At 52.4% G+C, this 130,986-nt stretch overlaps 3 protein-coding genes across 10 annotated transcripts; 2 read left to right on the top strand and 1 right to left on the bottom strand.

Annotated features, from left to right (window-relative positions):
- The first annotated feature begins 9,743 nt into the window (after nucleotides 1-9,743).
- On the top strand, nucleotides 9,744-13,301 carry Polr2D (RNA polymerase II subunit D). The gene is given in 7 exon segments (XM_037212294.1): nucleotides 9,744-9,812; nucleotides 10,846-10,930; nucleotides 11,783-11,919; nucleotides 11,921-11,950; nucleotides 11,952-11,965; nucleotides 12,184-12,279; nucleotides 12,754-13,301. Coding segments are annotated over 6 exon segments (417 nt in total). The 5' UTR covers nucleotides 9,744-9,812; nucleotides 10,846-10,869; the 3' UTR covers nucleotides 12,833-13,301.
- Nucleotides 13,302-13,837: 536 nt separating this feature from the next.
- Nucleotides 13,838-41,241, bottom strand: SPoCk (secretory pathway calcium atpase). 8 transcript variants are annotated; one of them, XM_037212102.1, is made up of 22 exons: nucleotides 41,071-41,241; nucleotides 36,300-36,366; nucleotides 35,490-35,583; nucleotides 33,911-33,964; nucleotides 31,135-31,332; nucleotides 28,991-29,080; nucleotides 27,864-27,961; nucleotides 27,167-27,275; nucleotides 26,243-26,389; nucleotides 24,129-24,340; nucleotides 23,472-23,596; nucleotides 21,934-22,124; nucleotides 21,105-21,194; nucleotides 19,388-19,696; nucleotides 18,771-18,888; nucleotides 18,260-18,408; nucleotides 17,310-17,476; nucleotides 16,822-17,007; nucleotides 16,184-16,331; nucleotides 15,721-15,816; nucleotides 15,169-15,310; nucleotides 13,838-14,795 (listed from the first exon to the last, which is right to left on the bottom strand). In XM_037212102.1, the coding sequence occupies exons 3-22, from the start codon at nucleotides 35,556-35,558 to the stop codon at nucleotides 14,656-14,658; spliced, it is 2,838 nt and encodes a 945-aa protein (XP_037067997.1). In that variant the 5' UTR covers nucleotides 35,559-35,583; nucleotides 36,300-36,366; nucleotides 41,071-41,241; the 3' UTR covers nucleotides 13,838-14,655. The 8 variants fall into 8 exon arrangements, with proteins under 8 accessions (XP_037067997.1, XP_037068000.1, XP_037068002.1 ...); XM_037212105.1 differs by lacking the exon at nucleotides 33,911-33,964; XM_037212107.1 differs by lacking the exon at nucleotides 33,911-33,964 and having other exon boundaries at nucleotides 31,135-31,329.
- A 17,017-nt stretch (nucleotides 41,242-58,258) lies between these two features.
- On the top strand, nucleotides 58,259-74,287 carry LOC119090482 (chondroitin proteoglycan 1). Its single transcript, XM_037213302.1, has 3 exons — nucleotides 58,259-58,309; nucleotides 70,654-70,771; nucleotides 73,087-74,287. Exons 1-3 carry the CDS (start codon nucleotides 58,289-58,291, stop codon nucleotides 74,028-74,030), a joined length of 1,083 nt encoding a protein of 360 aa, XP_037069197.1. The 5' UTR covers nucleotides 58,259-58,288; the 3' UTR covers nucleotides 74,031-74,287.
- The last annotated feature ends 56,699 nt before the right edge of the window (nucleotides 74,288-130,986 follow it).

Here is a 130,986-nt window from a genome sequence, read left to right as displayed (position 1 = left end):
ATGTTGATGCCCATAACCCACATCAGAAAGCCAGGCTACTATTGGTGGATGTTGATGCCCACAACCCACATCACAAGGCCAGGCCACCATTGGTGGATGGTGATGAACCACACCACAAGACAGACAGCACGGTAAGATTATTAGTGGAGGTCCCACCAACAAGGCATCTCACATAACAGTGGCCAGACATCCCAAGAGCTAGATCCAAGGGCAGGGGTGCATTTGGGGTATAGACATCACATTAACAAGACAGGTAACAGATCATTTACGGGCCAAAAACAACGGAAGCATTGGAAACCTCTGGACGTCCGCAGGTCTGGCCCCTGTACCCCTGGAAAACAAAACAACATAGAACCGCACCAGGCAACAACCAATTAAGATATAGGTCTAGCCTGTCACGAAACACAGACCGTGAGCTTAAGGTAGCTGGGGGTTCCCCCAAAATAAGATACATCCCAGAACATCCTACTCAGAGCGACCACGGTAGTACCAGCGATAACAACCCGCAGAGTGCGCCGAACCGAGTGAATGTGGCCCTCGACCAACGTTCAACTTTAAAGAAAACGCGGTAAATCTTGTCCTGGCGACCTTGACGTTGGAGGGGCTGTAACGTGTCTCATACAGCGTAACGGTCCAATGACTATATACAGAACAGAACCATACACCAATGGGGAAACCAAATAAAATGAGGGGAAATACACTGAAATGAATTGAAAATGGGAAGAAGCACTCAACATACGGATGGGATAAATGATGATACTTCACACGGGTGTCAATTTGTAGTCTTTTGTGAGGGTCCTGCCCCCTCCCCCCATGTTGAGTTGGGTCCCCCAATGCTGGCTTGCTCCCCCCCCCATGTTTTGGGCTGGAATACTACACTAAACATGGGTAAAAATGATCATAACACCAGGACTATCTTCTTTTACCTTTCTGCCTATCGTACCACTCTCATAACAAAAAGTAACGGCTGCTTTCGCAAGATACAAATCGTACCCGCTGAGCGGATAAACGATGCAGTAAACTTCACATGCCTAGCACTATATGACACGCATTGGTTTGTGAGGTTAACGCGAAAAGCTCTGGAATATCGGATAACCTGATCCTTCATGGCTAACCCCGTCTCCGCCCCGCCCTCCCCCCCCCCTCCCCCACGACCAAAATGTGTGTCGCCTCCCATGACCACCACAGAAGAGCGCCATCGGCGCCCTAAAGTTGCCTCTAAAAGGACGCCTTCACGTGCCGATCAGAAGAAATGCTTGCGCCCAGTGCCTGCCCCCTGGATCCATCCCTGCATGTCTTCTATACTGCTTAGATCTAATAATTATACGAATATTAAGAACAGTTATTGCGTGTAACCAAAATAAAGGGGGCTAAGTCCGGTCAAAAAAACTGGTAGGGGGGTAGGTTGTCGGACCTCCGGTTCTGCCCCCTAATAATTCACAAAGATTGACAACCCTGGTAATACCAGAGTAGAAACCACACTGCCAAACACCACATTCTACATAGTGTGTCGTCGGCGAGCCAAAGTTAGTGTGTACTCTAAGGTAAAAACTAAAGAAAGAAGGAAAGTTAAGTCAAAAAAATTTCCGTCAGCCCACACATCAAACGCACCGCCAGCACGTATGACATCACGCATTCCAGCCGACAATCGCGCTGACGGCAGATCGCACAGGGCCTCTGTCAGCACAAGTGACTTTACGCATTCCAGCTGACAATCGCACTGACGACAGATTGGACAGGGCTTAAAGGACTCCTGAAAATACAGTGAGCGTTACAAGTGGAAACCGAAATTATGTACACTTGTGCCGCAGCACAGCCGGGAGGCGTTCATATTGTCCAAGGTACAGAATGTCCAAACTTCATTATGTCCAAGGTACACAATGTCCAAGATGAGAAATAACTTCCAAAATGGCGCAGAGTGGAAGGGGTCCGTTTCATAATGCCCAATGTACAGAATGTCCAAGGTACAGAATGTCCAAGGTACAGAATGTCCAAAGTACAGAATGCCCAATGTACGTTTTGTCCAAGGTACAGAATGTCCAAGAGCCAGATGTTTCAAAACAGTCTTGGAGCGGTCGCCAGAGTGTGAATAATCATCCTTATTGGTAGACAGCGTTGTCCCGCCCAGCGTCGGCCGCGCGCGTACAGTTGACGCCAGTGCGAACACTACAAGCACACCGCCGGCGGGTCGCATAGCAACGGATTCATTTCCCACGCCGAGGTAGAGATGATGTCGAAAGCTGTTGGTCGACGAGGCCGCGCTCGACTTGCAAGTGATCGTTGAATGTGAGACGAGGACCGTGGAGTGGGGCGTTGGACGCGCGCTGAGTTGCTGTGAAAGCGTCGTAGCGTTGCCCTTAGCCGGCATGGAACTTCTGTGTCTGACCGGGGCTGTGTTCGCCGTCTGGTCATAGCTATATGCAACTAGAACCTCTTGATGAAGCTGTTGGTTATTCGAAGTGATCGCTGTCATGTCTTCGCCATGATTAGCCTACAGTGTCCAAAGGAGTAAACCTCGCGAGAAAGGTGAAAGTATGGATACCTATATATATGGATATATGGACATATGCCTCCTATCAGGTTAATAGCCTATTTCTGATCGAGTTATCACTGGGATCTAGTTCAACGGTGAAACATATCACGAAGCACGCTGCATTACAAATCATACGATATGGCTCAATGAATAGCCATTTGTGGTCAAGATACTGCACATGCTACCATTTACAACCATTAGTTAGTGCATCAAGAGATTGGTGGAGACTTTTCATTGATGTGGATTCCCCATATCAGCTTCTTGGGCCTGGCAGGGGCGGCGCCAAGAAATACAAGTTGAGCAAAGGCTTTTCCAGGGGGTCTCCTATACAATATGGGGCCCCTTTTAGGGGCGGGGGCTTCCAGGCCGGGTCCCATTGAAGCGGGCACCGAGGCATGAGTCCTCATTGAGCCGGATCATGCATTAATATTCATGTAAATCGATGTCGGCAAGACAAATCCAGAATAGGGGAGTGCGTAAACGTCACCTTGTGTTTTAGTCCAGTTTCAGTGCGTAAACGTGACACTGGTCAAGTCGTGAAATAGGAGCCCTGAATGGGGGGGGGGGGGGGGGGCAAACGCATACAAATATTTTCAAGGTGTCAAACCGTGGCTGTTGTCTTCTGCGCTGTCCATTCCCTCCCCCGAGCCGATACCTCATAAAACAGCGAGGCAGTTTCGCCGCTGACGAAGCAGCAACGGTGAGCTTGTCTCCCGAACCGGGAATGATGAGGGTCAGAAAAGCTATGTTCGGAAGACTTAATGCCCGGAAGATCTATACGTAGAATACCCACGCTCGGATTATCTACGCTCAGGGGACTTCGAAAGAACCTACTACTCCCTCAGATGGGACCAATAAAGGAAAAAGAGCAAATAGCGAATGTGGAGCGCTGAGGCGATTGACGAGAGGACTCAAACATACCCACACTGTCACATGTGGGCTGGGAAGCACGCACTAACTAATTAAGCTACGGCGGCGTTTCTGCTACTAAAAGTCCCACCAGTCCAAGAGGTGGCACTGATTAGCAAGTCATGAGATCCCGCCAGGCTGAGAGGTGGCTGTGCTTAATTTCATATATCTAGGAAGTCAGTTTGCAAAGTGGGCGAAATCTGGGGGAAACTTTGGTTTTTAGATATGCTCGCCCCACAAGGGAAGTCGGTGGCACTGCCTCTGTTCATCGCATGAGGGCAAACCCAGAAATATATTACTCGTTAAAAGACAAAAAAGCAATGCTTGCACATATGGGAACCGACAATGTTTACAACACTGCTGTAGCACACACACGCGCGCACACACACACACGCACGTACGCACGCACGTACGCACGCACGCACGATTTTTCCACAATTATGAAATGTATCCCAAATACACAGGTACGTGAGTACACCGGGGGGCAATTGGTTACGCCAGGATTCTACGTCAATATTTCCACAATATTATGCTAATTCAACAGTTCAAAGGTAGTACATCTGGTCACCTGTGAATAAGTTAGCGCAAAACGCGCAACTCAAAAGATCTGTGAATAATCGCAACTGTTGCAATCTGTGCAGATCGTGACAAGAAAGGCATTAAGATAATCGAGCATGCAAGTTTCGATATCCTAATGTAAGGCACATCACACTATGATAAGGCTTGCAAGAGACATCAATGACTAGGCAGGAAGGTTCGATGAACTGCATCACAGATCAGAAATCAATTCGCTGCAGAACATCAGTGTTGAAATCAATCAGCAGACAAATACTCCTGGACTACCTGACCTGAACAACAGCGCTAACAATCAATATTTCACGATGTTGCTTGCGAGTTTAACCCCTGTCAAAGTTGACCGATACGCAGCGATTCTTATATCCTTGGTCCGCGTTGGCTCGTGTCGTTGCTGAAATGTGCACTTAAAAGTTTAGGTATGTTATGATGTGAGCCATTGATGCATGTATGTCGACTACTTCCTCCCCTAATTGTGACCGTACGCTCACCGTAAACATATGTCCCCAGGTGTTCATTAAACAAGCATGAGTGCCATGCATTGTTTTTCTTGCATACAATTCGATTGGAAAAATACTACAAGACATTTTATGTACATCCTGTGCGTACAGAACCATACACCATATATGTGAGCGCGCATGTTCAAGACCATATCACATAGTTTTCTTATCAGTAATGAGTTATGACAGGACCTTGAGCATTTTAAGGTTAATGCAAATAATGAATCCCATTTCATCTACAATCCACGGTCAAAGAGAACTCAATATCTCTGAACAGCACAGAAAAACACGGAACTGGAGTCTATGTGACAATGACTGGACTGCCTGTGGGGATCAGGGATGTTGTTGCGTCAATGAGGGTTCCTGTGCTGATCCGGGACTAAATGGGCGGGTCAGAAGGCCTCCCGTGTCAGGGCTGGGAACAATGTGATATGATATATCCTTCCAATGGCCTCCGGTTCGACCTGGGGATCCCGCCTGGTGTCACCAGAATCATAGCCAGAAGACGCTTTGCCAAGGGATGGGATGGCCCTTCAGCACTTGACCGGAAACGGTTGCGTACCCATGGTGTTCTACTCAAGAGGCCCCTTGCCCGGAAGAAAATAAGGGGCCTCATTATTGTTGAGGAGAGAGGGGTCTCATTATTGTTGAGGAGAGAGGGGTCTCATTATTGTTGAGGAGAGAGGGGTCTCATTATTGTTTGATAGGGTGGGTCAAAATTAGCTTTAAGAAACGAGCAAGGTCATGTCATGTTTGCCTGATAGCATTCATTTTTCAGAATGTATTAGTGAAAAAATTACATCAAAAGGCTTAAACACGCCGCCTGCTACCTGGAGAGCAAGGACAGGGATGGTCTGGGCTGCAGCTTCCGTAAACCGAAAAGTTTCGGCCACTGAAAGTGCCATCAGACATCGATCGCCGTGTTGATCTGTCTTCTGGATAGACAAATATTTCCCAAAAAAAACGAAAAATGGAGCTCCTAACTTCACTTTTCTGGTTCAACCACCAGATTCCAGCCCCACCTCGTGGCGCTTTAGGGGCCAATCTGTTCTTTTCATCAGTCTAAAAATTGCACACGTGAAATATGCGCTCAGACTGCCTTCTTAATGCAAGATATGTTGTCATGAAACGTTCAAGGATATTTTTTCAGAAGCGTCGTCATTTTCGTCCACCCGCTGGCTACAGGTTAGTATTAGCTGCTATGCCGACGCTGCGCAGCCTGCGGAGACCGCAACCCCTGGGGTCGAGTCTTCGAGAGCAGTCCTCCCCCACCTCTCGATTCATTGCACAGTCCACTCTTGACGATTTGTTCTCACAAATACCTGCCAACTGCCTGATACTCGGTGGTTTTAACGACCACAACCCGTCTGAGGAAGCCAGTATTTGTCTCCATGGGGATCCCGAGTGGTTAACAAACTGTCTCCATGGAAACCGTGGTTGACAAGCATTTTCTGGTATACCTCAATGATGGCACAAACACGTTTATGAGTTCCAGTTACCACGCAAATCCCAGCCATAGCCTTGTCCATTGCGTCACCCCGCGTCGCTCCCCTATTCAAGTGGACTGTCAATACTGACCTATTTTCTGACCACTTTCCCCGACATATCATTTTACGCGTGCGACTCCATTCCTGCCTCCACCTTCCACAATACATAAACATCCCGCCCACCACAATTATAAAAATGGTGGTGACTGGGTAGCTTTTAATGTCTGTGTCATTCAGCATGTTCCATACGATTTAAGAACAACCGTACCGGATTTCCTCAATGCCGTCCACACAGCTGCGACTGAAACGCTTCAGGAGCAGTCCAGACCCGGTCGCACTGGAAATGGTTCATGGTGAAGCTGGCGCTGTTAACAGGCAAAGACACTACGGCGCAGCGCGCTTAGAGATTCTCATAAATGCGTTTGCGCCCATTATGCAGAACTATACACAAAAGCGCGCAGAGCGTGTTCTGACACCTTGCGTCGCGACAAGCAATCGGCGTGGCGGGATTTTGCTTCGACGTGCAATCGCTTTTCGCCGTTAAGTAAAGTTTGGGGGCATGTCCGCTCGTTTGCCTCTTGCCTCAATTATGTGTGCGCTTTCCCGCAGCTTGCCAGAGAAAACGACGTTGTAACTGATCCACATGAGGTCGCCAACACATTTGCACACCACTTGACCTCTGTGTCCTCCCCAAGCATTTACTCACCTAGTGTTAACCGATATTTAACTGACAGAGCTTCCACTCTCACCTCTGACAATGCCTATAATGTTCATTTTACCACGCGTAAACTCGAACTGTCCCTGACCACATGCGGTGACAAAACTTCGGTTCGCTCAGATGGGCTGCCTTACTCGTTTTTCACCAATCTATCTGCTATAAACTTGTCAACACTTGCAACCGTGCAACCGCTACCAGCAATCTCTGGATCAATCACACTTTCCCAGACGCATGGCTCCAAGGCACGGTCATTCCAATCCTGAAGCCCGACAGAGATAAGTTGTCCTCAAACTCATATCGCCCATTTCGTCAATGTTGCTCACAAAAACCTCCTTACATAAATTTCACCATTCCAATCCTGAAGCCCGACAGAGATAGGTTGTCCTCGAAGTCATATCGTCCATTTCGTCAATGTTGCTCACAAAAACCTTCCTCACATAAATTGCATCACTAATGCATTCTGACTGAATGGTGAACATTTCCAGACAAGCATGGCCTGGCCATGTTAATACACATTGTTGGCCACTTGATCTGCAATCAAATTTTCATCTTCAAATTTTGAACAAACGTACCGATCTAATTTACCTTCGTGATGCCACTAATGTTTCTAGAACCCAGATAAAAAAATTCTTACAAAGTTTCTGAACGTCATTGGCTTAGAAAGCCGTCTACGTTGATTGATGGGCAATGCAATGACCGCTAGTCAATTCATACCTAAGGTATGCAACTTCTCGGAGGTTATTTTTCTGTTGTGGTGTGGCGTGAGGGAAGATAGTTCGGAAAAATATTCTGTTGCAGGTGTTCAACAAATGTTTCGCACGCCAATTAGATGTAATGCTGATTAGGCCATAAATCAGCCATGCGACCAGTTCAGTCATGCGGGAGACAATCAGGCCAGGGCAGTGGCCGCCGACGGCGGACGGGAGCAGGGCCCAGATAAGAAACATATGACAGACGGGCCTTCATTATGTGACGTGGTCTTCAAAACAGAATCTCCAGTTTTACGGTTTCGGTCACATTGTTTTTGTCAACTTCAAGCATCCGAATTTGTTTCCGCCTTAAATACTGCGACAAGTCTTACTTTTGAAAAGAAGCCAGCGAAATCAAGGTGCATGACAAATCTGTCGCTGTGTAACCCATCGGTTCACCTTCGAAATTCTCAACAGCCTATGTCCGGACCGTATTTTGATATCTACCCTGTGGAGGCAGATGCCTCCTTAATGACCCAAAATGCTTACCCGCTCGTGGAATTTCGCCTCCCCAGAAAAAAAAACGATGTTAAAATGGACGAATAATCTTGGGAAACAAGATAGCCTTAAATGCCAAATGACACGGATGAGTCGAATAGGCAAGATTGTACACCAGTAAGGAACAGCTGATGTACTTTTAGCATAACAGCCATGATATTTAAACAAAGAGCGATAATAAACCCTATCCTTAGCCCCGCTCCCGGTCACTGGGCTCGCCTTCCAGAAAAGGTGCACGAATGACACCTCCAGCTTTACCCCTCCGCCTCACCGCCCCCCCCCCCCCCCCCCTCTGTTTGAAACGGTCCTACTGGAAGCCCCTGCATTGCTGCATTGTGGGTAGCGATACTATGATGTCATCACGGAACAAAGTCATGTGGCACCAATGCTATGGCCGCGTGAAAAAGCTGTTTTTGCTGGGCGGTTTAAGCATAAATATTGCCATAAACCAAATTTGTTCGACCTAGCACATTCAATGAAGCATTTTCAGCTGGGAAATGATGTTGGTTTGCACTAGAGCTGCAAGATTATTGCTGAGGTGCGCTGCCAGTTTGCCACCGGCAGGGAGATAGGGATAACCCATTCACAAGTGATTTATCCCGGATAGGTCTAGCCGGAAGTGCTTAGAAACAGTCTGTGTGAAAGATCACAATATACAACAGCAACCGCATAGAGTGGGGATGAGAAACGGCGGCCCAGACGGGCTTGCAGCACGCTGGAACGCGCATTGAGAAATTGAATGCACATCCTGTAGTCTTAGAAGGGGCTTTGCCAGGGTGGATGCAGGATTGGCTTGGACTAATGGGGGCGGTGAGGTGCGAACCTCGAGTGAGGTGCGTGAATGCAGAGCGTGCCATTTCAGTTCAAGATAGCGGGTTTTCCTGTAAAACGGGATGATTTCTGGTAAGTTCTGCAATTTGCCATATCTCAGTTGGGCAAAAGGCTTGAGTATATATCAGGGTAGTCGAGGTATTATGCCTTGCGTACCTTTTTCACCTAATCCATCCGGCATCAAGGATTTGCAAGCTAACCAACGACTAGTAAGGCCATGATAGTCACAGCAAAATTTTTGGCACCTGCCCTCCTCACATTAACCTTTTTCACATTTCACTCCATTTAGGTACTGCAGTACGACCATAAATATACAATTATTGCCCAGTTATAAATGCAATGTAAACATTACACAAAATGTTTATTCATTTACAAATAACCATAGCATTCACAAAGAAGCATTACATATAAATGGTCAGGCACGTTGACTACGGCGAACATGGCGTGGGTACCGAACCTGGGAGATGTGGCTTAGTAGGATTTATTTTTGGAAGCAGATTGAAGTTCTAATTTGTCCTTAGAGAGTTTTAAATGTATAATGTACAATACATATTAACATAAAACTTAAATAAGGATTTATAACATGATCACCTACCCAGTTTATTGGTGAAATCTCCGTTCGTAATCATGTTACTAGTATCTACCATCCGTTACGTAGTATCAGCCAAAAACCATACTACGGGCTACTTAAGTTTGGTCTCATGGTGACGTAATGTCTGCGTACCCTCCTCAAATAGCCTTGCCTACGCCTATGCTTGTTGACTGTGTTTCCCGTATTGCCTAGCCTATCGAAGCAGAGTTGCTTATGCGTGGTTTTCCCGTGCTTTCCCTCTCTAAAGTGCCACCGGACTTGTTTGGGATGAGCCGGTTTTTGCGCAGAATTAGTTAAGGAGCCCCGCTTTCCTCTCGTGGCGAATAACGTAAGCTGAAGCCACCAAAACAACCGCATAAGCACAAACCTTGCGAATCATTAGGCTGTGTTGAGAGGCTGTACCATTATCCGGCGTTAGCTTGGTTTGTCCTCAGCGGTTGAAGGTTGCTGCTCTTGCAGATACCTTAATAGGCTTGGATTGAAATGTTGGTTTGTGGGGAACGATGTCACCTGATGCTAAGCCAAAAGTGTTTGGATGTGTGTTGGCAGAAAGGTCTGCTCTTGATAAGCATCATTATGGCTAGAACAGTGGTGGGAAGTAGTGCTCACTGTGATTATTTTTATGACTTACCTGTGGTGTAAGTGTATATAGCATGTAGATATATATATATATGTATATATATATATATATATATATATATATATAGGTATATATATATACCTATATATATACCTATATATAGATGTAGGTATATATGTATATACATGCCTAAAACTTACCTGTTGTGTATAAGTATCTTATAAGTATCTATATCATTGCAACATCATCATCCCCTCTCCATCAACACTGCATTCAAATGGCTGCATTTTTTGCCATTAGGCTTATAAGAGTCTGACTTGCTTCTTTTATTTGGTTGCAATAGTAAAATGGTCAGTGTGGATAGATTTTGATTGTTTTGCCCTAAAGCAAATTTGGTATAATTTTGTCAATGTCTTTTTCAGTGCTGTGTGCTGTGAGGTAACATAACAGTGCTGTAGATGCAACCAACTGTTAGTTTTCACTATTGAAGGGAATGCCCCATAGTTGGGGATATTGAAGTAAGCATTAGATATGAAATAGCATGCTCATATGATTGACATGCTTTCAAGTGGAAAAGGCTGTTTTAGAGAGTGCAATTTCTCTGTTATGTGAATAAGTTCCTTGATGCATTCTGGCCTGTATCACTATGTGGCCAATGGGATGATAGGATTTGATATTGTTTCTTGGTTGCCTGGATGATTTTAAACAATTCTTTAGGATAGTCTGCACATTTTTGTGGGTGTGTAGCACATAAATTGAAGGCTTTAGAAGGGCAGGGCTGCAAGGTGCACTGATTAATCTTTTGGATGGCTTTTGGTTCAAAACCCATAAAAATGGGGAATAATCCTTTTAAAGTAGCTGTACCTGTTTTGCAGAGAGCGATCTGACTGGCTGTAACCATGTCACATGTCCCTGCTGATCAGCCTGAAGAAGATGCTGCAGAGCTCCAGTTTCCAAAAGGTAAACTATCAGTTAGCAGTAAGCAAACTTTGGTTTGTTTTTGTGATGTGATATCAAACCTGCTTTGTTAGGCTCCTAACAATGTTAGAGAATTGTGTGAAGGGTATTATTACCTGTCCACAGATTTTCACATTGGGGTAACCCAAAGTGCTTTGAACAGTAATTGCATATGCTTTCCTGAAATTTTTATTTATAATGCATGTACATGTCATGTCATGCAATGCTTATTTGAATCCTGAGCATAATGCATGTAAGGTATAAAATTATCATGTCTGATAGGCACTTCCCATGTTCTCAAATGCTTCTTCTGTATTGTGATCAGCTGGTATGTCTGTGTGCATCACTCTCCAAATCTACAAACAAATTTAACTCATGAATCATCAATATTGAAGTGGTTTAAAATCACCCATTGCACAATCATTCAATTTTTAACTTAAAACATCAGTTCTAATCCTTGGCTCATGTGGTCTTGTGTTCAAAACCAGAGCTGATTACTGATGCTCTGAACCTTCTACCCAAGTTTTCACTCAGTGTTTTACTGATAGTGGACTGTGGGAGTTCTGATAAAGTGACAACTGCCCTGTATCAGGCTGAGCCTCAGGGACATTCAACAGCTGGCTTTGCCATGTCAGTCAGTTGATGCAGTGTACCAGCTCTGGAGCTTTGTCCGGCACTGCTGCATTGTGAGTCCAGCATGTTTTCCTGGGCCGTGGAGGTAACTGTTCTGAAGATGTTTGTACTAATTGTTGTAGGCATAAAGACAGCCTCTTTGTTTTCAAGTGTAAGGCTATTTTGTTGTGTGATAGTCTCATGTGCCAGTTCTGATCACATCAAGGATGCTGTTCATTTCAGAGTTTGATAGTGCAGAGACTCTGATGATTTCGGAGGTGCACATGCTGCTTGAGCATCGAAAGGCACAAAACGAGAATGCTGAAGAAGAACAAGAGCTATCAGAAGTTTTCATGAAGACCTTAGCATATGCCGAACGCTTTCGCGAAGTTCAAGAACAGGGAAACGATCTGCGTCCGTCCGAAAGTGAGACTGGAACTGTGATGGTGTATGCAATAAATAAGGTGCCCCATGATGCAAATGTAAGTTGAGGACATATGCTCATTGTCTTCCAACAGCAATTGTTTTTGCAGGTCGTCCTCTCCAATGCATTGCCTTGCATGTAGCGCCAACTACCCACTGCTACAGTTTGATGCATGTGCACCAACTGTCTGCTGATGCACAGGGTTTGTGATGCTTTGCAGTCTGCTAGCTCAGAAGAAGTTGCACAAGTACGAGTTGGCGGCACTGGCCAGCTTATGCCCTGACAACCCGGAGGAAGCCAAAACTCTCATACGCAGGTAGTTTGGTTGTGCAGGGCATCTTGCGCCTATGCTATGGCTTTGCGAGAGGCTGGCTATTATCACGTGACAAAGTTGTGCCGTGGCATGCCAGTCGTGTGTCAAGACACCGTGTGCTGAGGTGCATCTCCTACTGTTGCTTCGTGATGTACGCCTAACTTACGCTGACGTGGCTTACTGTTTATCTTACTAGAAAATATTGGAAGTTAGCGATATTTCCTGAGATGGAGGGGGATGGGGAATCAGACGATAAGATTTCGCTGAAATAACCGATTCATTCCAAGATATGACACGCGTGAGTTCCTCGATGCCAAACCGCGCATCACCGCACACCCGAATAGGTCGCGGGAGGATTTATGAAAAAAAACGCCGCCTGTTGGTGGCGTCCCAATCTGTCGCTGGACCCCGCTAGGGTCGCAGTTGAAGCCCGTGTCGCCCCAGCGCTGGTGACCCATATCTGACCATGCCTTGCAGCCTGGAGGGCCGCTATGAGGAGGAGGAGCTGCGTTCCATCCTTGACGACATCCAGACCAAGCGCAGCTTCCAGTACTAGCCACCGCACCATCGCCAACAGGTGTCATTCCACATCATCGCGCTGCCGCAGTGGCACGGCCGCCGGTGCTACTGTGGCGCGGGGCGAGCAGCGCGGGCCTGGACCGTGGACCTCCTCCCGCCCACCCGCCGGCGGGCTGGCTCTGCTCGCCGGCGACGGAGCCGACCGCAGAGCAGGGTCCTGCGCCGCGCAGCGGCCGGTGCGTTGCCGCCGCCCAGCTCGCGGCGAGACGGCGTCCGCCGGTCACCGCCGCTCCGTTCCGACCGTCCGACGCGCCAGGCGCTGGCCACCCCATAGGGCGTCGTCCTCCGGTGGAGAGAGGAGGTGGAGCGCGGCACGAGACTGAGGGTGACTACGCCAGGAGAGGTGCAGCGCGGAGCAGCGAGCACGCGGCGGCCTCCTCAGCCCACGAAATTCACACATGATCATCCGAGGTGTACGTGACAGCAAATACAGCATTTGTGTTGCCAACAAGGTTTGCCCGCGAGTTTCCTCGATGATGTGGGTAAGAGAGGCGCCGTGCCCATAGCAAGGAGACAAGCAAAGCGGGGGAATCACTTGTTAGTTGAACCCATCGACCCGCGAGGGTCCTTCCATGCACGCCCCATCGCCGTGCTATTCGCGCTTAACCGTCGAACGCGGACGCGCCCATGCATCAGACGTGACGTTCGCGCCGCGCCGCGGGCGGTACAGCTCCAGCGCCCTGTCTCAATGACAGGCCCTGTGGATCACACCATCCAGCGCAGGAGCTTCTTCTCCATTGCTCAACAGTCACGCTGCGTGCAACCTCTAGAAACGTCCCCTGTTTGGCTCCATTGCATGTATGATCGGACTGATCATACATGCCGTATTGGATAAATGCAGATAAGCGAAAACGTAATCAATGCAGATGTCGGATAAACATACGTAACGTAGACGCTCTTGGATGCCACCAAGCTGTTTTGGGACTGGTAGGGCAAGTTCCCGTCCATCCTTCAACAGCCCTCGAACGCAAGGCGCCACGGCACCAATCTCAGACGTGTATTAAGGTCCTCCGTGTTGGCTATGCATTGCGATCATAAAACAGAGCTGAGCAATGATAATCCCAGTTAAAAAGGACCGCGACCAGTCCAGACCCGCACCATACACGACCCTCTGTATCACGCGGCCCTCCAGCCCGCGGCATGGCGCAGCACGACGCGGCGGTGAGCGGCTGTGCGTCCGTCCCGCCCAGCTCGCCAGGCCAAGAGACCTCTTAACCAGAGAATACCAGCTAAAAACCACCCTTGGTCCGTTAAAATCATAACATTTCCCCTCAGCCTGCCTTGCATTGCACCAGATCCAGTTAAAGAAGAGTTCAGCCGAGCCAGGAAGATGCGAATCCGCAACCTTGAACAGCAGCGGCGCCAGGGACAACAAACGGGTAGGTGAACCGACGAGGGACGACGGACAACGCGGTGGCGGATGCGCGTGACACACAAGTAGGCGCACAAAGCTCGGCCGCACAACAACTAGCCGTGCCAGCGCCAGCGCCAGCGTTAGCGCAGGAGCCTGGATTCGCTGGCCCACGTGGCCACAGACACCGTCTGCGGCGCGCCGACCCACATAGACACGAACAGCTAGCACGCCGGGTATGCTCTCACAATCGGCACGGCCGCTGGCGACCCATTTGGACGCGCGCGCGCGCGCGCGTGCGGAATACTACAACAGCCTCTGGAACAGCCGGGCCCGTCGCCGGCGACGGACCCGTCGGGCGACGCCGGCCGAGTCCGCGGCGGCGGCGGCGCGTCGCGCCACACATGACTAGAAAAGGCGGCCGTTCACGCCGACCGGCCGGCCGGTCGTTACACCAGGTCGATGACGTCCCCCGGCTTGTGGTGCAGCGGCAGCAGCGGCTGGCGGCCGCGGCTGCTTCTCTCCAGGTACTTCTTCACCTCGGAGACGACGAACACGGTGGATGTGATCCCCAACAGGTACACGATGTCTGGCGGGGAGGCGCACGGTCAGGGGAGCGGTACGAGGCGAGGGGCTTGACACGGAATGCATCCCGGAGGTGATTGGAGGCAGCTCACTGGGAGGGGGCACGGGCCTGAGTGGCTGACGCGGCAAACAGGCCACCGCCCACAGGATGAGCCTTCATTGCCCTCCTCAGCCGGCGGCGACCATCTGCTAATGAAAGCAGTGACCGTTTTGCGCTTCCCTTTCAAGAGCAGCCAATAAAACCGGGCATTTACATTCCCCGACCGAAGTGGAAGCCTCCAGAGCACGGACAGGATCGGCAGGCCGCACCCGGGCCGGGACCTGCCTGCTGCCGTGCTCAGTCCCCTCCGGCGCCGTCCACCCGCTGGCCCACTCACCGGACAGGTACAGCGCCTCCGTCTGGAATACGCTCTGCAGCGGCGGGAAGTAGATGACCAGCAGCTGGCCCACCAGCGAGCCTCCCACCGCCAGCAGGAAGAACTTGTTGGTGAAGAAGCCGATGGTGAACACAGATTTGGTCTGAGGACAGGACGAGCGGCGTGAGGCACGGCACACGCCGACACAAGAAAGCTGGCTGAGTCAAACAGCGCAACACACCGGTGTAGAATGATAGGAAAATCTTCCATTCAATCTCACAACCGGCTAAGTCAAATAGCACGATTCCATCCGCGCGCGTGGAAAAATTATTCACAATCGCTCTCCGTCTGGCCGGACTCATTGCCAAGCAAGCATAAATTTCGTTATGGGCAATACCGCAGTGGCGAGAAGAAAGGAGCAGACACCACACCTCCCATGTGTGCTTAAACGTCTGCGCCAAATGCAGACTTCGAAGCGGAAGCCACTGGATCGTCACCCGTCCGCGTCCGCGTCCGAGGCACTGCGCGCCGCCCGCGGCTCCCCGACGCCCAGACCCAGACCCAGACGCCCACCTGCGACCGGCAGCTGAGTGCGTTGAACATGTCGAACAAGACGAAGCAGGTGAAGGTCATGGTGGTGTCGCGCGGCGTGATGATGTTGTCGCTCATCTGTGGGGCGGCGCTCGCGTCAGGCCGGTGTCCACGAGGCTCGCGCCGCGGCGCCGGCCACCCCGCCGACGGCGCGGCAGCCTTAGGCCGTGGCCAGAGCATGGAGACGCGCACACAGCGGGGCACGCGCCCAGGGCCCAGCAAGACTTCGGTGGCGAGTACTGGGAGTCTGTCAACACGCAAGGCGTCCTCGTCGACACCGGGGCGAGCAGCGCGACAAGCCAGAGCGCCACACAGCCTGACGTGAGCACCAGAGCGGCCGCCAGGCGACCGACGCCGGACGGTGCCGCCTCGCTGCCTGAACAGCCCGCGCCTCCGACGCCGGCTGGTGGGACGCGCTTCCGCCGGCGGGTTGGCGCCGCCTCACCTCGCTCCGGAACACCCAGAGCGTGCCGCAGATGATGATGGAGGCCGACAGCAGCACGTTCAGCAGCAGCGAGCGGGTGATCATCGACTGCTTGACGTTTCGCGGCGGCTGCTTCAACACGTCCCGGTCCACCGGCTCCACACCCAGGCTGCGCGCGAGGGCGGACACAAGGCGTCAACAGGTCACACCGGAGGCCACGGAGCATTAACAGAGCGGTCACCAGACATCAGCCGGGTGTGGCACGAGCAGCCCCTCGAGGTGTCGCAGGAGCACTCCGGGACCAGTAATACACAGGGCTACATGGTGGCGACCGTAGGTACAACGGACAAACATCACTGGGCTTGCGGGCCACCAGAACTGGCGGGACAATGCCAATGCGGTGTATGAAGGTCGCACTTTCACTGGGTAGCACTTGCCACCTGACAGCAAATTTCGCCAACATCATCGGCCCATGTCTGAAGTTTGTTGTCAAAAGCGCTAACGTTTCCCGCCTCCAATCATTGACGAGAACGACATCAACCCCAATTTTCACTACGAGTGCCTCCATGTGTCAAGGCAGCGACGCCGCCGGAGTTGACGCGGCACGCTGCCTGCCCGCCTGCACGCCGGCGGACAGGCGCGTCCGGGCTGGTGCGCACCTCTGTGCTGGCGGGCCGTCCATGATGATGTTGATCCAGAGAATCTGCATGGCGTTCAGCGGGTTCGGGATGCCGAGCAGCGTGGAGAGGGCGATCAGTGAGAGGGCGGCGATGCTGGTCGACAGCTGGAACTTGACGAAGTTGCCGATGTTGTAGAAGATGCCTTTGCCCTCTTCTATAGCGCTCCTGGGCGGTGTATCAGACAATACGTGAAGACATGGCAGGGCATGACGGAACCATACAGCAGAAGACGGCGGGGCGATTTCCCCACAACAAAAATGACAACCATCCTCCATGGTAATTTATTAACGAAAGCGATTATTCAAACTGGCGATAAAGCTCGAGAATGTCTATGTTAGCAACCAACAATTCGTGCGTAAAAAGCCCACCCCGCATTCGGCCACGAGTAAGACGAGTAGGAGGTGGGGCGGACCGCTCTCTAGTGATTCCCGCCGAGTCCCCCGTCACAGGCCGCGCGCTCGTCTCACATAATGGTGGTGAAGTCGTCGTCCACCAGAATCATGTCGGCCGCCTCCTTGCTGACGTCCGTGCCGACGCGACCCATGGCGACGCCGATGTCGGCCTTCTTCAGTGCCACGCCGTCGTTCACGCCGTCGCCGGTCATGGCCACGATGTAGCCCTTGCTCTGCAGCGCCTGCCGTGGGCGGAGAGACGGGTTACGGTCGGTTACTAGCTGGCATTCTGCTAACGCCCTGTTGACGCCATCGCCCGTCAAGTCCTACGCCTCGATCTGGACCTTTTCCACTGCGCTCCATGCGCGTCTGTATCCACAATTAAACGAGATGGTTAGAAGCGAGGTCGGTGTCATTTACCCCACATTCACCCGTATGTCATTACCTTTTGTCTCCTCCCCCCCCCCCCCCCCCCATTTATTCAGGCCGTCAGTGATCGGTCGGGGAGGCCGTCGACGTACGGATGCGGGCATGTGTGCGGACGTGCGGTGCGGCCTCTACTCCCTAGTCCAGCAGATGGGGCTGCACGTGATGGACTGATCCAACCCCAGCACGACCACACAGACTTGAGACCTGACCGACTTGAGCTGACCACTCAAACTGAGCTCCAAACCGCGCCCCCACGCGCACATCTGCAGCCGCCGACGACGGCGCCCTTCAGTCGCTGCGGGCGGCGGGCACAGTCGCCGGCTGACGGACCCCAGCCGGCTGTTGAGGTCAGCCAGCTGAAACACCAGCGGCTCGAGGCCTTTCTTGCTCACGTCAAGGCCAACGGGCTTGCGACAGCCGCGCTTGACGTGAGGCCTACGCTTTGAAATCCGTCGCTTGCGTCGATATCACGCAATGAACGTTTATCTGGGATAAATATTCGAATTTAGACGGAATACCGCTACCAAACATCCAACGAACAATTTAAAATGTAGCAAGGTGGCACGTTGCAGCAACCCTTTCACGGTCTCGCCCACCTTGATAATCTTGAGCTTGTGTTTGGGCGCCATGCGGTAGAAGATGGTGATATTGTCGATCATCTCCTCTAGCAGATGGTCATTCCAGCGGTCAATCTCGTCGCCACTGATCACCGAGTTGGAGGTCACCGGCAGACCCAGCTGGACTCCTGAAGGCAGGGGATGGGTCAGTCTGGCGGGAGGGCCTCCGCACGACCGCCCGCGGGAGCGTGCCGCGGCCACGCGTGGCGCCACGCTGACCTCGAGTAGACTCCTCCGCGAGAGCATTAAACACAGCCCGTAACGCCTCGTCAGCTACGTCATCGCCAGACCAACAACACCGGCGGCGTACCGGCCCAGAACGCACGCGCCGGCGGCACGTCTGACGTTCAAACCAGCACCAGCTGGCGGGCGAGCGCACGCGATGCAGCCCCCGCTCCCCCTCTCATCCCCCCCGCCCCTTCCCCCTCCCCCTCGACGGCGTCGCGGCCCCACCGTCAGCGACGGCGCGCGGCCCCCGGCCACGCCCTACCGATGGCGCAGGCCGTCTCGCGGGCGTCTCCGGTGAGCATCTTGACGCGCGCACCGGACGACTGCAGCTGCAGGATCTGGTCGCGCACGCCGGGCCGCGGCGGGTCCATGATGCCCACCTGGCGGCAGTGGCGCGCCGTCAGCGGCCAACGGAGCCGCCGACACGGGCCGACACGGGGCGGAACTGCCACCGGCCGGAGGTGGACACGACCATCCGCGCCAAACAACGGCAGCTGAATTCAGTAGCTTTGGACCGCTTCGTATGCGGGTGCGTTCACAAGCGTAAAACACCAGGGGTTTTAGACTACGAGGACCAGTCGGCGAACAACTTTAGGCGACAGCAAATCATTGCTTTACGTCACAACGCGCAGTAGTTGTTGTGCCAATCTGACACGGTGGGATAGTCCCACAATAGTGAGATAGAAGTCGCGATACGGTGGTATAATGCAGTGTAACACAACATAACGGTACCCTGCACAAATCTCCCGCCACGACGCGACACAGCGGTGCGACACATAGCTATGATGCAGCAGCGTGGTACCGACACGGATCGCCGCGACAGGGGGCGGCCCCGGCGGCCGGCCGCGCCGCTGCCGCCCGTCGCCGGCGTGGCCTCACCATGCCGACCAGCTCCAGCTGATCCTGGTGGCGGCCGCGCGCCAGCGACAGCACGCGCAGGCCGCGCCGGCCCATGTCGTATGCCTCGGTCTTGACCTGCTCCAGCCGCTCGGGCGTCAGCGGCTCCGGCCGGCCGTGCACCGAGAAGGCCGTGCAGCGCGGCAGCAGCATCTCCAGCGCGCCCTTGCAGTACCACATCTCAGTGGCCTCTCCCGGCTTGGTGGCCTTCACCTGCATCACCTTGGTCTCCGAACGGAACGGGACCTCGGCCAGCCGCTGGGACGTTTGTCGCAGGTCGTGCAGCCCGAACTGGCCGCGCGGGAAGGGCAGGTCAGCTGGGGCACGGCTCAGCGACGGCGGCGAAAAGCGCCGCTCGACCGGACGCCGGGTCGACAGGGACGGGCACCAGTCGGCTAGTGGGCCACCGGGGTGCAGGCCACACGACAGGTCACGGGTGCAGGTCAGCGTACACGGCAACCGGCGGCACGGGCCAAAGGTCAACCGCCAGATCCCACGCGCAGGTCCACCACGCGGCAGACAAGCTCATTAGTGCAGCTCACACCAATATGAGTCTCCCATTGAGTGTCATGAGCGATAGTGTGGTTGCGTCGTTCAGTCGCATGAAGTCAATTAGGACAAAACTTGCAATAAAATGTAGGGACTTGACGTCTAGAGGCATCAAATATGCTTAGTAAGGACTAAATATCTAGCAAAGTCCTTTGAACCTATTGATGAAGCGAGCACAAAGTGAACTATGTAGTGCGAATCCCACCGGCAACATCGGCCTTTCGCGCCGCTGCCATCTGTAACCACGGGCCAGTGAGGCGCCGCGGACCGACAGGCACTATTATCACCCGGCGCTGGGTAAGGAGCAGAGCGGGCCGGCGAGACAGGCACCATCACTCGGCGCTGGGTACAAAGCAGAGCGGGCCGGCGAGGCAGGCACCATCACTCGGCGCTGGGTACAGAGCAGGGCGGACCGGCGAGGCAGGCACCATCACTCGGCGCTGGGTACAGGGCAGAGCGGGCCGGCGCGACAGACACCATCACTCGGCGCTGGGTACAGAGCAGAGCGGGCCGGTGAGACAGGCACCATCACTCGGCGCTGGGTACAGAGCAGGGCGGGCCGGCGAGACAGGCACCATCACTCGGCGCTGGGTACAGAGCAGAGCGAGCCGGCGAAACAGGCACCATCACTCGGCGCTGGGTACAGGGCAGAGCGGGCCGGCGAGACAGGCACCATCACTCGGCGCTGGGTACAGAGCAGAGCGGGCCGGTGAGACAGGCACCATCACTCGGCGCTGGGTACAGAGCAGAGCGGGCCGGTGAGACAGGCACCATCACTCGGCGCTGGGTACAGAGCAGAGCGGGCCGGTGAGACAGGCACCATTACTCGGCGCTGGGTGCAGGGCAGAGCGGGCCGGCGAGACAGGCACCATCACTCGGCGCTGGGTACAGGGCAGGGCGGGCCGGCGAGACAGGCACCATCACTCGGCGCTGGGTACAGAGCAGAGCGGGCCGGTGAGACAGACACCATCACTCGACGCTGGGTACAAAGCAGAGCGAGCCGGCGAGACAGGCACCATCACTCGGCGCTGGGTACAGAGCAGGGCGGGCCGGCGAGACAGGCACCATCACTCGGCGCTAGGTACAGAGCAGAGCGGGCGGGCGAGACAGGCACTATCACTAGCAGGGCGGGCCGGCGCGGGAGACACACCTTTCTGGCGGCCACCAGCAGTGCGCCCTCGGTTGGCGTACCCTTCAAAGTGTCGCCAGTCAAGTCAGCGTTGTTGCAAAGCAGTGCCACCTGTCGAGAGCGCAGCGAAACGTCAAAACGGATCAGGCTGCCCGGCAACGCCGCTTACACCGCGCAAAGTCCGTAGGACAACGCCTAAGCCATTGGTTGTCTGGCGCATAGCTTTAACCAAGTCTGCTGTTTGCAGGACTTTGAACATCGTGTACGACGAAAGCTATCGCTTGTCCCATATCCCAAACACGAGTGCATCGGTTGATGAGTGCCATCTTCAAAGCCCTTAAACCTACCCACGCTCTTCAACATACCCCCAACTTTAACCAGCGGGCAATATCGGCACATGTGCCCAGAGCGTAACACACTTCTGGCACATATGCTCATGGTCTTCTGTTGAGCATCGGGTGTAAAAACAACCGTCCAATCGACCACAGAATGGGAACAGCCCACAAAGCATCTCGGGGCACTCCGCACACAGTACCATTCAAAACACTCAGGCAAGCTCAGGGAAACCTACAGACACCAAAACAAGTATTTGGCGCGGTGCCAGCAATGACTAAGCTGCCCATTTCCCCACCTAACGGTTGATGCGATGCAGCCGGCGGCCACCGCAGCCCTGCGGTCGGGTCGACCAGCCCTGTCCCCGCCCCCATCCGTCCCCGTCCCCGTCCCCGTCCCCGTCCCCGTCCTCGTCCTCGTCCCCGTCCTCGTCCCCGTCCCCGTCCCCGTCCCCGTCCCCGTCCTCCTTCGCACGTCACCGGCGGCGCGCCCGGCGCCGCCCGCCGCTCCGGCTGACCTCCAGCAGGCCGTACAGCGAGTACTTGCACTGCTCCATGTTTTCCGTGACGGGCCGTATCTCGCCGCGCGCGCTGTAGCCCACGCCCGTCACGTCACACTGGTAGCCCTCGGCCGTGACGATCTGCGTCACCGTCATCTCGTTGGTGGTCAGCGTGCCCGTCTTGTCGCAGCACACCACGTTGACGCAGCCTGCGGGCCGACAGCCGGGTCACACGGCGGGCGGCGACGCTGGCAGCAGCAGCGGTGCAACGGTGACGTCCCGCGTGCCGACCGGGATGGCACAGGGGTCAGCGGTGACGTCATATCATGCGGCGTTATGTGGGCCGACTGCGACGTCGCGTGGATCAACTGTGACATCGCGTGGACGACCGGTGGCACGACCAGGAGCATCGCCACACAATGCCCCGTCTGCTCCGGGAGGGAGCAGTTTGCACGAGACACTGAGCGATGACGCCCCGCCCCTGCAGTGGAGTCTGGGCGACGCCTGTCCACTCGTCTGGGCTTTATATTGCGCGGCAGCGTACGGCTGATGGCTACCCATACCCCCCCCCCCCCCCCGGGCCGAGCCAGCGTGAGGTGGACGATGCGGCTTCAACACTTGCGCCGCCTATCGAGCCGTAAAATCGGCCGCGCGCCGGACGCCCGCCGCCAGCTTTTTCACCCTGTCGCTGCGCAGCGCCAATGAGCAGAAGTATACTAACGCCGCCGCAAAGGTGACACGTTTGTAACCATGCAATAAACGCGCGCACGCGCCTTCAGCCGTTACGCACCAATTTCTGTTGATTGATACACATCGTTCACGTCGTTGTGTTCAGCTGCCAAAATGCACATTACGAGCACGGTGGACGCTGCAATGCACAGAAGTCAGTCCGCGTCTGGTTTTTCAGGCCGGGCGCACCGGTGCGGCAGTAAGTGTCTCGCTTCATCCGCTCCCACTTCAGCCATAAATAGCACCAACACGGGCAAGAGTTTACCCAACACAAATAGCCAAGATATGACACTGATAACACCATAATGATCATACTGGCACCGTATTCCAGTTCTTCGGGGCACCCGACATTCAGCCACTGGGGTGTCAGATCATGTGCGTTCACGTCACAGAAAGGCGCTCGATGATTTGGCTCGTCAAAGCCGGCCACTTGGCAGTTGGTCGTGGCATGACATGACTGGCACGGGGCGAACGTACTAAAACATTACCTTGCACGCTGAAACTTCTCAGCCCAGACTGCTACTTCGAACGACATTGTTCAGCTGGGACGGTAAGCCAGACCTCGCAGCATGCTGTGTTTTGCGAGACCTCTGACCCAAACCCTCCCTGCAAGACATTCGATTTCATTTCCACAAGATCACGCGACTGATCGGCCCAGGCAGCCGTGTGTCACCAGCCACCATCTTCCACTGTGGCTCACGCCTGGTCTTACCCCGCCGGCTCCTGACACGGCAGTTCGGACCCCGGACTCCCGGCCGTGCCCGCAGGACGCGGCCAACCAAGCCACCGTCCCCCCCCCCCCCCCCCGCCGCCGCCGCCCCACTAACCCAGCGTCTCGACGGTCGGCAGCTTCTTCACGATGGCCTTGCGCTTGGCCATGCGCATCACGCCCAGCGCCAGAGTGACGGTGACCACGATCGGCAGACCCTCAGGGATGGCGGCAACGGCCAGACTGCGGACAGAGGCGTGACCTCAGGTCAGGAGAGCGAGGGGGAGACCACGGCCAGACTGCGGACAGAGGTGTGACCTCAGGTCAGGAGAGCGAGGGGGAGGCCACGGCCAGACTGCCGACAGAGGAGCGAGGGGGTCACGGCCAGACTGCGGACAAAGGTGTAACCTCAGGTCAGGGGAGCGAGGGGACTGGTCGCTCCGGCAACGCTATCAACAGTCAGCCTCATAAGGCCGTCTGCGGTGACAAAGGTGGCCAGTACCACCGCCTGCCACTAAAGTTACCTACACTTGGGAGCCCCACACACCCACCCACGAATGGACCATATACACAACTTGAAGGACAAAGTCCACCTGTGGCATGTCTCTCACGCCACCGATGACGACGGACTGCCGAGTCGGCTCACTACCACAGCGTTCGCTACACTCCCAGTACCTGCTTTTCCTGTAGTTGGCTTAACCAAGACAGGTCACAGAAACGGGAAACAGCGGAGGACAATTGCTGCCACGGCGACACCGCCGGCAATGTCGCCCACCTGACGCCAATGTTGAACATCTCCATGATGGGCTTTCCCTGCAGCCAGCCGACCAGCATGATGACACCGATGATGCCGAAGGAGTAGGCGGACAGCTGCTTGCCGAGCTCGTCCATACTGCGCTGCAGCGGCGTCTTGGGCGACTCCTCCGTCTCCATCATCTTGAACACCTCGCCGAACTCGGACCGGATGCCCGTCGATACGACCACGCCCTGCCAACGGCCGAGGTCACGTGACGAGGTCAAAAGTCGGAGGGCATGCGCCACTGGGGAGGCTGTGGCCACCATCACCAGCAGCCACGTGCACGGCCCAGTTCGGATGGCCACAGTCAGGTGCTTTGTGGAGCAACTGTACTCGAGTTGAACTGCCGGCGAGCCCGGTGACTCATTACCGACCGTGATGTGAGTTCCCCACCACGGTGTTGTAAATGATAAAACACCGCGTCTTTTTACAAACATTTTGAAATGTTGGCTGACATTAGCTGCAGATTCTTATAACCACACCGGACTGAACCAAACAGACACTTGTTGCCAAACAGTTACATCACCGCACCCCAACAATCCAGGTCGCTGAGTCTGGCCACAAAGCCATGCACTGACCAAAATCCCCATGCATCAATAACGGCTATCTTTGGTCCCCGTTTGCCCGGCAGACAAGCAGACAGCCCACCCCCCCTCCGTTACTCCCTCTCTCGCAGCGTTGTCTCACCTTGCCGTTGCCGTATCGCACCAGGGTGCCCATGTACACCCTCCGTTACTCCCTCTCTCGCAGCATTGTCTCACCTTGCCGTTGCCGTATCGCACCAGGGTGCCCATGTACACCCTCCGTTACTCCCTCTCTCCCAGCATTGTATCACCTTGCCGTTGCCGTATCGCACCAGGGTGCCCATGTACACCCTCCGTTACTCCCTCTCTCCCAGCACTGTATCACCTTGCCGTTGCCGTATCGCACCAGGGTGCCCATGTACACCCTTTGTTATTCCCTCTCTCCCAGCGTTGTCTCACCTTGCCGTTGCCGTATCGCACCAGGGTGCCCATGTACACCCTTTGTTACTCCCTCTCTCCCAGCATTGTATCACCTTGCCGTTGCCGTATCGCACCAGGGTGCCCATGTACACCCTTTGTTACTCCCTCTCTCCCAGCATTGTCTCACCTTGCCGTTGCCGTATCGCACCAGGGTGCCCATGTACACCCTTTGTTACTCCCTCTCTCCCAGCGTTGTATCACCTTGCCGTTGCCGTATCGCACCAGGGTGCCCATGTACACCCTCTGTTACTCCCTCTCTCGCAGCGTTGTCTCACCTTGCCGTTGCCGTATCGCACCAGGGTGCCCATGTACACCCTCCGTTACTCCCTCTTTCCCAGCATTGTCTCACCTTGCCGTTGCCGTATCGCACCAGGGTGCCCATGTACACCCTCCGTTACTCCCTCTCTCGCAGCGTTGTCTCACCTTGCCGTTGCCGTATCGCACCAGGGTGCCCATGTACACCCTCCGTTACTCCCTCTCTCCCAGCATTGTATCACCTTGCCGTTGCCGTATCGCACCAGGGTGCCCATGTACACCCTTTGTTACTCCCTCTCTCCCAGCGTTGTATCACCTTGCCGTTGCCGTATCGCACCAGGGTGCCCATGTACACCCTCTGTTACTCCCTCTCTCGCAGCGTTGTATCACCTTGCCGTTGCCGTATCGCACCAGGGCGCCCATGTACACCCTCTGTTACTCCCTCTCTCGCAGCGTTGTCTCACCTTGCCGTTGCCGTATCGCACCAGGGTGCCCATGTACACCCTCCGTTACTCCCTCTCTCCCAGCATTGTATCACCTTGCCGTTGCCGTATCGCACCAGGGTGCCCATGTACACCCTTTGTTACTCCCTCTCTCCCAGCATTGTATCACCTTGCCGTTGCCGTATCGCACCAGGGTGCCCATGTACACCCTCCGTTACTCCCTCTCTCCCAGCATTGTATCACCTTGCCGTTGCCGTATCGCACCAGGGTGCCCATGTACACCCTTTGTTACTCCCTCTCTCCCAGCATTGTATCACCTTGCCGTTGCCGTATCGCACCAGGGTGCCCATGTACACCCTCTGTTACTCCCTCTCTCGCAGCGTTGTCTCACCTTGCCGTTGCCGTATCGCACCAGGGTGCCCATGTACAGACAGTTGGCCTTCGATGTGATGTTGCCCTCGGAGAGCACGTTGGCATCCTTGCGCGCCGGCTTGGCCTCGCCGGTGAAGCTACTCTCGTCCACCTCCAGGTCAACGCCCTGCCGAGCCGAACGGGACGGTCAGAGTGCATGCATCACCGGCCGACAGCTTGGCTGATAATTACACGTGCATGGTACATCCACATGCTTAGAGGCCGGCCGTCCGGTGCGGAGGGCACAAAATCAGCCGCATGTCACAGCACACCAGACGCACGGAGGCCGTGACCTCATTAGCTCGCCTCACACGGGACGGCATCCATTTCCAGCATAACAGCCGACGCATACAAGCTGTACGATGGACGTGCTGTGATCAACAGCATGACTGATCGAAGTCCGAGGGCGAAGTTCAGGGCGCAATTCACTCACAAAGCCAGAGCCCGGACCAAAGGTCAGCACACCATTCCGACGGAGTACGACCCGATATGACCAAGCACAACACTTTTTCAAGCATCATTTGGTACAAAAGCCCGAGTCCATTCGACGTTACGGCCGGTTCCAATCTTCACGCGTCAGCCCCGCACAGATACACACCAGCTGACGACGAGCCCACTTCCGTTCATCCGGCCGACGCGTCGCCACTCTCGATCGACCGCGCCGGGACCGCTTCTCGACCCGGGCCCCCAAGCCGGCGGTGGTCTCCGCTCTGCCTCCAGGGCCACTCACCTGGCACAGCCGAACCCGAGCCGGCGGTGGTCTCCGCTCTGCCCCCAGGGTCACTCACCTGGCACAGCCGAACCCGAGCCGGCGGTGGTCTCCGCTCTGCCCCCAGGGTCACTCACCTGGCACAGCCGAACCCGAGCCGGCGGTGGTCTCCGCTCTGCCCCCAGGGTCACTCACCTGGCACAGCCGAATGTCAGCCGGCACCCGGTCGCCGACGCTGAAGTGCACTATATCGCCCGGCACCAGCTCCTCGGCCAGGAAGCTGGTCACCTGGCCCGACCGCAGGCTGCCGGCGGCGGCGGCGGTGTTAGCGGGGCAGCGGGGCAGAGGGCGGCACGGGCCCACCTCCAGCCAGCGCGGGAGCACCGCACACAAAACGGCACGGGACGGCACCGAGTGGGGCGGCGCGGGAGCTCGGACCTCGGGAGATCGCTGGAGCTCGGCAGACTAAGTGCGAGACAGCACCGGATGGGGCGGTGCGGGAGCCTCCCCGCACCCCAGAGCGGAGTCGGCGGCACGCGCGCACGCCAGCCACGCAGGGCGCCGGCACGCGTCCGAGCCTTACCTCCTGGCACTGGGACAATGTCGTTCAGGCCGAGTGGAATAGGCGGCATCCGCTACATTGTGATCATAACGTTCATCAATGGGGGCAACTCAGTGTACAGCTCGCATCTCCACCTGGAGCGGGCCCTGGCCAGAGTGCTGCTCACTTTAAACACGCGGGGGAGAGGCCACTTGGGGGCAAACGAGTCTCCAGATGACAGATGACCACATTGTTCAGGTGTACTATGGATGACTGCGTTGTGAGGCGGCCGAGAAGGCGCAACCATTCACCATATGTATGGCTGAAGGAGATGATGTGCCCTGTACTCACCAATGGCAAACAGGAGGAACTAACTTCTTTAGCTCCTCTAAAGATTTCTCTGATCTGTATTCTTGAATGAAGGCCACAGTTACGACAATTGTTATGGCCTGAAAAGAGGCAGCATTTATAAACATTCGGTCGGCCCGCAAGAACGATCTCCACTAAGGTCTCGTCCGACAGGTTTTTTTATATCCGTAGTACTTACGTGGACATGTTACGTGCTTCGTGACCTAACGAATTATTTCCTTGAAGGAAACACGCAAACAAGAAAAACGGACCAGTACCCCCGAGTTTTGAACCAATCAATCACATGGATGACAACGAATGGAGAACTGTCACCAACAATAATAATTACGATGACACTTAATGTGACAAAATACGCCACGAATACAGTCCAAGAAAACGCCTGCCGCACGAGTTCTAGCTCTGCATTCGGAGCTGTCGCAGCTTCCGTCTGCAACACTGCACATGTTGCGTCGCCTCGACGCCGTGTTTTCGACTCGCCGCACCGCTTATCGAAAGGCCGGCGGCCGGTAATCACTCCTCCCCATCACTTCCCCAGGTGCGCCCCGCCCGCGGCCGTGCGACCAGGTGTGGGCGACCACGACACTTGGCCGAACCCTCCCCACAGTCCACCCGCACCCCTCGGTCGGCCGGTAGCGGCGCGCCGGCCGGGCGCACGCACGGGGCCGGCGCGACGCCACTCGAGCGGCCGGTCTGGCAGCCGGCCGGGCGACGATACTCTACCGGCGCCAGCCACGAAAGGCGCGCCCGGCCGAAGTCCGCCGCCCTGACCCCTGACCTCGGCCAGCGACGGGATTGGCCGCCGCAGATGGGCGCAGACCGCCGCGGCGATAGCTGGATCCGTACTGAGCCCGACGGCTGCTACACGTCGTTGCCAGTTACAGACCCAGACAACCATCACACCGTTGCTAGCATAGTGATTTTTTAAGTCGATGACTGGGCGCGCTCCTTCTCTGTCGCCGCCTAACTGTTGCAGCGCCAGACTCGGCGCGCCCCGAAAACAAGCCCAGCACCTCTACTCCCGGGGGGTGCGGCGCAGCGGCGCGCGAGTACGCCGCCGGTCCAACCACCGCTGCCCGGGTGTCAGCGCGAGCCGGCGGCGGAGCCCTCACCGCGGCGATGCTGAACGCGTCGTCGAACTGCTTCATCAGCACACTGACGAAGGCGGAGGCCAGCAGCAGCAGGATCAGCGGGTTTTGGAACTGTCGGCAGCCGGCACACAGTCAGGTGACAATTCGGCAGGGCTGGCATCGAGCTCATGCAGCAGGGACGCGACGGGTGCGCGGGATCGGATCATTCATGTGCGACTACGGCATCTAGACGAGGCGGTCAGGTATCTCGTCACACCGACGGTCGTACCTCGTCACACCGACGGTCGGACGGTCAGGTAACTCGTCACACCGACGGCCGTACCTCGTCACACCGACCGTCGTACCTCGTCACACCGACCGTCGGGCGGTCAGGTAACTCGCCACACCGACGGTCAGGCGGCCAGGTACCTCGTCACACCGACCGTCGGGCGGTCAGGTACCTCGTCACAAGGACGGTCGTACCTCGTCACACCGACCGTCGGGCGATCAGGTAACTCGCCACACCGACGGTCGGGCGGCCAGGTACCTCGTCACACCGACGGTCGTACCTCGTCACACCGACCGTCGGGCGGTCAGGTACCTCGTCACACCGACAGTCGGACGGTCAGGTAACTCGTCACACCGACGGCCGTACCTCGTCACACCGACCGTCGGGCGGTCAGGTAACTCGTCACACCGACGGTCGGGCGGCCGGGTACCTCGTCACACCGACCGTCGGGCGGTCAGGTAACTCGTCACACCGACGGTCGGGCGGTCAGGTACCTCGTCACACCGACGGTCGGGCGACCAGGTACCTGGTCACACCGACGGTCGGGGGGTCAGACAAACAGCAGTGCTGTCCGATGGCCGCCAGCGTACGGGCTCGCCGGGCACAGAGCGCACGGACGCACGGTGTCCGCAGCACACACAGCGATTGCCCGCGAACCTGACGGCCACACGGCGACGGCGGTCAAGGCCGCGCGAGCCGGCCACACTGGGCAGCACACCACGCATGGGACGAGCTGGCCGGGCCCGAACGAAAAGAGGCCTGCACACTGCGCAAACAAGCGATGTCGCATCCAGCACGAGCACGTCAACAATCAGTGTTCATCAGAGGAAACTGTGGCGAATTAGTCACACGAGAGCAGCCGTGCTCCTAATGTCAATGCCTAACCGTGCACTTTTGGGTGCATGTGTCGTCGCTGTTGGTAGCATCCTAACAGAGCATACGCCTCAGTTCGAGTAGCTTCCAAACGGCCCCACAGAGGCATGTATCGAACGCTGCCACATTAGTAGACCCAATAGTCGTCTACACAACGCATGTTTGTGAGAAAACCCGCAATCCGAGCTGCCACCGCCACCTGGCTCCTATCGATATCGCCCACTTCACTAATGTTTGGTATCAAAGTGGACCGTATGACCGATGTACAGATTGGATCAACGGTTATCTGTTCAGTCACCTCTTGACCTGCCAGAGCCAGAGCACCTGCGATACCGATACGATGAGCTTCGATGATATCGTACAAGCCAGCATTCAACGGGCGCCGCAAAAAGCACAAAAAGGAAAGAGACAGCTGATATAGAGCCGATCCAGATCAAACCGTTTTATACTTATACGGCTGCACCACGTGTCTGGTAAAAATCAAACGGGTCTGGGAAAAAAACGTGTGTGTAACAGATTAAGACCCTCGGGTGAGTTGTGCACGACTACAAGTTACTAAGCCCGCAAGTGAAACAGACTGGCAAAAACATCATCGCTGGTATAAAAACTTTCAAACAAGCAATTTCAAATAAGCAAAGTGGAAATGTTACGACCGCTTACAGTTTTTCACTTGATTCATAAGAACGGTACATCTTTCACAGGCAAAATACCGGCGCTGGCCCCTAAAACAATAACAGAACGCATTCTGGTCACCGGACCCATGTGGCCTTCGAACACACGCACACACCCTTGTCCTAGATCCTAGCTGATTTGGCGGGGGGCCTACGTATCGCCACGCGCCTCTACACATGCTCTAAACAAACAGGAGCAAGGCCCACTCAGCTGAAACCGCCCAAAACAGATCGGCGCCGGCGATCCATTTGGCACGGCGACGCGCGTGACGGCGAACACGGGTCTCTCAAGCGCCGTCATCCACGCCACCCCCAGCGCCTCCTCACCAACCTCAGCGCCTCCCTCCACCCACCTGCTCGAGGTACTTCTTCCACAGCGGCTCCTCGTCCTTGACTTGGAAGCTGTTGGTGCCGTACACCTTCTGCCGGACGGCGGCTTCTGCCCAGCTGAGGCCGTGCTGCGGGTCGACACGGAGCCGCTCCGCCACGGCGCCGTGCTCCAGCGCCGCCGCCTCGGCCGTGCGCAGCCACATGATGTCGGCGTCCAGCTGCTGCAGCCACATGGCTGGCGTTAGACACGGCCGGGCTCGCACGCACACGCACACACACACTCCGCCGCCGCCGGCGCCGACACAATGAGCCGGCGGCGGCGGCGGCGGCGCGCCGGGCTGTCCGAACCTCTGGACCGCCGGCCGGCAGGCCAAAGATCAGGCGCCGATGCAAGATAGCGTCGCGGCCGGGCGCCGACGGCGCCGGCCCGGTCCACAGGGCGGGGCGCTGGGTTACTCCGGTGCGTCACATCAAAAGGGACGCTGGGGTCACGGCAGTCACGGGTCACAACGGTACGTCACGTCACGTCAAGCGGGGGACGCTGGGGCCACGTCAGTCACGGGCCACAACGGTACGTGACGTCAAGCAGGGGACGCTGGGATCACGTCAGTCACGGGTCACAACAGCACGTCACGCCAAGCAGGGGACGCTGGGATCACGTCAGTCACGGGTCACAACAGCACGTCACGTCAAGCAGGGGACGCTGGGGCCACGTCAGTCACGGGTCGCAACAGCACGTCACGTCAAGCAGGGGACACTGGGATCACGTCAGTCACGGGTCACAACAGCACGTCACGTCAAGCAGGGGACGCTGGGGTCACGTCAGTCACGGGTCACAACAGCACGTCACGTCAAGCAGGGGACGCTGGGGCCACGTCAGTCACGGGTCACAGCGGTACGTCACGTCACGCAACGTGGGAGCCAACTGCACTTAACCGTACTCGGCGGCGAGCGCTGCATAAACCACAGAATCCAATCACAAAGCCTGCTACCGGACGCAGCACACGAAGCGTGGAAATCACAGACTACCGCGCACAAACCGCAGCGGATGATGGCTGATGCGGCGGACTGGCTCGTCCCGCCTGCGATGGACACAGGGACGGAGAGCCTTGAGCGAGCGCACGTGCGCACCCGCCAAGCAGCAGTCCCGCCACGACTGGCACCCGGACAGTCGTGACAGCTCGCACGGCGAACATGGCACGTGACCTAAACGGCAGGCCAGTGCCGCAGCCGGTCGCCGCCGCTGCTCGCCAACCATAACCGTTCAGGCGGCATCGGTGCAGTGCGGTATCACTGAATCTAGAAAGAACGCGACGCCGTTGTTGATTGGCCGGCAGCAGTACTAACGGCACAGTCCCGGTAAGTTCGCTGCAGTTGATCGATCCACATTTTACGAGTTCGCTTTGGTGCAGTGCACGACAGGGCGACAGCCGGGTTTGTCTGTCGCCGCCCAGTCGGGGTCGACTGGCGCACCGCCGGGGTAAACAGCAGTGCCACGGGCACCCCTGCGCCTCCGGCGGCCGGCACGGTGACCCCAGGGTCAGGCGGAGCCCGGCCACCGAGGCGGCTGCCGTGCCCGGTCACCATCCCCCCAAAAATAGAACCTGGTGACATGGACAGGCATTCCTTCTCAGCAAATGCTGCAGCTCGACGGCCACCGGCGGCCGCCGCCAGCAGTCAAACCAAGGCCGTTGCCGCCTGCCGGCCAGCTCGGAGCGCCACACCGCCGGCGGCGACAGCCGGCCGCGGACTGGGGTCGTGCGGCCGGCGGCCGACGCCAGCGATCAGGCCGAGGCCGCTGCCGCCTGCCGGCCAGCTCGGAGCGCCGCACCGCCGGCGGCGTCAGCCGGCCGCGAGCTGGGGTCGTGCGGCCGGCGGCGCCCTCGTGCCCCGCCGGGTACAGCTATCGGGGCCAGGTCCGGTGCGGCCGCCCCGGCTGCCGGTCATTGTTCGACATTGATACAGAATGGCGTCCAAGGCCGGCGCACCCGGCGACAGTCCACGAACGCCGCGCCGCCGCGTGCAGACGCCGCTGTCTCAGGTGCGGCCGGCGCACGTGACGGCCCGCCGCCGAGCGGGGTCCAGCGCCGAGCACATGGTCCGGCTCTGTCTGCCGCCGGCGGAAGCGTGCCACGCTGGACGGCGTCTTATCATAATGGAGGTCAGACTGGGAAGGACCTTATCGAAGCAAGGATTAACGCGTCTTTGTCATGCAGGTCATTATAAAATGGTATGGGTCGAAGAAATGTTTCGCAAAATACTGCGTGTCAAAATTGTTGGCATAGCTTCGATTAGTTAACAGTTGATGTCATCAACGTCGTTCATCATTCTGGCCCCGTTTATCAGTGCGGTGCAACTGATCCGTTTGCACAGGAAAAGTAGACCAAGCCAGACATACAAGGACACCGTCGTCGGCAAGACATGACTCTTTGTCAGGAAAGTACGCGAATGCAGCCTTGAACCTCCTCTACATTCCGGGACATCACAAACAGGTCCCAATAAAACCAACATCGCCAATGAGGCACTGATCTATTAAGACCGCCAAACATCTGCTGCGGTCAGTGGAGACGGGTCCAGAGTTTGCATCACCCCAGTGCACGCGTACGGGCACGGAGCGAAGTGCGCATATTTGCTAGCTTAAGACCCCAACGACGCCAAGCCCGCCAGACGCGTTCCATCGACGCAAAACGTACGCAAAGCGAACACTAAAGGAGAATATCAGATAACATGTGGGCCGGCCGCAGCAGCGACCGTGCTGGGAGGCAAGAGGACAGGAGATCACAGCCGTGTGTGACCCACTTGTGAACCGCGGAAGACGCCAACAGACCTGGAGTGCGTTTTCATCGACAACACCTGAAATAACCACAGAGCTCGGCAGGACTACGTCATGTCCGCAGGTTAAGGGTCGTCGGACCTTGCCCAGGCCCTTTTCGGTACGGCTATCTGGTACCATACAAGTGCTGGGCCTCGGTTTAACAAATCATCTTACGCCCCACGGCTCACGTGCGTTGCTTCATTCTGCCTCGTCTGACACCAGTCAAGGAGGTGTCAGGTGTCCCTATCATTGTCCAACCGCCTCTGGACTGGTTTGCACATATTGTTCGTTTAGCGTGCATCTGGTTAAAAAGAGCTTGTGGGTGAAGCAACATTCGATTGACCAACACTCAATCCAAACAAAGGTCGTGATCGGCCAAGCTCTGAGCACGAATCCAGGCACAAGGCGCACACGCCCCCTCCCCCCGCCAGCTGCGTGGACCTCTCCGTAAGTCTAGAAAGAGAAAGGCTCGGCCACTTCTGGACGGACATTAACAAACGATGTCACGCCGCGTTACGTGCATTTTGGCTGTGGTGCTGTGCACACAACAACGAAAGCAAACAGATTGTCACACACCCATGGCGTACACGGGGCTGGCACGCATCGCTCACGGTGCACCCTGAGCTGAGCTGTTTGGCTGTGGATCCCCTGCTGGCCCAGGCTGAGCTGTTTGCCTGTGGGTTCCCTGCTGTTTGGCTGTGGGTCTTCTGCTGACCCTGTCTGAGCTGCATGGCTGTGGGTCCCCCACTGGCCTGGCTGAGCTGTTTGGCTGTGGGTCCCCTGCTGGCCTGGCTGAGCTGTTTGGCTGTGGGTCCCCTGCTGGCCCGGCTGAGCTGTTTGGCTGTGGGTCCCCTGCTGGCCCGGCTGAGATGTTTGGCTGTGGGTCCCCTGCCGGCCCGGGCTGAGTTGTTTGGCTGTGGGTCCCCTGCTGGCCCGGGCTGAGCTGTTTGGCTGTGGGTCCCCTGCTGGCCCGGGCTGAGCTGTTTGGCCGTGGATCCCTTGCTGACCCAACGCTCGGTCCCAGAGACGCCACTCCCGGACGCGGGCTGCTGCTGGGACTTGGCTCCCCAGGTCCGTGCCCATCCGTGCAAAAATCCTCAGCGGCGGCTGACAAGCGCCCGAGGTGCACAGGGATCAACGGAGAGGAGCAGGATCTGACAAGCGAGGGCTCGCGTCCGCCGGCACTCGGCGCGTCTACCGGACTGTTGGCCCTACTGACGGAGCGCACGTGACCCGCCGCGAGGCGAGGCGCGCTCTGGAGGAGCCTGGAAGCCTCTCGCCCGGTCAAAACGACATCGTACCCGTTTGTGGAGGCGGGTCGTCAGAGACACTTCCGAATCTCGCCGTCTGCACAAAACGGGTGTTCCAGTCACAATCCAATGACTGTTGAAGCAAATGGTAATATGTGGGAAAGTACATCGTTTTGCAGCACAGCCCTTTCTAGTTTCGAATGAAGTTGCCATGCACAGACAAGCAAATGGCGGGTGGAGGACAAGCCACAATGAATGAAAGTGATCACGATGACAAACAGAGAACAAGAACAAGCATGTATCAGCATCTTACCTTCTTTGAGTGTGATAAATTTACTTTTTTGTGCAACAAAGGGATGTTATGTTCGTCACCACGGCCCATATCCCTGTCTGTTGGAGAGCGCAACCTGAAACCATAGCATCGTACATGTGCCATGTATAAGTAACTGTGCCAATTACACCAAAACTAAAATGTCGTTATAATACCCGAACAATATGCCAGGGATGCGAAAAGAAAGGGATGCAATACAAAAAATGCAAGAAAAGCAAGGTGGAAAACATCTAATGTTCATAGTTTTTCAATGCAAGGTGGGGCATGGCAAAATCGCATTTGACTGCCACCAAGCTGGGCCAGGAAATAGTTTCAGCTGCTTTCATGCATAGGTGATACAACAGTAATACCCTTATTCGTCGTGGAAAAAACCGAGGGAATGGACGGACAGATGGGTTGATATTTCGGCAACATGCCTCTATCGAAACGTTTCGATGCCTTAAATTACAGCTAACTATTTACCAATACATTGTGGCTAATTACATCATTAATTACAGCTAAATTTCATCTTAATTACAGATGACATTCGTTTCGAAATAGGCATGTTGCCGAAATATCAATCCATCTATCTGCCTATTCTCCCAATTTTTCTTTTTTTTCTACGAAGAAAAAGCTATTACTACTATCACATCCATCACAGTTTCACCGATCTATCTGTCCATTCTCCCGTTTTTTTTTCTACAAGTAATAAAGCTATTACTACTGTCACATCTAAATGAATAGTGTTCCACGCAAATGCACCTAGCAACTCAGTTTTTTCACGATAATCATGGAATAATGATTTGGACTAACGTTTTCCTTCTGGAGTGTAAGTTGCCGACACATCAGGCAAGGACGATGGTTTGAACATAAACTCCATCTGTAAAACAAACAACTTGTTTCAATCATTCTCTAGACTGATTCTGGTAAATGCACACAAAACAGCACAAAATGCGCATACTTACAAGGCATGGGTATTTGAATTTGGGAAGACTCCTGCACAGTACAGCCAGTGCGGTCCACGCAGTCCTGAGCATGAACGTTTTCGGCATTTCTGAACACTCTGTTTGGGTGGCCAAAAGAGGAGATGCGTTGCTTGCTGCAGAAGAGCAATGCACCACATATCGATTTTTGTCATATCCTTGTCAATGTGTGGTAAGACATGGTGAAAGCTTATATGGGTGAATGCATGCACAACAACACAAAATATATTTATACAGAATAAACTGAGGCATGTGAAAAGGTAGCTGAACATTACTGCGGGCTGGTGGGGTAGGAGTCAGGGAGACGATTGAAATGGGGGAAATTCGAGGGCCTGCATTGCCAATTACAGACATCTTCATAAAAATGTAGAAATGTCTAGTGTTTTATGGGTATCCAGCACTTCAACTTGAAGAAATCACTAAGGTCATGACAAGATTCACCCACGTTTATTTCGGACTGGAGTTACACATGCTGGTTGGTTAATGACGATGACCTATTTGCATCCTTAATGATGTTCTGAACTCTAAATGTCATGCACATATTATTACCTCACATATATCGCACATATCAGTTCCTTTTAGTCAAAATAGAATAACCATGTTTGAAATATGGCAGGATTATGCTTACTGTACAATCATGCAAATGCCTCGTTCAATCCGTATGTTTTACGGACGCGAATGCCTGTCATCTTATTAGAGGAGATCCTCTGTCGGAGGTCGCTCGTAAGCCAAACCGCACGACCAGGAGCTCTCATAGCCATGTCAGGCAGAGGAAGTGGCTGTTTGCCACTGTAGCGGGGGAATGGTGGTGGACGGATTGTAACTTGACTGTCAAGGGAAACATAACCCATTGTTCTGAAACTATGGTCCTTGTTCAGACCACCATGGCAAATTAGAATGGCTTGGACTGTCTGAGGACGTTACAGGAGCCAGAGTAGCCAACATAGGGTAAGTCCCTCCTTAGAGGACCTTTATCTCTGCCATGCCTTTACGTTGTCTTGTGATTTGCTGGCCGTTGCCAGGCTTTTTACGAACTCAGGATGGTCCTCATTTCATTTGCGGGTATTCACACAATCTCTGAGACTGACTGTCGCTGTCGCATCTCAGCTTTCTCACAAATACTTGACCTCTTTGGAATCCCCTAATACCTGCTCAAACTCCGCCAGAAACCACCAGGTTACTTCCAGGGTTATTTGGACCTAGGACTACACCAAGATCTGTTTTTCTTCCAATTGTTTCTCTGGCAGAAGCATTTCCAGTGCCCTCGAGATCCCTTAGCATTTTCAGTGTCAATACTGACGAGATCTGAGCCCGCGACCTCTTGATCAACGACTATACTTTCTCAATGGCATGGGACCTGGTGGCCCTTAACATTCTGTCTCCCTGATTTCCTTTGGGTTTCCTGCTTCCTCATGGAACCTGAACCACAAATAGGGAATTCAGCTATCTGAGGTCACACCAAATCCTTTGGTACCCTACGCACTACAAAACCTTGTTAGAGACACAATAAGCTGAAAGAGCTCCCAAATTTCATCTATTCCAACAGTGGGGCTGTTGTTCTCTATGGATTGGGTCAGAGGCTGCTTGACTGTTGTCAGATCGCTGATCATCTGAAACCCCTGGCCTTCTTCAAACTATATTTGAGTGATTCCCTACCTGCTTTAAGAAACTTGTCTGATTGCATGCCTCTGGCATTTGATTTTCACAACATGACCAACACCACCCCCACCTCCACCACCAGCACCACCACCAATACATTGAAAGGAATGTGAGATATTATCATCTGTTCACCAATTTGGTTTGAGAAATATTTGACACTGATAACACATCACCTCCACCTTCTAACATAATCAAGCATCACTAATTTTGCAACAGTCAGATTATATCCATAGTTTTAGTATCAAGTCTTTTACCAAGTGATCATGCTATTTAATGACAATATCTCTTACAAGCCTCAAACACCATGCACATTCTGTTAAAGCTTTGTATGATACCTATTTCCTAAAAATCTATTTTTCAAAAGAGTCCAACAGACTTGCTTATCAATGTCATGACCCAAATTAGAGCAAACGGAGACTACCATATGACATACACAGTCATCATTCACAGTGTTTGACCTGTCAATGCAATCCATGCGAGCAGAACATCATGAAGATCCTATAACTTCACTGAAGATCTGTTAAGATAAGTATTTTTGACATAAGAGAAAAATTCAAACTTCCTTTCATAAAAATGTACATTATTCAAATGATACAAATACAAATTAGGGGGAAGTAAGATGATAATATGCATGATGTTTGTGAAGTAAATTGTATTTTTGATGAATCTTTAGTCACAGACCTTGCTCACAGTCAAAAATTCAAATATGTGGTGGAACAAGATTCTTACATTGAGAGCATTTCTTTCTCTCCAGCACACACATGGTAACATCAGGCACATATCCCCCACAATTTGTCTGAACAGAATCACGACAAATCATGGGTGATACAACACATAAGCTTTGCACAGATGAAGACTACATTTTTTACAGGATGAGACATTTCTATTAAGTATGGGCTTCAGTTCATGTATGTGGATTAGTTCACAAATTTTGCAATGGGCATAGTTTTTTTTTTTGCAAAGTTTGAACAGCCAAGGAGTTCTTATCATGCCCAATCTCACAGTTTTAGTGTGCAGAAAGAGATAAATCCACAATTGAGGTATCAGGAGTTTTGTTTTTTTGCATCTAGGTCCTGCTAGTTAACCCATTACCCAATGGGTCTTTATGATTTGCCATCACATAATACCCTTGCACTCCCACCCTCACATATAAAACATGTCAAGACCTAGATGACTGTGTCACATAACCATATGTGGATGATGCTTTGAGTGCTAAAATAAAGCCAGCTGTCAAAGAATCTAATCTTACTGTTTGTTTGGCATGGCAGAACCAGAATATGTCGAAGCACAATTTGCTTTCCAACACCATCTGCTTTCCAACACCTGTTTGTCCATCTGGGAACCAAATTTGTAATGTGTGCATGTCTGGTTTAAAATGCAAATGTTTGACATCTAGTGTTGTCCACCATATAACATGTCTGACATGTGAGGGTAGGAACAAAAAAATATGGCATGTTGGCGAGTCAAAAAGATCCATTTGGTTACCATCCAATGAGTACATCCTAGATGCAAAAACAAAACTCCTGAGATGGTGATAATTATATTTGCACACCAAAACTATGAAATTGGGCGTAATGAGAGCCCCTTGGTCTTAGAATTTTGTGAAAGACAAAGACCACTCATATCACAAAATTTGTGAATTAATCCACATATGCAACCTGATATCCCTAATAAAAAGACATATCCCAACCTGGAGGAAGGTGTAGCCTTTATCTGTACAAAGCTTGTGTTTTATTGCCCATGACATATAGTAATTTTGTTTGGGCAATGTGGGAAATGTGCTATTTTATCAGGTGCATCCTGGAGGGAAAAAGTGCTCTCAATCTGTCTGTCTGTCTGTCTGTCTGTCTGTCTAAAATCTGGTGTCCAACTTGTATTTTAATTTTAGAGTCAGTAAGTAAGGTCTGTGACCAAAAATTAATTAAAAAATACGGTTTATTTAAAATACACCATACTAATAACTACAGTAAGGAGATCATCTCAATTTTGTTTTAAAACCTGCCATGCATTACATGCCTTACAAGTCCGTAAGATCTGTGATAAATTAATCAAAAAGACAGCTTACTTAACACACACCATGCTAATAATCACAATAAGGAGGTCATTCTAATTTCCTTTTAAAACCTGCCATACCTTACATTGCACAAACACTGTATCATCCTAGATATGAATAAGGCAACCATGTAGCTAAAATGAGATCTGTGGGTGCTATCACATGACTTTACACAATCACAAGCTTGACTTTAATATACTGGGCACACATCATAAACAGATGACTTGGCAAAGTGGGGTTTGCATGTCTAAATCATGCTGACAGTCATCATACTCATATGGCATGAGGAAGTTAAAGCTCACTACACTGGGCACACCAAATTAACAGTGATATTTGGCAACTCAGCATTTCCAGTCCTCAAGATCATATTGAGTCATGAAATGATGATATTCAAGCAAACACACCAGACTTAAATGACATAACTGTGCACCTGCATACCTATCTATCCAACTTAACTGAATTAAGTGATGGAAACTATATATGACACACTCACTCCTTGGAATACAAGTTTGATGCACAATCATATCACCATTGTGCTAAGAAGTCAATAACCAGTAATAACCAATTAACCAGTAATGACCATTGAACCAGCGACTCCTGGTATGTTAAAGGTTGTTACTTGCTTATAAACATAACTTCAAATCCGAAAAATATTATTTTTCTTAAGGGATGATGCCCACCATATTGACATTTTGGCGCAACCCTTTCATGGTGCTAGCAGAGTAGCTCCACTCCTAAGCAGACAATAAACAATTTCGGTATATACCTTACACAGCTCCAAAATAGGCATACCAGTTAGCAAAACAACTAGCACTGGACAGCGTCAAAAGACGACTACTCGGAACTGCTCTGAACAACAAAGATGGACAGCACAGTGAAAGCGACATACCAAGTTCCTCTTAATCGCTTTTCTTGGGACACGTAGAGTTTTTAATGTCTCCTTCGCTCTTGCCAGAGAAATGTCTTACTCCAGTGATAATATTATTTGCAAACAAAGGATTAAAGAATCGCACACAGCGACTAACTCAACCCGGATCACAAACCACGCACCACTGTCCCATCCAGGCAGCGGCGCCCCAATGTATGAGCTGCGGCGTAATTGGCTTATGTACTCATACGGGCGCAGGCTACTCAGTTTCATAACAAATCAAGCTCATGGCATGAGACGAGTGACAGGTCATATATAAGGCACGATTAATAGTTACCCGTAAAATTTTCATGACTTAGACTTCCTCAAAATAAAAAAGTAATACATCCTCAACAAAATATCCACTTTTTGTTCCTAAACAGGATTTTTGTCGTGTTTTCTTCCAAGCGGGAAACCAGTGAACAAAGAGCCAATACCGCCAACTAGAATGAGTCGAAAGCCGCATATATTTGGGTTAATCCAACGCGACATGCACCGAGGTGGTGCAGTCCCGACCATTAAAGCATGCAGGGGTGGCCCAATAGCTGGTTGGAGACTTATTCAGGGGCCCCGCCTGCGGACACGGGCCCTCACATAAGTCAGAGGGCGCTTCGTGCCGATCGGGGACCCCTTGAGTCGACGTGGACCAAGATGTTTGTCAGGCACCACCAGTGCGACACGGTCGGCTCCGTGTCTGTGTGGACCTGTATTCCCATTTCCCAATCAGCAATAAAGCCCGGGCAGTGATTTATACTGGTCGGGGGCCTGGTGTCTGACAGGGGCCCAAAGCGCCCAACAGAAAGTCCTATGCTAGCAACGGCCCCGAGCCGACGAAGTGAAGTGTTCGATGAGACCAGGAGAAGGGCTCTGGTGGCCCACCAGAACCGACGACCAAACGCCCGGTCGGAGAACATAAGGATCCAATGGACTGACTGTAGGGCATATAAAGAATCGCAGCCCGTGTGGTCGTGACCCGAAATATATCAGCCAGAGATTCTCGAACACCGAGCAATCGGCTCCACGTCTGCCTGAGCCCTTGAGACCCATTTCCCAAGCAGGAACAAGGCAAGGCCCGCGATTTGCAATGTTCGGTGTCCCTGACACAATGAAGGGCTCCTGTGTCGTTCAGGGGCCACAGCGCCTAACAGGAGTCCCGTAGCGGCAACTGGTCCCGAGTCGGAGTGGTGTTTGAGGGACCCCAAAGAGGGCCCGAAGAGACTCGAGACCAAAGGTCAAGCGTCTTATTGGAACGTTGAAACTGACCAAAGGGCTGGCTGTAGGTCACATTGAGGACCCACACCCATGGGGCCGTAATTTCAAATGTCAGTGCGTTGACTCCTGAGACAGAGTGTTCCTCTATTTCGGCCAGAGATCACCAACAACGAACAGTCAGCTCATTGTAAGTCTGAGCTATAGGGGCGCATTTCTCAAGCGGGGACAGGGCCGGGCCTACAGTTTACATGGGTAGGGGCTCCTGTATCATTCAGGAGCCCACAGTGCCTAACAGGGTATTCTGTGTCATCAAGGAGCCTCGAATCGGTCAGAAGATTTGTTCAACAGGGACAGAGACGGGAGAATGGCCTCTTACGTTGGTCAGGGTCCTCTGACAATGAAAGGCAACATTATAACTTACGCTGCGTGCTCGCATTGAGGCCATGGAGGGGTTCTGTGCCAGTCAGAGCCCCAGTGCCTAACAGTGAGCCTTCCAACCTGACCCCAGCAGCGGCCCGTTAAGCCAAGCTGGAGTGTATGGCCAGTTTTTTGACGGCCTGCGACGATCAAGGTTGTTGTTGCGTCAAGAGGGTTCCTGCGTCAATCCAGGGTCCGCTGCGCGGGTCAGAAGGCCTCCCGTGTTATGGAGTGGGCCAATGGGATATAACATATCATTACAAGGGCCTCCGAATCGGCCAGGGGATCTCGCCCCATGTTGCCAGGATGACGGACAGAAGACGCACTGCGGTGGGACAGCATGGCCGTTCAGCCCTTTATCGGCCAGGGGATCTCGCCCCACGTCGCCAGGATGACGGACTGGAGACGCACTGCGGTGGGACAGCATGGCCGTTCAGCCCTTTATCGGGATGAAGAATGTGCCCCGGAGTGATCTGCTCAAGTGGGCCCCTTTCCTGAAAATAAATAAGGGGTTTCTTTAGTGTTGAATGGAATGGGTCGAAATGGGATCAAAAACGCACAAGGCCTTCCTATGATCGCCTGAGAACGGTCGTTCTTTTGCAGAATCGACCAGTCAATCAATGTCACAAGGCTTACGCCTGCGCGCCGCGCGCCGATAGCGCAATGACTGACGCGCATGTATTAACACGCGCCCGGGTGGCCGGCTAGATGCCCTTCGCTCGGGTGGGGGGTGGGGGGGGGGAGCAATTTGATCCCCTGAGATCTCGGGAACTAAAAAAGCTAGAAGCACCAAATTTTTAGGGTGCATTGACCTGTATGTGAACTCACTTAGGTCAAAGTTTGAGGTTCCTGAGTCCTGACCTTCATGTCAAATAAGGTTAAACAAGGTCAAATTTCAGGTTGGTCTCCATGATGCCCCAAAGCCTAGATATCTGTTTCTAAGAAAGCATCTCAAAGATGTATGGTTTCGTCAAACATCCCGTTGTTGCATCAGATTTAGTGATTCTCTAAAAGTTGCCTTCGCTGAAACCATGACCTGATTTAAACCTGTCATAAGTCAACGACCCTGCAAGGAAAATATAAATTTTCTGATGTCAAACGATCCGCTATTCAATTGTCTACAGTTGTGAAGAATTGGGCACGGCTACGCCGCGCCTTTCGGAAACCATTTTGGAAAAACCTTCGGGGGAGGGTCAATTTGACCCACCCCCATCCCCACCCACCCGAGCGCATGTTAACCACTGCGCATCCAGAAAACCAGAGGTACGGGGTTCGATTCCCCACGATGCCCACCCCTGCTGCCAGAGTGAGAGGCAGACGACCCAATATAGACTCAGCAGCCGAATGCGCCGGAAAGCCGCAACGGCACGCACGCAATGTCAGGGAGCACGGACAGCGATGGCTTGGGTCACAGCTACCGTGGAACCGAACGGTGCTGGCCACTGCAAGTAACGCCAGGCGGCCGGTGCCGCGCGCGCACCAACGACCATCCTAAAATAGCGTTGCTGGACGTCTTCAAAGTAGATCAACACACCTCTAAAAGAACACTGCGCAATTTTTCTTCAACTATGAGGCTGTCTTCTGAACAGATCAATACTTACAGCAGCACAAAAATAGAGATTCTTCCTTTACCATTCAAATTCCACCACCAGATTCCAGCATCACTTTGCGGTGCTGCAAAGGCCATTCCGTCACCGTCAATCTAAAATCGCACAAGTAAAATATACGCCCGGAATATCTGTAAATGTGCCACATTTTGTGCCAAAGCGTCCAAAGGTACCATTTCAAATGCGTCATCATTTTCGTCCACCTGTTGGTGACAGACTACTGTTACACGCGGGGTCGACGCTGCGCGGCCCAATGTAGACTGCAACGCTTGGCGTCGAGGTTTTTGTTGCTAAGATGCGTGAACGTGCAAGCTTAAACGTGCGTTGCATAATTGGCATGACTAACACACACTGACTGAATACAGAAAATTTCTAGGCAAATATGGCTTGACCATGTTAAAGCAAATTATTGATCGGTCTTCAACCTACATTCGCGGGGATCTTTAATATCGCTGTACAGCCCAGATCAAAATTCTGAAAAGGTTTCTGAGAACCATAGGTTTTAAAAGGATTTCAACAGACATTTGAACATGAGGAGCGCTAGGGGTTTATTTCATGCATTCGTTTAACGCATGATCTTTTTCAGTGTATTGCCTATAAACTTCATGCAGAGCTGATCACGCGGTAGCATCTGGCTCTTTTCGAATTATACAAGGCATATAGATATAGATATAGATATAGATATAGATATACATATACATATACATATACATATACATATTATGGGTGTGTGCATGTGTGTGTGTGTGTGTGTGTGTGTGTGTGTGTGTGTGTGTGTGTGTGTGTGTGTGTGTGTGTGTGTGTGTGTGTGTGTGTGTGTGTGTGTGTGTGTGTGTGTGTGTGGTGTGTGTGTGTGTGTGTGTGTGGTGTGTGTGTGTGTGTGTGTGTGTGTGTGTGTGTGTGTGTGTGTGTGTGTGTGTGTGTGTGTGTGTGTGTTGTGTGTGTATGTATGTGTGTGTGTGTGTGTGTTTGTCAGCTCTGTGCCCCCCCCCCCTCCCCTTGCCAAGGCGCTGGCTGCACGCCTCATCTCGGCTGCGCAGCGAACTAAGTTCCGATGGTTGGGTCCACAGACACGTGTAGTCCTGTCCCACCGTTATCCATTCTCTTTCATCCCATAGCCCTAAAATGATTATGAGTGGTCGAAAGGCCACCAGTCCAAATAACCAATGGGCCCAAAAATGCACTTTCGCGTTACCAGGAATGTCCGTGGAGTTGGCGATTTATCCCGGGGTTCCTTCAGCGAGAAGTTCCGATTTCTCTGAAAACACGACATATGGTGAGTTATGGCACGCGAACATCGAAATTACGTTTTTTTCTCAATATCATGTCACCTTCAAGACTACAAACAAGGTCAAAGGATGGTGAGCTTTATATCACAAAAAATTACCGGCCGATTTTAAATTTGCGAGCACCAGAATACTTACTAGCGCCAGAACTAGCGTTCGTCGAAAAGTCCGGACCTCTCACGGTCATTCTTCACGGTAAAACTCACGCTCGAAGGGATCTATAGCACCAAACACTCACCAGCCTATTCCAAACTTGCAAGCATCGCTTACAAATATTCTGATGTCGGTGAATCTGAAATCGGACGGTCATGTTTTTGGTGATACTGAGCTCCCCGGTCTTTGACCTCGCTTTTAAACTTGAGAGTCACATGATATTGCAAGATAAACGTCATTTTCGGTTTTCTCGTGCCATAATCGACCATATGACGTGTTTTCCGAGAAATCGTAACTCGCCCTTGAATAAATCGCAGAATAAATCGCCAACTTCACGGAAGTCATGCTGTGGGTCGTGCGCATCTAGTCATGCGCTCTCGTGTCCAAGGCATTGAGGCGCCGGTTTTGAGTTTTTCAGGATGTATGCCAACCATCGGTAACTATAGCAAATAAAGACTTGCAACTGACCGTTACAGGAAGGGCTGATGTTTTATCTACAAATCACTAAACGAATATAAACGACTCGAGAATTATGGTTGTCTTGGCCTTGGCCGCGTGATAGCTTATAGAATGGCTGGCTTTGAATGACGCTCATATAGCGTCATGGAGTCCTGGGTGACCTTGAAATAGCCTGCCCGAAATACTCGGCACATCTTTGCGGGTGTGTAGCGCAGAAACTAATGGGCTTTAAGTCTTCAGACGGGCAGGGTTGTGAACGGCACCAAATGATGTTCAACATGGCCGTTTCAGTTAAAACAATGTACAGATTTGAGATACTTCCTTTAAGTCATGTGTTAAGTCATGGTGCTGCCTAATCGACGTATGGACTCTCATCGACTCAGAAGTGCCTGAACCGGCCCAAAGGGTTCTTTGACTGGCACCTGAGGGTCGGGGCCTGCGGGCCGAGCCCCTTAATACGATATTTGACCAGACCTTCGGGCCCCTGGGGATGAGGCTCGCGCCCTCCCGTATCCCCCTTCACTCACCCCCACCCCTTCCTCCCCTGCTTGCGCCACTGGCTGATAGGACCACTTCATTGTAAACGGGGCGCAGTCAGTTTTAGTAACGACGGGAACAGGGGTGATGAAGTGCCCCTGACTGTGACACCCCCTCTAAAACAAAACACCGGGTATGGCCGAATTAAGCACCAGGGGCACAACTTTGCTTGGATCTATTGTTCTTTTAATGTTTTTTGACCCAAACAGAAGCCAGAAGTCACCAGAAGATGAACGTCCCATGACCTCAGGCACAGACTGACATGGAACCGACTGTTTGGCGCTGGTGATGCTTGACAGACATGCGGGGTTCTCACCGACTCAGGGGAGCCCCGATCAGCGCAATGGGCCCTTTCAAAGGCGTTTTAGGGCCTGACCCTGCAGGCTGGGGATCCATAATGGAATCTTCGAGAAGCCTATCGGGCCCTTTGGGCTCTCAAACCAGTTCCTTGGTCGTCATTCCCAAGGGCACATGAAGGACATGGAGACCGATGTCATATCCGGCTCCTGAGCTACCTGCCAATGGTTAAGGTGCGAAATTAGAGCACACTAATTTTCTTACTGAATTTATAATGAATTTCTTAATGAATTCTTAGGATCCTGTGTGCGCAAAGGAAAGCTTAAAACAAAAACTCCGCCTTCATGCGATTTAGAAGGTCTGCACTACTCATTCGGGCTTTAAGTGTCGTTGAATGCCGATAACTCGCATTATTACGAATGCCGTTGTGTGGCTTAGCAATGGCAGTGGATGTCTGCCCCTGGATGTCTGCATAACTCAAGATTCAACCACTGACGTCGGGCTGCGATCAAAGGCAAGCCAGAAAATACGCGGTCATTGGCAACCGTTGGATGGACACCCTGACCCGCCGGCAGCCACCCTCGGTCGGGCTCCGCCGGCGGCCAGTAACGATGGTGCGCCTGCTGCGCCTGCTGCCGCCGCTGCTGGCTCTGCTGCTGGCCGGGCACGGCTGCGGCCTGCGGTTGGCTGCTGGTCGCCGTCGCCGCAGCCTGACACTGGCCGGCGCACCGCCGCTGGCCGAGCGGCCGGTGGCCTCCGCCTCGCAGTGCGCCGCCCTCCGCACCTTGTGGCCAGCGAGCTCGCAGTGGGCTGCCGACGCTCCCTGCCGACCCTGTCCGCTGCCGGCTGCACGCAGGCGGCGTCCGCAGCGACCGCAGCATTCTCTCCTTGGTGGCCGAGTCGGGCGCGCGGTACTATGATCTGTACCGGCCGCTGACGGCGCTGGCGCCAGAGGGCGGCGCCGAGTGCGAGCGTGCCGGTCTCCGCTCGCCCCTCCGCTGTTGCCCTCTGCTGTGGGCCGACCCGCGCCGCGTGACTGCAGTCGGGTCGGACGTCTGCTCTTGTGGCGCTGCATCGACGGTCAGGCTCGGGTACGAGGACACCGTGGAACTCACCGGGCAGACGCGTCGGGATCTGGGAGGCAAACCCCGAGTAGCTGCAGCTCCTCGAGAAGTACCGGCTGATGTGTCTGCTAAAGATGAACTACAGCAGCAGGCAGGCGTGTCGATCACGGTGAAGGTGGCGCTGATATCGCACCGCTAGAGGGCACTGCCGGTATCTCCTCACGGTCGCTGTCTGCTCAGTTCACCGACAACATCGTCCAGCGCCCACCTGTGTCTGTCATTGGGACGACCCACTCAGTTGCTGGAAGCACATGACATCGCCTGCCTCTAACCTTGGTGGGGGAGGCAGCCACCGCGGGGAATCAACCCGCACCTCTGGTTTCCCAGACCCGTAGCTCAACCACCGCACCATCGACACTACTGGTTCCCAACTAGATCCAGCTATGCTATTTCCGCGCTATTTGAAATCCACGCCCTGATGTCGTCAAAAGCCTGCGTTAAAACCGCGGTACATTAAGGCCGTGTTTGTAGGCACTCATTATTTAACGCAATACATTATAAGCAAGTTGTTATATTCTTTGTTATTGATTCGATTCTTTGTTATTAGGATACCATTGAGAGTTGGGGGAAACACTTTTTGTTACTCGAGGAGACTATTTCACCTTGCAGTGCCAGAGGTGTGCTTTGATCTGAAGAAAAGACCCTAGATCCGGGAAGACTTCGAAAATGGTACAATAATCCTGGATCCAAAGGGACCCTCGGCAAAGTGCAGATATGGTCCTCGATCATGGAGGCACTCATCTGGGTGGCATACAGGAACACATTTTTAGCTTTCATTAGCCGTTGTGTCCTGAGAAAAATTATACCGTGAGCGTTCATTTCGAAAAAGTGACCTCGCGCCCTTGTGCTACATGCCGTACTGCGGCAGCCTCGCGCCCTTGTGCCACATGCCGCACTGCGGCAGCCTGTTCGGCCAGTTCAGTTTGATCTTGCTTTTGGGGAGCTTTCTATGCTTGCGTTTGTATTTGACATTTAGCTGCGAACACAAAAGGAATGGCCAAGTCTTGGGATCATGCAATTATTCATGCATCCGTGCCCAAGAAAGCTTTCAATTCCGACACCTCATCTTTTTCAACATATGTATATGACACAATGGCATGTTTCTCCCACGCTGCTTGAGTTCACTGACCCTAAATATCTGATACAATCATAGAACGATGTGATGCCGATGGGAAATATTTTGTCGTAAGCCCGCACAGACGAGGCATGGCACAAACGGATGGTCGGTCGCACTTCGGAGTCCTTTTGCACCGCTCCGGCCAATGTTGGTGGTACGTTACAGCCCCCCCCCCCCTTTTGCACCGCTCCGGCCAGTGTTGGTGGTATGTTACAGCCCCCCCCCCCCTTTTGCACCGCTCCGGCCAGTGTTGGTGGTATGTTGCGGCCCCCCCCCCCCCTTTTGCACCGCTCCGGCCAGCGTTGGTGGTATGTTACAGCCCCCCCGCCTTTTGCACCGCTCCGGCCAGTGTTGGTGGTATGTTACAGCCCCCCCCCCCCTTTTGCACCGCTCCGGCCAGCGTTGGTGGTATGTTACAGCCCCCCCCCCCTTTTGCACCGCTCCGGCCAGTGTTAGTGGTATGTTACAGCCCCCCCCCCCTTTGCACCGCTCCGGCCAGTGTTGGTGGTATGTTACAGCCCCCCCCCCTTTTGCACCGCTCCGGCCAGTGTTGGTGGTATGTTACAGCCCCCCCCCCCCCTTTTGCACCGCTCCGGCCAGTGTTGGTGGTATGTTACAGCCCCCCCCCCTTTTGCACCGCTCCGGCCAGTGTTGGTGGTATGTTACAGCCCCCCCCCCCCCCTTTTGCACCGCTCCGGCCAGTGTTGGTGGTATGTTACAGCCCCCCCCCCCCTTTTGCACCGCTCCGGCCAGTGTTGGTGGTATGTTACAGTCCCCCCCCCCCCAAGCGCGCACAGAGGTCGCAAGCCGGTCATTTTGTTCTGAGCGACTCGCAGATGAAATTCTCCGCCATCAGACGTTCGCATGCGTTCCACTGTGAGGACTCGGGACCCTTATCGACTCCGTCATCAGACGTTCGCATGCGTTCCACTGTGAGGACTCGGGGCCCTTATCGACTTGGCCATCAGACGTTCGAATGCGTTCCACTGTGAGGACTCGGGGCCCTTATCGACTCCGCCATCAGACGTTCGCATGCGTTCCATTGTGAGGAGTCAAGGCCCTTATCGACTCCGCCATCAGACGTTCGCATGTGCTCCACTGTGAGGACTCGGAGCCCTTATTGATGGTCTAGAAGCATTGCTGGAACGCTTTGTTCCAGAAATTCGGACGTGTTGTGCATCTGATCTCGAAAGGTTCTTTGGCAGATGGTCGTACTGTTCGGCATAAACTGAGTCGACTCTCCCTGTGCGTGTTACCCCCAGGCAAGCTTTTATCGAGTGCACCAGGGGTGGCGCATATTTACCACATGATATGACAGGGGCGTTTTTGACAGGGGCACAGCCAGGACATCATGGTTTAATAGGGGTTAGAGCGTTCCCTCGACTTGCACATACGGACGACGGGGGACACGCATCCATATCGGTCGCGTGCCCTAACCAGGCGCAGCAGATGCCCGGCGCACCAAAGAAGGAGAAAGGCGTCACCAGCGCACTTTATCAACCAGTTCTAAGGATTAATTGCGATGAATGCCACGCAGAAAAATTTCACACGTTTTCCATGTATTTCCGAAAGCTCCTATCCGGTGCGTTCGATCGTTATTTCATTATTATGAAAATTATGTCATCATTGTCAAGTTGGTCTATGGCGACACCCAGAATATGCTGCACGTTGTAAAGGAGGGTGTGTTACTGTCAACATGTGAGTACTTGACACATTTAGTAGAAGCGTTATGGAATTTGGGTACTGAGCATTGTGTCAGCTCCTTCAAATCAAATCCATCACGTCACCAAAAGCGTTGCAACTGCATTCGCTGCAGTAGGCTGTCGAAATGGCAGCTGAGCCGTGCGCACGCGCGACAGTATAACCATGGTGTCGGGCCAGTGTTCTCCGCACCGGAACAGAGCGACAGCGCCCGCCCGGGCCGGTCGGCGCCCTCCGCCTAACTAATCGTGAACTTCTTGACACGTAATTAAAGCGGCGCCCCAGCCGCCGGCTGTCTGTCGCTGCCTCTGCAGTGCGCTCTGACCCGTGTGTATCTCCGCCGCTGCCTCCGCAGTGCGCTGTGACCCGTGTGTGTCTCCGTCGTTGCCTCTGCAGTGCGCTCTGACCCGTGTGTGTCCCCGTCGCTGCCTCCGCAGTGCGCTCTGACCCGTTTGTGTCTCCGTCGCTGCCTCTGCAGTGCGCTCTGACCCGTGTGTGTCTCCGTCGCTGCCTCTGCAGTGCGCTCTGACCCGCGTGCGTCTCCGTCGCTGCCTCCCATCACTTCGCAGGTCACGGGCGCCGCCGGGAGAGATTTACTATCGGCTGTGAGGACGCGTTTCAGTCCGATTGGATCAAAATGTGGCGCGGTAAATCGGCGCGCGCGCCGGAAATGCCCCCGGTATGCTGCTGGACGGACGGCTCCGGGGAGTAATGATATGGGGAGCAATGACACGGCTGCCTGCTGATGGGTGAAGTCGGCAGTAAGCGGCTGTAGATAACTTCTCCTGCGCGTTCGACCGTCAACTTGGCGGACATCCTTGCTTTGTATGCGCTGCGCTCCATATAGCGCGTGATAGAGATTCAGCATTATCATAGAACCTTGGGTAGAATGCATTTCATTCAGGCCACGCAATGGCAGGCATTCTCGCGAGGCGTAGGATGCTCTGATCCCATTATGGCAGGAGCCACGCATCCGGCAATTTCGAGATCTCGACATACTCTTGAATGGAGGGTGTCGTTGCCAAGGGCTCATACATCACAGAGCACTACATAGCACTACCGAGCGAGAGCAATGCGTCGAAACCAGTGTGGATCAGGTCTGTGCTATATGTGGATGCCCTGGAGCCTGACTGCACGACAGGCAGACTTAGCTAAAGGCAAACGTCGTTACCCTCCCGCTGACCGCGCTTCCTTAAAACCAATTTGTTTTTGAAAACTTTTAAAGAATAAGTCTCCAAAATCCAAGTGGTAACCAGCTGCTGTAGCGTTGTGCAGCGCTTTTGTGTACTGTGCTATATGAAACGCTAGGTTTTTCACCGCCGCACAGCCACGGCTTACTGTCAGGGCGTCAGGAGGGCGAGGGGGCCAACAGAGGATGCTTGGAGATTGAGCCGGCTCAACGACGGCATCATCGCTGCCTGAGCCGACTCAACGATGGCATCATCGCTGCCACCTGTGGAGCTGCGAGAGGGCCCGGTTTGGTTATTTTGTTATTTGAATCAGAGACCTCTCAATGAGTTATCACCATTTCAGGGCTATGGGATGAAGGAACATTGACAGCGATGGGCGGCGCTACATGCGGCTGGGGACTCAGCCGCCGAGACAAGGCCCACGCACGGACTCCTCTGCGGAGTGTGCGCTTGGTGCTCGGCGGAACCCACCAGGAGGCCTTTGGCCCGTTCGTGGCTAGCGCATGCAACCCGCCACGGACGAGCTCGGTGTCGCGAGGATGCATGATTAAGCAAGGAAGAAGATAACAGGGCGGGCAGAATTTCTGGAGAGAGAGGGGCACGGACCTTGCCCAGCACACTGGCGACGCCCTGGGTGTGCCCCAAAGAGCCTTTGGAGCACGGACATTATCCCCCATTGGCTTATGACATTATGGCATCAGGACATTATGACATTGTGCCATTATGACTTTCATTAGCTTCATTAGCAATATGAGGAGATATTTGTGCTATGAATATCGAATAACCGTTGTTTGAATTTGTACACTTTTCTTTTACGTACCTACTTTTTACTTTGCTTTTTTGCACTATTTCAGTTGAAAATTAGTTGAATTACATGCACTTGACATCTCACAGGTCAAGGACAAACTTGTTCGTAGGGCCAAACTTTTCATCTGTTTGTCATTTAATAAATACACACATTACGACGAGGTGATAAATGGCATTCATTGCAATATGACAACTGTGTCCAATTGGCAACGAGTTAATCGCATCTTCGATTTGGTGAGAAACCTCAGTGACATGATCTTTACAAATGGGACATGGGTCATAACCTATTTTTGAGATGAAAAATCGCTAGGACGGGTACAATTATGGAAAAATCGGCTATTGAAAGCCAACAGTTTGAAACCTTTAATCATTAACAGCTGATGCAAGACAACATCTGGGTGACACACGCCAGGCCCCATCGTTGAACGATGGTTGAAATATGTTCGTAAGCTGTCAGGGTTGAATAAGACTGTAATTTTGATCATATCTCGCACACAAAATTCGCAAGCTCTTCCCGGAAAACGCACATCATATCCTTCTTATCACACCTTTAGGACCTGTGAGTCATTTACATGGCATGTTGGCGCTTCATTGTCATGAATGCACATGAGATGCGTTCCACATCCAAACTTTTCGTCGAAAGTGGAGTTCAGTAATCTGGTGTGCTATGCAAAGGATGATCCTTTTTTAGCTTGATCTGTCTCATCTTACCGTGCATACACGCAGGAGGTGTCGCTCTCTAAAATCGGCAACAGTAGGGTGGGGGGGCTGAGGTAACACCACTGATGTATTTATGCGCTAAACCACAAAAACAAAGACAAGTTGAATGAAATGCTACATAGCCATGAGACATTCCCGTTTTGGAAGTTCATTTACTGGCCATCATATACTGAATGGTGGTTGAGACTTAAGTAATAAAATAGTCATATAAAGGCACACTTAACATCACCAGCCTAGAGGCGCGTAGTTTCCTTTTCAGTTGAGGGGAGGAGGGATTGGAACTCCTAACCAGCGGTGAAGCTTCCTATGTTTAGTTTTCATTTTTATCCGCTATTTTTCACTATTCATAATCTTCACGTCTCAAACCCCCAAGACTAATTTCAAAACCCCAACAGTACCCATAGATTGTTTTTCCTCTGGAGTGCACCGCACAAAATGTGTTGACTGCTTTTTTGACACCGCTTTTGTGTGGACATCCAGGTGCAAGACGTATAGTCAAACTGTACTTAAAACTATGCCGTCTCGAAATGTTGTAAAGCTCGTCGCGATGGCTCAGTGAAGTCACTTAATTAGTGGCAGGGCAGGGTAGGTCGTGCGGGGTATTGCAGCACGTTGAGCTATTGCCGCAGAGCTCTCCCTTCAGCCCAGAATTTGACTGCGGCGTACTGGGCTTAGGGGTCACCAAACAAGTACTACTTAGCGTTGGTGCTCATCCTAGAAATGCACCCATGCAGATAGCAAGGGTTACATCTTTCAAAGGGAACATAAGTATCTCCATTATCGAGAATTACAGTTAAGCAACGCCATGACGTTAAGAAAGCAGTCCTTACATCACAAATGCGAAGGGCGGCGTACTTGATGCACCTGATGCATCTTCTGGTGCTCAGCGATATGAGCGCACTTGTGCTCAAGTATGCACCTTCTGGTGCTCAGCGATATGAGCGCACTTGTGCTCAAGTATGCACCTTCTGGTGCTCAGCGATATGAGCGCACTTGTGCTCAAGTATGCACCTTCTGGTGCTCAGCGATATGAGCGCACCTGTGCTCAAGTATCATTTCTTTCTCGTCAGAATGGATCCCTGGGACACTGAGCCAGGCCTGCTAATTGTGTAATAACTTCTCGGATTAGTGATACACCAATATCAGGTCGCAAAGAGGCCATAGAAGGGTGAAACAAGCGGACTGCAAAGCAAACATATTGATGTGAAACTTTTTTCATGCGGTGTGTTTCTTGAACTCTTACCACATAAGTTAACTCACGCTTTACCCAACAGTGTCAAGTGTATTTCTTGCACGATCAAGACTGCGGTGGCATTCAAACGACGATTCTATGGCAAAATATGATAAAAATAGTGGCAGTACCAAGCGATCTCACCTTCGCAAAATCGGGACTCCACAGACTCCGAGAATTCTGTCAACACCACCTGAGAGCGCCACATTGCTTACACTCTGACGCCCTTCCGGGCGCCCCTCTCCCCTTGGGTGGCTTCACGTGATCAGCCGGGACGAGGAGTGACTCCAGCAGGGTGGTGTCACACTGCACATGGCACGGACGTTACTGGATACTGGATGTGGACTGAACGTCACTGGATTTGGTCGACAACTTCGACCAGAAGACAGACCACCTGCAGTAGATTCAGTTTTTGCGCATCCTGGACCGCCAGGAGCCCACCTCGGACATTCTGGACCACCGAGGACTCACCTCGGGCATCCTGGACCGCCAGGAACTCACCTCGGGCATCCTGGACCACCGAGGGCTCACCTCGGGCATCCTGGACCGCCAGGAGCCCACCTCGGACATCCTGGACCACCGAGGACTCACCTCGGGCATCCTGGACCGCCAGGGACTCACCTCGGGCATCCTGGACCACCGAGAACTCACCTCGGGCATCCTGAACCGCCAGGAGCCCACCTCGGGCATCCTGGACCACCGAGGACTTACCTGGGACATCCTGGACCACCGAGGACTCACCTCGGGCATCCCGGACCACTGAGAACTCATCTCGGGCATCCTGAACCGCCAGGGACTTACCTCGGGCATCTTTTGCAGCCATGACTTGACGGATGTGTGAACTTTTGAAGACTACCGGTGTCGCTGCTCGTGTTTTATAATTGAATAAGCAGTCGAATGCAGTGCAGCTATGATGATACGACGCATCCGCTTGTCACCGTCGAGGAAAACGTTGGTTAGTTTTTACCTGGGCAAACCAGTGCTTTAGGAAACTGGCACAAATTGTAGCCATTTTTTGTTCTGTCTTGATCCACCTGTGTTATCTAGTGAAACACTCGCAAACATTGGCGGATTGCCCATACATGTGATAGAGCTGGCATTGAGAAAACACATTAGGTACCCACGCGATACTATCTGGTGCAAAATTAACATGATATGGATTGCGATGTGTTTAGCTGCCACGTACAGCAACGGTTCACAAGAATTGTTTTTTTTTCTCAAGCCTAGCACTGTCGTTTTTCTCATGTGTAAGTGGAGAGTTCCGAAAAACGTTGGGGGGCTCACGTCGGCCCGCGAGAGTATATAAAGTGACGCTTTTGCATACATATCATACTTGCTAGCGCCACATCGGCCGCAATGTCTGAGAAAGGTGGAACAGCACGGGATCTTGCTGCTGTGCAGGACAGCACCGGCGGATCTGACTGTCCGAGGCCCGCTGGGGCAGCACCTGTGAGTGTGTACGGCTGTGAGTGAGTATCGGCTGGTGAGTGTCGGGTATGGCGTGCCCCAAACTACCTCGCAAGCGGCCCCTGTTCAAAGCTTCGCACGCGATCCTGCCGTTGTCCTGGCAAGGGCATGTTCGGCTCGACCCTGACCATGAACCCCGGATGTGCCATCAGGGCTCCTGGAGCCTGGCACGGCCTTCGCCCCGGCCAAGATGGTGTCGATAATCACCCCACTGGCCAGCGGCGGCTGCACCGGTGAATCATTTTGCCGCTTGCAGCTGCAGTGAGCCGGCGATCAAACTCCTTTTGACAGTGATAATGGTGCAATTGGTTTTCCCAGCGCCAATCGTCTGGGCCATGGGCTTGAACATGTTGTCTGCATGCCTGCGAAATCACTTAGCAGAACGGGCCGGTGCATTAACATGCCGGCCTGGCAAATGCACCGAACATCCCTCAATGGGCTCCCTGTGCCGGACAGTGCTACCGCCTGATAGTCTTAAAGAACTTTACCGCGATAACCAAAGGCAGAACGAGTTATTACGCAGAGGCTATACTTCAGCTTCTCCAGAATTTCGCCGACCTGTTTGTGCTCGCCGACCGCCACGAATGTCGTGTTTGTCTTTGCCTCCGTCTGCACAAGCTTGCCGGTGTTTCCTGAGGACCAGCTTTCCCGGTGCTCTCTGACGCTAGTTCTTATCCGCCTCCCCACCACCAGACCGTCCCACTTTTTTGCGACAGCTTGGCGCTATTTTATTTGGCACCAGTTCGTTTCCGCCTCGATTGTCACCAGCCAACCCTGTTTGCCTCGCCACCAGCCAGTTTCAGCCACCTCCAGCACTAGCTTGTTCCAGCCTCTCGCGGGACCAGCCCAGTCCCGCCTTCTCATGCACCAGCCCATCTCATTTTCCTCTAGCATCAATACATCACACCTGTTTCTGCACCATCTTTTCCCGCCTCTCCGGCACCAACTTGGCTTACCTCTTCTGGAAACGGGCCATCCCAGCCTTTTACCACACCAGATGGTTTCAGCCTCCTCCTGTGTGACGGGCCATCCCAGCCTTTTACCACACCAGATGGTTCCAGCCTCCACGTGTGTAACGGGCCATCCCAGCCTTCGACCACACCAGATCGTTCCAGGCTCCTCCTGTGTAACCTCATCTCCGTCTCATACGATCATAGCTCGTCCCTCCTCCGGCACCAACTCGCCCCGCCTCCTCCATGACCAGCTCGTCCCCGACTTCTATGTCACCAGCTCGTCCCTCCTCCTCTGTAGTTTATCTACGGCAACCAGCTTGCCCCTCTCCAGTACCAGCTCTCTCCTTCTCCGTCACCACCTCATCCGCCTCCTTTGTCACCGAATCGTCCCCACCCTTTCCTGCACAATCTCGTCCCTCCCCGTCACAAGCTCGCCTTCCTCAACAGTTACCAGTCCATCCCCCCTCCGTCACCAGCTTGCCCGTCCCCTGTCACCAGCTCGCCCTCATCCTGCCACACTAGGTTGCCCCTCGCCCGTCACCAGTTCGCACTCCTCCTCCGTCACCCAGCAGCTCGCAGCTCGCCCTGCTCCTGTGGCACCAGCTCGCAGCTCGCCCTACCCCTGTGACAGTAGTTCGTGCCCCACCATCACCAGCTCGCCCTGCTCCTGTGGCACCAGTTCGTGCCCCACCATCACCAGCTCGCCCTGCTCCTGTGGCACCAGTTCGTGCATCGCCGTCACCAGCTCGCCCTCCTGCTCGTCCCGGCTCGGCAGCCGGCTGGTTCGGCGTGGCGAGGCGGCCGGGCGTCGGCCGTGGCCTCGGGCCATGCGGTGGCCTCGCGCGCTGGCCGACCAGCTCCGTGAGAGCAGGCGCTGCCGGTCAGACGCTCGCCGGCGCCCGACTCCGAGTGACGTGCCACCATGAAGCTCAGCCTGGCCCTGGTGAGTGGCGGCCGTGCAGCCGGTGGGCTCCGCCGCCGCTGGTCGGCGGGTGAGAGCGCCGCCCGTCGGGCGCCGGACGGAGACGGGGGCCGCCTCACCGTCGGCGGCAGCGCTCCTCATGCCGGCCACCGCTCGGTTGGCCATCAAGTGTCCGGCTGGCGGATGGCACAGCGAGCAATCCCGGTTATGGCTAGCGAAGAAATTGTTTTTGTGATTCCGGTGACGTGTCGGCTGGTATTCCTGCAGCAGCTTGAGGTGATGACTCCGACGTTGACTTCGTTTCCCAACCGATGGCCGTGGTCTTCTAGCCACACCTTTTTACATAACACATTGTGAAGTTGTAAGAAGTTTCTGAGCGGGGCCTTTACTTTTCCTGCATGCTCATCAAGATTGTGTCTTCGCTGTAATACTGCTGGCAGGAACATTCCACTCACTTCCATGTTACACAAAAATGCCTTTTAACGATGCTGTTTCACCAGGAACATTTGTTTGCTCCAGCCGGACTCGTTCATCTTGACATGTCATTGTATCGGAGGTAACAGTACTTTTGCATGGGTCAGTAGTTGGACGCATTGGTACTGGGGCGCTACTTGGCGATAGTTTGCTTGCAACTGTGTAATGACGTCAGCCCATGGGTTGTCCAATGTTGGCAACTGGTCTGCCATCCGGTAGGATCTAAACGTTCACTTTCGCCTGCTCAACCTTTCATGTTAAAGAAAATCTCGCAAGCGCACGGTGAACCCTACGATCACCGCACCGACAGCCAGACACTCCCACGCTATATACCGTCCTTGTCAGATGTTTCATTCGTACCTCCCCTCTCCCTTCTCTATGGAGCCTCCCACTCCCCCCCCCCCCTATCGGGGGGGGGGGACTCAGGACTCCTCAGCAGGACTCCTCAGCAGGACTCCTCAGCAGGACTCCTCGAAGCAGGGCCCTGGGGCAGCGGCTGGCCGCCGCCGCAGCCAGGGTGCCCCAGCGGCTGTGACCCAGCTCCGACTCGTTTGGAAAGGCAGCCTTGATCTGGCCTTGTCGCTCGCCGCGGCACGCAGAAGGTCGGCCGAGTGTTGCGGCGCACGTCCCCTTCTCGCCGCCGCCGCCGCCGCCGCCGTCGCCGCCGTCAGGTTGTGTACCCGCGGAGATTGGTTTCCCCACACTGAGCTCCGGTGCCGCAATAGCGCCGGTAGGGCTGCCCGTTACGCCACGGCTGTCCTGCGGTGGGGCCGGGCTCGACGGGGCCCGTCGCCGCGGCCCGACGCTGGCCGATCCTCAGCGTCGCGGGCGGGAGTACGCCCTGATACGCATCTGATGCATAGCATAGCCGGAACACAATCCAACGACCTCTCCAGGCCAAATCATTCAGGAGATTACTTCCGGAGCATAGGTATGTACCCCAAACATCCCTTTCCTGAAAGGTGCTTGCTATTTCATTCAATCCTCTTCATTTAGAGCCTCTTCCACGGCAAGGCAATTGGACAGCGCCACGCATCCATGTCAGGGAAAGTGGGCTATGCGGATATGCGGACCAAGTGTGCAGGATTATGTACGAGTCCACTGATGTTGCCTGTTCAGCATCAATGGCCAGGTCGCCATCGGGACAGCCGTCCCTGCCACTGATAAGAGAAGGGTTGGATTTCCCGATCTCGGGCCGCCGCAGCAGCGTGTGGACGGCAGACCGCCGCCGCCGTGCTCCACTAATGCATTTCCTCTGTACATCGGCATAGGGCGGTGCGTGGGCGTGATCGGAAGCAGGACAGAGCGCGGGGCAACCCACCAGGTCGCTGGGAACGAGCCGAGGGTGACACACGGCCGGTAGCGGGCGGGGACGAGCCGAGGGTGACACACGGTCGGTAGCGGGCGGGGACGAGCCGAGGGTGACACACGGCCAGTAACGGGCGGGGACGAGCCGAGGGTGACACACGGCCGGTAACGGGCGGGGACGAGCTGTGGGTGACACACGGCCGGTAGTGGGCGTGGACGAGCCGAGGGTGACACACGATCGGTAGCGGGTGGGGACGAGCCGAGGGTGACACACGGTCAGTAGCGGGCGGGGACGAGCCGAGGGTGACACACGGTCAGTAGCGGGCGGGGACGAGCCGAGGGTGACACACGGCCGGTAGCGGGTGGGGACGAGCCGAGGGTGACACGCAGGCGGCGGCGGGCGGCGGCGAGCTGGTCCGGCCCAATGGCAGCGGTGTTCGGTGCGAAGACAGCGTGACGTCAGACGACTAGCGCAAACTGTGGCGGGAGGTTGGATGGTGGAATTCGTTGCCTACCTTGCCCGTGATAGAACGCATGAGACTGGCTTCAGAAGTTACCAGACGGACGCTGTGTTTGCAGTCAACGAACATTGTAGTCGAACGAAGACAGGGGCTGACTGTACCGGCCCGCGGCACGTTCAGTCTGCCCCTTGCTGGCTCTGCCGCCCGCAGCAAGCGGGTGAATTCTCTGCTCCGCATTAGCTGTCCAACGATGCCGTGCATGCCGTTTGCATGGCTCCCGCACTAGTCACGGTTCTCGGTAGTCCAGCCCGGGCCGGCTTCATGCAGAGGCAAGTCATGATTTACTGTCGTCACGCGTCATACCCGCGGCCCATTGCACTGTCTGCCAGACTTTAGCACACTCTCGGCGAGCAGCATGAAAGAGGCGTCAGCTACAATAGATCGATGGTAGATACGTATAGATAGGTGGGATAGACCCAGCGCTTTCGTCCCTCAAGACGTATAAGGTCCGCTGCACATATGTAGAAATAGTGACAGGCTAAAGCAAAGTGGTGGCCGTGGCTGATTTCAGTTGAATCTTTTGTGCGCTTTGGCACCCCGAAGGGATGGAAACTAAAGACGTTTTGGTGTGGTCTTAGCGTTCATGAGTCCCATTCATAGCGAAGCGATCAAGACAAAAAAAAAAAAAAACGCTGAACGTTAGGGCGTGCCGTAGATCCCGTAGCGCGTGGTCGACTTACAGACATTCCTCAAGACGTGTTCAGTGAGCTCGCATTGTGAGCAGGCATGTTTATGTTCACGTGAATCCACTCTTCGCCCGCATGGGAATGTGGATCAACATGTGGGGGCATCTTGGCGAGTTACTAGCATAAATCTATATGTGTGTGATGACAGGTGCATGATTGCACCTGCAAAAAGTTGGGCGTGGTGCATGCTGTCCACGTACACCGCACACCAGGTGGCGGCAGTCCAGATTCCTTCGCCGCTGCCCAGCAGGCTGGCAGAGGCGTGACGGCCGCCCGTTAAGTCGAGCTCGCGCGGCTGCAGTGCGGCTCCCATGAACCTTCTCAGCGGAAGCGGCGGGCCGGTCGGCAGGATTGCACATCCGTGTGACCGGACCGCTCGGTCTGACCGGACCGCTCGGTCTGACCAGATCGCTCGGTCTGACCGGACCGCTCGGTCTGACCGGACCGCTTGGTCTGACCAGATCGCTCGGTCTGAGTGGACCGCTCGGTCTGACCGGACCGCTTGGTCTGGCCGGACCGCTCGGTCTGACCGGACCGCTCGGTCTGACCGGCCCGTTCGGTCTGACCGGACAGCTCGGTCTGACCGGCCCGCTCGGTCTGACCGGCCCGTTCGGTCTGACCGGACCGCCCGGTCTGACCGGACAGCTCGGTCTGACCGGACAGCTCGGTCTGACCGGACCGCCCGGTCTGACCGGACCGCCCGGTCTGACCGGACCGCCCGGTCTGACCGGACCATCTCGTCGGGCTGAGGCATCCAGTTTGACGTCTGGAGCCCCGTGTCTGACGGGAGCGTTTAGTCTGATCAGGCGTCAAGTCAGACGGCGGTGTTTCGTCTGGCTGGCCGTGCCGTGCCGTGCCGTGCCGTGCTATGATAGGATGAGGACGAGCAGGCATATGACCCTCGGCCCCCGGCCACCGGTCTCGGCAGCTAGGCCTCTCCTTGGCCGGTCGGCCATGAGACGCCACATTCACCCTCTGGACTCAACTGACCTGAGCCGTACAAATGTTGCCACCACTGGCAGGGCATGGTACATGTGCAGATAAGCGGACGGTGATGGACGCGGCGCCGGTGGGATCCGAACTAGACATCCTTTCACGTGGCGGCTCTACTAGCGGCGTTGCCTCGCAGCCTATCAGTATACAGTGAAAGCGAGACAGCGTAATGCAGATGGGCCGCAGGAGGCGACACTGAACCTAGTGTGCGTCCACTAATTCAAAGGACGCGCCTTGGCCAAAAACTCGTCCTTGTGATGCATCATGCCGACTTCGCAAAACGCCTCGCTCTGCAGCGGAGAGAGCTGGCACGGGAAGTATGCCCTTGAGCACTCAAGCAAACATCAGCACTCATCCCCATAAAGTGATAATGATTCTATTGTGCCGACAAGTCTGCCTGATGGCAGGATTTATAACTGGATCTTACGCTGTTGTTGAGAGTTGTCGGGAAAGACAGCTGACAATGCTGTACGGCAGTGTTTGTACCGCCCCTCCCCCCCCCCCCCCCGCCCGACTGGATGGAAGAGCGAAACCTAGTCCGCTCCATTTACCGGCGCTTTGCCAGCGCTGCTGAAGGCGAGGGCAGCCAGCCGGTGCGACATTGTTAGATAGACCGACAGCATCTGTCTACACACTGAATCACAGCTACCAGGGGCTCGTGCTACCCAATACCAATGGGCGGCCATTGGTTTGGCTCCCTTGTTTCGACGGGATCTTCGGTTGTGCACCTGACGATTTCGCCACATCGTGTAAACATATTGTTGTCCAATGGCGTGAAGTTACACGAATGTCTGGAGTAGTGAACCCTGCACAGAGATGTAATTATAGCGAAGGTCGCAAAAAGATAAACGTGCAGATGACAGGAGCCAGCAGTCGCTTCAATGGCTGGCCTGTGCAAATGGTAACTTGGAGAGCGTTGAACGTCTCGTGAGTTGGCCTGGTTTTGGGCCGATGAGTCTGCTTTAATGTGCTGTTAAGAGTCTGGCAAGCATACCCCTATCGTAACCGTCACCTGACGTACCAAACGGATATACCGCTCCTGGCCTGTCACAACGCCGCAAGTTTCTCAATAACATTAAAGGTGACAGTCATCCTCAATGCCGCAAAGCGGTGGCGCGCCCACCGGGGGACCTGGGGGAGGGGGGGGGGAAGGGTAGCGTAGGGATACAATATTTTGGTCTTGACGGACGATAATGGATTTCTGCCTTCCCACTCTTTAGGTCGTCCATAAACACTTTTCACATTTGTTGTCACTTTGCACACTCTTCTACTGATTACGCAATGGCAACGGTGGGAAAAAACAAAGCAACAAAGCCGGCGTCCTTTTTCCCGTAGTTGAGTTTTAGATGCGAACCATGTTTTTCCATGGGTATATAAGTCGCCATGAGTGGAAGTCATCTATATCCTGTTTAAGGCTTTATTCACTTGACAAATATTTCAGTATGATTTGCACCCACATCTTAGCGTACAATTACGCTGTCCGAAGCCCCTGGCTCTGCTACAGAACGGTTACGCTCCATAAATTTGTCTCTCCACTCCATGTGCAAGGTAGCTTATCGAAGGTGCGTCTTTAAGCTCTGGAACTAAAAAAATAAAACGAAATGAAAAGAAAAAGAAACGTGGTCAAAACCCGATCAGAAAATGAGCTTTTGGCATAGGTCAGGTTGTTCCTTCAAACTTCGCATAGGTTGGTCCGTCCCGGTGGCTCAGTTGGTTGGAGCGTCTACCTTCCGATCCACCTACCCGTGGCAGGGTGGGTTCGAGTCGGTTTAGGGCGCTCGAGTCGGTTTATGGCGTCAGTTGAGGTCAGAGGGCAGGACAGACCGTGCCGAGCATTGCGGCACGTTAAGCTTTCGCCACTAAATTCTGCCGTTGCCTGGAATTGCGCGATCGGATGGTGGGGATCAGGGCTATTGCAACAAGCACTGCTTAGCGTGAGCACTGGTCCCAGAAACCCATCCATTCAAAGGGTTCGGGTCAAATATATAAAAAACTTGAGCTCTTATCAGCCTCGAGGCAGTTTCCGCACACATGGCTCCTGGCATTGCTAGCGCAAGGCCAACTTTCCTGCTGTTCGTAGGACATCCCAGGATGTAGTATGCTGTGCTTACTCTGGCGGCGGTCTGCAAAATGAAAACATTAAAACATACTCTAGATGACGCTTCCAGTCGCTTGCACTATAATGTATCTGTGGTATTTGCAGAAAAATTCCCTGTTCCCATCCGGTACTGTTTCCGTGCATTTAATTCTCATACTTTATATTTACATACGTTGTAGGCTGGTTATTGTCTGCTTGTTGCCAACAATACGTAAAAGCAAAATTCATAGGGTGTTTCTCTATTGGTATTCCGGAATAGTCGACCCAATAGTTAATCTAAGCATCAGACATCAGGCTTTTGAATTCCGTCCACAAAAACAAGATGATGTCAATATTCGCGGTCACTACCAAAACAGTGCGATATTTTTCTTTAGTTCAGTGACTGTAAAATCGATATCATTTTCGTGAGCCAACAAATGACACCTTATATCAGTTAAAACCTGTATGCGGCTGCTGATGTGTCACCATGTGTTTGTCCACGTGGACGACAAATTTGTGCTTGAGAGAACCGTGTGCGAAGGCACTTTCGCTGTGCAACTTGTGAGTCCTTGGATTCGGTGACAAAAAGCAGCTCGATAGTCGACTGATGTTTCTGCAGCCACACGCGGAAGTGAAAGCGCTCAACCATTTCACAACAAACGGGGGAATCTTCGTTGGTTTGGATGGGGGCATTCAATACTTAGGTTGCATTTCCAGATAACGTGATAGTAAAGGGAAAACGGTGTGGCAAGGATGGACCTTACAAACTGGCACTTAAGGAAAAACAGCTGGAGCATATGCCAAGCAATGGCGCGAACCGTTTCGCTACTGCTCCTATAACGGTAAATGGAAGGCGGTAAATTGAAACGGTGAATTGAAAACGGGATGAGTGTTCATTTCGGAAACGTGTTCAATTTAAACGACAGGACTAGGTGGCTAAAAATAGTTATAAAAGGAAACAAGGGCCGCTTATTTCGTGATATACCGTCACCAGAATGGGATGGTACAAACCCATTGTTTTTAGGTATTTCGTGAACGACTCTGCCAGTGACGTGAACAAATTATAACAAAAGTCTGCCCAGCCCCAGTTTATGATCTTTCCACGCTTGATATAGCAAATCGATTTCCATAACCTATCGGGTGAACAGCATATGAGCTCATTCTTAAAAGTTAGCCTAGCAAAAACACACCGTGCAACCAGTAAAGTACGTGGGGCCTGCAAAACGTAATATAACCTTGTTTGAAACGATCTGACGGCTAAACGATGGCAGAAAGTGTAAGCTGTCAGCGGCGAAACTTATTGTAAACGTACCATCCCTTTCCCGTGTTTACGTCATGAAATTGTTATGAATCGGCATGGATTTGGAATCGGCAAGGGGCGGTGCCATCCCTCTTCTATGCTGGGGAAGATGACAAAACCTCAGGGTAACTGACGTTTATTTTTTGAGCTGTTCCCGATTGTCCGCGTTCATGTTCACGATTGATCTCCAAGCTGGCTGACGTTAATTGACGTCCACCGTCTTGGTACAGTATACTGCGGCGCGCTGCGGTGCTCAGACAGCCCCCTTCTTTTGCGCAGCAACAAACCGCTGATCTGAAAACTGTGCCATGTTCATTACGCCGAGATAATAATCCACGTAATATTCATTGATATTTGCGTGTTGTGCCCTATCAGCCGAATGACGTCGGCGAGCCGCAGTTTGCATGGGAGACATACATGATGAGCCCTCATAAACTGAATGGACCTAGAGCCGAAAACATTCGGTGTGCAGGGGTCACAGACCCAAAACTATTGTAAAATGGGCCAGTATCACGTTGCAGCCGAGCGTTGCACGACGTCAGTGCAGAGAACAAACCCCTCGGCTGAGCCGTAAACGAAAACCGTACTAGCTGCCTCAGCAACGTCAGGCCCGGCGCGCGGCCAGCCGCCGCGGCTGCAAGGGAGCGCACTGGCCCGGGAGAGCGCGCGGTGACCGGCGGCCAAGGCCGGGCACCAGCCTCGCCCCCGCCCGTCGGGCGAAAGTGCTCCGGCGCTGGCCACCCCCGCCTCTTCCGGGAACGACGTGCGACCGTCGGCGTAGACACCGGTACGGCCGTGCGCCGTGCCACGGGGCCGGACCAGCTGGACGTCGCCGTCACTGCAGAGTGAAAGGCCGCGGGCGGTGAGAGGCGGAGGCCGGGCGGTGAGGGCCAGACGAGGAGTGGTCCGGCCGTGGGACGACCCGCCGCGGCCTGTTCCGCATGGCTGGGTTGCGGTTTGGCCACGGCAATTGGCGCTGGAGGGCGCGCGATGGCGGGAAGTGAGCATTCTCACTTAAGACGCCGCGGTATGCTCATTCCAGCTTAACGTATTGCTGCAGGACGTGAGTAATGCTCACCGTCCGGGGTAAGCTCCAGAGATGGACTGATTTCACGAATTTCTTGTTGAGTTCACAAGACACGTCTATAAATATATAAACTGCAGGGTGAAATAGATGCATGTGCATATATCTTACAGCTTTCATGGCTCCAATATGAGGATCAGAATCAGTTACGTCACGTCATGCACTTATATGCATGTGTGTGTGTGTGTGTGTGTGTGTGTGTGTGTGTGTGTGCGTGCGTGCGTGCGTGCGTGCGTGCGTGCGTGCGTGCGTGCGTGCGTGCGTGCGTGCGTGCGTGCGTGCGTGCGTGCGTGATTGCGTGCGTGCGTGAGTGAGTGCGTGAGTGCGTGCGTGAGTGCGTGCGTGCGTGCGTGCGTGCGTGCGTGCGTGCGTGCGTGCGTGCGTGCGTGCGTGTGTGTGTGTGTGTGTGTGTGTGTGTGTGTGTGTGTGTGTGTATATTGGCGTAGTTCGGTGGTCTTATGATTACTAGGCGCAGGTTCAACCGCTAATGGCTTACATGGTTCTGAATAATTTAAAACAACTGCGAACGTGACGTAGATGATTCTGATCCTCATATTGAAGCCGTCAAAGCCTTACAATAACATAAAAGGCAATTGGTTGAGCACGAGTGGCAGGTTTAGAATTTTGTCCCATTGCATGTTGGCCTATAAAACTAGAGTATCTTATACGGTAGGAAAAATGCTACCGATAAACCGCCCAGCGGTGCAGCGGTCAATAAAAGCAATGAGTGTACAAAAGGAAAAGTACTAAGCTTACAACATGTATACTGTGTGATTAGCAGAAACATGCATCAAGTGCACTAAGTCAGCCATTTCAAGCCGTCTTATGAAGACAACTGAGCTAAATATTGCATAATCTCGTCATTTCTTTGCCGTAGATGTATCGGAAATGAGATAAGTTACGAAGGCTGTGATACATGCGTCACAACCGCGCCAAAGGCCAGAAGTTGTAGTTCCGCTTCGTGAGAGTTCATGAGAGGGAATCGTTAAATTTGTCTTCACCTGAAACGAACTATGGGCGAAACTTGACTGCAACTACCGAATCCTTTCCGTGGGTCTTGATCGCCTCGCTACCAGGAACGACGAAGCGCTCAAGTACTGCAAAGTCACACACAATAGTCAGGCTTGGACGTGGCTTCACGTTTAATGTCCAGCCTTGTTTCGACGCCAAATGTGCGGCGGATGACCTCTCGACCTTCTATCGGCGCTCGGCCGAGTGACAGCGCCCTGAGGCCGGCCGGTCACGCGCTGGCCAGTGTCGCCCTGAGGCCGGCCGGTCACGCGCTGACCAGTGTCGCCCTGAGGCCGGCCGGTCACGCGCTGGCCAGTGTCGCCCTGAGGCCGGCCGGTCACGCGCTGGCCAGTGTCGCCCTGAGGCCGGCCGGTCACGCGCTGACCAGTGTCGCCCTGAGGCCGGCCGGTCACGCGCTGACCAGTGTCGCCCTGAGGCCGGCCGGTCACGCGCTGGCCAGTGTCGCCCTGAGGCTGGCCGGTCACGCGCTGGCCAGTGTCGCCCTGAGGCTGGCCGGTCACGCGCTGACCAGTGTCGCCCTGAGGCCGGCCGGTCACGCGCTGGCCAGTGTCGCCCTGAGGCCGGCCGGTCACGCGCTGGCCAGTGTCGCCCTGGGGCCGGCCGGTCACGCGCTGGCCAGTGTCGCCCTGAGGCCGGCCGGTCACGCGCTGGCCAGTGTCGCCCTGAGGCTGGCCGGTCACGCGCTGGCCAGTGTCGCCCTGAGGCTGGCCGGTCACGCGCTGGCCAGTATCACCCTGAGGCTGGCCGATTACGCGCTGGCCGGTGTCACCCTGAGGCTGGCCGATTACGCGCTGGCCAGTGTCGCTCTGAGACCGCCCGGTCACGCGCTGGCCGGTGTCACCCCGAGCCTGGCCGATTATGCGCTGGCAAGTGTCGCCCTGAGGCCGGCCGGTCACGCGCTGGCCAGTGACGCGTCGCTGAGACCCGAGCCCCAGCCATGGGTGCAGCTCCATCCGACTGCCTTTTCGGTGAAGGACGACAGGAGGAGAAAGGGGCACTCGGGTTGTGGGGGGGGGGGGGGGGACGGCCATGGGCTCTACCACAGCGGTGGAGACGTAGGGGTCACGGGACAGGGATTCAAAGATGAGTCTACGCCTGTAGGTGTTGCATGAAAACAAACACCCTAATAACCTCGATGTGATCAAATTTTGTAAGCGAGGCGTAGGCCTGGGTTGCGACTGGAAAATGAGCAGCAAAAAGCAGAGAAAAAGCCTGGAACACTTCACGGACGCATGAAGCTGGTGCATAGACGTTGGTACAGCACACTTTCACCCGGCCGTTGCGATTGGCTGGTGGAATATTTTCGCAATGTGTGGGATCCGGACCCGGCGGCCTTACCCCGAGTCGAGCGCTGCGGCATTTTAGCCACGTACTTTGAGAGCGTCTTGAAACGCATAGCAAGGCTGAGACAAAGGCAGAGCGAGGAGATAAGTGGAGCTGGATCTGATGAGGACAGAAAACACAATCAGGGAGTTAATGAGCGCTGGAAGGAGACGACGGGACAAAGGGAGAAAGGGAGTGGAATATGTGAAGCGGATAGCGGAAGGAGGCCTCATTTGATTCGGGCCGTTTAGTAATAATGAGGTGATTCGGGTGCGCTGCGCACACCTCCCATCCTGCACGACTCGGGGCTTGAAGGTGAGCCAGGTGATTAGCTCTCCTGCGTTGAGCCTGGCAGCCGGAGCCGGCCACTTCCGCTTCCACTCGGGCATCCGCACCCGCTCACCGCCCCAGAACTAGCCGGCAGCCCAGCGGTGGATCTCGCAAGCTTCGCCTCACTTGCCTCGGCTCCGGCCTGCAGTTGCATGGCGCAGTTAAAGGGAATGTTCCACATTTGCATGACGTTTTGAACTGAGACAAGGATAAGGAACTAAAACGAAATGATAACTGAAAAAGACTGTCTGCGACAAGAATGTTGCTGCACCACATTGGCTATATAAGGGTTGACAATAAATTAAATGAACAATCCTAATAATACTAAAAAATTATTGGTAACCCAACCTTGCCATCTATACCATAGCAATAGCAATGCTTTGGCAATCAATGCATGGCAGCGTTACAAGTTTATTAATTTTCGCATGACACTACATTTCCGCTTACAAGCAATAAAGATAATGTTACAAATTTTTTAATTTTGCCACGACACCGCATTTCCAGTTACAAACAATAAGGACGGTGACTGCTGTACACATCACATGATATCAATGTCAGGACAACAGCACCGCGCGCAACGATGGGTCGATGATAAAGTATTGACAAAAGCATCAACAGCAAAGCAGCAACAGCAGCAGCACATCATATCGTGCTTTGATATTAATAATCTGCCATAAAGGCTGGCGATCGCTAAGTTGCGCGTATCAAACAGTCTACGAAAGCTTTTCTTACGGCCATCACCAGGACAAAAAAGCAACAAATAACCCACCTACCAGTCCGCCCCCCGACATAGCGCCCGCAACGAGAATTGCCGGTTGGCGTCAGCTTTCGTGTGTTTCGAGGTATTCTTTAGGTCTGGCTGCCAGATGCTGTCAGGTTTTGCTGTCGTCACAAACCCACTTTACGGTGCCATCAAACAATGACATAATGGGGCCCATTTCTATAAACTTTGAAATTTTACTACTTAGCGTCGCTTTTGAACTTTGAAAGTTTACCAATAGTTACGAGGACGCACATCCCATCATATCTGATGCCTAACTCAATATCTTCAAGCGTGCAACATTCCGTGTCATGCAGGGTTCGCTCACGTAGGCATGCTGAAGGTCAAGGGATTCGAACCTAGCTGCTAGCAAAGTATTTGCAGTCTCCTACACTTGACGTGAGCCACTGCGGCGCTTCATCGTCTGATGCGGTGAATTAGACGTTAGGCGCATGACGTGCTTGCCTGTGTTTACAGGTTGTGGTGACGACGGCAGCGGTCAGCTGCTACCCGGTGGACGACATCGAGGTGGTGCGGCCGGGTCTCTCGGTCTTCAGGGCGTACGGCAGCAGAGCCATTGACCCGCAGAGCCAAGGTAGGAACATGCGCCGTCAGGAGCGCTGGCAAAATTGTCGTAAGTGGGGTAGTCGGGTGAGTAAGTGCTTTCGCAATTATGTCATGATGGTATGCACTCACAATGCTCCGTGAGCAAGTATGCGAATTCTTTTGCAGCCGAAGTTGTTTCGAAGGCATGCAAAGCCTATGCCAGTAAGCTCAGGTGGGGAGTGGCGTGTTTTTCCGACACCGCAAGATCTTCCCCTGGCCACCGTCCACCACGGCAGCGGGCATCGCTGTCATCGCTGTGCTAGAGCCCAAATTACGACCGCACATCGCCTTACAGTCAGTGGATACGCCCGTATCGGTCGCCAGGAGCATTACATTTCGATGTGTATGAATTGTCAAAATGAAGTGAAAATTACAAAGCATTTAATGTAGTTGAGTGCATTGAGGGGCATCAGCTGGTGTTGGAATGTAATGAATCATAACGATACCGAAGTACCTTCAAGCCCAGTCAGAGCATTCTGCTGATTGTTTGTGCAATTTAATTCCTTGGGGATTTTTCCACTCGCAAATCTTCCTGCTAACGCCACATATGTGACATTCCAGGTCTTATTGAACTGCATAGCGCAGCAGAATTGCATCTAACATTAGCTGTCATTATTTAGCTCCTCGAGCCGGATAGAAATGTGCTTGTCACGCCAGCGAGACGTAAGAACCCTAGGCATAAGCTAAGAATTTGAGCAACGGCATCAGCATCATCATGGGTGACGGTATCCGTTCGGATGCCGCATGACCGTTACCGACCACAGTCTGCTCCGTTCGGATGCCGCATGACCGTTACCGACCACAGTGCGCCACGTTCGGACGACGCATGGCCGTTACCGACCACAGTGCGCCACGTTCGGACGACGCATGGCCGTTACCGACCACAGTCCGCCAAGTTCGGACGACGCATGACCGTTACCGACCACAGTGCGCCACGTTCGGACGACGCATGGCCGTTACCGACCACAGTCCGCCAAGTTCGGACGACGCATGGCCGTTACCGACCACAGTCCGCTACGTTCGGATGGCGCATGACCGTTACCGACCACAGTGCGCCACGTTCGGACGACGCATGGCCGTTACCGACCACAGTCCGCCAAGTTCGGACGACGCATGACCGTTGCCGACCACGGTGCGCCACGTTCGGACGACGCATGGCCGTTACCGACCACAGTCCGCTACGTTCGGATGGCGCATGGCCGTTACCGACCACAGTGCGCCACGTTCGGACGACGCATGGCCGTTACCGACCACAGCCCGCCAAGTTCGGACGACGCATGGCCGTTACCGACCACAGTTCGCTACGTTCGGATGGCGCATGGCCGTTACCGACCACAGTGCGCCGCGTTCGGGCGACGCATGACCGTTGCCGACCACAGTGCGCCACGTTCGGGCGACGCATGGCCGTTACCGACCACAGTCCGCCAAGTTCGGATAGCGCATGACCGTTACCGACCACAGTCCGCCAAGTTCGGATAGCGCATGACCGTTACCGACCACAGTCCGCTACGTTCGGATGGCGCAAAACCGTTACCGACCGCAGCGCGCTACTCAGTCCGCGCCAGCTATGGCCGAAGAGAGGTGCTTTCCTCAATCCATGCGGCAGCGCCGACCTGTGAGCGTACCGGCCTCAGGTTGCCCTGCACAGCCGGCAGTGAAGCCCCGAGGGCATGTGAGTCGGGCTGCGAGTCGGTGGTGCCGATGACGTCATAACTGCCCACGAAGGGTCTCGTCTGGGGGCGACACAGGGTCGCAACACACGCGGGCCCGCGACGGTCACGCGACGGCCGGGGCGCTCTTCACTGCGCACCATAAGGCTGCCCGTGCTGTTGCCATACCGTTGCATGCGCGAATAGTGTGTTGAGAAATGTTGGTGCAGTAAAGCCGGCACGACAGCCATCTGTGAATGGTAACGCTTGAATTGCGTTCATTTTCATGCAGCAAGGTGCAGCCGTTGCCTCAGCCGCCATGCCGCATTTCCCACCCGCGATCGCATATCCTCAGCTGCCATGCCGCATTTCACACCCGCGATCGCATATCCTCAGCCGCCATGCCGCATTTCCCACCCGCGATCGCATATGTAGGCCATGCTGTAAAAGCTGTTTAACATTGCAGCAGTGTTTTGCTTAGTACAAAATGCTTCAGTGCTCTTCAAAATCTTTAAATGCAGCTGTCTTGAATATAATCTCACAACGGCAGCACAGAAGACAAAGGATAACAACAACGTAAAAGACAGCACTGACAACAAGGGCTCGTGCAGGTGCGTCCCCGCGCACACTCATACCTCTTCTCACGATGTTCCAGAGGTCGCGGGTGCCGGTGCGCTGGAGCAGGAGGCAGAACATGTGCTCTCTTCTGATGCACACCAACAACCGCTTGACAACGCCGAAGAGCAGGATGTGGAAGCGAGCGGTGAGGCACCGCTCGTTGACACCGTGCCAGGCTCTGTCGAGGATGAGGTTTTGCCTAAGGAGGAGCCAGCTCTAGCGCCAGAGCCGAGTGCCGCCGAGGGGGCCAGCGCCGAAGAGGAGACGCCTGCAGCGGAGGCGGACAAGGCGGTATCTGCCTATGAGGAGGCCTTGCCCGCCGAGGAGGAAGCGAAGGCTTCACCAGAGGAGGTGACCACTGAGACCGCGGAGATCACCACGGTGTCGGCTGCTGAGGACGCCACCGCGGCGGCTGAAGTGGAGGTCACCACGGCAGCTGAGGCTGAGGTCACCACGGCAGCTGAGGCTGAGGTCACCACGGCAACTGAGGCTGAGGTCACCACGGCAGCTCAGACTGAGGTCACCACGGCAGCTGAGACTGAGGTCACTACGGCGGCTGTGGCTGAAGAAGTCACCACAGCGGCTGCCGCTAGGGAGGTCACTACGACGGCGGCGGCAGAAGTCACTACTGCGGCTGAGGCCGAGGTCACTACGGCTGCTGATGCGGGGGAGGTGACTACTGCCGCTCCGGGGGAGGCAGCGGCGCTGCCGGAGGCCTACGCCGAGGTCGTTGAGGTCACCGCCGAGGGGGAGGCGACCACCGCGGCGCCCGAAGGCGTCCAGGAGACCGCCGAGGCGACGTCTGAGGCCGCTGCGCAGTCGACAGATGCCCCCGCAGCCGTGCTGACCGAACAGGAGGGCGGCGAACAGGCAGAGACCGAGCCGATCCTCACCGAGACGTCCGAGGTCCCAGCCAATGCCGGGGGCACTGAGGCCGTGCCAGCAGCGCCGAAGGAAGACATTCTCAATTACTTGCTCTAGCGCTGTCTTCTACCGGCTTCAACCAGGTCTGGTGCTGAGTGTCGCCTGCTGGTATCGGTTTTACGCACTGGTGTCTCGTTGGCATGCTGTGATACGATAGTACGGCCAGGCTGAAATCGTCCTTCGCTCGCACCCAGCTGCCTCCCTTGGGCATTTTATGCAGCACAAAACATCCGCAGCTGGTTAGGAGTAGACTGAGATGGTCTGCAATATTTTTGTGGTGTCGCGGAATGGAATAAACCCGGCGAGCGACGATATCTTACTCCATTCAGCGATGACAACACGGCGCCCGGTGCCTGTTTCGATCAGAGAACCGCATCACCCATCAGCTGACTGTGGGATGAGCAGACAAGATGGCGGCGGCCGTGAAGGCAGCAATATACGCCTGTCACGCGGAGCTGCCGCGCTGGAATACACCTAACGCTCGCTGTCTGACCCACTCTGCCAGGGCGTTTGGTAATTTCCGGTCTTGGTAAATGAATGAGCTCGGTACGGATGCGTTGGCAAATAACACGCCGTGATTCTTGAGTGGAGATTCCCGCGCATCATCTCGGATATCGTATATAGCCCGGATAGTCCGGATATCGTACAAGCAAGGCCAACACACCAAAGGCGCCATCCATCACTGGCCGTGATAGCTGCAGGACAGCGCAGCTGTGTCACGCGCTGGTAGAGTAGTAGAAGAAACCACCGTGCGTGCGTTGCGCCAGCAAAATTACCGAAGACAAATTGTCATTTTCGCCAGGCTGCTCACACCTGAGGCGACGAGCGAGGGCGCGGAGCGTTTTTACAACGCGGTCCATGTATCACAGATCGAGCCCTGTTTGTATCTAGCTGTTATCCCGACATTATCCGTGCTTCCCTACGACCAACTTGACTTGGAATCCTCGTAAGGTCCGATTGTTTTCGACCTCTCCCCACCCACCCACCTGACATCTCGGAATCTGTCGAACAGATTTGGACGGGCAGGGTATCAAATGTAAGCTTGTCGTCTATGTCGTCTAAACCTTTAAGCACAAGCTTTGTCGTCGCTGAACGTCAACGTCATGTCTGAAATCATGGTTCATATAAATAGAGCCTTCACAATTACACACTTGTTTTCTTTTCTCCTATTATGCTATTATGTTGATTCGAAGTGGTGTACAAAAGTATACCAGTCATTTTTTAAGCAGTTTCCGACGCACGATATCGAAGAAAGAGCTATTAGAGCGTCGGATTTTGCGCAATGATTTTAAGGAGTGATGACTACAGCAACGATGTGAGCATTCCGTTCATGTTTTGCTTTGATGTTAGCTTCCCACAGCTGCACTGTTGCTAACAAGTACACTGTGAATGCGGTGGAGGTTTCAGTTTCTCGGCACCCTTGCGGAACAGCCTTGACCAAAGGCTTGCTCCACGGCCTCCCAGGTGGCACTTGTGAACACACGACGGCTCACACGATCTGTGCGGCACGGTGACTCCCACGACTGCTCCGGTGACATGGAGCGAAGCCGTGGCCACACGCATGGCCCCTGCGCCGTAGGTTCTATTTGCAGGTCGACCATGCCCGGGATCCCCCCCCCCCCCCCTTCCCCGGCCCGGACGCTGGCTGGCACAGCATTCATCCCGCGGCAGGACATCACTCCCCAGTTGCTGCCACCTGACTAAGAGGCCCTGCCGGAGCTGGGGTTGAACCACATACCTTCCATCTGCGATGTCAGTGCATTAGCCAACTGCGTCTAAACCTTTTAGACGGAGCTACGTTTCCAGCAAAGCGGAGCGGTAGAGATGCTCAGTGAGACATCAGTAGAACCCTCAAAGCCATTCCTAAAGAATGTGCGTGTTTGGAGAACCTTTGGCAGGGTTCGTATTAAGTGCCACATCCACAACCTGCCACTACGGGTGCAGAAACCCGAGGACGAATAACAGTCACAGCCTTCTGAAACAATCAATTATCGTTCCAAACAGAGATTTGTTGCAAAATTCCTACGACATGGTATCTTTTAAAACAGCAACAAAAAAGGGGATGTTTTATATTTGTATGATGTTTTAAACTGATGTAGCCGTCTTGAGTACCCTTTGAGTACCTTTTGCTTTTTGAGTACCATTTTAAGACTAAAAAAGATCTGGTTCCTGAGTTACGCGCCCACAAGAGTGCGAACAGGTTTATTTGGAGCCTATTTCAAAGTTGTCTCGACATTAATGATGTCATAGAAACGTCATGCGGTCATACTACAGGCTGTTTTCTTCTTATGGTTAAAACAGCATGGCCGCTGGTACATTCGCAAAAACGATGATGTGGCACGTATGACACGATGCGCGGAGGATGATTGTCTGTTAGCAAGATTTCGCTGCCGAATGCGTGTCGCGAACGTAAGCGTGAGCACTTCCGCGTTGTGCGGCCCTCGTCGTGAACGAGTCATTTTTCCTTATTTCTAAACCATAGGTCAGTGTTATAGAAAAGAACGCCACTGTCTGCAAAAAAGTACGGCACCCAAAAAACGGGCACAGTCCCGAAAGTTATAAAAAAAGAAAACGCGATGGCAAATTTGTCTTTTTGCCCTGCTTTTTTTTCCTCTTGAAGAAGCCTCTCGAACCGCATTACTATGAGCCCAGTTGGGACTGATTTGAGGGGAGGTCACGGTGAAACGCGGTGTTATGACTGAAAATCTGCGCGGAAATTGCGGGAAAACTTGCAGTTTGAAAGTTCCGCGAGCTGTGCAACTGTGAGATCACACTGATTTAACAAGGGTGTGAATCGGGGGCTTGAAATGTTTGCGTCACTGGTGGGGCTTGTATTGATCTTGATGTGATGGGGAGTGTGCGTGCGAGGTTTGTACTTCTGAGGGAGAACATTGTTGTAGTATTCTTTAAGTCTACTGATTTCCAATAAAATGTGATATATTGATACCTGCCTCTACATTTATGTTTGTGCTTGAACATGACAAAGGAATGCTGACAAAATATGAAAGCACTAGCACTGATGTTGCAAGGGTGTTCAAAGGCAAGCTGTACTTCATTATGATCTTGCCAACATTTTGAACCCATTGAGGTATTACAGCATGTCATGAATCCACTGTGCGTCATTATATCAGCAATTCACTTCGGCAGCAGGGGCTGGTGCGCACAGTTCATTAATGCAAGTGCTCAGTACAGGCTCACATTATATGGCTTTACAAAATTGTTTTTCCCTGAAGAATTCTGAAATTAAAGAGCTGTATTACTACTGATGCACATCGTTCTGTCTTTACAAAGTTTGTATGCAGGCGAGCATTGCTCGCGAGTAATCAATGTCATAGTCACTACAACTTGCGTGGAATGCTGAGTGCTGAGAAAGATGGAAAACTATTGCTGTTCATGTCTTAGATAACACTTTATAATATTTTCATCATGAACCCTGTGCGCACTGGCAGCTTCATCACTGCCTTGCATTTTGCCCATCAAACCATGACTACATGCACTTGTCATGTTTCCAGCCTCCTACAAGGTCAGTATGTTTGCAGTTTCAGTTCACCATACGTAAAATTTTCCTGTTGTCTGTTACTAAAGCAGCCTGATGGCTGCAGCGTGTCGCATGACTGTGGAAGTGGAAAAAGTATCTGCATCTTTCTCACCTGCGTTTTTCTTGATTCTCGAAGCAGTCTGAGCAAGCGATGACACTTATTGGTTGTCTGCTCTGCTGAAAGTGATTTATACATTACATAGTGTGTTTTTGGTCAATCTTATGTCAGATGGGGAGTCAATACCAGAGCGGACGCTTGAGCCATCTTTTCATGTTGGAATTTATTATGAAAGCAGCGTGGGTTGCAGTACAAAAATCATACCATTGTTCATTATGTCGTGCGACAGTACAGCACTGAGGTAGTGCCACAAATGTTGACCCGTCCCATTACACAATGTACCACATGGGATGAATACTCTGTCAAGCCTATGAGACAGCAGCTTATAATTTATGACTGGTAGCAACTGATTTTACAATGCCAAAGGGCTGTCAACAGCAAGAATGTCATTGAACCACAATGGCTAAACCAGGATTTATTAATAATTGCATATATAATCCTACGCAAAACAAAATTATTGGTAGTCCAACCTTACCATATTTACTATCGCAATAGCAATGTTTTGGCAATCAGTTCATAGCAACGTTAAAAATTTATTAATTCTCGCATGGCACCGCATTTCCAGGTAAAAAAAAAAACATAAAGAATGTAACTACCGTGGACATCACATGATATTAATGACAGGACTACAGTACTGAAAGTAACGATGGGTCGACAATAAAGTATTGACAAAATCAACAGCACAGCAGCAACAGCAGCAGCAAAGCATATCGTGCTTTGGTAATAATAATCTGCCATAAAAGCTGGCAATCGCCACGTTGCGTATGCCCAGCGGCCCACCAAAGCTTTTCTTACGGCCAGCACCAAGGCCAAAAATCCACAAACAAACCACCCACTAATCCGCCACTCGACACGGCCCCCACGACGAGAATGGCCGATTGGCGTCAGCTTTCGGGTGTTTCGAGATATTCTTTAGGTCTGGCTGCCAAATGCTGTTCGGTATTGCTGTCGTCACAGAGCCATTCTATGATGCCATGAAACAATGACGTAATGGGGTGCATTTTTACAAACTTTGAAACTCTGCTACTTAGCGTCGTTTTTAAACCTTGGAAGCTTACAAATAGTTCCAAGTAAGCTTTTCCTATAATATGCGATACCTACCTCAATGTCTTCAAAAGTGGAACATTCCCTTTAACCAAACAAAGGACAGTGAGGACCACTAGCTGTTAGGGGGCTTGATGGACAGAAAGCTCATTGATATTGACGGCGCCAGGGCCGTGTCCCTTTTTTACCAGGTTTCGTTTGACAGCCCCACAATGGCGGTATTGAAACCTATCTAATATAGCAAGCAGCCCAAAATAACGCATATATATGCCCGTGGGTACCATATGTAGGTAGGTACCTTACACTGCAATGCAGTGCAGAGGCAGCCAGCTCACTCACAGCAAGGCAGCCAGAGGGTCACATGGGCCGCATTCTATGACCCTGTGAAAATGTGTAGCTTCTGGTGTTAAATTTATGCTTGCATCTGTCTTGATATTCTCTGTTCTTTCATTGAAACTTTCATTGTTCATTTATTCCGCCTTTATAGTCTTTAGTCCTTTACTATTTTGAAGATATCGAAGCAAGCATCAAATGCCATGAAATAAGCTCACTTATAACTATTGGTGTACTTTTTAGCAGGAAAGACTGCCCTTGAAAACACAATTTGTCAGTTACGTAGACATGATCTTCAATGCATCATGGTTTGATGGTACCATCGTTCCTTGCACAACATTTTTTGCAAGCCTATTAACGGCCGCTAGATCTTGAAATCGTGCTTAAGAACGCCAGATATGAAGAACTCGACAATTATATTTTTGTCCTTGATCGCCGCATAACCAATGTAGTGTCGGGATTTAAATGATGTTATTGTGGCGTTATGAAGAATGCCTGGATGACCTCGAAACAGGACCCCGAAATAGTCTGCACATCTTCGTGGACGTGCGGCCCAGAAAATAGACCGGTATAGGTCCCAAAAAGGGCGGGCCTGTGAGCTACATCGAATAACCTTCAAGATTTCTTCTTCTTTTTTCTTCTCCTCAAGACTTCAAATCAAACCCCCTTACAAGCGTGGAACAATCGCCTTAATGACTGGGGCAAGCGACAGGGTTTCGGAACTATTTTCCGTGAAAAGGTCATTTGCTAAAAAAACAACACGCCTCATGCTTTAATGTCGGTCTGAGTTTAGCCAATGAACAACAGCCGACATGAACAATTAAAGTTTACTTGTATGTGCCACATATCGCAGCAGTGGTGCTGGCTTAGACGCCCACGCAAAATATCTTGTTCCTGTTGTTGGCATGGTCCCCAGGTCTAGTCAAGTCGCCAGTTGCTACAGTGCACACTAGTAAAGAAGGCTGGATAACGACTTTCTCTCTTGCATGTCTTTGGACAGATCCGTTCACGGTTCAGGTGAAGGGGAATGTTTTGATTATACTTGTCGAGCTGGCTGCGCCGGCTTCTGTGTCTTGTGTTGGGCCGGAAGTGACTTGTGTTGTGCCAGCTGGGAAGTGAAAAATGCCGTTTCACCACCGTGTTGCATCACTTGGTGTTGCACTGACGAGACCTTCTCAGCAGCTACCCAGTAATCACACGCGTAGGTAGCAGAGATGAGGGGTTACGGCACGGTGAAGCGGCCGGGACGGCTGTCCTGCCGCGGCGACGTGTTAAGTCATGCCAGCCTTGGTGACATCGGTGGCGACGTGTTAAGTCATGCCAGCCTTGGTGACATCGGTGGCGACGTGTTAAGTCATGCCAGCCTTGGTGACATCGGTGGCGACGTGTTAAGTCATGCCAGCCTTGGTGACATCGGTGTGCAGTGGCTCCCACACCTGACAAGCTGAATACTTAAGTCGTGATTGCATGCGGTTCTATTTCGAAACCACGCCATACCGAGCCGTGACGTGACCGGTCGGTGCTCAAAAGACCTTGGCTGGAGCACGAGTCGCCTGCTGCTGTCGCACAGTCAATATCAGAGAGGGCAAATGGCCCAAGAGCTCATGTGCAAAGTCGTGTCTCTCGTACATTTCGTTCGGACGTAACCATAGGGTTGATGTTGAACTTTCAGGCAAAATAGACTGTGGGCCATGTCCTATACGGCTAACTCTCCTACAAGGCCTATGTAGGTGCCCAGGTGCCGCCCGCACTCGTGACCCGCCAGCACACCGACGCCGCCTGGGTTGGTTATGTACAGCTATGAATTGTGTCCATTTAAACCCAAGTGTCTGTAAAAAAGGCACTCAGTCGTGATGTAAGAACATACCATTTATTTCGTCTGTCCGAAACTAAGATACTTCATTGTAGCGGCGCGAGGCGTACGCTGTGGCTAGCAGGTCACTACACACAGCAGGTGGCTGCAGCATGCGCGGTTGCGTATGGTGTTATATACATATATATATATATATATATATATATAGATATTATATATACCTATATAATATATATAACTTGGTGTGGTGAGAGCTGTGTTTGTTTAAAGGGTTTCTCTGTTATTATGCTTGTGGGGGAACAGTGTGTCGTGTCTCACACGCACGCAAGACAGCACACACACACACACCACACACACACACAACACACACAGCACACACACAACACACACACACACACCAACACACACCACACACTATCACACACTACACAACACACACACACACCACACCACACCACACACAAAACCAGAAAGAAGAGAGAGAGAGAGAGAGAGAGAGAGAGGAGAGATAGAGAGAGAGATAGAGAGAGAGAGAGAGAGAGAGAGAGAGAGAGAAGGAGAGGAGAAAAGAGAGAGAGAGAGAGAGAGAGAGAGAGAGAGGAGAGAGATAGAGAGAGAGATAGAGAGAGAGAGAGAGAGAGAGAGAGAGAGAGAAGAAGAGAGAGAGAGAGAGAGGGAGAGAGAGAGAGAGAGAGAGAGATAGAGAGAGAGAGAGAGAGAAGAGCGAGAGAGAGAGAGAGAGAAGAAGAGAGAGAGAGAGAGGAGAGAGAGAGAGATAGAGAGAGAGAGAGATAGAGAGAGAGAGAGAGAGAGAGAGAGAGAGAGAGAGCGAGAGAGAGAGAGAGAGAGAGAGAGAGAAGAGAGAGAGGAGAGAAGAATAGAGAGAGAGAGAGGAGAGAGAGAGAAGAGAGAGGAGAAGAGAGAGAGGAGAGAGAAGGAAGAGAGAGAGAGAGGAGAGAGGAGAGAGAGAGAGAGACTCTCTCTCTCTCTCTCTTCCAGATCCTCTCTCTCTACAATCTCTCTCTCTCTGCTCTCTTCAACTCTCTTCTCTCTCCTCTTCTCTCTCTCTCTCTCTCCTCTCTCTCTCTCTCTCTCTCTCCTCTCGCTAAATGAGTTCTCATTCGGCTCTCTTATCTCTCTCTAGCTCGAAGAATCCTCTCCTTCCTCGAGCTCTAGGCTCTCTCTCTTCGTCTGTTCTTAAGTCTTTCGGGTTCTCATCTCTCTCTCTAGATCAGATCGCGATGATCTACTCGTCAAGATCTGGGCTATGGTAGCCGGGTGGGTGGAGGGCCCCTCTCGCATCTGCTTCGAGGTCTCTCTCTTCGACCCTATTCGCCGGCCACGCCCGACTGGCAGGTCCGTCCTGGTACAGAGCGGCTTGCTCCTGTTACGGCTTTCTGCCAAAGTCCCTCTTTTCTCATCGTTGTTTCCGTCGCCTTTCCGTTCGCTCTCGTTCCAAACAAACAAACATACCGCTTTCACTCGGTTTTTGTTGTTTTCTTTCCGCTCCCCCATTATGGGGAAACGCGGAAAACGCAAGAAGGATGACACTGCGGACACTGACTCGAACCTCCGCCTTCTTCCTTAGATGCAGGCGACGGAAGTGTCGCTAGTCTCGTTCTGGCTACCACTTCGCCTGATGATCCTTGCATACCTCAGACCCAGTCCACTGGGTCACACACTTCCACCGCGTGTCTGGTGACCACCCCGGTATCTGCCCACTCTGATGCTGACTCTCGCGCGACCATGACACGCAATCGCCAGAACCCTGAGCCCATTCTCGATCCACTCGGCTCTTTCGTTGAAGTGCATCCCATCGACGAGAATGTCTCCTATTCAAAAATCAACGCCTTCTGGCCGTCCAAACAAACCCAAGCTATCTGTGGCCCATGTGATCTTCAAACTGATGCGCCGGCCAATGGGACACCCGTGATCAAAACAGCCTCCCGTGCTCAGACCAAGGCTCTCCTCCAGACCACCGAATTCTGCGGCAAATACTAAACATTTCTCTTCACTTCGCAAGAAACACCACCAAAGGAACCACCTTTGCACCTGAGCACCTTTCATGACGGAAAAGGAGCTTTTGGCGGAGCTCAGAGCTGACAACGTTTGTCATGTTCGGCGACTAACCACGTTCCGCAGCGGACAGCGTCAGGACACCAGCTTACTTGTTTTGACTTTTGGAACCACCCGCCTCCCAGGGACTCTCACAGCCGGCTACCTCCGAAATCAAGTCAGGGTATTCGTTCCAAATCCAGTCAGGTTTATCAAATGGCAACGGTTCGGATACGGCAGCAAGTTCTGCAAAGAGAGTGCAAGATCCCTCAAGTGCGGACAGACCCCTTACGAGGGGCTGTTGTGCACTTCGCTCCAAAAGTGTTTAAGCTGTGGAAGTGCTGACCACAGCGCCAACTCTTCCCAGTACCCGACATGGATAAAAGAAAAAAAGAAATCTGCTCCGAAAAGGCCAAGACAGGTGTATGTCACCAACAAGCACACGCACTGTCGAGTCAAAAATATCTTCGTCGTCCTCAAAATCATACGTGCAAGCAACAAAATTAAAATTAGTGACATGTAGTACACAAACAGAACCGATTCCCCAGTTACCGCCGCTGAAAAGTCTTGCTCCAGCCAAGACTGTCTCAGTTACATCAAACACACAAACCCAGCCGAATTGTTGCCTCGAGCCGGCCCTCGCCACGCGTTCTTACGCGCAGCCCTCCGCGCCCTCCTGTCTGCAGGTCGGCCGGCGCTCCAGCCCTCCGGCTGCGAACGGTCGGCAGCCGGTTCCCTCTGGCCGCCGCACGAACTGGCCCCTCCCCCTCCACCGGAACAACACCTGCTACAACACGTCTGAGCGAAGACCGCCGGTCCCAGCCCCCTGTCAGGGTGGCCATGGGCCGGCCTCGGTCAGTTTCGTTTGGCCGATTCCCACCAGCAGGTGGGGATGGGTCGGACCACCAGTAAATATTTGTCGTCTTACAGTGAAATTGTCGCGGTCTTATTTCCAAAATGGTGTAAAACAAAAGCTTTTTTGGAGTATTAGCTCCCATCATTATAGCTGAGAAGCAAACCTTGTTTCGTCCTACCGACCCATATAGCTTTAAACTGACGAATCGTTCCTTATATCGCAAGGAAGACACAGCCGGTGAATATCGCCAAGGTGGGGTGGCGCTTTATATAAAAAATGAAATAATACACATGCACCTTCCACTCACCACACCTCTACAGGCTGTTGCATGTTCTGTGCGACTCCATGGCCGCAACATCGATATCTGTTCCGTGTACATTCCCGATCTGACGATAACGCGGAGCTCTCCCGGCAGCATAATCACCTTGTCACTCGCCTGCAAAACGCTTTTCTCATCCTCGGCGATTTTAACGGTCACTGCCCAGCTTGGAGTAACGACACCCAGGCTATCGATCGCCAGGGAGATTTAGTTGGAGACCTTATTGATGCTCATAACTTAGTATTGTTAAACAAAAGAAATAACACCTACCACCACTTACTCATTTGCACAGAAACCGCCATCGACCTGTCGCTGTGCTCTCCCTTAACAGCGACATACTTTGATTGCACTGCTAAGGGAGATATGCACGATGGCGACAATTTTCCCACTGAACTTTACACCATTTTTGATTCAACCACTGACGAAGTTTCGCAATTCATACCCCGTTGGAATTTACGATTTAGGAAAAGCAGACTGGGCCAAATTTCAAGAACTTTGCTATGTGAACCGCGACTGTTACGAATCACCAGAGCAGGGTGTTGGCCTTGTCACACATATTATTCGGGCTGCAGCCACCGTGACAATTTCTTCCATCACGACGCATCCCAGTACCATGGTGGACGACCGAAGTTCAAAATGCTATTGCACGTCGGAAACGTGCTTTCCGCTGTTTTCGTCGCCATCATGATGCACCTCATCTTCTTGCCCCAAATGATGAACGTACTCGAACCAGACGAATTATAAGGAGCGCCAAACGTCTTTCTTGACAAGCATCCATCCAGCAATTCTCTGCTGCTGCTCCCCTAAGCCAACTATGGGAACTGGTTCGAGCACTTTCCTGAAAACGCACTTCTGTTTCATTGCCCACTTTACGCATTAATAATCAAGTCATTTTGGCAACACCTTTTATCACCAAATGTTGTTGCTAGAAGTCTTTCTCAGTGCAGCTCCTCCGGAAATGTTACCATTTTCGTTCCTGGAACTACAAGGGGCTATAAAATCCGCCAGCAACACCTTTGTAGGCAACAATCAATTGCTTATGTTTCCGTAATATCTCTGAAAATATGCTTCATTTTATTCTAACGGTACTTAATAATCCATGGTCATCCCACAGCCTTCCTGAGACATGGAGAGACACCATCATAATGCCGCTCCCAAAACCAAGGGAAGACGCCAAACACCCACCAAATTATTGCCCCATCGCATTGTTTAGACAAACTTTTTGAGCGGATGGTGGTGAAGCTGATCTATTGGATTGTAGAACGAGACTGGCGGCTTTCAAAATATTCATGTGGTTTTCGATAAAATCGCACAATAGACCACATTATTCGACTTGAAACTGACATTAGACTCTCCTTCGAAAATTGACACCACACGACCGCTGCTTTCCTTGACAAAAGCCGAGCCTACAACACATTTTTTAAGCCTTCACTTATTTTCAAGATCCATCAGCTAGGGTTTAAAGGCCATTTAGCGCATTACCTCATTGAAATTCTCTCTGGCATCAGACCATTTCTTTTGAGATGCAGCTCCGCCGTTTCTGACATTTATGATCTAGAGAACGGCCTCCCATAAGAGAGCTGCATCTCACCGCCTCTCTTTGATTTCATGACAAGCGATTTATTTGACTCATTGCCACCGGGTATTTCTTATTCACTTTTTGCGAACAATAGCAAAATCTGGTGCTCGCACGCTCAGTATGGCCATTCGCTGCCACGGCTCTAAGACGCCCTGAACAACGTGCAGCAATGGTCAGAGCATTGCGGGTTCCGCTTCTCCGCTCGAAAATCTGCGAGTATCATTTTCAGCAAAAAATGCACGGCACCCCTAACTTTCGGCTTCGATTAGATGAACATTATATTCCTTATGTTTCATCTTCCAAACTTTTCGGCGTTGTACTTGACCCAAGATTATCAGCGCGAGAACATGTGGAAATTTTTGTTCTAAATGTTTAAAAAGACCAATTTTTTATGTATGTCCGGGTCGCGATATGGTGCCGACCGCCGGACGTTATTACTTTTGTATAAATGCTTAGTTCTCCCCATCATTGAATACGGCTCTGTGGTATATGCGAGAGGGAGCCAATACGCTCTCCAACCTCTATCCACGATGCAAAACATGTCCTTGCAAATTGCACAAGGAATTCTGTGCACTTCTCCAATTTCAGCGCTTGAGGTTGACACCACGTTATGCCTCTCGCTCTCCGACGAATGGAACAAACATTGCGATACATAACAAACGTGCGACAAAATCCCGATCACCCAGCACTCAAATCTATAAATGTCTTACCTCGCATTGACCATAACCGCGTAGGGCCGGCGGAGCACCGATCAGGGCTGACCAGAGTATCTCGAACCACTGCGTACTGCCGGGCTCCTCATTTTGCTTTACCGTCTTCTTCCGTGCCAACGGCTTTAATGGTGCGACCATGGCAGGGAAGGAAAGGAACTTTTGATTCTTTCCTTTGATCCCCTAGGAAAGTTTTGATTCTTTTAGACGATCCCAAACGTTTTGTGACAGCCATTTGTGTTCATCGGACGTTTCATGGTTTGATTGCCAATACACCAAATAGTTGTTTTGTTTCCACGGACGGCTTCAAGGCCAATGACCACACCGAATGTGCAGTACTTAGCAATTAACATTACCATACAACCTTATCAGTTACCAGATGGCGCTTCAGTTTATTTGGCCGAACTATTTGCTTTTTGTCTTGCGTTACAACATCTTCAACAACAAACCATGCAACGAAGACGATACTGATCTGGATTGATTCTAAGGCGCTGTACAATCACTTATCGACGCAGACTTCAACCACCACCTCCACGTTAACATCACTAATCTCTATCATATATTACACACACAGGGCATGAGTATCAAATTTTTGTGGAATCAAGGACAGAAAGATATCACGGGGAATGAGCAAGCTGACCAACTAGCCAAGGAAGCTTTGACAGCCCCTCACATTATAGAGATCCCCGTCGATCATGCATCAACGAAAACTTCGATTCGCCTCTGGCAAAACATTTTTGACTGATGCAATCAGAATACAGCTTCATGACATCAAACCAGACATTTCCCTTGGCCATCATCACACCGTAAAGGCCGCTTAGAGGAAAAGGTACTGGCTCGTTTAAGAATTGGACGCAGTACACTCACACATAGTTACATGTACTTACGTCAACCTCGCCCCCGCTGTCAGCCGTGCGATCATCCACTTTCGGTTAAGCATCTTATTATTCTAAGCATCAAATACCAACAACAGCGTAATGATATGAAGGCCTGATGTCGTCGGCAAAATGTTGAATTTTCTTTAAAAAGCTTTCCTGGCGATAACCATCCTCATTCGTTTGACTTGCTCTCCAGTTTCCTCAGACTTATCGGCTTGCTTAACGCAATGTCAAAGTCAGTAAGGAACGTGACATTTTTTTTATCTTTTCACATAATTACAATGGGCTTATATGAAATGACATACTCCAGGCGTGAAATGGTCCGAACGAGCCAAAGCGCCCAAAAAATAAGACCAAAAATCAAATCAGATATACGATACATTGTGCAGCCTGACAACGCAGTGTTGCTCGTGCTTCGTGATCCGTCCCTCCCTGGACGTGTTTCTCTGTCTCGTCAGTCCGGGCCGGCATCATCTTGATGCCGACACCAATGCCTCACACCGGACCAGCACAACCACCGCTGCAGTGTCATCCCCGTCACTCGGCCGCAACCAGCCGATTGACAGCAAGAGTCCTAAGGTGCAGGTGATTACGCTTGTGTCGCACTGCATGGGGGCTCGGGTTGTCAAGTGATGAAAACAACATGGCAGCTGCTGCCACCGTTATTTATCGTCGCCGAAGATAGTGACGTGCACGAACTTGGTGACCCCGACGTGATCTACCGACGCGTCAACTGAAGATGACCGAAAGCAAACCAGACAGTGCGGCAATGGACTACAGAACGCCTAGGGCCGCCGCACCGTTAGCGTCTTTTCGGCTTCCTGCCTTTTCGGCTGCAGAAACAGAGCTGTGACAGATATAAGTTGACTGCGTCTTCGACGCTTCCGGAATCGACGATCCCGCCTCAAAATTCAAACCGCTTCAAATTCAAACCGCGAATCTTCCGATGTCCGTGTCTACTCAGGTTCGCGATGTCATCATAGGGCAGGCCGGAGACTACGTGGCCCTCTGCGAAGCGCTGCATCAGCGATTGGCCATGTCCCGTGCCAGCCGTTTGGAGGCTCTCTTACGTCATCAACAGCTCGGGGACCAGGCTCCATCCCAGCTTCTACGCAACATGCGTGGACAGTTGGCGGCCAGTGATGCCGCGACCGACAGCGACCTTTTGAGAACACTGTTTCTTCAACGACTTCCCCAAACGGCCCGAGCAGCCCTCGTACTGCTGCCAGAATCAACACCCTTAGATGACCTGGCTCAGGAGGCCGATCGTTTTCTCGAAGCTTCGCGCCCCGCAGCCGCTGCCGTCGCCGCCCTCCCGGTGTTGCAACCCAACGCACAGCCAACCACGTCAGTGTCCACCCGCCATCCAGACCTGCATGACGCCATCGCCAGCCTGACAGCCGTGGTCAGCAGGTTGGAGACGTCGAATCGGCGGCTGGAAAAGGCCGTAAGCCGGTCGCAGCAGGTCGGACCCTTCAGGCCAACTTCCTGCCAACTGCCGCTGGCGCAATTGTTCTTCGTTGAAGACAGCCGGCTTGGTCGGCGCCACTAGCGTACACTGGTGCACAAGACAGCCGGCTTGGTCGGCGCCACTAGCGTACACTGGTGCACAGGTCAGTGTACTACCGCCTGCCTCCTTGCCACCCGGCTCCAACGTGACGCCCACACAGCTCACTCAGTTGGAATGCTGCCAACAGCACCGTAGTGAGAACATTTGGATGATACCGACATACCGCCCAGCTCGACGGCGGGTCGAATTTTGAATGGGAGTTCGTCATCACCGATGTCGCCACTCCGATTCTAGGCGCAGACTTCCTTGCACATCACCAGCTGGCGGTTGACATAGGTCTCCAGGTCCTGCGGGATGCATCAGGCCAGGCTTGTGCACGCCGAACCCCGGTCACCATCCGCTCTTTGGGACTGAGATCCGTCTCCAGTGCGGCACCTGAAGGTTCCCCCTACGCCTTGCTGCTTCGACAGTTTCCGAGGACGACCAAACCCCCGGCAAATCTAGTTCCGGTGCGCCACTCTGTGACGCCCCACATCATCACAACTGAACCATCGTGTCTTGCGCGACCACGGCGCTTGGTCCCGGGTCGCTCTGAGATCGCTCGGGAAGGAATTCCTCTGCACCTGGTCCCAAAATCCACTCTAGGAGAGTGGCACGCTTGTGGTGACTATCGTGCGCTGCACGCTGCCACCGTTCCGGACCGATATCCGGTGCCTTACCTGCAAGACTTTGCCGGTCACCTCTACGGCTGCAAGGTCTTTTCCAAGCTAGACCTGGTCCGCGCGTAATACCAGGTCCCAGTGGAGCCATCGGAAGTGCCGAAGACGCCATCACAACGCCATTCAGTCTTTCAGAAGTGATCGGTTGCCATTCGGTCTTCGTAACGCCAGCCAAACCTTCCAACGATTCATGTATGAAGTGTTGCATTGGGTGCTAGGGACATTTGTCTACTTGGACGACATTCTGGTCGCCAGCAAGTCGGGGTATAACATCTCAAACACCTTAAAATGGTTCTCGAACAACTCGACAAGTTCGGGCTGGTCATCAATGAACAAAAAATGTGTGCCTTGACCATGAAGCCACTGAGCTCGGCATCGCTCCCCTTCCAGAAAAAATACCAGCGGTGCAGGATTTTCCGCAACCAATTACTGACAACCAGCTCCGGCGTTCCATCGAAATGGTGGCGTATTACGATCCCTTTGTGACTGACGCGGCTGCTTTGCTGGCCCCACTCACCAGTCTACTCGGTCAAGCAGCAGTTGGTGCAGGATACCCGACTCGCACTCGACACCGGGTGTCCCCTAAGTCTGCATGTCGACGCTTTAGACACTGGCGTCGGAGTCGTTCTCTATCAGTTCGTGGCTGGCCGTTGGGAGCCGCTGTCGTTCTCCTCGAAGAGTCTCAAGCCGGCGGAGATTCGGTGTAGCACCTTCGGCCGAGCACTCCTCACTGTGTACCTGGACGATCCGGCAGCTTCCGGCACAGCGTCGATGGTCGGAACTCTGCCGTCTTCACGGATCACAAGCCCCTGGTGTTTGCGATTGGATCGAGCTCTGACCGATACTCGCTCAGGGAGATCCGGCACCTCGACTTCATCGGGCATTTCTCCACAGATGTCAGGCACGTGCCGGGCAAGGAGAAACTGTGGCTGGCGCACTTTCGCGAACGATCACCATGCTGCAGGTGCCACAGCCCCACTGGATGACTGGATGTCCTGGCGGACGCTCAGGGTCAGGATGACGACCTCCTAACTTTCATCACCTCATCACTCTCACCGGCCCTGCGTGACATCCCGCTGACGAGTGGCCGCAAGCTCGTGCTTGATGGGTCTACGGGCAGGCCCCGCCCTCTGGGGTCAGATGGCCTCTGGCGGCAGTTCTTCCGGCTTCTGCACGGCCTGGGACACCTGGGAGTTCGGGGCACGCGAGAACTCGCCTCCCAGCGCTTTGTGTGGCCTTCTGTGCGCCGAGCCCCCAAAGTGCGGACACGGGCGCGCACCTCATGCCATCGTGCCAAGGTGCATCGTCACACCCGGCCCCGACACACGGCTTCACGCCACTGGACGCTCGATTCGGCGCCGTCCACATCGATATTGTCGGGCCATTGCCCACGTCGGATGGTCACGCATACTTGATAACGTGCGTCGACCGGTTCACCCGCTGAGTGGAAGCCATTCCTGTGGCGGACATCCAGGTGATCATGATCGCCCACGCGTTCGCCGCCGGCTGGGTGGCACGGTTTGGGGTACCGGCACAGGTCACCACTGACCACGGTGCCCAGTTTAAGTCCGGACTGTGACAACACCTATCGGCGCTCCTTGGCTGCGTTCGACACCGCATCACCAGCTACCATCCGCAGAGCAACGGCATGGTGGAGAGGTTCCACCGGCAGCTGAAGACAGCGCTGCGGTCGGCAGATTTTGCGACTCGCTAGGCCGACCTCCCGCCACTGATCCTGCTCGGCCTTGCGACTCGCTGGACCGACCTCCTGCCACTGATCCTGCTCGGCGTGAGTTCAGCTCTCAAGGAAGAAGTGAGCCGCACATCTTCGGAGCTCGTCTATGGCACGACGTTGAGGCTCCCGGGAGAGTTTCTCACCCAGCAACCCAGCGCAGCGCCACTGGACCCTGCATCTTATGCGAATGTCCTCCGGCGGGCCATGCACCAGCTCCGCCCGGTGTAAGCCTCGCCAGCCACCGTCGGCAGCCACCTTCATCCCAAAAGACCTGTCGGGCCGCACTCACGTATTCCTCCAACGCAACGCTTCCCGCACATCACTAGAACCGCCCTACGACAGCTCCTTTCAGGTCGGCCGGCGATCGTTAAAAACTATCACCATCTGGCGCAACAACAAAGAGGACGTCATCTCCGCGGACCACGTCAAGCCGGCCTATCTGGGTCCACCACCCACCCGCGAAACAAAATCGGGACCATCGTGCCAGCCTGCTGAGGACGCAGTTGCTGTGGGGGGCCCGCGGCTGCTGCTGTCCCCAGCGGCAGAGCGGCCAGCGCAGGCCACTGATCCGGGCGCGCCTATGCGGTGCGGCACGCGTTCGGGTATCTTCGAACGCCAGCGGCCATCGCGCAGTAAAATCCAGCGCCCCCGCCGAACGAGGACGATCCCGAGCACCTAGTTCGTCCGGCCGGCCGTACGCGCTACGACTGCGAAGTGTTCCTCCCAGTGCGGTACGGCGTTCGATATGCCACCTTCCGAGAGTGACATGTCTGGGAAGAGGGTGCTGTAGCGGCGCCAAGCGTACACTGCGACTAGCGCGTCACCGGTAGGTGACTTCAGCATGCCTGGTTGCGTGTGGTATATATATACGGTGTGTGGTTATAACTGTCTTTTTAAGGTTTGTTTTTACTATGTTTATGGCAGATGGTGTGTTATCAGTATCCAAACTGTAACTAAGCAATTACTATCAATACCACCATCTGTCCACTGATGTCAGTTATACCAACAGGTCACCGCTTGCCTTTGATATGTTTGCTGCCCCGACCAGATTTAATATACACTGTGCAACCTGACGACGCAGTGTTTCTCGTGCTTCGTGATCCGTCCCTCTGTGGACATGTTTCCCTGTCTGTCAGTCCGGGCCGGCATCATCTTGATGCCGGTACCGATGTTTCACACCGGACCAGCGCAACCACCGCAGCAGTGCCAGTCCCGGCGGCTCGGCCTCAATCAGCCGGTCGACAGCACGAGTCCTGATGTACAGATGATTACGCTTGTGTCGCACTGCATGGGGGCTCGGGTTTTAAACTGATCAGTACAACAGGGCAACTACTGCCACCTTTCTCTACCGTCACCGAAGATACTGGCGTGCGCGAAACACCCACAATATGGTTCAATGCTTCTTTTTAAAGTTATTCGCAGCGCCTCACCAGCCCACGCCTGCATCGGAGAGTTCCAGGGATTGCGAGGCGATCCCACTCTCTGTGATCGGTTTAGCCCAATGGTTTCGCGCATCGCACAATGTCGCAAAGTTTTTCACTAGTTAATGATGATGTGATATTACACCAGCTCCGTAGCGCTTGATCGTTGCTCGTTTCTGTTCGGAGGTGGTATATAAGGCTATCGGTTTTTGCTGTGCGTGCTTGCTGAACCTGAAGTGCACCACCGGAAAATCACAAGCAGTTAAAAATATACTACACTCCCTGAAGAAGGAAAGGTTGCAGGCAAACGGGAGCATAATATGCACTTAATTTATCTGCTTTAGCCCACTCGTATGTCCATGCTCCTCTGGTGTCTTCACATTTAGGATAGTAAAAGGATAAGTCAGCCGCATAGTATTGGCATTTTCTGCCAATCCAAGATCTACTGGTCGGCACTACACGATTTTTACTTGGTGGTATTGTCCTTTGGTGAGCCTGAAATACAATATCATCATATAAGTTACCAGCGCTTAAATACAATAGGTATAGAAAACATTGCTCGCACCAGAATTTTGCATAAATGCCTCCAGAAACACAAGATCAGTGGCGGGCGAGTATGCAAGCATCACTTCAAGGGAATGTTCAACATTTGAAGATAATGAGGTAACCATCAGATATGATGGGAAAAGCTTACTTGTAACTATTGGTAAGCTTTCAAGGCTGAGAAACGACCCTAAGGGGCAGATTTCAAAGTTTGTAAAAATGCGTCCAATTACGTCTTCGTTTGATAGTGCCATGGAATCATTTCGTGACGACAGCATTACCTGACAGCATCTGGCGGCCAGACCTAAGGAATAACTCGAAACGCACAAAAGCTAACGCCAGCCGGCCATTCCCGTCGCGAGCGCTGTGCCGGTTGACAGATTAGTAAATCGCTTGTTTGTGGATTTTTGTCCTGGTGCTGGTTGTAGGAGAGACTTCGGTGGACTGTTTGACCTACGGTGGACTTTGACCATGGCGTTCGCCAACTTTTATGGCAGAATATGAATATCAAAGCGCGATATGCTGTGAAAACTATCATATATTGTCATGAATATCTTACCGAAACCTGACAAGGATAGGAAAGATGCAGTATCATCTAGGTCCTCACGGTCCCCCTCATTTACCTGGACATCGTTCACAGCACGTCACACTCGTTTCCCCAAGCGGGGCCAGGTGCACTTTAGGGTTGTGGTGATACGTGCAAGAGCACACACTGCGGGTTCCGCTACTTCCTGCTAGTAGTGGAACCCACTTTCTGGGACGCAGTTTCGCAAACGTGAAGAAACATGTACGGAAATAGACGGATCTTCCTTAGCCACTAAGTAGCTACCCCGCAAGACGTGTGACGCTCAACACTGTTTATTTTTTACCGTCACTTCCTTGCTGTTTCGAAGCGACAGGGCAGACACGACTTAAGTCGAATAGGCGAAAGAATATTTCAAAAAGTGGGGCAGATTCAGTGTATATTTTTACTGGGAACAGGCTTGGTGACCTGGAGGAGGTCGGGGTGGTAGAGCTGGGGAACAATTTCCGCTCTTAATCTACGTAACACATTTTGAAGCTAATTTAGCGGCATTGATGCTATTGCTAGATATCCATCTACCGCTGCTTCCCATTGACGCACAATCTTGCCTATTCGACTCATCCTTGCCATTCGGCAAATATAATTATTCAGCTTCCTAAGTTTATTCGTTCATCTCATCATTGCTTTCTCTGAGAAGACGAAATGCACGAGCGGCTAGGCGTTTTGGGCCACTAGGGGAGGTATCTCTCTATTTATAGTAGACGCGGCACAACAGGACCTGGGCGCAGGCTGGTCAGGATTTTGAATGCGGATTATTGGCCGATAGTGCGCCAGTTTTCATGCGCCAAGATTTCTCCGGCTGCTTTTCAGGAGATAAGATTTATCGCAGCATCTCGGGCGGGAACTAACTCGAAAGCTTCAAATACTAATTGCCAAAAACCATGCGACGAAATTCATGAGATCGGAGTTGCCCTGTAACAAACAAGTCGCAGGACAAAGGCTATTCTTTCAGGTATTCCTTATATGAGCCCCGCTGCGGTCCTCCGATGGCGGCCAGTGCCCTGGACCGGTGGTACCCCGCATTGCTAACTGTGACCTGATCGTTTTACCGCTTTGCTGCATGTTTACGGATCAGCGTCATTACTTAAAGGTGTGTAGAGCATAGATCAGATAGTTGTTGCAGCATCTAAGTTTTGAATTATCTCCCCTTCTGCATCACAGCAGAAAATAAGCCTTTCCGGAAACTGCGTGCCTTAGGCATAAATTACTCCACCGGCCATTCACTAGTCCCTCATTCAACGTAGCCGACTTGACCTGCTTTTGTATGAAGGCAGGAGCGTAGCCAAAGGCTGGTCAAGGGGAGTGCAGGGCCAACAAAAGCCCCCTGCTGGCAACGCTCCCATCCCCCAATAAAAAACGCTGGGTATAGCTTACTTGTTAACAAGCCTTGCCAGGGGAGGGGACAAAAACTCCCTGATGGTAAAAAGCCCCGCCCCCACCCCAGAAAAAGAATCGCCAGATGTAACTCACTTGTTAACGAGGGACATTGCTATTTGTTTTCATGTTATTTTTATCTTTTACTGGAACAAAAACAGAAGCAAGAAGCTACTGGGAGATCAGTTTTATCTGTATTTTTAAACCAATAAACTGCAAAAATCGGACGTTGAACGACTGCACGGAATAAATCAACGGCGCTCTTCTTTTGCAATGGTTCAGTGGACCCTTTCTAAACCCAGATATCCCAAAAGTTTGATTCTTTCTGCGTTTTTCAGATATATTGAAGATCCATGAACATGGGCTGTAGATCGAGATGAGGTTCAAAATTTGCATTGACATGGCTAACTCATGTTCATCTTGAAATGTTCAAAAGTCAGTCAGAATCGATCACTGAGAACGATAATGCAACATGGTTTTCAGCATGCGCACTCACATATCTTGCAGCAGCCTTGACACCCGGCGTTGCAGTCTCCGTAAGTCGCGCGGCATTGGCCCCGTTGCTGGCACTATGCGGTGACGGACGGGCATAAAGATAACGCATCTGAAATAAGTACTTTTGAGTGCTCTAAACATTGATTTGCACGCTTAAAAAGAAGTGCGAATATGCATCTCACCTGTAAGATTTTTAGATTGATAAAGAGCGGCCTTTACAGCACTGCACGTCGGATATAAAGGTCATCCGAGGTCTTTACAGCACCGCGAAGTGATGCTGGAATCTAGTGCTGGAACTGGGAGATTAAAGGCAAAATCCTTATTTTTCGTGTCGCCGTGACTGTTAATTTGACTACAGGACATCCTCAAAATTGTTTAGAACGTACTCGCCAGTCTTAACTTTCAATAGTTTTTTTTAAAAAGAATTTCAGAGACACTACTTCACGACGGTCGTTCTCGCTCACACGGTACCCGCCGGTCGGTCTTACCTGCAGCGGCCAGCGCTTTTCGACTTTGCGAAGCTGGAACCTCGGCTAAACTGCTTTACGCTATTTGTTTCACTTGTCGGGTTTGCAAAAGATTAGACGTTTTCAGGCGAACATGGATTGGCCTTTTTCATTTTGATCTCATTTCGATCTACTCCATTCCACACTTCTGAGACCCCCTGCTTTTTCCGGGCGAGGGGGCGTGAGGGCAAACTACGGAACATATCCTCATCACCGGGCCAGGCCTGAAGGGCACTTCCGTCTCACCACAAGGTGCATTCCGACTGTCATTACGGGGACACTGGGCGGGGTCCCCTGGCCGCAGGGCAATAAAACTCACCGATTTGGTGGAATAAAGTCGGCGACAAAACGGTCTATTTTCACGCCACGCTTGGTGCCAAAAATGCATTTGATAGGCATTTTTGTGACGGCCACGCCAAAGCATTACAGGGCACATCCCAAAATCGTTATATGGCTTTAAATGGTAAAATATTTCACCCCACAACACCAACGAGCCTTTTCATAAATGCCATTTATGGTAGCAAATGGCCCCATGGTATCTTTCTTAGGCTTCATTCCAAGCCGGTGACAAAAATATCCATGATTTTTACATGGCCGCTCGTTTTTGTGACAGGTCGGCGACAAATCAGTGTATTTCCTATGGTCCGGCGTGTCGACCGATTCGCTCTTCTTAACAGCCGACTCTTAATGTCCCACACTAGACATCAGAAAATAGTGAACAGGATCTCGACATGGTGATTTATTGAGTCGCAAGAGCATGTTTTGATCGTTGCGATGCCACTGAGGTACGTAAGGTTGGCGGTGACTTTCAATGCAATGGGGCCTTGCAAGCGGCGTTCGCATCGCGGTTTTGCGAATGCTTATCCGGGGCTCATTGCTGGGCATTGCTGAGTTGATTGACTGACAGATCAGGGAAAGTTGGCGACATGATCCAAGCAGAGTAGAAATTGACCTGGGATTATTCAGACTAACTTTTCAAGGCACAGAAAAGGCTGTTGACCCACCGTAGCAGTCTCGAGCACTGAACCTTCCTACCTTTGTAGAGAACAGTGGGTTCGGCGCTGAGAGCTGATGACACTCCTCGGGGAAGGAAATGACGGGAGGTGAGAATGGTTCTGAAGTGCCATTTGTGCTCTAGCTGCTTTGTTCCTGATTGAACATGGTTACCAGTCAAATAGATCTTCAGATCAGGGTTTGTATCTAACTCCTCTTCAATCTAGGCCTCCAGCCCCCTCCCCCCCCCCCCAGTTCGCAAAAAAGTGTACCAAAGAAGGGGAGACAGGCATATCTTGGGAAAGACTGCATAGTTTTCACTGCCCTGCCCTCCCACCTATCTTTGAAGCCTTGCCTCTGCTCGAAATGCAATCATTTTTTTTTAAATTCTTAACTGGTTCAGTGCATTAGCTAGGAGCATTAGTCACATAGATAGGACAGTAGTATTAGCCTTATGCCTCGGACAAATCAGGAGAATGGAGATATAGTTCGGTTGATAGGTTGAAATTTTGGCAACATGCCTTTCTCGAAACAATAGCAGAAGTTCTGCTATTATTTCGAGAAAGACATGTTGCCGAAGTATCAACCAAACTGTATTTTCATCCTCCTGATTTTTCCGAGCAATAAGGCTAATACTACTGTCTTAGTTACATTCTTTAAACTGATTTGTTAGCATTGAAATGGCAATGATTCCCAGTTTAATCTTTTTCCAATATTAATCTTGCTTGCTGGAAGCTGTTTTGACAGCCAGTGATGTAGTTAGTAAGGAGGCAATAAGGGGTGAGGAGTAAGGGGTACAGAAAATGTAGGCAATGGTGTGGGGGGGGGGGGGGTGGTAAGGTTTAATTGCCATCTCCCATTTACCAAGAGTTTACTTCAAATACAAGATGGTTTTGTGGGATTTTGGTTCTATTGTTATACTGAGTTGAGTCAAAAACATCGACATTTGGCTCCCCCTGAGAGCAGTTTTGGATATTTGATAACAGCACCCCTATTGTAACAGAAAAAGCTGGAAGTGAGTCATTCGACATTCCTCATTCATTTCCATAAGCTCTTTGCTCCTTTGCGCCAGTGAGCATGCTATTTGCATGGATGCGTATGTAATATATTTCATTATTGTGTTTGCTAACGTTGAAGTAAAGCCTGTTTCTGATGAAACCCTAAACATAATGACTCTTTGTATTAAGTACAGCTTGTGAAGGAGAGCATAATTTAAGGGCAGCTCACACTGTGAGAAAACAATATAGTTAATCTGGTTCGTGGCATTGTTAGGCTTGCCAGTTTTCATACATGGTAAGGGGATGAGGTAGCAAGCCCTGGGCCTCACATTCTTCCTCCCCTAAATGTGTTTGTCAGCAGATAGGTCTGCTTTGTTTTGATCACGGGTAATTTCTCTTCATTTGGTACTTTGTCTTATTAATCAAGTTTTTTTAGCAGTGTTGTAGACACCGCAGAGAATAAATCCCAAGGAGATAGGCATTGTGGTATAGTTGCTTTTTCCCTCCATTTTGCAATTTCCCAGCTAAAAGTATAAGGGGGGAGACCAGCATTGCGGGGCCCAAACAAACATTGAGAGACTCAAATGAATATTAGGGTGGGGCAGGGCACCCCAAATAATTTTAATTTACACTTCTGCATCATGCTGACAAGGACCACAAGTGTGCTTATATTTGTTTCCAACGTAGTGTGCAAAGAGCTATTTTGGTTTGTTGATTCATTTAGCACCAATGTATGCATGCTGGTAACGAAAAGCGTCATTCTGTTGTTCCAGCTTATTTGTTTCCGTGATCTGAAATGCAGATTTTCACAACAGCATGTAGAATAAATAAGACAGATGACAGCCAAAAGTGTTAACCTTACCCTGATTCTCCGTTTTTTGTTGGAACGGATCGGGAACCGCGACCGAGTGGCAGTCCTCAATGTCCGACGAGAAATAGACATCGTCCGCGCCGTGAGTGCGGCCATCAGGGCGGCCGGCGCCAGCGTCTCCACCTTTCGCCACGAAACGGACGAGCTGGTTCAAGAGATGGCTGCAGTGCAAGAGGGCCGCCTATCGGCAAACATCATCCCTCCGCGAGAACTGGTGCGAGCCCTCTCTTCTATACGGCAAGCCCTTCCGTCAGGATGGACCCTGGCCCCCCCAGAATCAGCCAGCCCTTGGGACCTCTACCGAGAGCTCACCACCTCGGCGGTCCCGCTGGCCGACGGATGGGAGGTGCACATCAAGCTGCCGCTACGTCAGACGGATTATGGGCAGTTCTACCTTTGTCAGGTCATCCCCATTCCTTCATGGATTGCAGGCCGCTCCGCAGCCGTCTTGGCCGAAATCCAAGCGGAGTTCTTTGCGCTTTCGTCCGATCGGAGATTACACGTGGAGCTAACCGGAGAGGAGATGAACAAATGCAAGCAGACAGCGTCCCTTACGTTATGCGAGGAAGCGACGCCAGTCATCAAGTCGGACGGTGAAGGATGCGCGTATCACTCATTTCGAGGCGACGTGGACGGCGTTCGGAGGTCTTGCACCCAGAGGGTCATCCCACTTCGGGCCTCCCTTCGAAACGTCGGCCAAGATCGCTGGGCGTACGCGTTGCCCCGGACAGAGACTTTTGCGCTCCAATGCCGGAAGGCTTCTGCCGCGCCATCGTCTGGATTCCACCTGCAAGGGGCCGGAGTATTCGTACTACCGCCAGCCTGTGCGGCGGTGGGCGACAACTTCGTGGTCCCAGCGCACCTGCGAGGAGGGTCAACTGTCATAGAAAACCCATCGGTGGACGAAATGCAGGTGTACAACGCCACCGTGAGCCTGCAAGACCTGCTTTCGCAAGCTGACGCCAGCGGCCCTCCGCCGAGTTCCACACTGTTGGAAAGGCTCGCGGAAGTACCGGACGAGGCCGTCCTCAACGGGACCCTGGCGGACATCTCCGAGGGGCTAAAGAGAGGGAGGCTGCTAATGAATGGCGACCGCGACCAGGATGGCTGGCGAGCCATCATCGCCGAGCACGGGCTAATGACGCTCGGGTCCGTGGGGGTGATCGGCTTGATCCTGGTGACCCTGTTCCTCTGCGGCCGCGAGAGGTGCCGACGGGAGTCGCGAGGTGAGGGAGCGACCGCCCTGCGATCGGTCCAGGAGGACTACACGACGAGGTTCGACGAGACCTTAAGCAAGGTGTCGCGACTGGAAGAAAGGCTGAGCCGCCAGGAACGTGAACTGGAAAACCTCAGGAAATTCATGTAGCAGCTAGGACATCCCGTTGTGTCGGCGGAGCGGGGTCGCGACTATCTAAGAGCAAGAGCTAAACCAAGCCGAACAGGGAAGGAGGAACAAAAAGGGACCCGGACGGAAGGGCGAAGAAGCGAAGGGGTCGGCGAGGTCACCCCGGGTCAGCAGAACGCGAAGGACGATGCGGGAGGCGAAGGAGGTGAAGAGGCGAGTATAGCGCGGTGCCTACATAGCGCGGTGCCGGCGAATTCTAGTTCGAACGACGACGCGAGAGGACATGCTCGGCCTTTCTCGCGTAAGAGGTTAGCGCGGTCTAGCTCCGCGCATGCTGCGCGGATTCCCTCAGCGAGCGCGTGTATTGCCCGGCTTCTATCTCCCTCTTCCTTTCACGAGGTCTGGGTCGCTCTCTGGCCAACTGATGCCCCGCGCTACTGTTTCGTTAGCGAATACCCATGTCGTCCGAGATGGATCCGACACGGACGCCGGGGGTTCGGTATGGGGGAGAATGGCGTCGAATTCGCCGAACCGGATGTAACCCCGGTATGTAGGCTAGAGGCCGGAGAGAGACCGCCTGCGCCGGGATGTTAAGGCATAGCGGTGAGGTGTGCCGGGCCCGCGGCATCTCGAAGGATTTCCCGCAGTTCCGCGAGACCGGAGGAGGTTATTCGCGGGGCGTCGCCCGGGCCGGCGTTCGGGAGGAGGCACGGACGCCATCTGTCAGTCGCTATGGGCAATTGCGGTAGAGGGCAGCACCCGACGGTGCGCGATGGCGGCGCGGGCACCCGCGACCGGCCGGCAGATGACTGTCTGCCGCGGTGTGGGTGGACGGAGCAGTCCACCGCTCGTGGCCCGCCAGCAGGTGAGTAGCCCGGCGCGGCTGTGACAAGGACGAGGAGCCAGACGACCGCAGTCCTGCTTTTACGCAGAAAGACGTTTGTGGGTAGCGCGGCACAAGACACAGTTTCGTTTGTTTTTTTTTTTAGACGGCCGACTCGTTTTGTTGTTCCCCACTTGACCCCAGGCGTGACGGCCTAAGGAGGCGTTGGTCATGAAGTGACCTTGGATCCGTGGGGGCCGCCTGGGATGCTCGATCGTGCAGGGCGGTAGCGGAGTCTATCCGTGGTGTCTCCGCCTTGGGAGAGGGCAAGAGTCAGTCCGCTCTCTTCCGACGTGGTGCACGCCGGGCCTTATGAGCGATTGGTGACGGGATGTTCGGGACGGATAGAGATCCCGTCATCGACGCTCATAGGGAAGGCGACGAGGAGTCAGGTCGTCGGACAGGCCGGTCAGGCCGAGTCTCCAGAGCGCGCCGGCCGGGGAGACCGTAAGGCGTGAACGCAGGTCGCGCCGGGCGCTCGTCGTCTGCCGAGAGGCTCCACCGTCCCATGAGCGCGCTGTCTGCCTCCAGGCCTCTGAGGGACGCGCTATGGGCGGTGCCTTGCAAAGCCTGCTCCGGCGGATGGGAGGCGAGGGCGCAGAAGCGCCGGAAGCGACGCCTCCGTGCTGGACGAGGCGTCGCCTAAGGCGCATGCGCGGCAGCGGAAAGCTGCGAGCGGTGGGTGCGGCCGTGTGAATGAGGAGCCGCCCATCGTGGACGGAACGTGGGAAGCGTCGTCCAAATAGGGAGCCGTCACCCTGGAGGTCAGGCGAGGGAGCGGGTCGCCGTTCAGCTTTGACACTCGTGGTCGGCCCAGCAGCTGCGTCGGTGTCAAGCTGGCAAATCATCGTGATATGTTTTGAACGGGGCTTAAACGTGCATTTATGGCAAGACCGAAATGTGATAAGTGAATTAAAACTTAACGAGGACCCATGCAGACGGCCAATTATAATGTCAAGGTGCGGGGGAAAAAGGGGGGGGGGGGTCCCACCCGTGTGCGTGCCAAGGATGAACGAGATGGTGTGGGCGCCAGCGTATGCGAATGCTTGGAATGAGTGTGATGGGCGCCGAGTGCGTGGAGTCTGCGTGGATTAATTAAGGCGGGGGGGGGGGGGGGGGTCCCATGGTCAGTTACCTAGTGGGCCCTTGTCAATATAGTTCGCCAGTGCGGGGGACCATTGCCGGTTAGGCGCATTAGTATGCACGCATTCCCGTTTTTGCCCCATTTAAATGATATCGCTAGCTAAAGGGTGGAGGTGGATACCGTGGTCAAGGGCGCACGGCCATGGGTGGGGAGACAGCCGTTCATGGTGCCTGACCGGATCCGCCATCCCGCCAATGCCCCGGTCACCCGCTTCATCCTAGCTCTGTGGCTCACATGAGTGTGTGTTGACGTCGGGTGTACCGGAGCCACAACGTGTCGAGCCGTATGCTAACATCATGGAGCTCGTACGCTGACCAATGGGCTCCTCATTAAAAATTTGCTCTCGTGGGTGGATGTGACAGCGGCAACCGGCGGCGTGCGACATCCAGCGGCGGCCAGGAAACCCCGCCCCATCGCACCGCACCACCACCCCAACGGTCCACACAAACACCCCCACATTTTCATAACGCGGACTGAGAGAAGGGATGATACCCGTGACATTCCCGAACTCAGGAAGGTAGAGGATCACGTTAACAAGGCAGAAATGTACTGTTCCCAACGCGATCTCGCGTGTTGTCACAAGTGTTATGTCGCTACTTGAGCCCACTGGGCCAAGTCAATGGTAAATGTTCCTGAAATTCAGACTAGTTCAACTGTGCATATTCATACGTGCCCAACCTATGCCGCGTAACGGTATGAATCTTAAAAGGGTGTACTCTTTTTCATTTTCAGCGCAGATGTATTTTTATCTGTTTAAAGCATACGTGTGAAATGTTAGGCTGCGTTATTATAGCAAGGCACGCTCTGTTCACGCTCTGGCCGTGGATCGCTGTGCACTGCTCCGAAGCAGCCGTCGCTTATCAGGAACCAGACATGCTAGAAACGCATTTTGTTGTCAAAACACGTGCAAAGAATGCCCCAGTGGCCACAAAACATGGGTGCGACTGCACAAAATGCTAAACTTGTGTCCTCAGAAACCCTAGGGGGGGGGGGGGGGGCGTCGCAGTGGATCCCCGCATGAGAACGAGCGTCGACATGTTGTCCAGAAGGAACCAGCTGGCTCATGTGAAACTATTAACAAATTTGAAGCCAATTTCCCTCTTTTGTGGTAGCTGTTGAGTGACAGTTTTTGGGTTAGCAGAATAAATACCTGTTGTAATGAAGGCTGACTGCGGTAACCTAGCCTGACCTGAGCTGACTGCACTGGATCGTATTAGTCACCTAAGCAGGCCTCTGGCTATTGAGGGCCAGAATGCCGGAATAATTTAGTCATCTTCAAAGCCCTCTGGACACTTGGAGTCTTACTAAATTCTCAGAGGCCTTTTAGCCACTGGGAGGCTCTTTCCATCACCCAAGAGTCTTTCTCGCTGCTTGATGGACTGCCTGACCGGTCAGAGGCACTCTAGACACTCAGGAGTTCATTAAACTGCCCGAGGCTGCCCACCAGCTCAGTGTCATTCCTGCCGCTCAGAGATCTTGCCCTTAAATATTTCTTATTCAGCCATTCAGGGACCATTTTCAACCCCAAGCAAGTTTCCGGCCACTGACTTGCTATCTGGCTGCTCAAGGTCCCCACTGAATTTGTCGTCAGAACCGCCCTGCCACGACTGAGGTCATGGCTGGCGATCCTGTGGGGCATGAGGAGGGGGTGAGGGTAGGGCGTCCACTTTCCCTGATGCCGTAAGACGCAAAACCGGGGGTTTTGTGGAGGTGCACGCAGGGCTATTTTGCTACGTGCAGGATGAAGAAGAGTGGCTGTGCTGAATGAGAATAGCCCATCCTCTGCATACTCATTGGGACCCATTTGGCTACCCAGAGGCCCCTGTTACAGAGACGTGAGCCTCAGCTAGTCACCGTGTGCACACGAGCCGCTAGTTAGGCTCCTTCTGCCTACGTAATAGTCCCTTCAGCACATAGAATAATCTTCGGAACTATGCAGGTTCTCTTGAGCCGTTTTAGTGTGGTGGTTATAAGGCACACCGGGAAACCAGAGGCACTGGGATCGATTCTCCTCTGTGCCCACTCCTTTCTGCCAGGAATGAAGAGCAGGTGACGCCATTTAGCATAAAGTCTCAGAAGCTCCGTATGACGTTAAGCCCCCATGGCGACTTCCGTTCACGGGCCGTGCTGACCTCTCGACCACTGTGTGCTCAGTGCCACTCTGGTCGCTCACAAACCGTTTTTGGTGATCAGTGCCCTCCTGGCTGCTGAGAGCCCCTCTGGCCGGTGAGAGCCCCTCTGGGCACTGACGAGTCTCTTGCTGAGCTGCTGAGAGCCCCTCTGAGCACTGACGAGTCTCTTGCTGAGCTGCTGAGAGCCCCTCTGGGCACTGACGAGTCTCTTGTGCGTGGGATCCCTCTCTGACAGCCTTGGGACGTAACTGGTCGTCCAGACCCCTGGTCACGAAGGGGAACTTTTGATTGCCTATGGACCGTTCTGACCATCGAAATGTTTGTTTGATTGCTGATAGCCCACTGGCCTCCCAGCGACCCATTTGGTCGCCAGAGCATATAGTCTTGATTAGATGACCGCCTTGGGCACCTGTTTTAGGGGAGATGGTAAGTGCTTAGGGTCTTGTCAGGTTACTGAGGACGGCGCTCGGGCCACTCGAGAAAGAGCCTTCGGACACTAAGACAATCTCTGAGGCCTCAGAGCCCAAGATCCACTCAGGCCCTCTTTAGGGGCTCAAAGCTCCTTACATTCTCATGACCCTCCGTATATAGATTAGACAGTAGTATTAGCCTTATTCCTCGGAAGAAAAAAACAGGAGAATGGACGAATAGTTTGGTTGATAGTTCGGCAGCATGCTCTTATCGAAACAAAAGCAGGAGCTTCTACTTCTGACTTTGTATTTGCTATTTGAATAACAGACAGCCCAGACACCCATTTTAAGCCTGTGCAATCAATTGTTGTGGCGCATCGAACGGCGCCTTCCAGGCTACACATGCCGTGCCAGGCTTGGAGCAAGACTAAGTTCTTGTGGAGAATATGATGGCGTTTGGGGTCGGGCTCAAAGCCCACACGTGGTTTTCATAAGGAGACACAACCTCGAGGAGGACTGCATGTTTTACGTCATCTCTCATTGCTACCTCACCGGCCAGAATTTTGCCATGTACCCAGCCGCTCTGGCTGTCGAGGTCCCTTGCCGTTTTTTTTTTCGCGGTCGAGGATAGCGAATTGAGTCGTAGGTCGAACCTTAACGCGAGGACACCTTAAGCCCCTAGGGCAAAGAAGACTACTTTTGTGATTCAGTTATCCCATGGTGTAGTGCCAGTGTGCCTACATTCTCCGCAGCAACAGATGTGGAATTAGTTGAGTGATATTGTGTAAATGAAAGTTTCGGTTGTGTGCATGGCATTGCAGGTTGCGGTGAGCAAGAGGCAAACAAGGTGGTGCGACGATTTTTGATTACGCTGCTGGGCATGGACGCTATTGCCAATTATTGTCATAAAGTGTCGCGTTAAGCTGCTGATGACAAGGTTGGTCGCAGAAACTCGGTCGACGACACACAATACATTTTTACCACCCCTCATTGGCAACGTAGTGTTTTATCCAAGATAAATTCCATAATTTTCGAACACTGCAGGGGCACAGCCAGAGGTTTGACGACGGGTGGAGGGGACAATGGTTGATAAGGGGTCCCCTAACGATAAAAGTCCCCTCCCCACGCACACACGCACAAGAGAGTCAACAAATTGTAGCAGCATGGCCAACCAGTGCTATCTGGAAATGTTCAACATTCACTCAGAGTCGATAACTGTGAACAGTTACGTAAGGCTAGTAAAAAATGAATGACTGGTAAAACATTATTTAACCATGCCAAAGGGCAGTCTGCGGCAAGAATGTCGTCGCATCACAATGGTTATATCAGGGTTAACTATTAATTGCATGAATAGTCTTAAGCACGAAACACATTCTTGGTAGGCCAGTCTTACCATCTTTACACTAGTAATGGCAATGCCTTGGCAATCAATGCATGGCGACATTACAAATTTATTAATGTTTGCAGAACACCACATTTCCACTTACAAGCAATAACGGCAATGTTACAAATTTGTTGATTTCGGCACGACACCCCATTTCCAGTTACAAACAATAAGGACAGTGACTACTGGACGCATCACATGATATCAATGCCAGGACTATAGCACTCCGCGCAACGATGGGTCGACAATTGACAAAATCATCGACAGCAAAACAGCAACAGCAGCATCACAGCATATCGTGCTTTGATATTAATAATCTGCCATAAAAACTGGCGATCGCTAAGTTGCGCGTGTCAAACAGTCTACGAAAGCTTTTCTTACGGCCAGCACCAGAACAAAAAAGCAACAAATAGCCCACCCACCAGTCCGCCCCCCGACACAGCTCCCGCGACGAGAATTGCCGGTTGGCGTCAGCTTTCGTGCGTTTCGGGGTATTCTTTAGGTCTGGCTGCCAGATGCTGTCAGGTTTTGCTGTCATCGCAGACCCATTTCATGGCGCCTTCAAACAATGGCGTAATGGGGCCCATCTTTATCAACTTTGAAATTATTGCCACTTAGCGTCGTTTTTGAACCTTGAAAGCTTGCCAATAGTTACAAAGAAACATTTCCCATCATATCTGATGCCTAACTCAATATCTTCAAATGTGGAGCATCTCCTTTAAGCACCACAGATAGCCCCATTGGACAATTTAGAGCGACATTCGTGGCTGGAACGTGTGCTTGGTAGGTCAATCTGACCGATATCCACCGCATTATGAAGTCGACATTCTAATGCTGCGCTAACGACTCCCATTGCACCAGGAGAACAGAAGCACCGCTGGGTCGGCTTTGTGGTACTCATCAACGAGATCATTAGCAATAATCAACATTTCGAGCCGTGCTCGCCCTCAAAAATGACAACAGCTCAAAAAGGTTAACCAAAATATTGCACACATCACACTTGAAATACAAGTCACTTGAATCCAGAAAATGCATTTAATCGATGCTAACACTGGCGCTTAGAGATGTCAGAACCAAGAAATCTTTCAAGTTTCCAACACCACATAACTAATTTACGTTAAATACTGAAAAGCAGGCAGTTCAGCCGGGAGTTTACATTGGTCCATGCGGAGCATTCAATTAGGCACTCCATTACCACACTCGTCCGGCACCACCTGCAATGTCTGAGCCTCAGAAACCTGCGTAACCAAAACAGTCCTGTTAAGACAAGGTCATTCAGCTTATGGCAAATGCTCCTAATGTTCAGCAATTCTGAGATATTGAGGTATGCATTGCGTTCAGCTGTTGCTAGCATCCATATTTCAAAGTAGATATTTGTCGCACTGTGCTCTATTGCTGAACGTCGATCCACTATGCGTTACCCAAGTTTTGCGGACGCGCTCCACAAACATACTTTTCCAAGGTGTCCGTTAGTCACGAATGCTACGCTTTGCTTCTACTACCTACCGAAAACATCCCTGGGCAAAAACTACCAAGTGTCTTGTACGCCACGTTCTTCCGCGCAAATTTGCCTTTCAGTGCATGCAAACATGTACGGTAAATCCTACCCCCAGGTAGCCACGTTGGGGTCCCTGGCGCTGATCGTACTAGCATGGACTTTAACCCAGGACCACTGGTGGGCGCAACTGTAAGGCCACGTATACGGCTCGATGGTACGGCGGAGCGTCGGCTTGTTTACACAGCTCGTCGATAACTGACGTTTCACTTAGACGTGGTTTGTTTGCTTGGCTTTCATAAAAATTCTACGCGGACTTCTAATGTTTAATCTGGAAAGTGCGACGAAAACGATATACCGCACTCTGTGTTCTCTGTATCCTTTCTCACTGAAGAGGAGGAAGTTTTGGTCAGACTATCCTCAAACGATTGTGGAGCAGAAGATAGCCGCGCCGCTTTCCTTACCTGTGAAATAACACCCACTTTCTTGGTTCTCAAGGGCTGTGCCGAAATGTCATGTGATATGAAATTGGAATGTACAGGAAATGTAACATGATGCAACGGTCATGGGCTTAAAGTAGAATTCCGTGATATATCTTCGATTGGGTTGTGTGAACCGCAACAAAAGGCTTCGAGAAATGAAATCGACAAGCATTGTTGCGGTGTGTTCCAGTGTCAAACAAATACAGGGGGTTGTTGATCGATTTTTGCAAAAAAGTGTAGCGGTGAGCTCAACCCATGGATTTATATGCCGAAAATGTCAGTGATGTAACATAGGCACAACTTTGGTCTTACATCACGTTTTGCTAAAAAGGAAAATCCAAGGACTGTATTGACTATCGCTAGCGGTGGTGCACATCGCTTGGCCATCACCACTCCCTTCGCTCGCTTGCACATCGAGTTTCCGAAGGGCACTGGGTCATTGGTAAATATGCAAGTGTTGTTAAACATGTGATATGCTATTAACGTTCAGATTTCACGTGGCTCTGCACGATTCGTTCAGATTTAGATTTAGAATCAGCCCTGAATAGATGTGGCCAGGAGTAAGACGGAACTCAACAGCATGTGTCAGCGGTATTCAAACGACAGCCAACGACAAAGTTCCTAAACCGATGAAGTCGTCGAAGTCAGGCCGCTGTCTACGGGTTTTTGTTAAAGGTAGGACGTCGGGTACAACTATGTCCCGTTCCTCCCAATATACCGCACCATTTTTAACAGAACAACACTCCTCCCCCTCCCTCCCCCACACGGTGGCCCCAGGGCATAAGCTGCCGAAAGGATCTGTTGACATTCTTGGACAGCGATTTAGTTCAACTCGAACGAATCCTCGTAGTTTGGCATCAGACGAGTCAGCACCCTCCAGCCAAGAACAAGGCACAGGTTGCGCGGCCGGCGCGCGGTCGTGGCCCCAGCCCCCTTGCTGACCTGCCCCGAGGCGGTGACCTGTTGCCCGAGCGGCGCTGCCGATCGATGCCCTAGGGCTGGCGCGGTGGCGTCGAGCGCCAATGGCACGGCCGGCGGCGCCTGGGGGCGGGCCGGCGGCGGCGCCGCGGCCGTCCGCGACGGCAGTGCGCGCACCGCCGCCCCCCTGAGCCGCGCGCTGAGAGCCCACCGCCAGCCCGGACGCACCACTCGGGGCCTCGCGTCGCTACCGTCGGCGTCGACAGGGGGAGCCGACGACCGACTCGTGCCCGCGCCACTGCGCGCCGCCGCTGCACGTGAGTCGACGCCGGCGCTGAGGCACGTGCGGGCCGAGGCTGGCGGCCCAGCTGGTTCGGTGGCACGGTCTTCTGCGCTGTGCCTTAGCTAAGTAGAGAGTACAATGAACTACGGGGTAACAGCTCAAAATTGTGACCCTTTTCTTGCAGCATTAACAAAAAATCGTCTAGTAGTCTTATCGCATCTAGCGTTTTTTGACGAGCTATAAGTGTAGGGTGCCGGTGACGGGTGGCCAATGTTTTAGATTATTTCGCTGAATATTTGGATGCCTTGTAGTGTTTGGAGTCCGAATGAAACAATTATGTTCCGATAGGGTTTAACAACATAGAAGCTGCTTTGTAATAATCGTAAGGCTATCGACAACTGGCCTTCAACCTGGTTACACATCGATGTCAAAACCTCGCAAACCGATGTCCAATCTTTAGTGCGCCACATGACGGACGGGTACCTGATTTGTGTGCGATCTCGCGCGAGCAATTACAGACGCCGATACGCATTCTGCCCCCGCTGTTAAACGGTCTGACGTTCTCGCCACTGACAACCGGCCGCTCTCGACCCCTGCCAAACGGCGTCGGTTTCGTTCACAGCTCCGCCGTACTGTGGAGATGCAGGCCGGGTACGGCCCGTGCTGTGGAGCTCTTGCTGCTGGCAAATGTGACGCGTCCACGGTCGTCGAACTAGGGAAACTGTGGCTTCGTGCCATTGCAATGTCGCGGTGATTAAATAGTTACGACGAATGCGCCTGGAAGTTCATGCAGAAAATATTTTTTTGGAATTGTACCACATAAATAGCTACCACTCAAATTTGTGTGTATGGGATTGGACGTCTTGCTGGTGAAAGCTGCACGCGGCTATGACGAGCGGTTCCAAAAATATTTGCTACTAGGTGGCGTGGTGGAGGGCCACCGGCCGGCCCTTCGGGCTGAAATGTATTCACTGTTTAAGTCGGATTCGCTCGAGGTGCTGCCTCTCGTAACAAAAACAACATTCGGCGCTTGTTTTGTGTGATGATCGTTTGCCACCTTCAGCTCGCGATTATGGGTCTCCTTGCATGACTTGGCTGGGCCGTTCATTTCATCCAAACAAGACGGCATATTTGTAAGCATGTAAGACTGGTATAAAATGATTTATGGATGGACACAAGGGCCAGAAGAGAACACCGTGACAAAGACCCAGGCAAAAATCGGAGTCTGTTTCTCGCGCGGTTTGAATTTACACGTCAATCACTAATAAATCGTACCACTGTATATAAATTTGGTGGTTCTCAGCAATCGAGCAAACCTTTCATTTTAACGGTTTACAGGCTGGCTATCAGTTACGAAATTTAAAGGCGGAAAGGCTTCGCCAGTACTAGTTTGAACCCCTGGCATCTGTGCAAACAATGTGATTTACGTTTAAACATCGGTAATCGGCCCAGGGCCCACTGAGCTCAGCCCTCGGCTGCCCACCCTGTCCCTGCTGGCGCTAAAAGATGTAGCACATGCGAGGCGGGAGCGCCCGGCCGTTGTCGCACCACCAACGCAAGGTACAAATGTATCCAGCACGGGTGATAACAAGCAAGCTGTTTACATCGATGGATCAACTAGACCTTACCAAATGGCCTATATATATATATATATATATATATATATATATATATATATATATATATATCCATATCGTTCGTTGTTCGCTTTGTGTGTTGATGTCTGTGTAAGGAAGGGTTTTTCACCTGCTCTAGCTTTGGTACGCCAGAGTTCTCTGGCCTTACCTGTGGAGCTTGCTTCAATATTTGTAGACGTACGTCAACTTACATTATGCAACCGATTTACGACTCTTCCTAATCTTGTTGTCAAAATATGTGTTGAATGCCAAAAACTATGCTTTTTTGCGGGGGGGGTCGATAACAATTGCTGGCCCAATCTTATGTCGCTGGAAAACCTTTCCGTTGAGACCTGAGCCTGCATCCGACCTGCCGTGTGTTTAGTTAGGCTCATGGCGTTTTCACGTTTCATTTTTCCCGCGTTCATTGCATGATGAGCCGAAGTTGTGGTGATATTACCACGATGCAGATGTGTCCGGCGTTTGTAAGTATTAAAACTACTTGGAAATAGTACACCAAGACCCTATAAGAACTGTGCTAACGTTTACTGAGAATTTAATGACATCAGGATCAGCGGTTACGTAGATCGAACATTGTTGCGTATAGCAAACCACAAAGGCCTGTGAAACCTGCCACTGCCGAACGGCCGATACCTGGCCGTTCAGGCTACAAAACAGTTTCTGTTCAACTCGCGGTGCATTGCAGCATCAGACCCATCGTGTGCCTTTGTAACGGAGCCCAAAATGGCTTGGAGACTGCATCAAACTGTTAGGAGATCTCCCCAGATGAGATCAAACCCAAAAACCAAACAAAAGCAAAACATTAGGAGGCTTGGAGACGACACGGAGGCGAGGTGAGGCGACAACCTCCTCCATCTCATTAATCAAAGTTGTACTGGCCGGTGGCACGCCATTCATAAGCTTGCGCAAATGTGGGAGGCTTTCTTCACGATGGCCACCTACCGTACATAAAATGCAGATCACCTACAAACATGTGCGGGGCGCCCGCGTCAGCCCCACCACTGCGGGACGTGGGCACCCTGAACTCTGTGCAGTGGTCAGTGAGGGAGGGAGGGAGAGAAAAAACAACGACGAGAACAAACGAGATGCATAAAGTTTACAAAAAGCTTATCAGATAATCAAAGCTCGCAACAAAGTAAGATGCAAAGTGCAGGAGATAACGTCACGAAATAATATAAATGCAAACAATGCCTTTAAATTGCGTATAACGCATTGCTTAAATGGCTCTCTAACCGTGCTTCAAAATCCACGACACCTGCAAAAATGGCTGGAACGTCACTCAACCACACCATTGGGGGACATGGTGTCTATGGCAACCAGAATCCCCCATGTCTCGACTGCCATCTATTACCGTCGTCGCACAGTCGCGTCGAATTGTGGCGATCGACCAGACGTGGCCAGCGCGGTCGTGCCTCCGAGCGTACCCCATTACCTCGATGCGGAGGTCACCGGCGCTGTCAGCGGGCCTGCTGCGCCGATAAGTGGCCGTCATCAGAGGGACAGGCCGCCGTTGTTCATCTCAGCAAGCAATCGTCGAACGCCAGGCGGCTGTCGGTCCCTCGTTCCAAGCCTTCACCTCGAAGACCTCTCGAAGGAATGCTATGCTGACGGGCGACAGTTTGCTGAACGTAAATGAGTTCTTGGGGATGTTCTTGTGCAGTGACTAGGCCAAAAAAGCATCGTTGAAAATTTGCGTTTTCAGCCGATCACATTGGCCTAAAACACATTTTGTGTAATTGCACTGAGATGTGTCCGTGCCTTAAAGCAGAGATTGAAACCACTATGCGTCCAAATCTTCAAAGCAATGTTCCACTTTTGAAAATATTGAGGCCAGTATCCCGTACGATGGAATGAGCTCACCAATAACTACCGGTATAATTTTACGAGGAAAAGAATGCTCTAACCAGTAAACCTTTTCCTTTTAGTCAATAGGCTACTCAATATGTCAATGCTTGGTTGCGTCGTGGAACATTTACATGACGGTGAGGTACAGCTAAACCAGCTGTGAAAAATTGCCAACCTAGCACTAACTTATGGTACTTCAAACTTGCTGAGAGATGACGCTGGTGGTCCTGGAAGTATTCGCTGAACGAAATGTTGTGATGTGGTGGTTTTTGGTTCTTTCTCATCGTGTTCTGATCTATCAATCTATGAGCTTGAGATGTGTGCTTGTATTCACATACTCGGTTATAGCGCTATCCTTTAACTGATTACAAGTCTTAAGTTCGTAATAATTGGCAATTATGTCAACTTCTTATATAATATAGCACAACAGCACTTATAGCACTTATATAATATAGCAACGGGATTCGTTTTGGATTTTTGCACAGCTTGCTCAACATTGTTTAAGGCCCAGTTTGCAGTTTGTGTGCATTATATCTGGAAGTCATGCGCATGAACGCTGAATGGCTGGAGGACCTGGACGGCTTGAAGACAATATTCGCCATAGCCTTGAACGCTATATGCCCCATGGAGCGGCGGGATTTGAATGGCATCGCTATAACGGTACCCATTCCTGAATGACCTTGAAATTGTCTGCACGAAATATTTTGCACCTCTTTGCGGGCGCGTTACTCAGAAACTAGACGGGTTTAGGTCTTAAGAAGTACAGGGCTGTGAACTGCACCAAACGATCTTCAAAATAACTATTTCAGTTAAAAACCTTATACAGAAGTGAAATGATCCCCTCAACATACATCCGATGAGTCTAGCATTATATGCACAATTTTTTACATTATTGCTACTGATCTAATCCGCATATCCCAAAAGAGAAAATGGCACATGTTGCTGCTTGATTGGGTTTGCAGCTCAAATTATTTTGTAGTGTTTTCAAGTTAAATAAAAATACAAATCCTATAAGTCAGACATCTTGTTTTGTACGGCACACAACCAAGAAAAAACGGGTCAACGAAAACCCAACTTCGTTCTTCATCTCTGCACATTTGGATCGACTTTTATGCACATTTTGTCCAATTTTCCGCGCCTTTTCGATGCCGAAAACCAACCCGATCTCCTACACTGAAAACCATTGTACAGATCCCCAACATACACTCCGATACCTTGGGCGCATAGAACATGAGATGCTAGGCCTTTACCACACATATCGTAAGTACTTCACTTGATGACGGAGATACTTGATGATCTTTGACGTTCCGTGCCTATCGCAATCTACACTGTCTTTTATCAAAAGCTCTCGTGAATATCAGCAAGTCGGTAGTTCACCCTGCTTGATACCCTGCGTCATTGGTAGTGTGACACCGTCGGTGACACTGAGGTTGAGCGGTAGCGCTGTTATATGAAACTAAAAACCCCTTAATCCCTTACATCCTTCACATCATCCCTTTAACCCTCCCACCATCTGGTAGATTATTTGTACCACGTTGTTATAGTTTCATGGATCCATAAGAAAATACTGGACTATATCCCAACCAGCCCATTATCCCGCTGGCTATATCACACTATGATAGGCAAACAAAAACGACTGCAAAACCAGGACCATTTATTATAATCCACACATGGTTTCAGCACGTCCTACAAATTGCACGTGACAAAAATCTCCGGCTTTATGACGTCGTCAGCAACAGCGCAAATCCCCCCCCCCCCCCCCCCGTTCTTCCCCCTCCTACAATGTGCATGGAAAGTCCCAGACTTGGGAACGTCTTTCCGGGCCTCACTTCGCGAACTATTCAGACACTCTCATTATGCAGGGCAGCTACATGGTCCTGCCCAGCTGTCAACAGCTATTTAAGCACGATCGGTCGTCAGCTGCAATAACACACTTTTGCGTAGAAAGTATAAGCGATTGAGGGGCGCCTCGCCTGGTGACTTTTGCGAGGATCGGATGGGCAACGGGTCACACCAGTACTACCGGTGTGGAGCGGGTGTGGCCGGCGCACATCGGCTCCAAGTCCACGGGTGCCAGGTCGGCCAGCACTGCCAGCGCTGACGGCTTTGTGCGACTTGTCGACAGTTTCAGCTGAGGCTTAACGTGCGTTGGCCGGCCTGTGGCCTTCAGTGTCTGAAATATCCCCTCGGAAGTGCCCCGTGAGTGTCGTACTGCCCGAGCGCTGCCGCCAGCGCCGTCACCCCTGCGCGTGAACGCACTGCTGACCGTCCGCCCCCCCCCCCCCCCCTCCTCCTCCTCGCCAGGTCGACCTCGGATGACCGCGCACCTGTAGGCGGCGGCCATGCCCGTGCAGCTGCTTACCTGGGCGGCGCTGGTGCTGGCGCTGGCCGCCGCCATCGCCGCCGACACGGCCGACCCGGCCGCTGGCCGGCCGGCCGTCATCAAGCGACAGCGCGAGCGCAGTCCGAGCGGCGGCTACCCGCGCCTCGTGACGCGCGAGCCCAGCTGCGAGCAGCTGCGCGCCATGTGGAAGCTCTCGCGCCGCCAGCACCGCAACGCCGTGCTGAGCAACGCCGTGCCACGCTACCAGGAGCCGTTCCTGTTGGGCCGCGTACACGACACGCTGCGTCACAACCCGCTGTACGACGCGCCGCGGCCGCCGCAGCGGCCCGCCTACGGCACGCTGGTACACGCGCCGGGCCCGGAGGCGCGGCCGCAGCCGGCGGCCCTGCGCGAGCTGGTGCGCATGATGCCAGCCTCGCCGCCGGCGGCGGCCGGCGCCGCAAGGCCCGACAGGATCCGCCAGCTGGTGCAAATGTTCGGCCGGCCTGAGTCGGCGCCGCCGCAGGGTCTGGCCGGCCACGGCCAGTACGGCAGCGTGCGGCTATACCCGCGCCCGCGGAAGGCGGCCATTGGAGCGGCGCGCGGCTGGCCGCGTGTCGCCGCCGTCGGCCAGCAGCCGCCCCCGCCGCTCGCCCGCCGCCAACTCCCGGTGAGCACCCGGACCCTGCAGGCACCGGCGAGATCCCCGGGCTTACCACGGCTCCCACGCCCCCGTCGTTTGGAGAGCGGGGTCTGAAGTCACTTGCCGGAGGCGTACCACCAGACAAAGCTCTTGGTCTGGGTGCTTAAAGATGGGCCGCTCCTTCCTGGTGGTTCGTCATGTTGGGTTTTGGCCAGGCTTTTGCACAGAAGTGTGCGTGAATCTGGTTCTGGGATTCTAACAAGTGCTCATTTTGTGGTGCCCGTGATGCATTGCACATTCTCGCCCAATATTTTACAATAGTCTTACCACAAGGGTATTCCAAGATTCGTGTTCATACTAAAATCCAGTAATGGTTTTGCCAAGGTCAAGGATCGTTCCCAAATTTGTGCTGTGTCATCTTACGAGATTCCTTTTGGCTGGGAATTTGTTTAATTTAAGAACTCAAGCCTCATGCTTTGTTTGTATGACAAAATAGTGACAGTCCTCCAAAAGATCCGTATATACCTGAGATCAGATCTCGAAAGATATAGTGAATAGCTATTACCTAGCTGTCATGCCATTTGCACCACAGGGTTGGGTTTCTGCAAGCTACCACCAATCGAGACAGACTGGCCCTGGATGGAGGGCATGTTTGAAATGTCCGAAACAGGTAAAATGTTCTTCAATAGCTGGCCGATCTTTTGAAATATTTATGCAGGTTATAACACGTGCCCGGATGGCCGGCTAGATACCCTTCGCTCGGGTGGGGGTCAATTTGACCCCCCTGATATCTCAAGAACTATAATAGCTAGGTACACCAAATTCACAGGGTAAGATGACCTGAACCAGAACTCAATTAGATCAAAGTTTGAGGTTCTTAGGTTGTGACCTTCAGGTCAAATAAGGTAAAAAGGTCAAGTTCCGTTTCGGTCTCCAAAGTGCCACTCAGAACCTGGATCACTGTTTCTAAGCAAAAGGTTACATGCTCATTTAAGGCCAATGAGCTTGTTTGACCTTTTGAAGGTCATGGTGACCGAAAATCATAGAAGACTACTCTGAGTTTTGCACTTGAATAAGGGACAAAGAGTATGCTAGGCAGTATGCTCCTAAAAACAAATATTGACCTGGGTCATTTTAGATCAGTGACCTATTCTGACCTCTAAGAAGTCCGTGCAAGATGTAAAATGTGGTGCCTGCTATCAATAATTTCGAAATGAGCACCAGAAACTATCTCATACAGCAGGCGCTAGAGTAATAAAACAGGTTGGTTTTGACCTTGGTCCAACTTTCACACCTGACCTTACGTCAATGCAATTTGCTCATTCCATTGTCGCGTTGTCTAAGAAAGCATTTCAGAGAACTATGGCTTCGTCAAAACTACGTTGCATCAGATTGAATAATTCTCTAAAGATTGGCTTCGCTGAAACCATGGCCTGACTTTGACCTGCCGTAGGTCAGCGACAATACAAAGAACGTCTTGATACAAGGTACATGCAAGGTATCTTGATAAAAAAATCTCCTGTGATTTGAATCCATGGCAAGCATGTTACGGAGAAATTCAAAATTTCACGAACAGCTTCTTTTTTATTCGGTTGAAAATCATCTCGGGTCTTTTGGTGTACGTTAGAATGGAGCAACATTGCCGCCGTTCCGTGTATAACTGCCAGTCGAACGACGCACGCTTTGAGAATGTTTAAACCATTACCATTGAGTACGAGAACTTTACCGTTTGTATGGACTGTGACCGTTGTCGGTACGAGAGCCTTGCCGTTTGTATGGACTGTGACCGTTGTCGGTACGAGAGCCCTGCCGTTTGTATGGACTGTGACCGTTGTCGGTGCGAGAGCCTTGCCGTTTGTATGGACTGTGACCGTTGTCGGTGCGAGAGCCTTACCGGCTGCTTCGGGCATTTGAAGACTGAGCGCCGCCTCGATCTTAGTCTGGTACCTCTCTGGCATTGCACCACAATGTCTCGATCCTTTTGCAGCTTCCTATCTGGTACGAGTATGTGCTGCATTTCTCCTTTCCATATGGCTGTCTCCTTTCGTGCATTACATCTAACACACCTCACCCTAGATTGCAATGGTGTAACCATGGAAAAGTTTGTCTGCCGAGTGGAGAGTTGAAAGGCCGTGCACCTCTGAAACCCTTAATGCTGAAGTCGCCTGAACCTGTTCTAACGTGGGGGTTGAAATGTCGCGCACCATACTGCCCACTGTGTGTGCGACACCGCCCCCTGTGTGTGCGACACCGCCCACTGTGCGTGCGACACCGCCCACTGTGCGTGGGTCGCAACACCGCACCCCGTCCCCCCAGCCAAATCCGTGCCCGGATCCGACTAGAGCAGCAGCAGGCCTGTTTGAACAGCTCTCTCCCAACTGAGTGAAGTCTCGCTCTGAGAGCTTTCGGGGTGCATGCTAATCCCTGCCTCTAAGGAGCAGTTCAGCAAACGGACGCGCCGCGAAATGAGAACAGTAGCAGTCGGCTTAGGCCAGCGTTGTTGCACCCGAGAGGTTTTGACCGTAACGGAAGTGGATTCTGGCAGCGTGATCTATGCATTAAACCGTGGGATGCTGCATGCAGAGCTTCGCGTGCCGGACCGCCTTTTGCATGGATAACAGGCATGATCTTGCTCCAGCTGCTGTGATGTTGAGCCTAACTTGAACAACAAAGAGCTTTCATTGATTGCTTGTTTCCGGGGCGAAAATTTCGAGGTATCTGTGCTGAAAATCACCTATCACCTATCCTATCCTACACCTATCAAAAATTTAATTTTGTTATTAATTGACCTTTGCTACATTGTTTCCGGCACAAAGCGACCAACCATGTTAATATTTTTCTTCTGACAGTGACCTCAATTACCATTCAGAACATAACAAAGTACGTGGGCTACATTTTCCATTTAAGATATAGGCAACGTTTATATCATGTGACGTATCAAATGACTACAGTCTGGCTTTGTGTTTAAAAAGATCCAGCAAAAAGCGCAGCCCTTTCCATAATCACATTCTGCACCCTGCAAAATATAAGATATATGGCAAATGGATAACATTCAGCCCAATTCCAGCAACTATTATACTGTGCGTCAGGTGTGCTTCATTATACAACTGACTTGACCCGGCCCGGGGCATCATAATTTTCGTATTTGGGTCCTGAGACTAAATCATTTGTTTGTAGTTCATAGAAATTTTGAGTGAGGCACTAAGCATGCACTGTAATGTGAAAGGTCATGCAAAACTATATTTTATAACAATAACGCCAAAGCTTTGACAGATTTTATCAGTATGAATGAGGCTGGAAGCTGCAATCCGAATGGCTAATAGCATGCCTGAAATCAACTAAATACGCAAAGTATGCCACGTGATCATGGGTACATAAAATCACGACACTGGGTAATGACACAAGTTTCAATAACCTGTAACCAATTGAAGCTAATCCAACTGCTATGTAACCTCAAAAGCCCTTCTGATTAGACACACCGGTCCAGTTGCGACATGCTTGATTTCGGTAATAATCTTATCCTTCTCTCGTCACACTCAAATAACGAAAAAATGCATGTCTTGCGTAACGTGAGCGCCATACTAGCCCTAGATAGTGAAGATAATCTGGTTTCCGGCACCAGTTCCTCGGATAAGTGGGGACTCATTTCAAAGCCAGGTCAAACGACAACATCAAGAAATTATATATATATATATATATATATATATATATATATATATATATTCATGTGTCTAGGAATGGCTTTGTCTAAGAATGAAATCATTTCAACCGCAAGGTTGTCGGTTTGGTTAAAAATACCCCTTTTGGCCCAATTTTTAACGATCTTTCACGTTTGTTTTGCATCCGCACACTCTACCCAAAACATTTTTGGAACACTACTTTTTTCCTGCCGGGTATAATGATCCCTCGGCACACGAGAAGGTCCGGAGGGAGGGGGCTCACAGGTGTCCTAGGCTTTTTCTTCAGTGATGTCAGAACAGTTGGACCACTGTGCTCAGTTTTTCCCGGCTGAGTATATCGTGTTCATGTTTGTAAATATTTTAAGCGTGTCTGTATTCCGCAAGACATTCACCCCAAGAATACTTTTAAGTGCATTTCTTAATTTCATGTAACTTTTGTAACTTTATGATTCCCAAGTGCAATCCTTTAGTTCTGTTTGTTTTCATAATCAGCTCACTCGAGGGCAGGCGCGATCAAACTTCAATGTCTGTTACTCGAGTTAATCGTTTCAACGTTATGCGAGTTCTTTCTGACCTCTGCACATCTTACAGCTCCGGGAGGCCTTATGACGCTGCTTTTCCCACTGACATGGCTTGTTAAGTTATATCTATCTATCTATCTATCTATCTATCTATCTATCTATCTATCTATCTATCTATCTATCTATCTATCTATCTATCTATCTATCTATCTATCTGTCTATCTATCTATCTATCTATCTATATATATATATATATATATATATATATATATATATATATATATATATATATATATATATAAAACCGAGCGGCTCAATGCAACAATAGCCTTGATTTGCGTGACCCGGTACGGCACACTATAGATCAGGCCTGTTCATGCCCAATAATACCTGTCTGTCAGATTGTGCCAAGTGCTATTCAACATCGTTGTCTATGCTGCAGTACCATTCTCAGTCCTTGTGATAAGGTTAGTAACCTAAAAGTGCTATTTTGACCCAATGACCTGCTTTGCGTGCCAAATGTCAAATATTGACCATCCTTTAATCACACCTTTAGTCACACACACAAGATACAGCTCAACAGGATATTTTGGAAACAGCATAACGGGACATTTCCATCGTCGCTTTCCCCTGGCTCCAGCTTGCTCAGTGTCCAGGGAAGCCTCTGAACCACTCAACCACCCCCATCCTCGTGGCACGGTGGTGGAAGAATGCTGGTCGGGCAGTGGTTAGCTTACGGGGCTGCGCGGTACAACTTCTGCAATAACACCGGATGATAAGGCATTCAAAAACTCGAGCACTTGAGGAACTGTTTGGTAAAGTGGCGCCATGCCAGCACACACCTCAGCATTTATGATGATGTGAGCAGCTTGTACTCTGCGCTAGCCGCTCGCTCGCAGCACTCGCTCTTCGCTGGGGCACCTCTTCGTTCCGTGGCAACGACGCACGAAACGACGGCGGTAGATCATGCCGGACCCGCCGGGCCCACCGGGGTCGTCAGCGCACAGACGGGCGGACGCAAAACAGCGCCGCTCACCGACGACATCCATATCGCAGCAGGCGTGCCGGGTTGTTACGTTACATCTATATCACAGCAGGCGTGCCGGGCTGTTACGTTACATCTATATCGCAGCAAGCGTGCCGGGCTGTTACGTTACATCTATATCGCAGCGGGCGTGCTGGGCTGTTACGTTACATCTATATCGCAGCAGGCGTGCCGGGTTGTTACGTTACATCTATATCGCAGCAGGCGTGCCGGGTTGTTACGTTACATCTATATCGCGGCGGGCGTGCCGGGCTGTTACGTTACATCTATATCGCAGCAGGCGTGCCGGGCTGTTACGTTACATCCATATCGCAGCGGGCGTGCCGGGCTGTTACGTTACATCTATATCGCAGCGGGCGTGCCGGGCTGTTACGTTACATCTATATCGCAGCAGGCGTGCCGGGCTGTTACGTTACATCCATATCGCAGCGGGCGTGCCGGGCTGTTACGTTACATCTATATCGCAGCGGGCGTGCCGGGCTGTTACGTTGCATCTATATCGCAGCAGGCGTGCCGGGTTGTTACGTTACATCTATATCGCAGCAGGCGTGCCGGGCTGTTACGCTACATCAACACCGAAATGCGTTTTTGCATAATGCCTGTGTCCATCCTCCACAGACGTTCGGGGTCTAATCAAGCGACGGAAGTGCATCAGCCACCGCTGGCGGTTGGACGTGCATCATCTCTTCTCGCGGCTGACACCACTGAAGCGACTGGCACGTGAACTCGTCCGCCAGGCCACGCACCTACAGTCTAAGGTGGATAAGTTCACCTAAGGTCAACTGGCAGCGTGGCCAATCGGATCCGAACTCAACGCGGACCCTGCTTCTGGCCCAGCTGCCTAGGCCTGCCACCTCTCGACCCTGTGTGCTGCTCCTGCTCCCACCCGAGAACTCTGAGGCCGCTGGGCCAGCAGGCGCCTGCTAGGCGATGTTCTCGCCAGTCTGTTTCAGCCGGGCATCGAGCGCGGTTCGTAAGGTGCGGACCCCTCTGACACCGCCGGGCTTCCAACTTCCGGACGGCTCTCCACGCTGCCCGACCGAGTTGGTACAACCTGCCGTCGCTACTCAGTCATTTGGTGTTGTTGGGCGAGGCCTGCTCCTGTCAGGCAGCTGTGTTAGTCCGGCCAGGCCTGTGGCTGCAGCTGTGGCGGGGTCGCCTGCTGCGTGCCACCGACGGATGCCGCGGTTCAGCCGGCCGAGCGAAGCCTGCCGACCGGCGCCGCCGGCCGGCGCCAGGCCGTCCCGGCGACGACTGAGCCGTAACCCTGAGCCCTCAGGCGCCTCCGGGACAGAGCCGACGACTCGCTCCGGACGGCGGCGCTCCGCGGCGCCCGCAGCCGCGGGAGAGCTGCCCTCTTGGTGACGTCACACTGAGTCCTCAGACGCTGCCCAGATGGCTTGGTGACGTCATGTGCGCGACGAAGGCGCATTTGGTGGTGCCGGAGGTCCACGGGAACCCTCCGGGCTTCTCGTACGTTCGCGTGCTGTCGTAGACGGTGCAAGCTTCCTGATGATAGCGATAAAACAGCGCCCAGCCCTTTATCAAATGATTAAATCAAACATTGCATTTCTGCAAACTGCTTTCGTGCCATGGCTTTTTCTAAAGAAAAGTCCATTTTCTGTGTAGATAAGGGAGCAGGCGCCTAACCCATTTATCGTCCGCATGCTGAAGTCACGTATGCCATGGTCTGCTCCATTTATGCTCCTGCGTCGTGATGTGATGGTTGGTGCCAGCGGATACTAATTTGCATGACTCTGTCAGTCCTATTAGAAATCAAAGCGCTTCCATTCGAACAGAGCATTCCGGCCAGCACTGCAGCCTTGGAGATATAAATCGGTTCATAGACACTGCCCACATATACAACTCGTCCGCGAGCGCTTCCAGAGCCCAGTGAGAAGTACGGTTCTCAGACTATGAAGGTATACTAAGGAAGAAATGTGACAGTTTCCTGCGGTTGATTTACGCATCTGTATTGGAGGCATTTCATGGAACGAAACTCCGCGCGACCGCTGAGTTGATCTGCAGATGCTCTATAATCTGCCGCAATATTTCAATTGTGGCGACGGTACCAGCATGGAAAGGCATACAGTGTCGACTTCTGAGATGACGATCCGGTCCTGCCCGCCACTCTTACACAGCCTTCAGCTGAGCGCATGTCTCTGCTCTGCCGCCTCACTTCCGCCCCCCTACAGGCGCAGCATGGTGGGCACCCCCTCCCCCTCCCCCCCCCCCACACACCACGCGTGCGGCGGCCGGCCTCGGCCCTGGCCTGGGAGCGGCTCGGCTGCACCCGCCGACCGCCGTACCGCCCCGCCAGCTGTTGAGCAGCCGGCCGGCCCGGCGCTGCCGACACTTGAATGGAGAGCCGGGATCAATGAATGCAGACCCGCCGCGCTCCGGGCTGGCTGCCGGCCCGCAGGCGAAGCAGAGCCGCCCCGGGCTGGCGGCCGCGGCGGCGCCGGCGGCGGCTGGAGTTCGAGGCTCGCAGCACTGAGGCGCAGTCGGGGCCGCTGGTTGGCTGGGATTCGTGGGCAGTCAGATGCGGTGAAGCAGTGGCAAGTTTGTCGGGCGAGGGCTGACCTGTCTGGCGCCCGGCGTCCAATCACCGTGCATTCGCCGTGGGCGTGGTCCGTTTCAGCAGATGTATTAGCCATTTGCTAGCCAGCAGTCTTGGCCAGTGACCTTATTTGTTACCAAACCTGAAACGCAAAGACATTAGGATAACCCGGAGAAAACCCATGGAATGTTATCAGGCTTATCAAAATAGCAGACAACTTTTACTTTTGAAACCTTTTGTTTCGCCGTATTGTTCATCATCGCAATTTCACGTTTGTGGCATTTCATTATTAAGTTTCATGCAACGAAATTTGCAAGCATAGCATGACAAATGGGTAGATTATGACGTAACAAAAAGCACTTAAGTCGCAAAATTTCACTTTTATTCGTATGGACCTGACTTCAAATGCTAGGTTTTACTGTTGTTCGCCTTAGAATTGGTTCCGATCCAGGCCCCTGTCTGACAACGCTAGTGTTCCCAATCTAGGCCCCTGCCTGACAACGCTAGTGTTCCACTCCAGGCCCCTGTCTGACAACGCTAGTGTGAAAAGGTTTGATGCATTCTTGACGTCCAGCTATCACCTTCCCTAGTAAATTCCTAGCGTTCTCAAACATGAGATGATCCGCGCAGCAGCAATCTAGCGACCCGCGACCCCAGCGGGAGCCCTAAAAGCTGCTTTAAGTAGTGATAATCTGTACTGAGCCTCAGCTCAGCAGTCTGGACCTCTCGGAGATAGCGCAGTGGACAGCTACCTTGACGTCACAGCACCTTCTCCCGAGGCGTTTGTGCGCTGCCAAGTGACTTGGCTGCAGTTGCTTCCGACTGCTCCCGTCCAGAGACAGCCGGGGCGCGGCTCGTTTAGCGTACACAGTGCTTCCTCCAAGGTAATGTTTAAGGTCTAGTTCAAGAGCGGGCGGGCACGTCCTCCCATTGTATAAACTGCGCTGGGAGATACTTCTGGCGGGAATCGCTTTGTCTCCGAGTTATCTCGTCTAACAATTCACGAGGTCTTCCAAGTGATCCCGATCCCGGGGCAGGTTTCCGTGCACCGATAGAGACCTTAGACCTGCACTCAATCGTTGAAAAGCACCTTTTATAAACGCACCCAAACGTAGAGGTTTTTAAAAAATTGGGCTCTTCAACGTGTCTCGTGAGGACAGTTGAAGGAGAGATCGAACAGTACTCGTCTTTTGTGGTGATTGGAACCGCGTCGTCATGCGGTTGTGTCGTACAAGGGCGCGTTGTCGGCCCCCTTGTGCATATTTGTGTGCACTGCTGTGCTTTGAACGCGCCCTGTACCAAGTGTATTGATGTCAGCTTTATTTTTGAAGACAAAGGCACGTATCACGTGAAAATAAACCCCTGAACCGTGCCATGAGATCGGATGAGACACTGACGTAGATGCGTGGTTTTATAGCTAGCTTATACCTTCTGTGGAGATCAGAAGTCTCTATGCCCCCCGCAGGCTGCTGAATAGCTGAGAGATCAGCATGCCAAGGTGTCTTAACTTAATTATCTCCACCGACTTCAATTTGTTGGATTTCTGTGTAGGTAGGCAGCGTCATCTCTACGTCACTGTTCCATTCCATCTCGCGGCAAAGCGTGATAGCGTTTTTGGATTCATGTGTTGTTGGATAGGGAAATAGCGTAATTGTTCCTACAAGCCATGTTTGCTTGGAAAGACTCATGTGTGCGCAGATGTATTGATCGTTGACAACAATGCGGGACGCCAGTTACCTGTCGCTTATTTCTTAGCTGAGTTCATCGGCGCCTGTCAGACACTGAAATGTTTTGTTTTTCACCCCACGTGTTTTTGGCGCAACCGTTCCATGCATTTTTGGCCCGACGGGCACCAAATGCGCGCTTTTGTTTGGCCATCGTGTAAACGGTATCGCTATCCCTGCACAGTGCTGAACATGTAGAGTGGTCGACCGGCCAGTAATCTCGAAGTCAAATGTGTAGCTGCGTGCATGTATGTTTCAGTGAAAGCATCTTTTGTCTTTTTGTTGTTCATATGGATGGGATCGTCGCCGCAATCTCATGGACATCTGTTCCAGCGCGGCAACTGGCTTTCATGATTAACTTCGCCTGCAGGCCCGAACGACCGCGGGTGTATTTCTCTCACTCCCACTTTTCGCACATAATTCCGCACTGCGTAACTAACCGACGTGCAGAGCTCATTCGGAATTACATGTCATAATGGCGTACAACCCGGCCGTGTTCCGCAGATCTAGAACGAACCAGTTGTGGTTTGCACGGACCATATTTCCCGAGGGCTTAACCCGTCCTAAGTGATAGATTTCGTCATGTTTCGCAGTGCTGTCGTCGGTGAGGATGAATGCGCGCTTTCTACGATCTCCCTAAATGGGATGTCGCAACGCTCCTTAATTCTCTTGTCATTGTTTTGTTTTAGTACAGGTAGCTGTGAACCAGTGCATTTTGACATAACAAGCGGATGGAAAGCGTTGTATATTATGACACGTTGTCGCGCGATCCGTGGCTTCGTTGTACTCACGGATGCTACTCACCTACCAACTGTCGCTGTATTTCTTGTCAACTTATCGATGTGTGTGTGTGTAACTGTACTGGGCGTTTTAAATAAGGCTCAGCAATATCACTCTATGATATCAATGAAATGCAACCATATCTCTTGTGTCATATCTTTTCACTTTGTCACCACATTCTATCTCTCTGTGTATACGATAGCATAGCTAGAAGTGACACTTGACACCTTGGCATGTCTGTGGACATGGTGTTCGTAAACATGGCAAGTTTTCCTTTTTCAGCTAAACATTCGAGCTGTCAAAGTCTGCAGCAGTTCATACGTAATACTCAATGTGTTTTTTTTTTATTAAATCGTGTGGCCCTTTAGATTTCATTGCATTTGAGGTACTGCTAAAACAGCCAAAATAAACTCTGGAGAACACCCTTGTGTGTCGCGTGATGTCGGACTCAGAATTATATATATATATATATATATATATATATATATATATATATATGTATATATGTATATACATCTACCTGGTAAGCGCTGACGAGTCTGAGCCGCAAGGCAGGCTTGGAACCAACTATTAGTGCTGTTTGTCGCATGTCTTGGTATTGTCGTTATGACATAAATATGTTTGCTATAAGTCAGACCGGCTTTGAGCTCCCAGCGGTTCGGCATTGGCTGCTGGCGGATCTCATTCTCACATAGATTGACGTTCACTGTACCAGCAGGTACTGTTTTAACGACGCTGTCAAGGAAGCGCCGGCTGCACTGACACTCGACGTGTCAAGCTAAGCTATGGACACAAGCGCGCTTAACAGATACGACGTGTCAAGCTAAGCTATGGACACAAGCGCGCTTAACAGATACGACGTGTCAAGCTAAGCTATGGACACAAGCGCGCTTAACAGATACGACGTGTCAAGCTAAGCTATGGACACAAGCGCGCTTAACAGATACGCGCAGGGCAAGTGCCGACAAGCAGGTAAAGCTGTATTCAGGTTAACAGTTACGTAAGCTAACTGGGAGCGTGAGCTTTTGCCTCACTTTTACACAGCGCTCCCGTGCAGATGGCTGTTACGAAGAAAATGGCTCTGAGCTGTCTTATGTTCGAAGGGCCTACGCATAAAAGCATAACACACGCCATCTCCTTGCCTCTGAGCGCAATGGAGTTTCCTCTACAAAGCTTGCGAGAACTCATCTGAATTGGACAGAGTGCAGCGAAGCACATTTCTCCAAGTTTCGATGCTGCTATTTGCGCATCTGAAACAGACGTCTGAGAATGATATGCTGCGTGCATTAAGTATGGAGTAAGAGCCCAGTGCCGCGTGTTACCAGTGTTCCGGCCGATGTAACTAATCTAGTTTAGTGCGCTCAAAATGCAGTCACCAATTTAGTGAGTCTGCCTGCCACCCCGGCAACCTTCAGGGTCGACACGGCCCTTTGCCGACATCACCCACGATTATGAAGTTTGGGTGGCCCGCGTTCATGTTACGGCACTCAGGCAGGTGTCATGGTGGAGTGGCGGGCACGCTTGAGGACCTGATCTTTCTGAAAGCAGATGAGGATTGATCGCTAGCCATATGTTCCAAGCAAAGATAGGTCTGCGCCCTGGCGGCGTATGAGCTCGGATGAGCGATAGTATTGGGGACGTGACACCGGACCAGCGACCCCTCCCGACTTCGCTCCGCTCTCTCAGACAACATACATTTGACCTCTGGGCCACACTGGGCAGAACAGCGAGACGGCATGCTGCATCTTGGGCGTCTTCGGCCTCGATAGCTTTAGTTTTCTGCGGGGCCTTGCACCTGTCTCGCCCAATGGTCATCACTACAGGGAAGTGTAATGTACACGGAACTCTGATATTCACGAGATGGCTGTTTCGTCTCGTTGTTTTTTCGGTATCGTAGTATTTTATTGGACCGTCAGTGTGGATATGATACCCATGGGATAACCGTTTTATTTGAAGAGCTTTTGAATGTTGAGAATTCTTTGTTGCGCCGCTCCGTCGGATTACACTCGGACAGCTCGCGCAATATGCTTGCACAATGCCATTCCAGCACGGCCTTTCTGAACCTGGGCGGGCTGCGCTGACGTAAACGGCATCATAACCGGTGCGGCCATCGGTGCAGTGAATACCTCTGTGCTGTGGCTACCGCTTTGGCCCGTTATAACATATCAACGAATGGAATGTCCTTCAGGTCCAACTAGTCAGACCTTTTCGTGGCTAATTGAACTGTTGGGTGTCTGCTCCCCTGGAGATCGAGGTACGAATCCAAGGACAGGTTGTCATCGATCCAAAAGACAGTATATCGTCCATAGAGTGAATGTAGATGAGTGCTTGAGCTACGGAGGTCGATAAGAAGGGACTCTTCAGCGCGCTCATGGACACTATGGCCGGCGGTCGTGCTCAGTACTTCCCATATGTCTACGCTGTCGGCAGACGTTCTAGCCAAACAGAAGATTGTTGTTAAGAAGGCAGTGGCGAAAAAGGACTTTCAAGTCTTGGGTCGGGAGTCCGAACATGTCGAAAGACTGTTCCTGGGCGATCCTGAGGTCGACTGGCGGCCTTGTCTGTTCGGATGTTCCTATGCAAATTTCCACATCGACGCTAATCACGATGGTCACCATCAGGGCCTTCCGAGATGCGCCGATCTCACAGAATTAGTAACAGGGAAGGGGGTGGGGGAGTCATGGAGCCGTGCACTCCCCCCCCCCCCCCAACAATTCTTATGGCGAGGGCCAGTGACTGACCACCCACTTTTTCAGATTTAGGCTGCGTTTAGCGTAATTTTATAACCTTAAACATGCATGACAATTTACTTTGTTCACCAACCATCTTACTTAAAATGTACTCGACACAATTGCTTCATGTGGTAAATGGCAGCATTTCAAGCTATCATGAACGGCGAACGGATATATTCAGGGGCAAACAAAAGGTTGCTCTAGTACGAAAGGCTCTGTGCTCTTTTTAAATGGCCTCTGTTCTGCATGGCTCCTTGCGGTCCCCCAGCTTATGTTCATGGTGTTCAAAGTGGTATGATGCATCTCTCTAGGGGCCTCTGGATGGACTTGGGGGCCGCATCCCGTATCGCAAGAATGGCAGCCAAAATGTACCCCGTGGTGAGACGGGATAGCCCTTCAGCTCTGGACCGGTAATGATAATGTGTTCTTTAGTGCTCTATTCACGGGCTCTCTGCCCGGAAAACGTATAAATAGATGCATCGACACGAAAAATATAGATCCCGTCCTTTAACCTTGCATTTCCAACACCGGATTTCAGCACCACATGGCGGTGTTGTAAAGGCCTCGGATTTGGGCGAAGCCTTTATCCGAGGTGCGGTGCTGTACAGGCCGTTGTTATTATCACCAGAAACACATTGCAGATAAAATATACGCCATGACCATTTTCTAAACGCGCGGATCAATGTTCCAAAGCGATCAAAAGTACTTTTTTCAGATACATTGTCTTTTTTGTCTGCCCGTTGGCCACCGTCTAGTATCAATCACAGGCAGGCAGCGCGCGGCCCTTGGGGACTGCAACGCCGGGCGTCAAGGTTGTTGCAAAATTTGTGAATACACGTGCTCAAAAACATGTTACATAGATTTCTCAGCATGTGGCTCTGACCGAACATTGAAGACTTCAGGACGAACATGGGTTAGCCATGTCAAACAAATTTTGGACGCCATCTCGGTTTACAATCTACGTCCAGGGGATCTCAACATCTCTGAAGGACACGGGAAAAATATTAAAAAGCTCCTACGCCGTTTCGGTTAAAGAGGAGTCCACGGAGTCATTGCAAAATGCAGATTGACAGGGCTATACCATGCGGTATTTCAACGCATAATGTCTGCAGTTTATCGACTTCAAATACAACCAGAAATGATCTCGTAGTAGACCCTGGCCTCTGTTTCTGTTCCGCTTAAAAGGTAAAAATAACACTGAAACAAAGAGCACTGCCCTCGTAAACAAGTGATCTACATCCGATTTGTTTTGGGTGGGCCGTTCACAAACAGGGGGCCTTTGTCGACCCTGGGGCCCCTGTACTGCACTCCCTTGTGTGTCCTTTGCCCCTTGGCAAGGGTCGTTCACAAGTGAGCTTTACCCGGCGGTTTTTTTGGGAGAGGAGGTCGCCACCGGGGGGCCTTTTCAACCCTGTGCTCCCCCATGGAAGGGCTCTGGCTACGCCCCTGCATACATGCAAAAGCAAATTGAGTTGGTCACGTTGAGTGAGAGGCAAATGAGTGCCCGGTAGACCAATAAATATGTAAGGCAGGCAGCTCCCCGAAAAAAACTATTTTCTGCTGTGGTACAGTGTAAGAGAACATAATTCAGAATAACATACTGAAGCAGATGTCAAATATATTATTAATTCACCAATGAGCAATGATACTGATCCCTAAACATAAAGCAAAGCAGTCAATCCGCTTGCAGCCAGTCATGCGGGGGACTTACGGACCAGGGCAGTGGCCGCCGGCGGCGGACGGGAGCGGAGCTCAGATAAGTAATATTCAAACAAGAGTTTTCCTTCTGTGACTTGATTTTCACAAGGTTCCGGTTTGACAGTTTTGTCACATTGTTTTTGGCAGTTAGTATATGAAGCTTCCTAATTTGCTTCCACCTAAGATGCCGCGATAAATCTTATCTCTTGAAAAGTAGCCGGAGAAATCTAGGCGTATGAAAACTCTGGCGCGTTATAGGCCATTTATTCGCATTCAAAATTCAAACCAGCCTGTGTCCAGGTCGTATTTTGGCATCTGACCCAAGGAGGCAGATGTCTCTCCGATGGCTCAAAATGCC

This window comes from Pollicipes pollicipes, unplaced genomic scaffold, assembly GCF_011947565.3.
Source record: "Pollicipes pollicipes isolate AB1234 unplaced genomic scaffold, Ppol_2.1 Scaffold_3087;HRSCAF=3621_pilon_pilon_pilon, whole genome shotgun sequence".
Classification (NCBI taxonomy): domain Eukaryota; kingdom Metazoa; phylum Arthropoda; class Thecostraca; order Pollicipedomorpha; family Pollicipedidae; genus Pollicipes; species Pollicipes pollicipes.
The sequence above is the reverse complement of the archived record's forward strand: the minus strand, read 5'-3'. Positions and strand labels throughout refer to the sequence as shown.

Bases quoted from the DNA above. Each gene is read 5' to 3' on its own strand.
- SPoCk (XM_037212101.1), bottom strand. From the start codon at position 32,307: ATGTTCGCCGTGCGAGCTGTCACGACTGTCCGGGTGCCAGTCGTGGCG. The intron at 31,333-32,151 runs GTTTGTGCGCGG...ATGTGGCTGCAG, and splicing joins ATCAGCCATCATCCGCTGCG to CAGCTGGACGCCGACATCAT. The intron at 19,697-21,104 runs GTGTGTCTCCCG...CCGCGCGGCCAG, and splicing joins TGCTGGTGGCCGCCAGAAAG to TTCGGGCTGCACGACCTGCG.
- LOC119090482 (XM_037213302.1), top strand. From the start codon at position 58,289: ATGAAGCTCAGCCTGGCCCTG. The intron at 58,310-70,653 runs GTGAGTGGCGGC...CTGTGTTTACAG, and splicing joins TGAAGCTCAGCCTGGCCCTG to GTTGTGGTGACGACGGCAGC. The intron at 70,772-73,086 runs GTAGGAACATGC...ACGATGTTCCAG, and splicing joins CATTGACCCGCAGAGCCAAG to AGGTCGCGGGTGCCGGTGCG.